Below are 108,165 nucleotides of genomic sequence, written 5' to 3'. Positions count from 1 at the left end.
AATTCAATGATAATGGATTGGATGGAGGTTTCTCCAGATCTTAGTTCATCTCACTCCACATAAAATACAAGCAGCTCCATGGTTCAAATTGCGAGTTAGCAGCATGAACAGAGGACAGTGATTGCCAGAGATATCACGCAACAGTGCCTCAAACAGGTGTAGTGATGATTCCGGGGGAAGCATTTCATGTGACAGGTGACATATCGAAAGGAACATCCAAAGAAGCAACAGTGTTCTCCGAGTAAAGAGCACGAGTGACTTGCTCTGTTTCGAGCGACGTATTGTGTCTGTGGCCATGATTTGATCCGGCTCATTCGCTTGGATGTGGACCGTAGGATCGGTCATCTTTTGCCTTCCATATAAGCTTGGCTTTTATGTTCGAAGGAACATATTTGTATCAAGTCTCGGTGGATCTGAACCGTAGGATTATGTGATCTTACGGTCTAGATCAAGCCTAGCGAGTTGACTCCGCCTCTGAAACGTAAATAGAGTGGACTCGGTTGACTCGCGAGTCGACTCGGTAAAAACCGAGTCGACTCAATGTATTCATATAGAAGACAAAAAAAAAAAATAAAGAAGAAAAAAAGCGTAGGCGCGCCGCACGGGAAGACAGTCGACGAGCGACGAACGAGCCCTAGCTTTTTCGCAGCTGCCGCTGCCAACATCGCCGGCCGCGCCACCTCCCCTCGGACGCTGCCGCAAGCCGCCTCATCCCGCTGCGTTGTCGCAGGCGCCTCCTCGCTGGTACTGTTTTCTCCTCTCTCTTCTCATCCCCTCTCTTTCTCTTCTCCTACCGTCTCCTTCACTCTCTCGTCTTTTCTCCTCCCAACCCCATCCTCTCCTGTTCTCTCCTCTCCTCCTCCCTCTGCTCTCTCGTGCTCTCCACTCTTCCCCTGCCCTACTTCATCCTCTCCTCCTCTCTCGTACCCTCCTGTCTCCTCCCTTCTCTTCTGCTCTCGTCTCCTCACTTATCTGATATCGTTTCTTCTTCTCTCCTGTTCTGTCCTCTCCTTCCCTCTCTTAATTCTTAGGTATCCAAATTCATTTGTAGAGAAAAAAGGTTGTAATTATATATGATTATCTTAGACAATTTTTTGCATTCAAGTGTTCAAATCTTGCGGAAGCATGCAGCCTCCATTCAGTTTCATTGCATTTTAATTCAGAAACTTGGAGATATTTATCTAGCCTGATAAGAGAAGGGAGGTCATGCAAAGGCATAATAAGTTCTCCGCTTTGATTCTGTTCATGTAATTGTTCATATGCCAGCACCTATGATTGATTAGGCCATGATGTTTAGCTTATAACACATCTTATTGCAAAAAAGTTAACGTATGCCTTTTTCCATCATGATATTAAAAATAGAAAACGATCAGCAGATACTTTTGAGACTAAAAGTTAAATTTTATAAGATAGTTGTGAGGCAATAATGCTTTATGGATTCAAGTATTGGGTAGTTAAGAGACAACATATTCAAGAAGTTTATATTGTTGAGATGAGAATACTGAGATGGATACGGGAAGTTACAAGGAAAGATAGAAAAAAAAATTTTATTTGTGAACTACTAGGTATTGCTTCAATAAATGATATGATGAGAGAGAATAATTTAAGATGATATGGACATGTGTTTAGGAGATCTCCAAATGTGATAGTTAGAAGAGATGAAATGATTAATATTAGTGATACGAAGAGAGGTAGAGAAAGATCTAAAAGGATCTTAATGGAAATTATAAATAAAGATTTAAGTACTATAAGTTTGACTAAACATATGACTTTTTATAGATTTCAATAATGATAAAAAATCCATATAGTCAATCCCGAATAGTTGAGACTTTAATTATGTTATTGTTGTGTATCAAAATTAACACATGGCTATGTTGTTCTTGTGTATTAAAATTAGAAAGCATGCATTTGGTGAATGTTACAATATTTTTAATTATTGCAGTCGAAGTATCATCAATGATACAACTGCACCATCACTTTCTTATTCAAAGTGTATCATTCTTAAGTTAAGATACTTGAGTGGAGAGACCAATCTTGTAGTTGTGGACCTAAGAAAATGAATGAGACACAAAATAATAAAATGATTATCATTCAAATAAAAGATTATGCATTCACTTTAATAAAAATGCAATTATTAGCATTAGAATATATGGGACTTACTAAATCTTAACCAAAAAATATTTAAATTTCTTTAAGTATATGTATATATGTTAAACGTTGTTGAAATAAATTATTTACGATCTCGCAATCTGGTCCTACTACCCCTTTATGATCTTTGGTAGAAAAGAGAGTTTCACAAATACACTTAACAACTTTTAGTTATAATTTTGTTCCTTTTTTTTCTTGATCAGAGTTTATCATGGTGCGGCCCAAGCCATCTTCATCGAAGAAACCAAAGCGTGGTGTGGATTTCAAAGTAAAACATCCTTTGATTTTCATATAATCCTCTTTGGTTCTTCCTGTGGTCTCAGGTTGATAGTATTTTTATTAACTTGTTTTCCTTTTCATAGAAAATAAAACATAAGATTGGCCGAAAGCTGCCACCACCAAGGAATGCTACCAGCACTGAGATTAAGTCCAAAGGTATCTGATGGTTTCTTATGCACAGTTTGTCAAAATTTTCAAAACATCATTTCTTACAATGGCTTTTGGTACACTGCAAGCAGCCATTGTGCTTCCAGAGCAGAGTGTTGCATCAGAGAGGGATGGGCTTGCTGTGAACAAGAAAGGCCTGACATTAAGAGAGCTCCTTCATCAGACATCCCATCACAATGCTAAGATACGGCGTGGTATTTTACTTCAGTGTTCTTTATTTTTTATGTGTTATTATTAAACAAAACTCAGTTCAATTTATGAATGGTATTTTATGGTCATGATGTTTTTATTTTGACTGAAGAGAAAGATAGTTTAGAGTTAGTTTTGGATATTCCAGTAACAACCTAGGTGAGCCCACTACTATACTACTTGTTCTGCTGTATCATGTGGATGTTATTGTCTGTGAACACAGTGTTGTTTATGTCCAAGGTGACGCTACTGCTGGTTGTCAGCAAGAGGAAAAGAGGATCAGAGTAACTAGTTTTCTTTATGTTAGATCAGTTTGTTCTTAGAAAAAACAAAGATGCATGCTTTGCATAGAAAGGTGATGATATATATTTTTTTGAGGTCTAGCAATAGATTTCTGAGTGTGTTGGAAGGACTAAGTAGGTGTGAGCATAGAAACACTACTCATCATTGAATTTGGTTAGATTGGGTACTCTATGTTGGACTATTACAGTAATAGTTATTCTCACAGTGCATGACATGAATGTAAATTATTATTTAAGGCATAAGAGTCTCTTATGAACTTGTTGATGGACCTATTTGCTTTTACGATGCCTCATTGAGCATTTTGCCTGAGAAGTTTCTTTAATTTTCTTTTTTCTGTATCTAGTAGGACTCTATAATGTGTACCTTCTGAGCTATTAATCAAGATGCTCATGATAGATTTTATTGTTTTTTGGGATGAAGCTGCACTAACTGGTGTAAGGGATCTTGTCTTGAAATACCCATTGGAGCTTAAGCTTCACAAGCTCGCCATTATAGAGAAGCTCCGTGAACGAATAAGTGACAATGACAAGGTGGTTCGTGAGACACTATATCATCTCTTAAAAACTGTGATCTTTCCATCATCAAAAGAGGTACTTTAGAATGATTGATCTTTTATTCACTTTCCTTGATTAGATAAAGCATATAAGACAGCATACATATCTTTATGCTGTTCTGTTACCTATATCTGTTTGATATCAAATTGTGTATAAATATATCTATGCATTATAATCAAATAGGATTATGTCCTGAACTGCTAGGTGTATTCATACATTCCTTTAGTTTTAACATTACTCACAAAGACAGTGGCAAAGCAATATCTGGGCCAAGGGGGTCAAAGCCCCCCCTGGCTTTGGGAAAATATTTGAGTCTAGATGCATGTAAAGAATTCTCTGCCAGAAACTTTTATTCCGTGTCATCTCTAACGAAACCTAGCCTGTGGATCCATGGTTAAGCTAACATTAGCTCACCTTTCGGTCCCATAAAGCTATTCAGGTTTAGAAAATTTGTGCAAATTAACAAACTTATATTGTCTAATAAGAAATATGTATATATAGAGAGAGAGAAAGAGAAAGAACCAATGCTATTATGATTTTGATTCTTCTAAGCATAATACTACGCTCTTTTTCTTGATAAAAAATAAAAAGATAAAATCTAATTAGACTATCTACTAAAGAAAATAAAATCATCTAAAAAAAGTTAAATGATCCAAATATTTATAGAATGTCTTGAGACCTCAACTTTGTAATTAATGTAAGAAACATTTATTAGAATATAAAATTCTGGTACCTTTTTGCATCTATTATTTATTTTGGAACAAAATGTTTAAGATGGAACACTTAACACTTTTTTTATATAAATTATTTTATAGATACTTTTAAACTTTTAGGTAAAATATTAATAAATAAATTCACGTTTAGGTAAAAGATTAATAAATAATTTCTCGAATAATATGTTTCTTTGAAGACATTCCTGTAATTTCTGTCCCAAGAAGAGGTGTTTCTTTTCCTTTGTTGAACATCGAGTTCTGCAATTGCTTGCCCCTAGCAACTCAACCCTTCTGGCCTAGCTTTTTATTCCTATGGTTCTCAATTCTGTGGATTTATGATCTCATTTCTATAATATGTTGCATGGACTCAGCCAGTTTGGTGCTATATTGATATGTACTTAGCATGGAATTATGCAAGTTTGGATACCATGCTCACACAGTTTGTGCAGTTAGTACTTGCAGTTCTTGTGTTCCCTCCATCCTCCCATACTCCTAGCCCACACAGGTGTGTGATAAAGCCAATAAATAGTATGGTTTAGATGGCTAGTAAGCATGCTCCTTGTTTTCCCCTCCACTACCCTCATTCTATGTATGCATCACTCATTATCTACTATGAAATATTTGTCTATGCTTGTAGGTGCATGAGTACATTTTACTTGCAAACAAGACGTGATCATGTTTCCCCATAATATGAATAAGGATTTATAATGAGAAGTAAAAGGAAACTAACTTGACTAGATGAAGGAAAAACGACCACTCCAGCATTTTTCTTCACCAATCTAGAGATAAATTACAACATTTATAACATTATGTTTAGAACGAACCTGGTCACCTCAGTTATCTTCTGGTAGGGAATAGCTGTAATGTTGTTCCTTTGTGAGATCTTTGTTTCATATTCTATCATGCTTCATCCAAGAACATATGATAAAAAATGACCAACTTCTTATATATCATCACTATTCTATACCTTTGTCGACTAAATTAAATCTTTGATATTTCACAAAGGGTTCTGGTTGCATGAGATTGAAAAGCTTAAAGATTATTTTAGTTAAGCTGCATTTCGAAATTTCATTGGTTCCTTCCTACTAATGTGCATAATAGGACTGAATTTTTGGTTTCAGTGAGAATTGAAGACCCATCTTCTTTTTTGTCATATATTTCTGATTAAGACTTAATGAAGAACATTGCTCTGGGCATGTTTTTGATCTCAAGATTACTTATGTTTCAGTGCCCCATTTTTCTAATTCCCTGATGTTGCTCATTCTGTTGTGGTGTTATTTTAAAATGATCCATGTGACCATCTTTGATCAGTGACTCATTTTATGTTGTCTGTTTAAATGATGAACTTTGGACCTTTTTTCGTGCAGGAAATTACTGTGCCTATAATTTCTTTGCTAATGGCCTACATTTTTAATGCAATGTCACATCTGGCAGTTGATGTTCGGCTAATGGCTTTCAAGTTTTTTGAACTTGTTGTTCTGAACTATCCATCCTCCTTTATGTTATATGCTGAGAAGGTTAGTACACATTCTGACTTGAGTATGACATATTTCTCATTTTTTTCGTGTGTTAATATTTATGACGAAATTCATTTTCTTCATGGGTTTCTGGCAAAGGATTTTATTGTTGGTTATATGTACTAGGTGCAGTTATGATTATGTTATCACATACTATATATTTGTTCTTTTTATGTTATGACATACTATATATATGTTCTTTTTCAGATGTATGATTCTAGAACTTGACTGTATGTGTTGTTTGATATGGCTTATGTGCCACTTTATAGTCTATGATGGAAATGATTTTGGTTATTTAATATCTTGGAGGTACTTGTTTTGAACATTTTGTTTAAGTAGAATTGTCTGCAGTATTGCTTGTCACTCAAGAATTTCTGATTCTTTTGAGAACAAATATGAACTAAAAGTTTCTGTTTCTTCAGGTTCTTGACAATTATGTTGATATTCTGAGAAACAACCAAATATACTTAGTTGACAAGAGCAAACTCAAGAATGTCCTTGGTGGACTTGCTCACTGCCTATCTCTGTTATCCAACAAGAGCCTAGAGGACAATAGATTGAACAATCTGGTGTGTCCTGCCTTCTTTTGTGTTCTATTTTCTCTTGTTGTGAAAATGGTCAAATGAGATACTTCTTCAAAATCTGTTTTCTTTCAGGATTGATAGTATTACCAATGCTAATATTCTTTTTAATTATCTTTTTTTTGTTATTGACATTTAATTCTCTTAATACTTCCTTGGTGGAACCCTCAATTTGTTATTTTTTTCTGTAATCAGCTGTTATTACAATACTGGTTTTTAAAGATTTGAATTTTGTTGTAATTGACCAGGTAGGTAGGATACCAGTTTTGCTCTGTATCATTGAGTAAAATAATAAAATATTAAAAGTGAATTGTATTATACTGGTCATGGATTAAAATCTTGGTTCAGTAAAATAACAATATGTTGCCTGTATTATGTAGGAACAGGTTGAAACAATCAGTATGGATGAGACCTATCAGTACCAGTTGAATCTATTTAAAAATAAATCCTAATCCTAAAGTTTGTTTACATAGTGAATAAGAAACTTAAATTTTGGATAAATTTAGACTATATAATGAAGAAAAACATTTTTGTACCTTTTTACAAACCATTAATCAATTTTACTTGTACTAAATTAGGGAATAAAAAAACATGATACAAGAAACATGTATTATAAACTCATAAGCAGAAATTAAATATCATACCTTATAATTGGCCTACTACCATGTAAATGATCACTATTTGACTTATGTATTAATGTTATAGATCTTTGAGTTTACTCGATATCAATCAATATTATAATATTGGAGAATTCATGTCTCAAATTTGTTTGAATGATATTTTGATATTGCTATGTTATGTACTAATGAAACAACGTGGTAGTTGTGACTTTTTTGTTACTTACTAGTGTTGTAATAGGTTGTTGGTGCAAGTATAGCCTTGGCAAGTATATTATGCTTTGTGTAATGTACTAGAAGTGTGTGTCATTAATATACTGGTTTCTTGAATGCAAAATATTAGATTCCAAGGTCCAACTATCATCAAAATATTATTGACCATGAGATCCATGCTTGCTACAGGGCTGTGGGCAAGTGTAACCTTTGTTTGACTCGACATCATGTTAGTGCCATATTCTCCTTGATATTATTTTCTTTCCTTTCTTCCTGTTCTTTCTGTGACACCATTCTGAGTGGATTTATGTGCGCCATGATTTTCATCATAGGTGACATGAGCAAAACGTTATTCCATGGTTCACACTTCATTTATTAAGACTCTTAGTCTTGACCATCGACATCGGTAGATGTACTATCCATGTCATCTTTGTTGACCCGATGAAGAGTAAATTTGATGCAGATGTCTCATCATTTGAACCAATTGTTTTTCATCTGTGGCATTCAATGTGTCTATGGATTCTGATGAGCAACCTTCTCCCTTGCCTTGATGGTTGGAACATAAGACTCAGTCTTGACCACGAGCATCGGGAGATGTACTATCCATGTCATCTTTGTGGACTTGATGAAGAGTAAAATTTTGATGGAAATGTCTCGTCATTTGAATGGACTTGTTTCTCATCAGTGGCATTCAATGGCTCTACCGATCGTGATGAGCAACCTTCTCCCTTGCCTTGATGGTTGGACAATTGAGATTGATGAGCTACGTTGTGGTTGTGGACGACTGATCGGTTCCATATCATGTTCAAACATCGAGCTCTACTCATAGTAGTCTCAACCTGTCTCTACGGCCACTGAAATAAATCAGGATGGACATGGTGGGTTTTCTGTGTTGTTTAAAAGTAGATCAGTCTGTTTGTGCGTACTCGATCTATCATCTGATTCCAAGTCATCGTGATAAACCTCTAGAACATATAGATTAAACTCAGACTCCTAAGTTTCTTTGTCTAGCTTTAGGTAGCACAAGCTCAAACATATATTAGAATGGAAATATATCAACTTCTCCAAGCATCTATGTAAAAGTCAGTTGCAAACTTTGATGTGTGTAGAAGTGAAGGTGGACCATTTACGCTTGTAACCGTGGGATGAAGTGATTTACCTTACCACTACTTTTCTTAATTGTGTTGTCGATCCTCCATATTGTAGCCATCACTCAATTGCAAAATTGCAATTGACAATTATATTAGACTATATGTTCTAATAGTGCTTGATATCGGTGGCAGATTTGGGATAGTTGACATGCTTGACTTGGTTTAGAATTGATCATGACATCTCCGGAGGAACCTAAGGTCGCTCAAAGTGGTGCGGAGCTGCACGAAGACTAGCGTCGGGTGGGTTTCCCAATGTGATCCCTTCGATGTCCAAGTTAGACTTTTGAGATGGGTTTGGTTATTGAGATAGAAGTATCAGACCTCGATATTGGTGCCCGCGGTCACCTTTTATAATCGGTCCTCCCTAACCGCTTACGGTTAGGGAAATATTTTCCCACAATCAGAAAATATACAAAAAATATTTTTCTGTTCCTATACCGTTAACGTGGCATATCTTGGCATTTAATCTGGTGGTTTAGTTTTTTGTCATTTTCGATGACGTGATGACTGCGTGTTGAGCTCTGGTTGGAGATGAATATTCCCCATGTCATCATTGATTGAGATAAATAAAGATTTGCATTTGTGAATTATGTAATTAGAATCCATGTTGTATCTACACGAAATGACTGTGTTCTTGCTGAATGTGCCATAAGCTTCTTGAAAAAGAAAGTGCCATGGTAACAATTCTAAATAAATAATTGTTCATGACTTATTATGAAGAATAACATAATAAATTAATCATTATTTGTTACTAATCTCATCTGCTGCACTTGTGATGTCCAGTTCCGATATTGTGATGACATTACGAAAGAGCCAACAGAAAGTCATTATTGAAGGCAAGGTTGTACCCACATCGATATGCAGGATTTAGTGAAAAGGATATGACATTGGTGGGAAATCAAGCAATATTAGGAACTTTTGTTGTGTGAATCTTTTGCATTAATACATACACCCAATGGTGATTATAAATGAAGTGGGTGATGCTCTATGCCTTTGCCATTGTTCACCTGGTGCAATATTGCAAATGTCCATCATGAGGTCTATCCAGTGGTGAGTGGACCACACATGGTCTCTAGAAAATATGCCTCCTTTGCCCTGCAACCATTCCCTCTATTGTTGTAGACCAGCTGCATGATAAACTAGTCCCGAATCTCATCGACCATAATCTCCATCAGATTCTGAATGTACAGGCATCATGAATATGATTTAATGGAACAATAGAGTTATGGAAGAATCTTTTCGATACAATAGAATCTTTTTGATACAATGAACGGGCATCATGAATATTGTTTGTATCTAGATTATGTTAATTGGCACATGGGGAACAGTTGGAAAATGGCAACCATCAATATCTTTTTTAAGCATTAAGACTTTAACCTGGGGATGGTTTTGATCTCTCGTGTTCTAATTTTTTTTCTTAAAACAACATAAAGAACCCATACGTCAACATGTGAAAGAGGATGCGCAAAAGGGAAAAAACTACATTCTGTTTGTGCTCTATGCCTTGCTGTTTATTCTGCTCTTGGTGACCTATTCTACAAAAGACTTAGGGAAGCTACTGATAATAGATTTTCTCTTACAATATGTCAATGATCTTGCTAATCAGCATTAGCAATATTGAGACGAGGGTATGATGTGAAAGAACTGGTCGATTACTGTATCTCAGTGCAGAGGGATGACGAGATGGAACCAGTGGATTTCTCTTTGCTGTGCTAAGTGTCTTTTAGGGATTCTTTAATTCATTTACCTGAAGCTGTAGGATCGCTAAAAGGATTAAAGTAGAACTTTTGCATGCAACCAAGGAGACTAGTGCTTGTGTTTCTTTCTGGATAATTCTTGGATGTTAGGTTTTGCTTGTATACAAAAATAATACTGTAATGCATGAAAACTTTGATAGTTAGTTAGTTATATGGTCAATTCATGAATACATGAATCAAAATACTAGCCCTTACAGATCATACCATATGGACCAAAACTGAATTGTTAGGGGTACTAAACCATACCAACTTATATATATCGACACTTGACATATATCGATTTTCCAGCAATATACTGAGGTGTACTGTATGATACCAACATGTCATACTGGTCTGTCAGCCAAGCGGCAGTCAGTACAGATCAGTTTTTAAATGCTTGCATGAATATCTTCCTAAGAGTATATTGTCTTGGTGATATCTCCTCTCTCTCTCTCTCTCTCTCTCTCTATCTCTCTCTGTATGACTGTAGAACTTAGTTGATTTTCATATATATATATATATATATATATATATATATATATATATATATATGAAAATCAACTAAGAAACTTGTACGGTCATAGGCTATAAATTAACACACTGTTCAAACCCCTGAACTTTTGACTTCTGAAATTCTTCTTAGAGATCTGGATATTTACACCTTTTGGGTTGTTGATGTCTGGCTTTTGATGACATTTGCTTTCAATGTTTTTTATAGAACCAAGGCATTGTTCAGCCGAAAGGTTTATATGCCTACAAGTCAGAAGTACATGAAGATAATGCAGGTACTGAAATTACTTGATCCTTTCTATCGATTATGCTTCTTTAGAATATCTGTCACTGTCATTGCCTTTGCATCATGTTACTGTTTGCTTGCGATGTGGTTAACTCTAGGCTTGAAGGGTAATGAAAAAGAGTCGGGAACCTGAGCTTTTGTTCAATCACAATTATACATATCAGAAAAGTCCGAATGTCTACAATTTAGGAACTTATTTAGGAACATAGTTAACTTTTTTCTTTGTCATGCTAAATGAACAATGTTGACCACAGAAAGCCCATGCTTAATTCTCACATTGTATTTGCTGTTGGTGAGAGGCAATTTTCCTCTATAAATAATGATCCAGAGCAACCTACTTTATTTCTTTTCTCCTTTGTCCGTTCTTGCTTCTTAGGCTTCTTTGAAGTGAAGAGACCTTTTTTGGATATGGAGCATTTAGAAGCAACAATAGTAAGTACACTGGTAAATACCATAATGTTTGAAGGAAGGAGGAGAGGAGTCTCAAGTGTGGGAGACTGATGGCCACAGATTGTAGGCGGCATGAGCAACGTGAGCCTGACATTGATGTGGACCCTAATTAAGAAAAACCAGTTTAGAAAAAAAAACTGTGAACTAGGCTTATGGCCCAGTTTACAGGATTTTACCACTGAGTAAGCCCTCTATCACACCTCACCAACTGAAAAGGGATGGTTGGTGTCTTGGTTCACACCCAGCCCGATGAATACCAGTTGGTACATACCAGCCCAAGTGAAATCAGATTCTTTTTTTACAAGTACAAATTAATGGTGTGAAAGTGATGATTTTTATATCAATCATGTCCAATATATGTGATCAGTTCAACAACATGGACTCAATTTGATAGACAAAAACATTGGTATAAAACATTACCTTGTCAGGATTTACAAAGTTCCATAAAGAGGAACATAAATCTTTTAACTCAATTGGGCAGATAAGTTTCTACTTTGTTGTTAGATGCACTGGAAGATGATTGAGATCATGTTTAGCACTGGCAGCACTTGGATTTCAAAAGGCAATATTTTTGTATTTATAATTCTGTCTCACTAATTCATCAAGAGTGTTCCACAGTTTCCTCTAGAATACACTCGAAACCATAGCTAAAGTTCACAAGATCACAATTGTGGGAGGTGCTACGTTCAGGATTAGTGGGCTCTATAATATATAAATTTAAATGTTTAGTAATGAGGAAGAGAAATATAGTATGAAAAGCTATATATTGATAACAATGAAAAATAATGGAGAACAATTCATTCAGAAATTAACTGTATTAGTTTATTATGAAGATAAATATTATGCATACTATGAAGAATTTTATTAAAGAAGTACTATCAAATATATGCCATATAAAGATACCCTTAACCTGTCTGCTTGCAACCTACGATGAATTCTGGAGAGGCATTATCAATGTGCAAATGAAAAGGGCCTTATTTGGAAAGGGTGCACATAAGATTTGGGATTGAAGTTAATCTTGTCATGGAATTCATAGTGATAACACTGAGAAATGGCTAATTAGATCATCGTTGGACTGGAATGATTGATTGTATTGGAATCAGACAATACAACAAACTAGAATCACAATTAACTTGCCATACAGGAAACAATTTAATATAAGAACAATATATGTATGCTTATTTGCCTAATATGCAGCTATTGTATCTATTAGATGGGCTCTTTTATTCTACTTCTTCAGCAGGTTAGCTGCATACATGGTTTCAAATACCGGTTAGTAATGTGCTAACCAACCTATATTTACTGGTCCAAACATGGACCAGTAACCATATGGTTCGGTACTAGTGGTTTTTTACTGGATGGTATAGTTTGGTATATAGCTTGGCATACCAGTACCGGACCAGTTTGATAGATTACCTAAACCAATATTGTATTGAAATTTAAAACTTTGGCTGAACCTATCCTTTCTCTTGGTAAATTATTTCTTGACTTTTGTACTCTTCTGTTCCTGTATAATAAGGTTATCATACCTGAACTACTGTACAACCTTGAGCAAGTAACCATATGGTTTTAACTACTGTGTAGTTTGTTATTTTCTCTTCCAGCAGGAATTTCTTCCGTATCTGGGAATCTTGAAAATCTTGTTCCAGTACTTGTTAACTCTTTCCTGGAGTCCACTTCAATGAGGCCAACAATGGATGTGATTGATGCACCAACATTTGATTGCATGTTGTGCACACTTCAATGTATAAATTCGGCTGTCAAAATTTATGAAATGGGGAAGCCTTATACGTTGCTATTTAATGGACGTGATGTGACACAGAACAATATGATGATATACATGAGGAAACTATGGGAAACATTTCCCATTGGCCGGCTGTCTCAATCACCAGAAAAGGTTTGTTTTGTTTGTTTTCTGATTCAGTCTGCTGATGTTGGAATCTAACTAATGCTCCTTGATGCTTCGCTTTCTGCTTGAATGTATATTTTCTTCTGTCAGTTTATTTTTGCTAATATTTTAAACACCCCCAACCCCACCCTCAACCCCCCAACCTAACACAAACACAGATAAAAGATTATTCACTTTGAGTTTCCTCTATTTTCGTAAGATATATTTTGCTCATCAATTAAAGATTTTAATGGATTACTGCTGGTCAAATAATGCCAATTCCAGGGATTGTGAAGTGTTATGTATTTGTTTTAATAAAACATTTGTATGCACTGCTTAAAAGAGGTTGGTTGATTAAGATTAGCAGTAGAAGAAGAGTTACAGAGACACTTGAGAGAAATTCAATTTGGAGAAGGAGACTTGATGGCTCTTACTCTGACAAGTTGGTCTTATGGCTTGCTTGACGTTGTCTTTTTTGCTTTATACAGTTTATCCTCTAGACAACCTAGACATGGTAAAAGGTCTACTAATACTTATGAAAGTACTAAACGTTTTTAATGTGATTATAGTGGGCTCGTATTTAATATATCAGGCCCTTTTCAGGTTGTGCTACTGATATGACAGATGCTACTTTTACCAATTTGAGTACAATAAGTTTGCTAATTGATTTGTCCCCTTTTAAAATGATTGTGTGCAGGTCGATAACAAATATATCGTTTTGGATATCAAGATTGCTGAAATATTTTTACACCTAACAAAAAGGATGAATGATACCAGTTTCCTTAATGAAAAGCTTCTTGGATTCATTGAAAGTTTGCTACTGGTAAATGTCATTTATTCACTTATATTCTCTCTTGCTGAAAACACCACTATAATTTTTCTTCTTTGGAAATCTTGTGCTATCCATTTGTTCTTGTTCTTTGTGTCTTCTTTTCTGGTTATCTGCAATATCATACTTTCTGCAGAGTTACTAGAAAAAAATAGAATTAAGAAATTTTTTAATTTGAGAACAATTAGTATTGTCCTATGACTTTTAAGATGCTATAAATATGTTCAAAGGAGACCTGTAAATGCTATTATATGATGATGTAAGTTGATTAGGAATTTAGGATTAAATGAGGTAGAGGGAGACATAAGAAGATTTTATTTGAAACAGTAAAACATGACTTGAGTGTTCTAAGTTTAACTAGAAATATTACATTACTTACATTTCAGTGATGGAAAAAGGTTTATGTAGTCAGACTACAAATAGTTGGAACATTATGGCTTGTTATTATTGTTGCAATATCTGTTTTTTCTCACCTTTTCCAACTGGCAAAAAATGTCAAGTATGTTGCTGTCTTCCTTTTGTCAATTTCTTACTCTTTTGAATATAAATCAAGTATCTAATTTATCTTATTGTCAAGAAAGTTTATTGGAAACTTTTTGGTGTTCCATACTATAAATTGAAAGTTCATATATCATCTCCGTAAGGGAAAAAAACAACACCAAATTTTTTTTCTCATTCGAACATAAAAAATACTTAGTCATGACCAGATAAAGGTAGTTCTACTTGTTAACAAGGTCGGCTTGAAATGATCCGTTTACTGCAAGAATGGTATGATGGTTTTGGAATTACTGGAGGACATTGCATTTGATTAAGACAGATTCAATGAGAGGATAATCTGATGTGGTTGTTACAATGGACTTCTGGTTCCAAAGACCATATTATTTGTTTCTTTTTCTTTGAGTTCTATCTGGTGGAAAATTTTAGAAGATTTTTGAGCTTTAGCAGTTAAATTTCTTTCATAGCTATGGTGTTGCAGACTAGAGAGGAGATAATTAGACAGTGTTTCTAGTATAACCTGTGTGCTTGTGTCCTATGCTGAGCCGGCAAACGCCCTGGTATGCCAGGTTTACAGCACCGAGCAAGCATCATGCACCTGGCATTTGGCACATGGAACACATGACTTGCACAATTTCTGCATCATGCAAGGTTTATTTCAATACTGTGCGCAATGTGCAGCATGATGGCTCAGGAATCCGTAAAGTGTTCGATTGATACTGATGATCAATTTGCAGAAAAAAATAACAAGATCCTTGACTTTATGCCTTAATTTTCTACTTATTTCCTGTGTCTTTGATCTTGAGACTTCCGTATGTTTTTTTGTTGAACATTGATGTAGGGCTCTTGTTTGTTCTCCCGTGCACATTTTTGCATTCTAGCCAGTTGGTACTTTTTTTTCTTAAAATATATTTTCAGAATATTATGCTAATGTCAGACCCAAATGAAATGAGGGTACTTCCCTTTGATTCTACGAGTTATAGATCTTTGTAATTATCAAAGGCTAGAAAAAGAGGATGTTTAAGTGTAGGGGCCCCTAGAAAATTGTAATTATCTTTCTTATGTTGTTTGTGGAGTTTTAGTTTCTTGTAAATTGACTATCTTGCTTAACTAGTAAGCATAATTCATATTATAAACCATTTCCATTTTTCAGTAAGTACCATGAAATAATGTTGTTAGGAGGATGACACTACTATTGTTGTGTGCTGGAGGTAATGCTATGGCTAATGTTGTTTCTGAGACACATGAAGCTGGTGAATCTGATGACATGTTCTTAGATGCCACCCGATGGAAGCAGAATTATATTTTGATACCTAATTATTTTTGGTTATCACTTAAGAACATTTCATGTGTATATTTAATCATCAAAGTTTCTTGAATTTAAACTAAGGGCCACCAAGCTATCAGCCTTAGTATGCAATTGTCATTCCAAAGATTGTGGCCTGCCAGATGTGAATTGTACTAAAGATACTGGATGCAATTTTCATCCTGATTATATTTTTCCGTACTATTTCTGTCAATTCATCGGTGGCATTTTTGAGTTCTGAGGAGATAATTGTTGCAATCTTTAGTTGCAGATGAATTTTGCATTTGAAGTTTTCTGTGGATTATTTGCTAAAATTGGACATGACTTCTCTTTTGCAGGCTGGAACTAATACACCACTGAACAGGGTGCTTACGGAAAAGCACATAGGTTCTCTAGTACCATTTACACCAAGACTTCTTTCACAGGTTACGGGCTGCTGGAAGGCCAGGCTTCTTGAGGTTTGTTTGCATTTGACAAATTTATTTTAGAAGTGTTATCAAGTTTCATAAAAGGAATTTATGCAATTTGTCATTATTTTTCTTATGGAGGGGTGATTCTGCTTAAAAATCTTAATATGGTTTCAGGCCTTTACTTATTCATTCAAGGAATGCAAGGTGGATTCCAGGCTCTATATAGCATATCTGTGTGTGGTGGAGGAATTGCTTCCTGTTGTAAGCTCCAATATCATATATTACTTCTGTTTTTCTAAAAACATTTTGAAATTGATTTTAATGTTTTATTCGGTATTCTTGATTTACCTTGTTGAAGCAAATCATATAGAATATTTAACTTGAATATCGTAAGTTACAATTTCTATTTGACTCCTTTTCCTCTTCATTGCAAGACAAGCAATCTTGGTTTGCCAACATGTGCAGCCACTTATGAAGATTTGCTACGCCACCAGATTGCTTGGATGAGAGAGCTTCCAAGGATTCTATTGCACCTAGGTTACAAACACCCATCTACCACAATGGTATGCTCACGTATCATTGGTATCTTGTTGGTTACTGATTTAATTTTCGCTCTTTATCTGTAGGTTATGGCTATGCCTATGATGCACTTTATAAAATATGCTATATTTGGGTAGGTTATTGCTTAAACATGTGCTACTTCCACAGAAATACTTGTTGATTGACAAAATAGAAGTGTTAGTAGATGCCTAAAGGTAATTAGCGAAAACCAACGCCGCAAAAGCTCTGAGTTTCTCAAGGCCATATAAGTCCCTTCTTCCTACTGCATAATTTTGTTGTGGACCTTTTAGTTTGAGATAAATGTTGAAAAATATACTAATTAGGTAGAAAAAGTGAAACAGTCAATTCCATTACTGTTTCAAAATGATCACTGATTGCACAGGCTACAGCATCAATGGTTTAATATTTTTTATACCTAATATTTATTTTTGTAAAACTAGAATCAAGGCATGCAACTTCAGTAGGTTTCCCTTGTGAAACATACAGGAAAATTACTAGATCGATCTAACATACGAGAAAAGCAACCACAAGATAACTTGACAAAATTATGGAATATTAAGAAAAGTATAAACTCAACCTAAACCACTGTCACGAACGGTCGTCGCGCACCTGCAACAACTCTGTTCAACGAACCGTTCGTCGCTCTCATCTACATGTACAGCTACTTGGCAGCCTGTTTTGCCTTGGTTTTGAGTCATTTTGCTTGTAAAAATGTAAGTTCGAACAAGTTGCAGCGCTACAAAGTGATTGCTCACCGAACCGAGCAAAACAGCCCCAAAACAGCCCAAAACAGCTCTGTTTTCGTGTGCCGCGGGCTGTTTTCTGTAGCCCGCCTCCTCTCACCAAAACATCAGCCATCTCAGCCCCTTTGAACCCCCCGGGTGGCACAGGGCTGGATGGGGCTTCGGTATAGTGTCGGGCGTTGAACAACCTTTCGCAAGTTCGCACGTTACCTTGACGGGAACTTGTTGTCACGCCCGACACCCGGTGAGCAGCTGTTTGTGGACTTGCAGCTGTTCGTTCAGCCCTCTAAAGTCCTTGTTTTCCCCCTCTCCCTCTTTTCTTTTGTGCACGCAAGGTGCTCGCTGAATTGCTTGTAAAGCTTTCCCTCTTTCCGCGAGACGTCGGGATTTGTCCGTCGCTCGTTCTTTCGAACTAATCAACTTTCTCTTTTACAGGTCCTTCGGGACCTGCGAGAGGTTGCAAGTGGGCTGATCTTTGCGGAGCAATATCACAAGGGCGAAGCGCGACTTAGGCAACGAAAACTAAGTTCGCGTCTTTGCCGCAAGGGTGCCTCGCGACTTAGGCAACGCAAGCTAAGTCCGCGCCTTGGCCACAAGGGTGCCTCACGCCTTAGGCAATTCCAGCTAAGGCCATGACACCACGTCAAGGTCTCTTTATGTTGTGATATATGGTGGTTCTAATATTTGTTTCTAGTTTTGCCTTTGTTCATGTTATTTATGTTTTCATGCAAGTTGGCTTTTCTTTTTACTGTCCTTGTGATTTCATGAGCCTTAGCTATATTTCATCTCATTCACTATGCATATATGTGATGGTGCTCTATACTTTTTAATTAATTAGTGTAAAAGTGTACTATTCAAACCAGGGGAGTTATTGTACTTGTAAAAAGTAGTATAGTAATGGGTAAATAATAGTTACACAAAAACTATATCTACATAATAATGTGATGTCATCATTTTAGATTCCAGTGACAATGAGGTATATTGTTTGTTGCAATTTTCAGGATGTGTGAATTACAATTTATGGGGCTGGTTGACAATATTGTGGACATAAGATCCAGGTTTGCAATACCACCCTGTATGGTTTGGTATTTACTGTCTGTCATGTTACTGGGACATGGACCACGATAAACTAGTGGTACACTCGGTACTGGACCTATACCATGTAGTATAGGGCTTGTACCATCTGGTACATCCAGTACAAGGCTACTACTGCCTGGTAGAGGGTGGTACTACTGGCTTTGTACTAGACAATTCCTTTCTTTTTATTTTTTCAGATTTTTTAGACTTTTTTCAAAACTTGGTGCGTATTGGACTGGCATGGTACCGGTTCGAGCTCTGGCTGGTATAGTAATGTTATACGAAATTATGATCCTTGCATAAGATAGAAAGAGAAGAGAGATCCAAAAGATGTTTTATAATTGAAACATACTGTGCTAGCAAGGTATTGGTGTGCACCATGCCAATCTGTGTTTGAGGTGCTGCCATTTGGCTTGATCAATTTTTTAGGTTTGTGCTAGCCAGCACAAGATGGATGCTGACCAGTATGACATTAAATTGTACCATGCTGGAATGTATCAGCACATCATCATTTCATGAAACAGTAATTGTTAGTCACATATATGGTTGTTGACAATTTGCCACAAGTTTATTCATTTGCAGTGGAGTTAGTAGCCTTTTAGAGCAAGGTTTAAATTGCAAATGTATCAATGGCTATGGATCAGTATTCACTGCTTTGTTAAGTATTGATAGTAAAGTGTATAGCTTAGTACTGGTATAATAACATTTATGATTTATGTTATTGTTATTTTATTTAATGATATTGGGCGGTATAGATTGATATTCCTCTCCAATAGATTGTTTATAAAGGAACAAAAGGAGATATATAGAAGCAAGCAAAACTGATGAAAGGCTTTCAGAAGGACTGCATTAATATATTATACTGTGGTGACTAACTGAAATGCATAACCCTGACACACTGATGGATAAAATTATGATGAATGATAGTATTATGTTTTCTATCATGCCTTAGTAGTTTGTTCACTACAGTTTGCAGTTGCTTAGTATCAATTTTCATCATTTTTTTTTAATATACTCATTAGAGTGCTGGCAGGTTGTTTTGAAAATTCTTCTTCGAATTGGACAGTCTTCAATGCCAAATTCAGCCTTTGGTATCGAGTATGACTGCCTCCAATTTACTTTGAGAGAATTTTATGGCACTAAGAGTGAGTATCACACATGCTATAAATTATTTTTTCTCGTGTATTTATAACTACTTTGATTAGCTGTTCTCGATATGTAAAATGCTTCCTCTAGTTCCTCTCCATGTTAAATTGCACATGTGCTTGGTGTTGTGCAGCTGATGCAGGATCAGTTCATTATGGACCTTTTATGAAGCTTCCCCGTGATTGCCAGGAACTTGCCATCTGCTGCTTATACTACTTCTCAAGTTTGAGTTTAGATTTCTTGGAGTCATTGACCTATTGCTGCTTATGTAAGCATTCATTTTACACCTGAGTTTTTGGTCTCATTCTTAACCTTTATGAATATGAAAAGAAGTTTAAGTTCCTGTCTTATATTTACTATATTGACATTTATATTGTTTTTACTTCTTCTTTTCCTTGAGAAAGCTAATTGGTATTCAACTGGTATCTGCTGGCATACCATCCATGGAGCTTTTGGGGTTTAGTTGTATGATGTTTAGCTTTTCTTATTTGGCATATGATGTTCATGTTCCCTTTCTCTTGCACTCCTTTTACTTTATAAGTGTAACATATTGTCTTTTCTTTCCAATTTCAGTAAGTCTATATATTATACCTCCTAATTCAGGTAACGATATGGAACCACTCATACTGTTAAGAATTGTTGAGGTTTTGCAATCTGCATATAAAGCCGGTCATGTGCCAATTTCCAAGTATATTGGTTTCTTGGTAACTCAAGTTGCACGGTTTAAAGTTTTTCCTGGTAAGCTTAATCACTTTCTGGCTATTACTAGTTTTCATTCTGTTTTTTTTTTCTACATTTTCAAGACATTTGTTTCTGAAACATTTTTATACCTTCTCTTTGCCTTTCTGTGTTTCATTTGGTTTATGAAATTGATGTTTTAAAAATCTACATTTTTGCTATATATAGTTTGTTCGACAAGTCTCTTACATTCTGGTATCTTCCGGTTTATTATATTTGAAGTATTTGAGTTTCAGGTTAAATAAGATATCCAATTACCCAGAGTCACTTGTCACATACCATGCCTATAATTGTGATGTCATTGCCAGTAGATCCTCTAACCCCCCCTGCCACTCAACGTGCTTTTTAACTTTATAAATAATATTTTAATGCTTTAAACATTTATATAATGTTTTAATCATTAGCATATCATGTAATTTTTTTAATTGAATTATGGTGGGCTGTGATAGTCTTCTCGACTCATTATCATATATTGTTTTTAACTGAGATACTATATTTATTATGTGTCGATATAACCAGAATATTCTTAGATCCTCAAATGATACTTATCGTAGATGATATGTTGTTCAAGATGAGTATCATAGATGATATGTTATTAGTTAAAACATTTAAAATTTGTTAAAAACACCCTACTAAGCATACTAACATTGTTAACGAACAATACCTAAAATATGCAAGTCTATGCGGGTAGTAATTGTCATTCTATAAAGCTAAAAAGCATATTGAGTGCTGTAGGACTTGGTTCCCAACCCTCACAGAAACTAATCTCCATTTCTTCTCTTCTCCCCATGAAATGATTTCCAATTGCTGCTACTTATCAAAAACTGGCTTATCAAGATTAATCAGTTGGTGGGAGTTTTGTTCATTACTGTCTTAACAAAATACAGATCAAACTCCAACTGTTGGATGACATATATACTGAAGGTTGTAGATGCAAAAGAACTAACTTAACACATCAATTGACGTGCTTAGATGAAAACTCTTAAAGAACAAAACCAAAATCCTCTATTTTATGGAAATAATATTATCTCTCATGCTATTATACCTGCATCTGCAGCAACAGATCTAAATTTTTACCAAATCTGGGAAGCAACATCTATTGATAAGTGGTTGTACAATGGTGGTCCTTATGAGCTAATTGTACTGCATAAATACTTGCTGTAGCTCATTTCATGGGCCGTGATTAGGAGCATAGCTTTCATTTGGATATTCATCCTTGGACTGCTGTTGCATATTCAGCTCCTATGCAGTTGCTACTGCTGTTTGCTTGATCTAGCAAAAAGGTCAAGGATATATAAGCTGACTGAATATTAAAGTCTACTCATCTTCGCCTTTGTGGAGGTTTCTGATAGTTTCATGTAGCATATGTTTGATTTGTCAACTTGAGTATACTTAAGGCTTTAAATGTCAACTTGTAAATTTTCAAGGAAATGATACATTTTCTTGATGGCTGAACTAAAATATATTTTAGAGTAAGAAGCGGCAGAACGTTCTTTTCACCAATGCTGATTTGTGTCTGTTGCACTTCATTTCAGAAAAGTTTCTTGTTGAGAAGAATCATGGGAATGTTTCAAATCGAAAGACCTTCAAGTCTCTCACAGATGCTGTGTTTGGATGCCTTACTCAGATGGGTGACAGCTGTATAATGCTTAAGTTGCTTTGCAAGAATATATTAAATGAAATGGTATATACACATCCTTCATCAATATATTCCTCACATGTTTCCTTACTTCTAGAAAAAAAGGAGTATCCACATTGGTGCTTCTTAAATCCTGTTCTTATAATGTGTTTACTCTTGATGCCATTTCGCTCACTTAATTAAAAAATGAGTCTTATTTTGAAAATTTCTCCTGCTAAGTAAATATTAAGTTCTCACTGTGTTTTGTTTGACTTTTGCAGTCACTAAAGCCACCTATAGACAATTTCCGTGGGTTGCTCAGAATGATCATTGCACTCGATACCAGGCCTACTAAACTTCTGGATGAGGATATTATTAACTTAAGCAAATTGCTTTCTCGTTACATGGTCGATGCTGCTTCAGTATGCATCTGTCTTCTTGTGCTCTTCGATAAATTATTGTAAAGTTGAATAAATATTGTCTGAGCAGTGGTTAGGGCTTTGAATTTCTTGCTTCCGATTAGGGAAATACAGCAGCTTAATATCCATTTTGCCAAGTTTCTGCATGGAAAATTTATTGGCAAAAGAGATCAAAACTCATTGATCATCCTAAAAGGAATTATAGGGTTCTTTACATTTTTCATAGTGCAGGTGAAAGAAGGCAAGACACTGTAATGAGGGCATATTAGACAAAATGTAGTAAATAAGAAATTCTTTTTTTCCCTCTTTATGTAGGTTGTTGTATTACCATCTACATTTGTGGGAACAATAACATTTAGTTTGCTTAATTCACTGTGCCTACTGCCAATACGTATTTACTGAATATTGGATATAAGTTCCTCTTTTCCATCTGATTCATAGGTTAGCACCCCAAATCTAAAATTATCATTGGAATCAAGGCTTTACATTTCATTTGGACCTGTACATACCACCTGGTTCAGTTTTGTTTCCAACTGTTTCTTTTAATTAGGTTAACACTAAGTCCCTTACCCACGTTATGATGCCTCTCTTGCGCCAAACTCTCTCATGCCACCTGCAATAGCCGGGATGCAGCTCGCCTGCCTGCTATCGGCCGCCACCGCCTGCCCCCATGATACACCCAGTACTCTCCTCTCTCTTTTTCTCTTCTCCTCTTCTCCTTCTCCCTCCTCCCTCCCCACTCCCCACTCCCCACTCCCGCCTGCATCCCCTTCTTGGTGTTATATGGTATGTTCTGGCATACCATTGATTGGAGTAACTTCAACTTCAGCTGAATGACGTTCATTTGTCTCATTTAGATGCTTTGATATTGCTCGTTTTTTTTTTTGTGCAAATACAAGTAGTAATCAAATCCTTTTTATTATTTTCTTGTGTACTGGTAAGTCATTGGCTGGATGATTTGATCATTGAACTCTTTGGAACAATATGCTGAAGCTGTTGTTTAAACAAATTACTGAGTGGATCTTATATTTCATAGTTTTATAACTAAAAACATGCTTGCTTATATGGTTTTTCTTCCTTTGGCACAGTGCATAAACAACAAATTACTGAGTCAATTTTATATTTCATAGTTTTATAACTAAAAATATGCTCTCTTACTTGGTTTTTCTTCCTTTCACAGTGCATATCTGAAGATCCTAATGTGGCTCATCGATTTAATCAGATGAGCATATTTGATTATTATGTAAAGCCTTGTATCATCCTTTTTTTTGCAAGTGACAAGCTCTTGCTTCTTGTGTTGAAATCACTCGATTACTTTCTCATGGAAGACTGCATTCTGCTTCCTTCTCAATCCTGTGCTAAATATGGATTTGAGAGCTCAAGCAGAATACATGCAGTGTCATGTATCCTCACCTTTATGCATAATTATGCAAGGCTCCATAGAAGTCTTTCAAGGAGTAAAGCAGCCATTGAGCATATTCTGCTGAGTATGCAGAATTTATTGGTAAGATATGATTCTCTGTAACTGCCTGGCATGTTTTCACTAGCCTTTTGCTGTGGAGGATAATATTTTGAGATTAAAACAAACTTTTGTTATATTAGCATAAATAGGAATTTGCAGATGTTCATTTATGTGTCTTTGATTTTGCTGGTTGAACATTTTACCTTTTCTTGCTATTCGACACAGTTCCAGGTTAACTGCAGCTGCAGAAACAACCATGAAAATATATTTGATAGGACTTTTATCCAGGACTGTCTTTTTCCTCTCCCATTTCTCTACTGCAGCTTCATAGGCATATTTGCTAGTTTCAAGTAATTTTACTTTCATAATCCTATGACATAATATCTGTTCTCTCTATGCATATCAGATAATGTAGTATCTAGGTTTACACATATCAGTAGATTTTGAAGATTATTGGACAGACTTTACTAGCATTCCCTGCATGTTCCTGAATGGTATGCAGGATGCTGGCTGAATTTATTTATCTGGTACATGCAGGATTCAGACAAACATAGCAGATCGCTTGAAGAAAGAAGCAGGTTACAAAGTGATCTTGACCAAATGACAGCAAGAATCCATGACTTTTGGCGAATTTGGGTTGTAAATGGTCTGGAAGGAGTTTAAGAAGTTAATCAATTATAATGTGAGTAATAATCCATAACTTGCAAATAAAATAAGTGTCATCTTCAAGATGATTAGTAGATATCTCTTTATGTATTGTCCAAATGGTTTTTAATCTGATCGGTTTTTATTTACCTGGTCAAGCTCCTTTGTGTATTTTTAACTCCTTTTGTTCTTGATTTTGTGTTGCCAAATTGTTTCATCCTGGTTTGAATTCGTAAATAATTAAATAGTTGATACTGATTAATCTGTATTGACATCATGATATCCTTTTTTTTTTAAACCTGTAGCATGGCATCCAAGTTTCTAGCAATTTAGTAGTAGTTGTTAGTTGAATAACAGAAATCAGAATGAAAACTTGGGCCTAATGCATGACTAGTACTTTAGCCCAAATGGCCACCACAAGGGCCTGTTGATTAGCACTTCAGCACAAATGATCATCAAGACAGCATGTTGATGGGACTTATGATCTAAATCTAAGCTAACAATACAAATGTGATATGAATCTGGGACGTATCCAGTTGGACCTGTCCTATTATTTTGATATTTATTGCATCAAAATATGAAATTGATGGTGCTTGATTTATGCGTCATATGGATAAAGTTTGATTTAGGGTTTGTGTTGGCCAACATGAGTTTTATGCCTAGTCAGCACGATGTTGGCATGTTCTTGCCATGGTGTCAACGGATCTCTCGTGATCACTGAACGCAGCCTTGTAGTTCATGCCTTGGACCGACATGTTAACTTTTACTAATATGTTTTATTGTAAAAATAAGTTGCAAGAGTTGGCTATTATAATTTTTTAATAGGCAACAAAATGAATTGGATTATTGGATTGAATAACATGTTCTGTGTTTGGATGTGGTCTCAAATCCAAAGAGGATCCATTAAGGATCTGAAGCCGTCCAATAGCTCGATCATATCTTGTTCTCAAAAGTGGATCAGATTGTTGACGTCAGGTTCTCTCGTTTGGGTTCCACTGGCATGTTCAATCTGAGGACCCATCCATCTACTTCAATGCTTAATTTGCTCCCTCCACTGGTAGTAAAAGGAAAAATGCTGAAATCTGGGATTATTAGGCAGATCTGATGATTGAATTGTTAGTTCTAATATCAAATGTAATATTGAAGAATTCTAATAATAACAGGCTGGGCAGATTGGTTGGGCTGTGTTGTCGTTGGAAGGCCTGTGCTTAAAAAAGGGTTTTAATTTTGTGCGATGCTGACCAAACTCGAAGCATTATCATGCTTGTTTTTCTGAATTTGTTTGTACTCAAATATCGGCATCTGATAACTTTTAGGTTTACTAATATCATCTCGTTATTGAGATTTCTGAAAACTGTGGTTATCTTCATTGTGATTTTTTTTTGGTTATCAGGACATGGTTGCCAATGGATATGCTACTAGAACACATCAAATGTTTACAGTATTTTGTGCTCTTATCAAATGTTTGGATCTTTGTTTGCACTGATTGTTCACAGCATCTCACCAAATGATGTGCGAGGATTGCAAAGCGCTATCGACGAGAAATTAAAGGTCCCAGAATGATGATGATGATGCCGGCGGTGAAGATGATAAAATCCTTCTTGGTTGAAGGCTTAGCTTCATGGAAGGTGCAATCTCTTGCAATTCATGAGCCAGGTCAGTGAATGCTGGTGATGCACTTCTTAAAGAACGCTGTCCGGATCCAAGTGGTGTTCTGAAAACACACAAGTTAGTGACAACTGTTCTCTCATCTGCATGATTTTAATGCATGCATAAGATGGGAAGTTAGTGACAAATTTATCGTTTTTGTAATCATTTGTTTATTGTTTTCATATTGTTTTCTTCATAGTGGAATAGTTAATTTAGTAACCATTGTTTACATCTCTTGCCCGGTTATGATAAGATGGGGCCTTTTTGGCAAAGCCAATGGAATATTATTGATAAGAACAATTTTTAAGCGTCTGTGTTTGAATTATGTATAATGTTATCCAGTTATCGAAGTGGAAAAGATTGGTGTGGAGCTTAAAGGTGTGTCTGCAGACTCCTCAGTTCCTAATTTCTTTTAATCTTTTTGAATAACTTCTTGTATGCATGCACCGCAATTTACTACTTATATTCCTTACACCATTTTAAGTATACTTTGTTTCATATTGGAACATTATCTATATTTGGTGTTGCCTAAATCGAAACAAAAAAACAAAAGTTGAGCCTGAAGATTTTGTAGTTAGTGCTGCAAGATGGGTTTAATTCGCAACCCATAAGACTGGAGGAAGTTCTAAGATACAGCACTCGTTTGCTTGAAAAAGTTACGAGTGTTCAAACCACTCAAATTTGGGTTCAGATTTTTCTACCAGCATGTGAATCTTTAGGTTAAAAGCCTACAAAGGTACGCCAATCTTAAAACGTGTGATTTCGTAGCACAAGAAGTAAATAAAGATGAACTGTTGCCTTTGGTTTCTTAGGAAAAGAAGAGTTCTCACATGATGTCAACCAAAGACCTTATTTTGGCTTCATGTTTCTTCTTGTCTGCAAATCCAATTTTCTAGTTCGTTGGACACATGCATATATTTTCCTTGTTTCCAGGATTTGTTAGCCCATGCCACCCACCCAACTAAGCTTTATCCTTGCTCGTTCCACCAACCTCACCGATGGTGGTTGATCCCCCTCTTGACTCGAAGCCGCCTCGCCTCCTCTTGGACCAGTTCACCCGCCATGTCCTGCATATAAGATAATAAATCATGCATCGTGTCTCTTCCAAGCACGAAGCGGACACAGCAAACGCGATGGCCAACAGCAGTTCCTGCAGCTCTATTCCTCTCCTCGTACTCCTCATGGCTTGTCTCCTCGCGACTGCCACCACCACCTCACGGGCACAGGACCCTTCGCGGCTGAGCTTGAGCTACTACTCGAAGACGTGCCCGACCGCGGAGGAGATCGTCCGGGCGGAGATGGCGTGCGCGGTGCAAGCCAACCCCCGCAACGCCGCCTTCATCATCCGCCTCCATTTCCACGACTGCTTCGTGCACGTGAGCGAGAGTGTTGAGGGGATTAATCCTGCATGCAGCTACGTGCTGAACTGCTCCATCTACATGTTTAGGGTTGCGACGGATCGGTTCTGCTGGACGACACGGTCACCCTGATCGGAGAGAAGCACGCGGACCAGAACGTGAACTCGCTGCAGGGCTTCGAGCTGGTGGACAGGATCAAGCAGAAGCTGGAGGCGGAGTGCCCCGGAGTCGTCTCCTGCGCCGATCTCCTCGCCATAGCAGCTCGTGATGCCACCATTCTGGTATCTCCCAAAGCCACAAACCCATGTAACTCGATCGGTCTTGGATTCACAGCCATGCTAACTTTGAGCTTCTATTCCTCGTAACGAGCAGGTCGGAGGGCCATACTGGGATGTGCCGGTGGGAAGGTTGGATTCCAAGACTGCAAGCTTGGATCAAGCCAACTCGGACATCCCCACTCCGCAGCAGGGATTCGCCACCCTCATCACCAAGTTCTTGGCCAAAGGCCTCTCCGTCACCGACATGGTCGCCCTCGTAGGTACGATCGTCATCTTAATTCCCTGCGACATATCTGTAACGAAGAAGATCAGTAATAACGGAGCTAAGGTTTCAGGTTCCCACACCATCGGCATGTCGAGGTGCACCAACTTCCGAGACAGGATCTACGGGGACTTCGAACTCACGTCGAAGTACGACGCGTCGGCGCAGGTGTACCTCAGCAAGCTCAAAGAGACGTGCCCCGTGAACGGAGGAGACGACAGGGTCTCTCCGATGGACTACGTCTCGCCCACCCTCTTCGACAACGCCTTCTTCGAAAGCCTAATCAAAGGGACCGGCCTTCTTAACTCCGACCAGGAGATGTACTCGAGCCTGTTAGGGTTCGAGACCGCCCACATCGTGGAGAAGTACTGGGCGGACCCCATCGCCTTCTTCAAGGATTTCTCTGACTCCATGGTCAAGATGGGGAACATCACCAATCCTGCAGGTGGAGAAGTGAGGAAGAGTTGCAGGTTTGTGAACACTTGAGCTTGTTCTTGCGTTCGGCTGGTCTATATGTCAACATCAAATATTTATGAAGTCATGTAATAATTCTACGAGACAGCTGTTGTTATCATTAATGATTTATTTCCTCCATAATGTCATTTATCTGATAATTAATATTTGTGTGGAGCCAAATACTGCAAATGCTTAGCATATATGAACTACCGAAGTGGTGGGCTGATGTAGACGTTGAGCTTTTTTTTTTTTTTTTCATCGTTTGGTAATTATGCAGACGTTGAGCTTTTTTTTTATCGCTCGATAATTACGTCGAATCAACGTATATGTAGAATGATCCTTACCTTTTGTTGTTCTTTTCATCCATAATATCCACTCATGACTTTAGTAGAGTCATCGTCAGTCATCATCAATTAGAATGTTAAGATTATCTTTTTTTATTTTTTATTTTATTAGTAAAACTAGCGATGTTAAGATAAATGGATCTAGATATTTCACTTTCGTAATTATATGGATGTTAATATAACTATTTGAAATATAGGGACCATTAAAGATAGCTAACTAAATGAGATAATATGTAATTAGCCTTTAGTAACGAGTAAAACTTAGATGCTAATTGGATTAAAAAAAAAAGGGATTGATACCTTCAAGCTATTATTATTGAACCCTATCGAACCGGGAACCGGTTGGATAAATGAACCCATAATTATTGGATTGAATTGATTAGTCGGATAAGAAAAATCAAGTAACTTATTTGAATCAATTATTAGATTGAATGTCTTGAAAAATCAAAATGAAGGACTAGTCAATAGATAATGTAAGCGGATTATATAAAATCGATCTGATTTTGTAATATAATAAAAAGATGACTTAAAAACCTTTAACATATTTTTTTATTATTTATTTAAAAAGGGTATTTACGCTAATAAGGGGTTGACATGAGAAATAAATTAAAATTAATATTATTTAGTGTAATTATCACCAATATTTATGTATATAATGTTGATTATTATTGTCATTTTTATACAACTTTTATTTTTAAATTAGTTTTATTATTTTATATTTTTACTATAGATTTGTTTTAAAAAAATATTTTTAAAATATTTTTAAATTAAATATGCGACAATCGATTCTATTGGATTGTGATAATTATGAGAAGCTCTTTCTACAAAGTTTTAGTCACTAATTGGTGGAAGACAAAAATAATGCTGTCTCATATGAAATATGATCCAATATTTTTTCAGTTATTTATTTAGCAAATATTCAATAAAATAACAAAAGTCATTAGTCACAACAATAATAAATGTTAAGATGGATATTCGATAATAACTATATATCGCTTCGATAAAGAGTAAAATAAAAAAAAAAATTAAAATGATAACATATATTGATAAGAGTATAATTAATATTAATTATATGAAGTGATAATTTTTTTAAAAAATATTATAAATAAAATTTTAAGTATTTTGATTTCAATTAAATATATAATTATTTTATCTAATTTAATGATGATGAAAGATGCATGTCCCTCAAAATTCATAAAAATATTTAATATAAAAACAGAAGAAAAAAAATAATAATGGAAAATAACACGAAATCTAATGCATATGTACAACAAAATCCATCAACATAGCCATCACTTCCTCACCGAGTCCCTTCCACGATCTCAAAGAAAGAATTGCTTCGTCCTCCGTCCATCCATGGCGACGGTTCATGCCAAGAACATGACTATCTTTGTGATATGTCCATGACCCAATCTGCAGACCTTCTCCAGCTCTCTCACCTCGGTCCAGAGAGCTCAACTGCTTGGATCAGTATCGAGGAGTCGTCCGTCAGATTAGAGTAGCACCGGTCGGAAAAGGCCAACTCCGGCATCTTGAAACCTTGGGAGTCGACTCTCTGCGACGCCTCCCATCTTTCCACGAGTCCGTCGCCTTCCAGCATCCGCACCACCTCCGACATCTTGGGCCGGTGGCGGGGATGGAACTGCGTGCACAAGAGCGCCACCTTCACCATCTCCTCGAGCTCGATTCGGTCGTAGTTGTGCTTCAAGTTCTTGTCCATCAGCAGCTCCAGCTTCTTCTCTTGGTGGATCTTCTTCACCTGGACGACCAAAAAACATCACTGACAAGCTATGGCATCTGATACTACGACCGACGGCAGTCACATATCACTCTTACCCAGTCAAGCATTGTGCCTTTCTGATTCACAGACTTGCCGAATTCTAAAGCAGTTCGGCCGGTAATCAGCTCCAGAAGAAGAATTCCGAATCCGAAAACATCGGTTTTCTCGGAAGACTGGCCTGTGGAGAGGTACTCCGGCGCAATGTGGCCGACGGTGCCTCTTACGGCTGTGGTGACATGGGAGTCCCTGTGATCTAAAAGCTTTGCTAGCCCGAAGTCTCCGACTACAGCCTCGCAGTAATCATCCAGCAAAATGTTAGCAGCCTTGACATCTCTGTGAATTATCTTTGGATCACACTGCTCGTGCAGGTAGAGCAGTCCTCTTGCAGCTCCCACTGCTATTCTTTTCCTTGTAATCCAATCCGGTGGTGGTTTTCCTAAGGACAACAAGAAATGGATGTTTGTATCAGTAGAAAGGATCACAATTTCAGAGAATTCCATTAATTTCACCGAGAAGCCGAAATCGGATTGTCACCTTTTAATCGGGAAGCAACACTTCCATTCGACATAAATGGATAGACAAGCAGTCTCTCTGAGGCAGTCATGCAGAATCCACATAGTCTGAGGAGGTTTCGATGCACGGCCAAGCTTATCATCTCGACTTCTCTCTGAAACTGGATGTCACCGCTGGCGGTGCTGCCATCCTTGAGCCTTTTGACGGCCACCAGAGTTCCATCCGTTAGATGACCTCTGTAAACAATTCCAAAGCCACCTTTGCCTAGTATGTTCTTGCTGCTGAAGTTATCGGTCGCAACCTGCAGCTCCCTAAACTGAAACTTCTTCAAATTTCCGTGGCATACTTCCTCGTCGTGCCGTTCTGAATCAATCGAAGAGATGACTTTGTTGTAAACTCAATGCAGAAATTAAGATGCTAATGCATAGTTCTTGCATGGTTACTCACCATCAACTTGAAAAAGGATTTGTTGTACACGTCTTTGCCTCCGCCAGAGAAGCAGTCCAACAACAAGAACTATCAAACAGGCTAATCCAATGCTGGAGCTGAGAGCCAAAGCTACTTTGTGATTTCTTTGTCTTCCTGGGGTTGCAGTGCCTTTTTGATATATGGAAGGAAGTCAGAATTGGAAGCAAGATCGAAGAATTAGTGAAGGTAGAAGATATACAGAGTTTCATATAATGGCAAAACAATCAAGTGATCGACAACAAAATAAACTTCGACATGAATGGCTTTTGCATGTGTACATTTGAGCATATTTGTGTGCCGGTAGACAGAGGAAAGCGCAAAATGAATGTAGAAGAACAAGTTGTTACCATGCTACTCAGGCTCTGGAATTGTCTTCTCTCGACATTCATATGATTCATTCCCTAAACTCACCAGATTTCTAACAATGTGCAATTGTTGGCACAAATTCAATTATCATTTTGCGTATTGATTTTTCATGCATTCAAGAGGGACAAAACCCGAGCACAAGATACCACTCCTAATAGATTTATGCTAGAATATTCTCTTAGACAGCAAAGAAGATATCAACTAGACATGTAATTACTCTCTGAATTACTCAAGTTGTAGGAAATCGGCATCGGCATCATCCCTAAGCACTCTTTCTCTGTACCAGTAGCGCAGATTAAAGGATTTCCAACGATGCTGCAAAATGAATCATGAAACAATTTCAGAAAACAATCTTGGTGGAGAAGTGTTGAGCTTTTTACGTTGCTCGGAACAATATTAGCATAGATACATCGATAAACTCGTTAGACTGGCAATAACTATATCCCGACAGACTCATTGTGAAAGCAGGATTCAGGATACTGTGCAAGAAAAGAAGCTAGTATTTCAGTCCTGACCACATAGAACTATTTGATTTGGTCAATCACAATGGAACAGTGTACCATATGTTAAAGAAAACAAAGTTGATGTAACACAAGGGAGTTGCCAAGAATCTTACTTGAATGTCTTAGCTGCAAAACTTGGAATAGGACCACTCAAGTTATTGTAAGACAAGTCCCTGATTCATGCACCACATTGCTCTCAGCTACACAGTTCCTGGAAGATGAAGGAATCAGCATACTACACAAGTCATGTCACTTACAGGAATGCAAGCTGTGTCAGGTTGGTCAAAGACAGAGGAACTGCTCCAGACAAACTATTGTTGTTGAGCCTCCTGGTTTCATTAGACAAAGATCATCAAGCTAAAGATAAAGATTTGGTGTTACAGACAATGAGATGCGAAAGAGATTCTAGCACTTTGCACTTACAGGTACTGAAGGCTACTCAGGTAGCTGATGGAGGTAGGGATTTCACCATTGAAATAGTTGTTGGAGAGGTCAAGGGTCTTGAGATTTGAGAGCCTTGCAATCTCTTGTGGGATGGGTCCTGATATGTTGTTGTTCTGGAGGAGACTATAAAAGGACCATTATCTAAATCATAAATGAGGGAGAAGTTTCACCAATATCCAATTGCTATCTGTAATTGAGTACTCACATGATCTGCAGGTTTGTCAGATTGCCGATGCTTGGAGAGAGTGTGCCAGATAAATTTTGGCTTGGAGTTCCTCTGAGAAGATGAAGCAGAGACTTCAGAGACTGCTCTTCCACACACAGAAAAAGCAGAGCAGGAAGGGAAGAAGAAAGATCAAATGGCACTCACAGGCCAATGACTAGATTCTCAGGTGAACAAGTAACCATGGTCCAGCTGCATGGATCCACGGAGTCCTGATCCCAGTTCTCAAGAACACTATGGGGATCCTTCAGAGAGGCCTTTACACCCATTAAAGCTTGAACTGAAAGATTAAACTCCAAGAAAACCACATCACAGATCTCCTCTTTGCAGAAAATAAACGAGAGTTTAAGCCATAAAAGATGCGCAACTTACCTTCATAATTGACACCTTTAGGGGAGAGAACACCAGCAGCAGAAACCCAAGAGAAGAGGAAAACCAAAGCAAACAGCTCATATTCGCACGACCTCTTTGCTCTCATTGAATCACCAGGCTCCGAAAAGAAGCTTCCCATGATGAAACACATCCCTAATCGAATCATTAATGTGCTCTTCTCTTACCCACCTTCTCTTCTGGAACCAGTCTGGTCATGGCTTGGAAGAAGCTTGCAGCTTTAGCCATGCCCTCTCCCTCCTGTCGGAAGCAAGTAGAGGAGACAGAAAAGAAGGGAAAGAAACACACATGCCTGCCACCGCCACCTTATGATGGTAGGATGCTAGAACAAGGAAATGGGCATAAAATATAAGAAAATCCAAGCTTTATAGGAAGGAGTGCGATACTTGGTTGAATGACTCCCATAAAGAGAAAATTCCATGGTAGAGCAGTTGAGACATTTGCTTGGGAAGTGTGTGGGAGGAGAATTCAAATTCTGTGAGAGAGATTAAACGATGGGAGAAAACAGTTCTCGCTGACATGTCTCATCTCATGAACTAGTCGAACAATGACACTAACATGCAGAGATAGATCCTCTTGACAGATACTAGTGAACCATCGCGAAGACTGTTTGCTTAAAGCAACATAATACCAAGTCTTACAGAGAGGCTTATGGTGTAATCCTAAGAACAATAATGTATGTGTACCACGAGGGACCTCCGGCAGAAGATAAAGGGTCCAAGAGTCGACAAGAGGACAAAAGATTGCAATGGTTAAGATGGTCATGGCAACCTCGTTCAGTACCTTTCCATGGAGCTGTCACTGCCCAAAGACAAAAATAGATGGATCGTGCTGCGCCATTGGATCTAGATGGCAGCTTTGGGATTACTGAAAGCAGGATCCAAGATGACACATGAACAGAAGCAATATATAACCCTATGAGAAGCAATGCAGTTCACCTGGGAAGCTGGGAACATGGTACTTGATGCATCCCACAAAAAGCATAAATCAGCACTGTATTTTATTAACCAGGGCATAAATCATGGTTCCACTGACTGCATCATTTCAGTTCAACTCACAGAAACCTCTTGTTCTAGAGTGGTTTTTGTCAGGAAATTAACATGTCAGAATCTCTCTGAGTTTAGTCTTGTTTGATGCATTGGTTGGTGAATTAAAGGAGATCCCAAAACCAATGAACTTTATGTTCTACAGCATGAGGTCATGCACTGTGTAGGGCCTCAGCTATGTTTCTATTTCTACCATCAGCCAACAACAAATGAGAGAACGATGGAGCGGATAAAAACTGAGAGAGAATTCCACTTTCCTTTTTGTTCTTTTGTTTGGTACAGATCTTTGTGGGTTCTTCTTTCTTTATTCTACCTATAAAATACTGAAGTAAGGGCCTGCAGCAGAGTAGTAATGCTTGCAAGTTGCAGTACACAAGCATGTTTCCATGGTGCTTTTTGCTATTCTATTATCCCAACAAAGCTTTCTTCCTCTTATGAGCCTTCACCATGTTATCAATCACAGTGAGAGGAATCACAAAGAAGAGGAAAAGCAATCCTTCGAAGGCAAAAGTTCTCCATCTTCCATTACGACCTCACCATGGGAACACTATGAAAGCTGACAAAAAATGCTTGTGAAGAATGTCACTTTGAACAGAAAGAAAAAGAAATTTGGGACACAACAACAGTTTCTTCTTCAGCCAAAAAAACAATGTCACTTTGATGGATAAATACAAGGTCGGATCTCAGAGCATTGTCCCTAGAGCTTTAGCTGATGCACTCTTCATGATTGATGTTTCTTAAAAGGAAGGAAGAAGATGATGATTCAAGCTCAGCAAGCCACACTGCTGCCTCCTCCTGCTTCTGGTTTCTGGTCCTCAACTGTGCCCCACTGTGGGCTGTACTCTGTCAGCTTAGTGGGTGGCTTCTTGTTTTGTTATATTGCACATAAATGGAAACAACATGGTGGATTTGTCCCTCAGTTCAGCACTCATGGCATGTTTGTGAAGATCACAACAATAATCTCGACAGATTGAATGCAACCCACCCTCTGTTTCTTTTGGTTTATTTCGAGTATGGTTTGTTAATTCCTTGCACAAGAGCTCAACAGTAGAAAAAAGAAAATCAATATCCCAAATAATCTAACTTGATGATTTGTTGGTGTTGTAGTGTTTAATCAGCAAAATTGCTGGTGAGTCGCATCACTAATTGCTGATAACACCAAACTGACAAGAACTAAGTAGTGAATGATAAGCTTTCCTGGAAAGCAGTTGCTGTTCCACTCAGACACATTAAGTTCTACTTGGATCAGCTCCTGATGGATTCAATTGGAAGGAATATTTATTTTGATGTAATTTATATTAGATTATGGTGGCCGTTTCTGCAGTAGAAATTAGCTCGATACTTGCAGAATGGACTTGTGTCGCAAATGAAACAATCTTCATTAATCATATGATACAAACTCCATAAATCTCAAGAGTACGATAACCAGCGGAACCATAGCTCAGAGCCAAAGAATCTGCTACGATTACCTCCAACACCAACAAGGAACAGTGTGGATGTTCTCTGAGGAGCTGTTGAATGGGACACTCAAGAAGAGAGAGAGAGGCCAAAGACAACTGCGCTGTGCAGTCTGGTCTACAGGGAATGGATAACTTGAGCACAGAAGCATCGACCAACTCCACCTCGATCAAGTTGGTGATGCTTGCTGCAGCACAGCACCACGTTTGTGGCACACAGGCAGCTGAAGGATGACAACAGTGGAATGAACAACCAATTAACATGATCTGCAGTGCAGTCCAAGGGAGAAGACAGCAACTGCAGCTGGTGAAATCATTCATGTGTGTAATAGCAAATTATTGTAATTTGGTGTGAGAACTTAGCTAATGATCCATTGATCGAAGTGTCATATTACAAGGGAAAAATATATATATATATATATATATATCTTTTCTTTCACTGTCCAAGAAAATTAAAAGAAATGGTTTATTATTACATGGAAAACTGCAGTACTCTTGTCTTAGAAAACACATTCAATTGGTGAGAAATTGAAGGCTCATCACCTCTGAACACTTTAGAAAGGAAGAAAATTCCAAAGATAAACAAAGATTTTCCCAACATTTTCTGCTCTTTCACAAATAATAAATCAAAGATAAAATATAAAGAAGAACAATCATATCTCAGCTCTTACAAGAATCTTTTTCCCCTCAATCAGTTCATCAAAACATGCATGACCAATATGTTTCCCTTCGGACATTACTGATTCAGTTCCGAATAGATGTATGGCTGCATCACATCACACTCACTTCAAAGTATTATTCTTGATTTTTGCCAAACTTATCTTGGTTAGATGGTGAGTTTGATTGTTCTCCTACGATTCCATCATATCAATAAAATATTATATTGCCAATTGTCTACCTTCCATTCCCAAAGCACTAATACCAATTAATATTTAGAATTATTACTCTCCCAATCAAACCCCTTTTTATTTAGAATAATCTTATAGCAATGCTTGGAGACCACTACTCATTCTATTTGTTTTTTAGATAATTAAAATAAATGGGAAAAAGGGAAAACGCCGTTTGTCGGATCCTCTGTAATCTTATCTTTAAATATGATCGCGCAAGCTCACATCTTGACCGTCCAATGCCATCTAGTCAGTGGATCTTACCGTTTATTATGTTGTGACTAGTGATTGGATGGGTGCAATAATACTTGGAGGGGATCCTGTGGATACCGGATGGATGACTGTGAACCGTCGCTCGTGCTCAACACGTGTTATCTATCGGTCCGCGTCCGACCCTCGGGATTCACCGACCTCTTCCTCCAGCGGCGTCGGGCTCTCTTCGCCAACTTCAGCGCGCCGCCGTCGGGAGCTACGTCTGCTCACCTTCTGTCGTCGCCGGCTTTCTCCGAGGTTGGCTGTTGCATCCTCTCCCTGCCCACTTATTTCCACGCGGATGACTCGGCAATGTTTTAGGGTTTCTCGATCGTGATTGGATTCGGATATTTTATATCGATTATAATAATGGTGAATTCTTGATGATGCGGCCTTTGGGTTTTGGCGATCCGAAGGGTAGAGTTGTATAACATATTTTGGATTGAGGTCAGTTGAAGTGTTCTATATGAATTCGGTTCATTTGCCGGTGATCTCATCAAAAGACAATTTTTTTTCTTGCTTTGGGATTAAAAAGGAACAATAGAGTGAATCAAGAACGTGAATTGCTAGCTTTTTCTGCACATGGTCATATGTGGGCGATAGGTGAGGATAAATCATTGCCGATTTCTAGTGGCTGGTATATGATGAGGATTAGGGTTTCAAAAATATGACGGGGGAAATCTTGATGTTCTGTATTTTTTTTTTTCCATTATGATTTGAGTCAATTTTAGGAATATTTTTCATGTTGGGTTCTTTGTGTTTGCTAGGCTAATCAGGCTGGGGTTTGAGAATATGGCATGTTGCTAGGTCCAGTGAGCTAATCACTTGGGGAGAAAAAGAACCAAAAGAAAAAAAACTTATAGAGTAGAACATGGATCTTAACCCATATGTTTCTTGGTAAACCTAAACTTTTCTGACTTTGCTTGCCTTCACTAAGCTTATGTGCTATCTAGTGATGCATAACTACATGCGAAGTCTCCTAACTCATGTACAAAGCTATGCTCATTCATCAATGGTTGCTGATTGCATATAGAAGCTGATTAGACTGAAACTGGTGAGGTGGGGAATCATTTCCTTGCAACAAGTGGCCTGTGCGACATTTAAGGCATTGTAAAGTCAATATGATACTTACAGTCAGATCAGGCTGTATTCACATTGCATGATCTTTTCAAAGATGAATCACCTTTGATGGATATTGTCATCATGCATAATCTTAGATTTGTTTTTTAATATAGTGCGAAAGATGTAGCTATCTGCTATTGGTCACTTTTGTGGAATTTCCGTTGATTTGTTAATATAGATAGTTCATCACATCTTTTTTTTCTAATAGCAAAATGTGGCATTCTAGAAAATCCTGGGCCTATTTTGCACTCATGGTGAAGAATGTTTTCTACTTTTACTCTCATACCTATGTGGTTGATGTTATAGGCGATGCTTTTAATCAAATTGTTGTCGAACCTAAAATTAGTGAGATTTCTATGGCAAAACAGTTTAAAACAGACAATAACTGATTGCTAGAACTTTATATATGCATATTGATGTTCAAGTTTGGTATTAAACTTTGAGCAGTTATTGTTCAAAAGTATCTACAGTACGTTAACATATATTTGAACTTAACTTTTTGTTGTGAAGTAATACTTTTTCCACATTCAACTGCTATATCACACCATATTTAAACTGAGATTTTTATGAGTAATATCACATTTTAAGATTCCTTGTAATGTTGATCGCTATTGTAAAGCAGGTAGAAGAGATTGGTGCTTCTGATGGCAGCCCTTAAAACTTTTTGGAACAGCCCTATGGGTCCAAAAACAACTCATTTTTGGGGACCAGTTGCCAATTGGGGCTTCGTTATTGCTGTATGGTTTCGCTGATGTTTTGTTTATGTTTAGTTTAGGATAGAATATCGTTTTCTGTAAATATTGGATTAGGAGCATATATCAAGAGATGATTTATTCAGAAAGGTTGCTGATTTACAGAGAGTGTTTTGCTGCTTTAGCTTTGTCTAATATATTCAAATTTTTTTGCTCCATGACATCTTTCAGACTATGTTTTATATATCATAAAATGAGTAAAAGTGTCAAGTATCTTTCTCCTTAGGCTTACACTCTTGATTTTATTGTTTAAACTTTAAACCTGAAAGGTTCTTATATGTGAAGTTTAAGAAATGAGATGTAGATAATAAAAAGTAATTTTCTTGAAAGCTACATGTCTCCTCTCTTTTTTTCGAATTAAGTTAGTGTCACCCATACCATCTTTTGTTCTGCCTTCCCCTTAAGTTACTTGGTATTCACAGATCAAGCAGTTCATGGGCAATAAATTTTGGTCTAAAACTATTGGTTTATTTGGAGCTAAGTGATCCAATGGCTTTCTCCAGTCTTTAAGTGTTCCTTGTAAGTTACCTTTTGGAAATTTTAATCCAAAGTTAATTCTAGCAAATATGCATTTTACCTCCTAATTTGAATCGCTTTCATATGTCATCTTGTGTACTTTTAAGGAAAAAACAAATGTAAGACAAGTTTACTGTTTATGCTCGTCTCCATGCTAAGACAACCATGTGCAAATAGGAGGGGCTAAATAACCAGATTTTCTTAAGGTTTCAGAGCTTTGTTTACCTATGATAACCCTCAGTTTTGTAGGATTTTGCTTTCCACATGTAATAGTACCCAGAGTAGTTGGATCACTCTTCTGAAGCTTTTATCTTACACAAGCTGAAAGACTTAGGTGTAGATGATCATGATGGCCTCTTAATCTGATTATTTCATTTTTGTAACAAACTATGTATTTACCATTTTTGTCATAATGAAGATGTTCATAGAAAGTATTCAGCAAATATCTCTACTAACGTCCATCAAGATATTAGCAAATGTTGTCAAATCAAAGGATATTTTTCAACTGATTATGCTTATTAAAAAGCATTGCAGTGAGACCTATTCAATCTTGTAAAGATTTATACAAAGTCTCAAGGTGTTGAACTATGCAAATACAAATGCCATACAATCTATTCAATCTTCATCCAATCGGTTTCTTGACATCCATCAACTACTAAAGTTGACTTACCTGTCGCTGTTTTCTTCTAGCAACTTGAGACCAGTTGGGGATATATGACTTGTTTCTGAACTAACTTGTTAGACACATTAATAATCATGACGCACACTTCATCTGATATAAGTAGGAATCCATGTTATTTTTTTATGTTTATTTTTATTCTATGTTCTCGGTTACTTGATATATGTGACAATCTTGATTTATGATGTTGGTTGATGCTTTTTTAGGGTTTGGTAGACATGCAGAAACCCCCAGAGATGATATCTAGGAATATGACTTCAGGTTCAAAAGATCTGAGTTAGAAATAGCTATGCATTTACTTTTGTGCTGTAGAATGAACTGAAATCATTTTCAATTGGTGGTGCAGCCATGTGTGTCTACTCAGCACTTTTCATGAGATTTGCGTGGATGGTAAAACCACGTAACTACTTGCTTCTTGCATGCCATGCCTCTAATGAATCAGTTCAGCTCTATCAATTATCTCGTTGGGCAAAGGCACAAGGGTAAGGATATTGTCTTTTTAAGTTTTGGAACTTGTTTTGTACAACCAGTTGAAGATATGCTTTCCAATTCTTTTGATATATGAGCAATCAAATACAATACATTTGGAACTGATTTAAATTGACCTGGAAAGTCACTTGAAAAGCCAGGTGACAGCTTTGGTAGTACCACATTCAGTAAGTTCAAAAGTATTTTTACTATTTGATACTTGTGATGCATTATTTCATTTTCCTGCTTCTATGATAGTGACATTGCCATAAAAATGCTACAAATATGTCACTGCATTTTGTCAATAAGGGTAATATTAGCATTCTCACAGTCAAGTGAAAGTTGCTTCCTGTCTAATTCTTATATATGGATCCATGTGCAGATCTCTGATTATTGAAAATGATATGGTGGTTGATCTGTTTCAGTTTCTTTGCATACTGACTTCTTTGTATCACAGGTACCTTGAGAAGAAAGAGCCTGAAGGTCAGCACTAAGCTGTTACATGAGCTTCTTCAAAAGATTTCTCTGAATAAGAAGGTGAGGTACTTGATCAGAAAGCATCTCCTTGCTATGATTAATTTGATGAGAATTTCCTGGTATTTTGTTCAGACAATGTCTGAATCTATTTTGCTTATTCAAGATGACTGTGGTGCTCCTTTTTTTTTTTTTTTCCCTGGTCCTTTCTATCTCAAATCATCTAGGTTGGCTGTTTTTGACATAAATGGACCTACTCGAAGCTCAATTGATCCTATAGACACCTGAGTTCAATCTGGTTGTTGATTCGTTTAGGATCAGATAAAGTTCCCCATGCAGGGAGGGATATGGTACCATTGATGAGGAAAACTTTTGCTGCTTGGGAATGTAAAACTAGTTGGAAATATGACTAGTTTTTTTTATGAAGTATTGTGATTATGTTAACAAAGATATGACTGTCACCTTCTTGGGCAGCCTTTGTGAGTTTGCTAAAATTAGCAAACTCAATCCACAAGTCTAGGGTAAATGGGAGATTTTGGATAGCATCAGTGTGTATAGATGCAATCTTATGTTAATTATATAGATGTGCTTAGTTGATGCCTAAAAAATTGCATCAGTGTGTATCAGTTCCATTTACGAAAAATTAAGGATTCATAATCTCATTCGATATATTTTTTTCATCTGATCTGGTGGTGTGCTAGATTTATTAACCAAGCTCGAAGGCTTAAAATTTTGTCAATATATTTATATTTAAAATATTGGTCTCGTAACGGTGATGTTGTATTAAATATATTTATCTCCAACAAAACTTGTGTCGGTACAAAAGATTATAGGCAAAAATTTGGATATAGTTTTTGAATTGTGAATATTTCAGAAAATATTCTCTACAGCAGACCATGGCATGTGTGATGAAAATTATTTATCATACAATTATTAATCTGTGATAGTCATATTAGATTTGACACAACAATCACTGAGTTGACTTCTCCAAGTAGGAAGCTGCATCATCAATGAGCCTGCAGTTCCTGTTGGGATGCTTATTAAGTTGCAGCTCCTTTAGATTAGTTGGCAGTCAGGAAATGGATCAACATCATGCATATATGTCTTGTTAATTAATTAATATTTATATATAATATGTCATTTGATAGGATGCTTCATCTTTGGATCATTTCCATTCTCCTTCCCCTTCACCTATCACCACCCTCTTCACCCCCAACTGCCGACAAGTCTGCAGCTCTATTTAGCCTGTGCCCACAGCCTTAATTTCCATGTTTCAAAGGGTCCTTCTTCATCTCCTCCCTCATTTTTGCTAATGCATACGGTAAACAACTTTTACTATCATTCTAATGGGTATGAAATAAACAAAAATTATAAATTAAGATCACATTATATATATAGGATTTGATCCATAATATAAAAAGTGTTAAGGTTTAGGATAGAATAGATATCAAGTTTGATGCATATGAATCTGAGCTAATTTGACTTCAAAGATGAAAGGTTTCGTATGAATAATCAATTCTTTCAACTTCTTGCACATATGAATAATTAATTCTTTCAACTAACTATTAAAAGAATTGTTTCGTATATTAAATTTGATGACAATCGATATATGTTAACCCATGCGGCTGATAGATACATCATAGATCTAGTGGTCCTCGTGCATGGATGTGCTATTACTTCTCCTTCTTCACCTCATCCATTTTGGTTGTTAGTCTAATTAAACAGAATCACTTGGCTTTGTCTACAGCTAAAGATGTGAGAGAGAGAGAGAGAGAGAGAGAGAGAGAGAGAGAGAGAGAGAGAGTTCGTGTCAACTCACAGTATATCGACTGGAACAGTTAGATGGCCTGCAGCTATCAGCAAGCAGACATGGCAGCTACCAGCTCTGTCAAACGTTTGGTCCACTGTCTTACAAAAGCTTGGGTGACATTTCCGGTCTTTGAATGCGAGTAATGGCTGCGCCCATGTTAGGAAGTAGTCAGTTCCATATCCTAAGGCATTCATGTGAGGAGCAGATGGCGTAGGTGCTGCTCCGTGAACATGCTTCTTGAAGGTCGCCATGACTTGAGGAGAAGACAATGGGTCACTGACGTTGCTGATGCGTTTCCCAGAACCTTAAAACCCTCTCGTCAAATCAAGGACTCCACTGGTATGGTAAATCTCAGGATCGATGATTAAGAGAAGAGCTTTCTTCAACCCCCAACCGATGATTAAAAGTATTTGGATTAGCTTCAACCTGTATTTCTTACTAGTTCCTATAAATGCATCCTAAAACTCTTCCTACGGCGCCTCAAACGCTTCTGGATTCCGAACCTTTCCACGGCCACCATGAGACTTGCTCTCCTCTTCCTTGTCCTCATGGCGATCCTTTCGTGCACCGCTTGTTACAAGGAGATAGCCATGAACAGGCTTGAAGGGTTGGAGAGGCTTGCTTTAAGGACGGTGGTCGGGCCCGAGAGCCTGGCCTTCGACCGCCACGGCCGCGGCCCCTACACCGGCGTCTCCGGCGGCCGCATCCTCATGTGGCAAGACAAAGGCCGCGGCTGGACTGGGTTCGCCGTCAATGCTGCAAACAGGTGAACCTTCACTTACGTTGACATGATGCTGGATATTACACGTGCTTGTGACATGCCTGAGTGCGTCTTGGTGACACATGCAGGAGGAGGGAATGCGAGGGTTCCGACGTTTCGATGGAGAGGGTGTGTGGGAGGCCATTAGGGTTGCAGTTCCACCACGCAACCGGGGTTCTCTACGTCGCCGACGCCTACTTCGGCCTGCTGGCCGTCGGACCGACGGGAGGAGCGGCGGAGCTGCTCGCCGCGAGCGCCGAAGGAGTGCCCTTCAACTTCACCAACGGCGTGGACGTAGACCAGAAGACCGGGGTGGTGTACTTCACCGATAGCAGCACGCAGTACCAGAGGCAGTAAGTCCAACGCCCCTGCAGCCTCTCGGAACCACACAAACAACGTAACATATATATGACGATTAATCCTTAGCCTGATCACTCTAACTATACCTGCAATTTCCAGCTTCTCCATGATTAATGCATGCCCCACGAGAGTGAAAGTCTTGTTTCAATCTGAAGAAGCTGCTATTTGAAATTCCAAATGCACGTCTTTTTTTGTGTGCAGGGATTACATATTGGCCGTCGTGACCGGCGACTCGACCGGACGACTGATGAAGTACGATCCGGGAACAAGAAAGGTGACGGTGCTGCGGCGGGGCCTCCGCTTCCCCAACGGAGTCGCGTTAAGCGGCGACGGAAGTTTCCTCCTCTTTGCGGAGACGGGGACTTGCAGGGTCATCAAGTACTGGCTTCGCGGCCCCAAGGCGGCCACCACGGAGGTGTTCGCGGAGCTCCCGAGATACCCTGACAACATCCGGAGGACGCCGGGGGGTGAGTACTGGGTGGCGCTGAACGGCGAGAAGATCGACCTCAACGGTGCCCCCAAGGCGGAGGCAGCGACGGAGCACCCGGTGGCGATGAGACTGAGCGCGGAGGGGAAGCTGGTGGAGGCGTTGGACGGAGAGGAATTGGCTTCTGTGAGCGAAGTGGTGGAAGAGAGCGGAAGCGTTTGGGTTGGTTCCGTTGAAATGCCTTACGTCGATGTGTACAAGCTCTAGCTTCATGTATGCTTTAATGTTCGTACCACCATCACCATGCAAGCTTTAATGTTCGCACCTCACACTTGTCAGATAAGTATTCCGTCAAACTACATCGCACCGTCAATACGACACAAGCAAACCCCAATCATTCTCAGCACGCATAAAGCAGGTTCGGGTAATTCGAGCTACGACTTGGAGCCCAACTCAGGCCACGAACCTCCTGACCCAATAATCAATGAAGAGGTCACATCACTGATGCCAAAACGAAGATAAGGACTACAACAGCGCCAACACTAATTATGAGAATGATCGACCAAACGAAAGTATGAATTATGTATTTTCCTTGAATTATATATATATATATATATATATATATATATATATATATATATATAATTGTATATCATATTCATGTATGTAAAATTTGTGTTCCTCGCGCGTCAGGTCAAAGCCAAGTCAAAAAAGCAGCGTATTCCTTCGGAAAGGTTACGTAGGAAAGTGGTGTTCTTTGCTTTCTCGTTAAGTATGCGTCTTCGTTTTGTTTTCTTTCTCTGTTACGTGGGTCTTTCTTCATGATTTCTTGTGGATCGCTCACTGCAGACTTCGCTGTGGACATGTCCTCGCCTTTATCCACAATTCAAAGCTTATCCACTTGGTGTAATGTCCCTTCATATTTTAATATAACATATATTTAATTTAATATTTGTCGCTTCTTATTAATATTCATTAAAAACTAATTCTTAATTATTAATTACACTTACTAATGAGTTCTCAAATATTACAATTAAAATACTTGTGAAGGATATTACATCAGTATTCTAAAGTCGTGACTTGAGTGGGCGTATTCCTCCAGCGTTTTGTATCCATGGACACGTGGAAGCTTGGAACCATCGACACGTGGCGCAAACAGCGACTCGTATCGGAAAAGTTTGACCTTGTCAGAGAACGTTGCAGTATACTTCCAGCCTTCGACCGTTTGATCGCCAGCGCTATCCATCAACCCAATGGCTCCTCCCCAAGCAAGCTTTTACTGAGTGCGTCGGGAATCTTCCCGAGCCGTCCATTCACCCACCCTCGATCTCGACTTCGCTCTTCCATTACAAGAAGCAAGCTGACTCCTCGAAGCTTGTAGATCACGGCTTAGAGAGAGAGAGAGATAGAGAGAGATGTATGTTACAAGGCCATTGTCTACCTTCAAGAACGCCGCCGGCGCTGTTCATCAGCCACCGCTGGAAGGGCCAGGCTCAGGCTATCTACTCCTCCAGGACGAAGAGCTTCAGCCTGCGTCGACATGCTGCTGGGGAGCATGCAAGTGCGATCCTGACCGCATCCAGCAGCTTCCCTTCCCCCAGAACAAGATCCTCACCCTCTCTTACTCCGAGCAGCGTGGCGAGACGACTGACACATACGGCACCGCCGCCCTCTTCATCCCTGTCCCCAACCAGCCCCTGTCCACCAATCGGTACTACGTAATCATCGCCAAGGGGAAACATAAAGGGTATTTGAATCTCACTACCTTTTTGTATACGAATTCATCTCCTCTCTTTGAGTTCATTTAGGGGGTGTTTGCAGGAAGGCATATACATGCTCGAAAGAGGAGGACATGACATCATGCTGCGTTTGTCAGTGCATCAACGACGTAAAGCCCAAAGAGTTCGACCACAGAGACGTCTACCAACAAATGGAAATCGTGTGCTACAAGGGACGCTTCACAGCCAGGCCTGTTGCCTCAGATGCGATTCCTCCTTCCATCCTGAGGAAAGAATACTGGAGGCTTCATCAGGTTGAGCACGAGGAGTACGCCTTAGGGGTGGCCGCGGGGCTCGACGAAGCCCTCCGCTCACGCCTGCCGGAGCTGCACGCTGCAGGTGTGGTGGTGGGAAGATGGTACACGCCATTCGTGTTCGTGAAGGAAGAAATGGACCTGCGCGACCAGGTGAAGCACTCTGCGTTCTACGAGGTCACTCTGGAGCAGTTCTGGGAAGAGGTGTATGCATGCGAGAATCGGCATGGCGCAGAGAAGGTGGCGGAGGTGAAGGCTGTGGTTAGAGGAGAGGCTGCTTTCTTGGACGGGAAGGAGGCGAAGCGGTACGACACGCATGATGTCGATGGATTGGTGTGGTTTAAGCCTTTGGATTCAGGGGGGGGCGCCGTGAAGCTGAGCTTTCCGGTGTGGGAGAGGATGAAGTGGGAGCAGAGCAGGTGGGGGTGGACTGGGGACGAAGAGCGGAAGGTGGAGAAAATGGTGGAGTATGGAGGAGAGGGCGGGTGGAAGAGCCTTCGTTGCTATGTGTTGGTGGAGCGGTTTGCCGTGAGGAGGATGGATGGGAGCTTGGTTTTGATGGTCGACTTCAGACACAGTAGTCACAAGGTTAAGTGCATATGGGAATAAGCACACTCACTGCATTTGTTCTTCTTCTTCTTCTTCTTCTTCTTCTTCTTATTGTTAGTACTGTCATTCCATTCTTGTGTGGATCGAGTCATTTGCAGATGTGTTTTCTACAGTTCATTTGGGATCTGCTCAGTGTAAGAAAGAGCCTTTGTGAGTTACGTATGCTTTTAATTAGTGTTAGCAGATATGTTGAGCATCTGAAAAGCTAAACAGAGTGCAAAATGGTCTTCTTCCAGTGGATCTTTGAAAGCTCGATGGGGAATCGAGCGACCAAAGAGATGACTCAAGGGTTTAGGAAGGAAGTAAACGGGCTGACCGTTGACGCCGACGGTGTTATCAGCGGCCAAACCGAAGCCATTTCTGTTCGGACGCGCTTCGGCTGCTGCCCTTTGGAAGAGAAGGGGGAGGAGGTGTGGCCAACTCTGTATCGGCAGCATATAACGGCCGTTATAATCACGTCCCCAAAGACCCGACCGTTGTAGAAGCAGCCTATGCAACGGTCGAATCCATTTAGTCGGGAACCATCTGGACCGTTCATTTTGATGTGGCTCCGGGGGCCACCTAATGACCGGTTCTGATGCACTCTGTGAGAATGAGATCAATTGGAGTTGGTAGCGTCATGGTCATAAAAAAAATATATATATAATATATATATGGTCATAAAAAGTATATGTATCATAAAATATATTTTTTACGACCATATATACATATAATATATGGTCATAAAAAATATATGTATCGTTAGCCAATGACATAGAGGAACAAGTTAAGAGATCAATTGTTTGACTTACAACACCTCTAAATGGATTGTGTTAGACAAATCAAAGAAAATATATTAAATAATATATTTTAAAACTAATTATTTAATTAGAAAAATATTTTTATATTTTTTTATACTCAAAATAAATATTTTTTATTTTATTTGAATTATTATGAATTGAGTTATTAATATCATGTCTGAGTTTGGATTTGTACGTGGACTACCCATATTTCAAATGGTCTGTTCTAATCTATTATAAAATAAAAAAATCTTTATCTTGAGCTTACCAATGTGAGTCTTTTTTTTTTCCCAAGTGGTAAAGGATCGATATTGAGATGTCAAACCTTTCTCATCGATATGAATACTTAGGAAAAATCAATCTATTATCTATATAGTAAGTTTTATCCATCGAGTGATTATCCTTTCATTGGACACTATCGGATCACTAAGGTTATCATCGATATGAATACTTTCATCTTCTAACTTTGCACTCTATTACCTTTTGAGAATCATATGCCTTAAAACTATTAACCTAAGATTATCTCTTGACTCTATATCCTAACACAAAGTTAAAATTCTAATTCAAAAGTATGGAATTATTCATAATCCATTATCTTCCTTCTTATATTCTCCATCTCTACCACTTGACTTTTCCTCAATGATTTCGTCTTCTTCTTTCGTTATCTTCCTCTACCGTCTTCTTTTTACTTTTTTCCTCCTCCCTCTCCCCTCTTCTTTTTACTTTTTTCCTCCTCTCCCCTCTTCAACCATCCCTTTCTAAAATTTCAACTATAGATTAACTTCACAAATTTTAGAATTAACAAAAAGAGAAAATTAATATGACTCTTTAATGTTATAGATAATTAAAATTTATTTATTTTTTAAAACTTTCATTAAAAAATAATAATAATTGTCATTAATCTTAAATTGCCCAACTAAATCCTGTCTTCAATGTGTATTGGTTCAAGCTTTTATTATTAGATGCAATGTACAACTAGCAAAACCTATTTTGATTTACTTAGGATATCCAAATCAATTATTAATGACAGATATTAAATTAGTAATTTTCATCGAAAGCAATGTTCGATGAAGTCCATGTAAAGCCACCGATTCATGGAAAACCAGATGGCCCATCCAAATTAGATTTGTACTAGTGGGTCCACATGACAATTACCCATAAGAATAAACCAAATCTAAAATGGCCCATCTCTATAATTGAATCTTTGCTGATGTTCTCACATTCAAGTGACTCACAATACATAGAATATCATTCATTATGTCACTATCATCACCAAAGTAGAAAAGAAAAATAAAAGAACAAAGTGCCCAAGTTAATGTAGGATTACTGAATATTCTTGGATCAAAAACAAATGGAATTGAATCAGCCTCATGATATTGGACCACATATTCCTTTTTCACCATCTCATTCTAATGGAATTTATTGCTTAGGTGAATCATCAAGAGTGAAATGTAGGCCTTAATATCCTACATATATATATATACATATATATAAGCAAGCAAAAAGATATATATGAAGAATAAAGGAAAAGAGGGCCATCTTTGCTAATTATTAGTATTATTTGATGGCCCTCACCATTAGTTGCTGACATTTGTAGAGTTAATAATTATGGCAACTTATTTGACAGCTGTATATCATGATTAGTAAAAGATATAAATGAGAATCACATTAAGAATCTAAAAATGATTTCTTGTCATCACCCACAGTGATTTGTTTCACCCTTGCAAAATCTCCCCAAGAAAAGATTATATTACTTCACAAGAGGAGCTGTCACAGATGTGGAAGAACACATACATATCATTTGGGCAAGTGATCTCTAAGATGAGAGAGCACATGAGGTTAGGTTCATCAATTCTGCTCATCCACATGAGAAAGTAGCTAAATGGTGGGGAAGGTCAACAATTGTGCCTTTGTCCACATTATAAATTGATGCATATTTGCTTAGAATTATATTGTAGTCCACTAAGTTGAAGAACCCACCAAAGAACAGTGACACTTGGAATGAGTACATCCAAAGAGAACGAGAAGAAGAGAGAAGGAGAAAGTTCTTTTTGTTCCATGCTTGCCGCCGTCACCGACTCATCTCTATTCCAAGGGTGTCGATTCTTACTTTAAAGCCAACTTCTTCTTCCGTGTCATCGTCATTTTCCATCTTCTTCTTCTTCCCCGGAATTCTGCCACCATGAAGCCTCATGCGATGAGTTGTTTCTGTCACAGGCAAAACCACCTTAAAACCATCCCTAACTTGCTCTCTCTGTGTGTAATAATTCTCTCCTTCCTTGCCCTCTTGCACTTCTCTTACCGCCATGTTCTCTTCCAGTTGAGCTTTTACGCCTGTTCTAATCCTTCCTCCTCCTCCTTGGCTTCTGCAAATTCTTCTTCTTCTGCCATCGCCACCGCCGCCGCCATCGGTCCTCCTGGTGTTGGTGGTGCTAATTCTACCAGCGGCGCAAATGCAACCGCAGAGTGTGACATCTTTCGAGGGGAATGGGTTCCAGATCCGGAAGGGCCTTACTACACCAACGTCACCTGTACCATGATCCAGGACCACCAGAACTGCATGAGGTTTGGGAGGCCGGACAGGGAGTTCCTGCAGTGGAGGTGGAAGCCGGAGGGCTGCGAGCTGCCGCGCTTCGACCCGCACCGCTTCCTCGAGCTCGCGAGGGGCAAGTCCATGGCCTTCGTGGGCGACTCCTTGGCCAGGAACCACATGCAGTCCCTACTATGCCTCTTGTCCGGGGTAAGCATCTTGCTGATCATCATTTCTTTATCTTGGATGAATTAGATTGCTCGCTAGATCGATCACCAATCAGTAATTCTAGACTTGTTGATGGTGATTCAATTGGCTGAGGTGTTAGATTGTCGTTGTCAGCATTGAAAGTGAGAACTTAGATTGCCAGCATTTCAATGCATGCTATCAATCAACGCTTGACTTCTTTTAGTTTCCTTCTTCCTGCATCAACGTGATTCGCGAGAGCCGAAGAACGCGCAAGTTCTATCCCCATCTGTCCGACAGATTCACATGCAATTCCCATCTGAGAACCCCACCATGGAAACCAATCAATCACTAAACGTTTCCTTCTCCTCTCCCCCACGACTTGCCATGTTTCTCTCGTTCAGAACTACTTTGTCCTGCCACAAATGGGTGCAGAAAAGTCTGCAGCTATGGGATTTAGCCTTTCGGTGTTGCTATTGCGTGTGGTTGGTGTAATAGTTCTTGTTTCGGCCACCCAAAACATTAAAGAAAGAACAAAAGAAGAGAGTTGGAAGCTGTCATATGGCTGGATTCCCATGGAGTGCGTTGAGCAAGTGGCTCCTCTGATCTCCGCTATCTTCCTCCAATTAAGGGATTTATTGACTAGTAATCCATTATTACCACTTTTTCAGATGATGCAATTGTTTATATTCGTCGATAACAATGAGAGTACTGTGAGAAGGTTGAAATGAGTCTTGGATTCATATGTTCGTGAGACTTCAGCATCACTTCTTCTTCTTCTTCTTCTTCCCTTCATCAGTTGATTAGCTCAGCTGTACATGGCAGGTGGAGTATCCGGACGACATATCGAACACCAGAGACGAGAACAGGCGCTTGTTCTACAGCGACTACAACTTCACCGTCTCCATCTTCTGGTCTCCGTTCTTGATCAAGGGCGGTGCGGCCGGCGGAGTCGATAATCTCTGGAACCTCTACCTCGACGAGGTGGACGACAACTGGGCGGCTCGCGTCCAGGCGGTGGATATCCTCATCATCTCCTCCGGCACCTGGTTCACGCGGCCGTCCATCTATTTCAAGAAGCGGCAGCCGTTCGGGTGCAACTATTGTGCCCAGTCGCCCAACCTCACCAGGGTGTCGCTGTACTCGGTCAACCGAGCGGCCTTCCGCTCGGCGTTCAAGGCCATCGGGAAGTTGCGCGGGTTCAGAGGCGTGACGGTGCTGCGGACGGTGTCGCCGTCGCACTTCGAGAACGGCAAATGGGACCAGGGAGGGAGCTGCAACCGGACCCGGCCGGCGCGGCGCGAGGAGACGAGGCTGGAGGCGGTGGAGCTGGAGATGTACCGGGCGCAGGTAAAGGAGTTCGAGCGGGCGAGGAGGGAGTGGGAGCGGACAGGACTGCAGCTGAAGATGATGGACGCGACGGCGGCCATGCTGATGAGACCGGACGGCCACCCCGACGTCTACGGGCATCGCCCGGAGCAGCGCGTGCAGCTGCACAACGACTGCGTGCACTGGTGCTTGCCGGGACCTATTGATCTCTGGAACGACTTGCTGCTCCAAATGCTAAGCAACCGAGCGAGCGAGCAGAGCGGAACACAGCAAATTATACCATGATTGTTTTGTTTGCCTGAAGAAACAAAAATATAGCATGAAAGATTGGTTGTTGAATCGCATTTTTGGATCTGTGGATAGGACATGTACACACGATTCTTTCTATGAACAAAAAAACAAGCTGAAAGAATGCTTCACGTTGTTTGCTTGCAGAAGCGAGCAAGAAAGAAGAAGAGACGAAGCTGCCATGCTCATCACGCCCGCCCTTGTTTCCTTGATCCTGTTCCCTTCATGTCTTGCTTAGCACCCTAAGCCACCTGATTCCTTGGGGATGACTTCCCCTGCCTTGCAATCCACCCCATTCTCGCATTAGATTCTTGCACTTCCAGTTTACTGCAACATGATGAGACCACTACATCTCGGAGAAGGCCATTGTTTTCTGTTCTTGCGAGTTCTTGGTGTGGTGTGGATGGCTTCAGTTCTGCTCATGAGCAGACCGAGATCGTAGTCTCTAGCCGACGCTGTTATTAGTGGGTCAACTCACATTCCAGTCAAGGAGGAAGAAGACAAATTCAAACAGATCAACGGTTCCCACCTCATCAATCTCAACCGACACGGTCACCAGATCAAAACAAGGATATGCTGAAGAAGTTGGGGAGGAAGCTGAGCAGGGTGTCGACCCTTATAATAACCCAAACCCTCAAGAAGAGAAGGCCATCAAGACCTCCTCCTCTTCCCTCTCAAGGTCAATTTCCTCCTCCTCCTCTTCCTCCTCCCACAATGCCCTTCCACCGTCACCACCATCACGACCACTCCACCACCGCCCCCTTCCTCTTCCCCCAGGCCCAGTCCACTGTCCTCCCTGATCCCTCCACCTTCTTCTCCCCTTCACTTCTTTCCTCTCCCCTTCCCACCAATTCCTTCTTCCAGAACTTCACCCTTAAGAATGGCGACCAGCCTGAGTACATCCACCCATACCTCGTCAAAGCCTCCTCCTCCTCTCTCACCTTCTGCTACCCATCCCGCTTCCACACCCCCGCCTACATCTACCAGTCCTTCACCCCCGACCTCACCATCTCCTCCTCCGACTCCTCCGGTCGGCACGTTGTCTCGTCCTTCGACGACCTCAGCGTCACCGTTGACCTTCCCCCTGCCCTCCGCTTCTTCCTCGTCCGCGGCAGTCCATTCATCACCTGCGCCACCCTAGGCGGATCCGCCGCCCCCTTCTCGATCTCCTCGGTCAACGCCTTCATCGACGTGTCCGCCAACGCCGCCCGCACCAAGCACACGCTCCGGCTCAACAGCGGGCAGACCTTCCTCTGCTACTCTTCGTCGCCGCTGCAGCTGTCACAGCAAGGCAACTCGCTGCTCACGACGCCGGACTTCGCGGGCGTCGTCCGGGTCGCCTTCCTTCCGGACCCGGGACTCGAGGCCGTCCTCGACCAGTTCAGCGCCTGCTACCCGGTGTCCGGGGAGGCCTCCTTCGACCGGCCGTTCTGCGTGGAGTACAAGTGGGAGAAGAAGGGGTGGGGCGACCTGCTCCTCCTCGCCCACCCTCTTCACCTCCGTCTCCTCTCTTCCGATGGCAGCCGCGTCTCCGTGCTGAAGGATTTCAAGTACAACAGCATCGATGGTGAGCTCGTCGGGGTCGTGGGCGATTCGTGGTTGTTGAAGACGGAGACGGTTCCGATCACCTGGCATTCGACAAAAGGCACCAACGAGGACGGTTACGCGGAGATCATGTCCGCCCTTTCCAAGGACGTCAACGGCTTGACTTCTGCTCCGATCACGACCACTTCGTCCTACTTCTACGGGAAGGCCATCGCTCGAGCTGCTCGGTTGGCTTTGATTGCGGAGGAAGTCGGATTTCCCGATGTCATCCCCATCGTGCAGCAGTTCTTGAAGGATTCAATCACTCCGTGGTTGGATGGGAGCTTCAATGGAAATGGCTTCTTGTATGATCCGAAATGGGGTGGCATGGTCACGAAGCAGGGATCAACCGACTCTGGTGCAGATTTTGGGTTCGGGATCTTCAACGATCATCATTACCATCTAGGTTACTTCCTCTATGCGATCGCTGTGCTTGCCAAGTTTGACCCAGCATGGGCGAGGATGTACAGGCCGCAGGCTTACTCCATGATGGCTGATTTCATGACATTGTCTCGCAAGCAACAAGCCAAATATACCCGATTGAGATGCTTCGATGTCTGGAAGCTGCATTCTTGGGCAGGAGGACTGACAGAGTTTGCGGATGGGCGGAATCAAGAGAGTACCAGCGAAGCCGTGAATGCTTATTATTCAGCAGCTCTAATGGGATTAAGCTATGGGGACACTCACCTTGTGTCGATCGGTTCGACACTTGCGGCATTTGAGATTCAGGCTGCGGAGACATGGTGGCATGTTAAGGAGGGAGAAGGATTGTATGAGGATGACTTCACCAGGGACAACAGAGTGGTAGGAGTCTTGTGGGCTAACAAGAGAGACAGTGGCCTGTGGTTTGCTCCTGCTGAATGGAAAGAATGCCGGCTTGGAATTCAGGTTTTGCCACTATTGCCCATAACTGAGGTTCTGTTCCGTGATGTTGGATTTGTCCAGGAGCTGGTGAAGTGGACCTTACCTGCTTTGTCAAGGGAAGGGGTTGCGGAAGGATGGAAGGGGTTTGTTTATGCAATGGAAGGAGTGTATGATAAAGAGACAGCTTTGGAGAAAACAAGAGGATTAAATGGGTATGATGATGGTAACTCACTTTCTAATTTGCTCTGGTGGCTTCATAGTAGAGGTGATAGTGGGGAAGGGAGCTTGGGTTGGGTAAGAAATGGCTGGTTTGGTCACTACTGTCACTGAAGAGAGCTGATGTACGTGATACATCACACTGCAGCTGTTGTTTTAGATGTTAAAGGATTCCACAGGTGTGTTTATAGTCATCAAATAACTTTGAGGAGATTGATAGCAAGCCAATAAGAAAATGAATGTCACAAGCTTATGATACTACCACTGCCAGAGGGCATATGATTGTTGAAATTTAAACATAAATATTGTTTAGCGTTGATACTGGAAGAGACCAGCAGCAGTTGATTTGTTGTTTGCTTGATATGAGAAATAAAGTTTGATTTGAGGATATGAAGGTAGATTTATTGATTTGTTTTCTATGTGAGATTATTGTTATAGGAAACCATTGTTTGTGTTATGATAATAAAATTTTTATGTGTTGACTTGTGTACTCTGCGGAAATAATTCATCTATGTACCACCATTTAAGTATGGATACAAAAGTGCAGCTGCCAATTGCATAAAATTTGAAAATCAGGATTCATTTACTCTGTAATCATCTTAGAAATACTTGTGTGAAAAACAGAACACACTCCTGATCAAAGGAACAAACACATAATTCCTTAAATCATTAGTATGCAATTTCTTTATAACTTGTACTTACAACATATTTATAGTCATCTGCTGAATGGTAGAAGTAATTGAGACTTGATTAGAATTTTTGATCTCATTGTTGAAGTGATCTTTTTCTCATCATGCAAAGAAAATGTACTCCATTTTGGATAGTACAGGTGTATGATGTATCATACATTTTCTCAGACAGTTGAAGAGAAACATTTGTTGTACATTTAAATATATCTCCCATTAATGACTTCAAGACAAAACCATATTTAGGGTTTGTTTCTTCTTAGTACACATCATTATTTATACTGAGATGTACTAGATTTTCTTTCTTGATTTGAATAAATAATCAAGAGCTTGTAACAATTATTTTCTTGTACATATAATAACTATCCAATTTAAAGGAGGTCTTTGAATAATAGAAGTAGTGGATTGGTATGTAACGGTTCACTTTTGCAATATCTTGGATGCTCTACTCCAGGCTCAATGATAATACATGACATTTTGATGCTTGAGAAGAGCTTATGTGCTCATTACTCCCACTTAGGTATAATGTCTAGCTGTCCTTTTGCTTTTTAACCTTTTATTGGTTGATATCCAAAAAAACATCAAGAGATATGGAGCAGTATAATTTGAAATTTAGATATGAAGAGAAAAATTAAATGATTGGAAGTTTAGACCTTTTAGATTCGAAATACTGAGAATGGGTTCAAAAGTTAGACAATTGAAAGTTGAACTTATTAGATTTAAAATGTTGAAAAGGAGTTCTGTCCTTACTGAATTGGCCTTTTCTTCTGTTTTGCTAAGTAGAAATTGAGTATGTTTCTCCAGTTTGGTTCTGATAAAAACGGTGAAACTAGGACAAAATGTCAATATATATCTTCCCATTTATGTCCAATGCTAGCAATCAGATGGCTTATGATGCTTTAAACAGTAATTTCTTTCTTGTTAACTGAAATTGCTTGCTGCATGTCTTCTCTTACTATCGGCCAATGTGTCTAGTGATGATTCTATGAATTGCTTGCTAATGTCTTGTCAGCCTTGGTTCTTGCATGTCTACTTGTGATTCTACAAAGTTTTATTTCTTCTTTTGCACACGAGATAAATCCATGACATTTGTTTTTCTAAGGCATTAGTCAAATTTGAATGTATAACTGTTTCAGCTGTAGCATATCCGTTAACAATTTTATTTGAAGACTTGCCTAAATCCCTGTGTATCGATGCTACTCCAATGTGGCAGCTGCTACATGTTAGAAAGTTTTTCCTGATTGAAAGTTCTTTCTTTATGTGTTTATGTCAACTTCAGGAGAAACATATTCCTCATGCTTTAAAATTTTACTATCACTGGGCAAGAATTTTTTGAAATTTACTTGAGCTATGATGATCATGAGGAAGATTGTGGCATTCGACAGCCAGTTCAGGTCACGGCTAGGACATCCATACCGGAGAGAATGAGGAGCATGGTCTTGTGCTACATTTTAAAGGACAAATCAAAATCTTGAGACTTTCAACTACAGTATTTTGGGAACACGATATTGTGCATGAATTGGTGCAATCGAATCAAAAGTAAGAATCTCAGATTGATTCTGCTTTTAGGTCAAGCCATCTTTATGATGTGTAAAATCTTTGAGAAGATAACATTGGACCTTTTTCTTTGTCTTGTTCATGGATGTTGCTCTGTGAGATATTTATCTAAGGATTGAAATATCATACCGTACTGAAGTTTCGAGATTCCCTCGATACAGTATGATACTGTATACCGAACGGTATATATATATATATATATATATATATATATATATATATATATATATATATATATATATATATATATATATATATATATAATACCGTCCAATGACGAGCGGTCCGTGTACTGGTCTATTGACGGACCGTTACGTACCGCCCGGTATGGATGGTATTATTCAAAATTGAAGATCTTAGATGATATTACTAAATAAGCTCATCAAAATTTTTTGACTTCGTTCTTTAGAGAATGTCCTGAAATCTCCATTAAGGAAAATTTGAGCATGTTGACCAATCCAAGTGTGTAAGGTACTAAGTCCACGGATGTTGTAAAATATAAATGTGTTTCTGGGCGGGAGCAGTGAACCTATCATGGATTTGTTTATTTCTGTTTTAGCCGAAGTTGGTTTTAGATCATTTGCTTTATTTGTCTGAAGTACCTGTGGATATTTTCTTGATAACACTATATCTTCCATTAGTTTGTGAACTCTAATGTAGCTACTTCTGCATATGACAAATCATTCTCTCACACAACCAATTTATTATTGTTACGAAGTATTCTTTAGTTTTCAAATGACCTATTTTACTCCACCTGGATTAATATTTCATGCACTTATAGCTACAATTATAGATTCCAGTCGTTGTTGCATGTAGTTTAATTGACAACTTCATACTTATTAACTAGCCACCTATTAATTAATGTTATGATGTTTTGCATCTTTCATTTAAACATTTCTAAGATGTTTAAAGCGTTTTGATTTATTTGTATCAAATTGCGACTTAATTGTAAGAGTCATAATTTTTAGCACCTGGGTTTCTATAATCATCAGTGATACAGCCTCTTGGAGGGCAAGATCTCTAGGCCCATGTGTTTTATTCTTTAAATTGTTCTGGATTGTGGTAAATAAATTTGTTGACATTTGGATTTACTAGTTCACTAACACAATGAATGACATAGGAAGGTGATGTTTGAACAGAAGATAAGCGAGGGAAATGAAATGTCACACACTTAATATAGTTTATCAACCTAATTTTCTTCTAGTGCTTTATGGGTTTAGTGAATGCATGTCTCTTGATTATGTTATTAGCTCCAGTTCCTAATTCGAGGGAAGACCATGGGGAGTTCTTTGTCTTAAAATTGTTGTGGTTTATGTTTACTTCTCTTGATGTTGCCTACACTATAACACGTTTTTGACTTGAAATTTTGTCTTCTTGCACTCTGCTTGTAAAATGTTTGTGTTCTTGAGGCTCAGAAATTGGAGAGTAACTTTTGTTTCTTCTTATTGAAAGGAAATAAGCTGATTTTGAAGGTGGAAGGAAGCGTTGCTAAGTTCCCAATGCCAATATGCCATCTAAAATCAGACAGAAGAAGACCAGTAAAGTTGCTCGTTTGAAGGGAAAATCTTCAAAAGGGAGGTAAGATAGAAAGCTGACTGACACTTAAATCAACTTAACATGAGCTGGCAGAAGAGTTTTCTTGGAACAAATAATGAGAATATATTAGCTAAAGTTGATCAGAAATAGCTGTAGGTCCATGTAGCTGATCCAAGATAATTGAGACATGACTTTCTTGTAATAGTAATAGTCATCTTCATATTTAACCTTTGCTTTTTAACATAGTTAAACAGTGATCTGCAGAACTATCAGAGTCATCAGAAGACATCTCTTTAAGCTTTGCATCATTGATAGTCAGCAATGATGTACCTCTCATTCTTTCTCCCTCTTTCTTTCTTCAAGGAGAAGGCATGCACCCAACATGTCATTTCAAGAGACTGAAACAAATATTTCCCAGCATCTCATTTCGCAAGAATTACTAAGGACATATCAAGCAATTGCCAAAGGTTGCACGGAGACATCTTACAGGAGCTCAAGCCACAACTCCATGTAAGTGACATCTTATTCTTCTTGTTCGATATGCATATCTCAGTAATCTATAGATAGCTGTTTTATTGCTCTCTCTGTGTCTCTTAGAATCTTACCTTTTCAAAGTATATGGAAAGGGGAGGGAAAGCACCTTTGACAAGATATGGCATTAGAAAATTGAAAGGGAGCACTACTCATCCTCCCACCTTACTCATCCTACTGTATCTAAAGAGCTGCCTACTTGACAATGGCTCGTATCATCACCACCTGCATCAACTTTTTCTATGTTCTCAGCCCCTTCAACCTCCCACTTGCTTTTGTTCCTATTCCTCAGATGCAGTAGCATGACAAAGATGTCCATCTTATTATATAGAGTGAATAGAACACGCATCCCAACGTGTCTAATAAGATCCATAACAAGCTCTGATCCTCTATGTCTCATAAGATTCCACCATCACTTCTCAACTAGATAGAAAGTGAGAAAGAAGGAAAGCAAATTGTAGCTATTACCATTGGAAGATCAATGGAATGTCATGTAGGTTTCAAGTTGACATAACCAGCTATGGGGATCCATTGACATCTATTCTTTCTCCCGGAGGCACTGGCTGCTACTGTGGGAAATTGAGGCACATGAAGGTCGTCAGGCTAACACCGAGTTCAGTTGACTTTCCTCACTGGCTGCATGCCTCCACTTCTGAACCCAACCAATAGGGTGTAACCAAAGCATAAAACTGGAGGTGGGAAGCATCTGTGGAGAAGTCAATATATGTTTCAAATGCCTTTCTTGCTGTAACACATGGTGGTGCCTCTCTCCCTCCCTTGATATCATGTTGGAAAATTTAAAAAAAAAAAAGGGAAAAAAGTATCTAACTACTGAAACTAAAGATGAAGTGATAGGAAACAATTCCATATGGGTTGTTTGTTTCATGGAAAAGGAGCTTAATGGAAGTCTATAATACTTGTTAGCATCTCAGCTTTTGTTTTCTGTCAGGAGAGGAGACCCACAAAGCTGAATATAGTAGAAAAAAAGGAGGTGGATTCTCCACCACTTCAGTGGGCCAGTGGCATGTTGGTTCAGACAACATTGAAAAAGAGGTACCCATATAGAATATGAACTCACCACTTCACCAGATCCAAGAATAAGTTGAAAAGGCAACCCCTCTAAATGTGCTAGCACTGCTTGTATCTTTCTTCATCTATAAGACATGTTAGATCGCATGGTCATACGAACTTTGAATGAGATCTGAGGTGCATATGGAAGTAGAAACACATCTTAAATATTCATTAATGCCTAAATTCTTATAGAATTGCTTGTGTTTCTGAGGCCATGCTATCTTGACAGTATGGAGGTCCACTCTGAGAGGGACAAAGTTTACATTCCATTTCCATAGTCCATGAAATTTGAGATGCCTGAGATATATGATTTAGAGCAGTAAGCGATGCTCCCTGATTTCCATACGACTTGCTGCAGTTTGTAGATGATCAGTGTGGCCCATCTCAACACATTGCTTGCACGGATCTGCTTCTTTGATGTAATCCATACATTCACTTTCTTCTTTTACAAGCTTCTTTATAATAAATATGGTTTCAATTTTGTTTTTTCTTACAGGTTATCCCTTTGTGGCTGATATGGACAATATTCACCCTCATCCGGAGTTTGACATGTGGCCACCGTAACGCCAAAAACAATGACTGAGTTCACTGATAGATATATCACATTATGTCAAGAAAATCAAGGAATATTTCCTTAACCATGAGTGGTTAAGGATCGACTATAAAATGTGGACGCTGATATAGTCTGAGGTTGAACATTCTCTTTTATCCCTCCCTTGTTCATTTTGAAATACTAACCTGAGCTTTGAAGGACCATGTCAATAGCCTCATCGGATATCGATCTTCTGCTATGAACATTTCCTTAGCTATATGTGGGGAGCCTCGGGCAGCACCAAATCTTGTAATGCAGATCATATCTGAATCAAGTGGTGGCCACCGACATTAGCTGACAATGGTGGCGTATTAAAGTCATGGTCTAATGCGTCAAGGTAGCTGATGCACGTCTCTTCTTGATGAATTCTATTTATTTGGCAACATCTTGGCTGCAGATGGAGCATTCTCCAAGTTTCCTGGTAAAAGATGCTGTTTAATCTGTCATCATCAGCTTGTTTTCTTATCAGGATTTGGGTGATCGACTCCACTGGCGCTGCCATCAACGGATGATAAGCATCTTAAATGCTGTCAGGCTGTGGCTTTCAAGCTCAAGCACCGATGGATGAAACGAAGGAGCTGCCGCATGGTGACGGTAACAGTAGGTATGTACGAGGAAGCTGCATGTCCTAACATCTGTTATCTATTACTGCAGGAACAGTCGACCCACCTCCCCCATGTGTTCCTCCACCAGCGGCACGTCACTCTTTTTGTGGGGCCAGATGAACATGTGGCGCATGCGCGACTGCTGGTAGATGGTGCCGGTGGGGCCCAGGTGGCATCCACGGTGGTCCACGCTGTCCCCCGGCCAAATCTCGGTGGTCACTTTCTTTGACTTGTTTGTGTGATTCTAAACTAGTTTTTTACTATTACTATCATTTTATCTGAAATCTTTTAGTTACCTCTTCATTTTGCCTTTAGTACTATGGAAACAATTAAAAGAAAACAAACTCTCCTTTGAAGAAAATAAATAAATTTCAAAATCTTTGAGGAGTATGACACCACAAGCATATGTTAAACAAAGAAACTATATGGAAATAAACCTCGGATAGATAAAAAAAAATCTTTTTATTATTTTAAAAGTTTAATCCTTTGTTTTAACTCAGATTATAATTAGATGTATACTTTGTATATAAAAACTGTTGTATTAGAACTTGTGGAGTTCTGCAAGGATGTTATATATCTACAACCCATCTAGTGAATATGCTGCATGATTATTGGACAACAATTAAATTGAAAAATATAAATTATCATCATTTTCTAATTATTTACTGATAAGAGACTAATCAACTCTCTTTTTTTTTGTTCTTCTTTTCTTTCTGGTAGGAACAAGGGTGAAGAAGAGTTGTGCTTTGGTGGTTGATGAGATAGATGGCAAGCTTGCTCTGAGAAGGTCCCCCATGCATGATAAGAAAGAGAAGCATTGTTTTCAGCAGAAAACTACATATCAGCAGGCTGATGGGATGCCTTCTCTGTCGAGATTCACATGTTCTTTCAAGTGCATGGAATTTGGTGCCTTCACTGATTTAATGAGCCGTCTCTATCTGCTTGCAGTGGGAGTGGGAGTGGGGTCACTTTGTTGGCTTGCCAGCTCTCCTTGGCACAAAGGGCTATGTTCAAAGAGGTGGGATGCATACGACGAGGATGGCCGGCAGCTTCATCACGGTAACTTATTTTTCCTTTTTATTCCTTTTATTGTTGTGAGGGAATTTGACATAGAAAATTTTTCATGAGTATTTTCATTTTTTTTTCATAAATGATAACAAATTTGGATAAAACAATGATTTGATTAATAAGTCTTGGGTCAGTGGATTGATTACTGGTCAGATCAACCAACCAATCTTAATATTTTACCTGAAAGGTATAAAAGTTATGTTTTGTATATAAAGTGAAAAAAATACTAAAAATATAAGAGTTATATTTTTCTATTAACTACTTTTATTATTAATACCTCTCACTAATAATGGTTATAAATGGGATTAAAAACAGGGCTTTAATTATGTTTGGAGAGTTTAAAAATAAACTTACTATCAAATGAAGTATATGAGGTTTGAACTTGAGATTCATGACTTGTGTAACAATATATTATTTATTGAACTTGTATGTTAATTCTCAACTCCAACTAATCTTTTTTTTTTTTTAATAGGATGAAATATTAACACTCCTTTACTAAAAATATAAAGATGATAATATTATAAATCTATTAAACATGTTATGGCTCATTAATTTATCTTCTTAGATATACCATAGTGTCAAAAAAAATACTCTATTTTATTATTATTATTATTATTATTATTATTATTTAAAAAAATACTATATATTTGATCACCTACGATGCGGGACAAAAAAATCTTAAAAAGGAGCGTAAACATACAGATCATATCTCATCAAAAGCTTAAGCTTTTGGCATGACATAATTGGAGGAGAACAAAACAAATGCAATTAAGATTTCTTGGAAGCAAGTCCCAACATTTGGACGCAAAGAATTCCCGGTCATTTATGGCCTGATTTGAACATGATAGAGTTGGTCCACCGCACAGGTCCGACGAGGATTTTCTCTAATCATACCTCTAAAATGGATATTCCAATTCCAGCATCAGATCCATACCACAATCCACTGATGACATCCGACCATCTATTTCGACCATCAATTGTCCGATCACAATTGAATCCTTGCAATTAGTTGAGAGAATCCAACCCCTTATTTTTATATGAAGCATTTGCCTAATGTGTTGTTATCAGAAGAAAAAGTCAAAATCACATCATCATTAAAAGAAAATAAATATTAATATTAAATCAGATTGACATTTCTCATATAAAAATTATAATTTTATTTGAATTAAATTAATTTATATAACTTCGTACAATTATAGGTTAAAGTCTATTTTAGCCTTTGTAATCTTGGTCATGCATCTCTTTGTTGAATCTCGGATTTTGATGATAAAATCAATTGATGGGTTATTTGATCTAATCCATATTATTGAGTTAAGTATGCAGGATTAACTACGATAACCAGAAAACACAAAGCAAGAATACCGGAGTCAAGTTCGATGAACGTTTAAGAGTCCGAAGAATCGTCGGAGATGATGATGGAACCAACCGAGAAGAAATCGGGAACCTGTTGGAAGTTCGCCGAAGAGATCGTCGGAGGTTCACAGAGATCACCGAGGAGTCTCGGCTACTCATTAAAGTCATCACAAGTTCGGGAGCGTGCTTGGACCCCGTCGGAAGAAGTTCGTCGGAAAGCTCACCGGAACAAGACTTGACGCTCGCGGTTGATAAATTGCTTAGGATGTGTTTTGTTATGTAGTTCACTTGTAATTAGGATTAGGATTAAGAAGATAATCCTATATCCTGGTTAGGGGCCAACTGGGGCCAAAGTCAGATTTGGTTTGGGCTAAAAGTAAGCCAAACCAAGTGAACCGGAGAGCTAGGCGATGGCACCGCCTGGCTGGGCGGTGGCACCTCCAGCACCGGGAACCCTAAGAGAATTCAAATTTTGGAGCCCAAAATTTGAATCCTCTTGAGGCCTATAAATACCCCTCAAATCTCAGCTGAGATTACAACTTTTTGAGAAGCATTTTGATTGAGAGAAAAGTCTTAGAAAGTCTTAGCAAGTCTTGTTTTCAATTTGTTAGAGAGTTCTCCTCCTTCTTTCTTATTGAAAATTTGTAAGAGGTTGAACTGCTTGTAAAATGTTGTAAGAGGGGTGTTTACCCTTCCATTTCAAGAGATTTGCCAGTGGAAGGTGGGAGCCTCATCGAAGAGGGGCATCGCAAGTGGAGTAGGTCATTTGACCGAACCACTCTAAAAATCGGCGTAATCTCTGGTTTGCATTTTATTATTGTCATTTACATTACTGCAAATCTTCTTACTGCTTTAGTTCCTTATTACCCTTGCTGCGCAACTTTAAGAATACGCTTTCAAGTTAAACTTTTCAAGTTCCGTTCTTATCGTACGAAAGATTTTGTTAAAATCGAAGTTTTAATCCGCTGCACTAATTCACCCCCCCTCTTAGTGCCGCTCCGATCCTAACAAGTGGTATCAGAGCAAGGTTATCTCTCATATTTGGTTTAACACCCAAGAGAGATGGCTTACTCCGGCATGCAAGAGGGCCACTCTATTGCACGACCACCTTTGTTTAATGGGTCGGATTACACATATTGGAAGACTCGCATGAGGATCTTCCTCATTTCTATGGACTTTGAGCTTTGGTCTATTGTTGAGAATGGATTTCAAAAATCTTCTCTTCCGATGAGCGAATGGAATGAATCGGAGAAGAAGGTTTTTGCTTTAAATGCAAAGGCTATGAATGCCTTGTTTTGTGCATTAGACAAAAACGAATTTAATCGTGTTTCAATGTGTGATTCGACTTTTGATATTTGGAGAACTCTTGAGGTTACTCATGAAGGCACTAGCCGAGTGAAAGAGTCCAAAATCAACATCCTTGTGCACTCTTATGAACTTTTCCGAATGAAACCAAGTGAGTCCATCGGAGACATGTACACCCAGTTTACGGATGTCATCAATGGACTCAAAGCTCTTGGTAAAGATTTTACTAACTTTGAACTAGTAACTAAAATCTTAAGATCTCTCCCTAAAAGTTGGGATCCAAAAATTACGGTCATTCAAGATGCCAAAGACCTTAAAGCATTCCCTCTTGAAGAACTCATTGGGTCTCTAATGACCTACGAAATGACATGTCAAGCTCACGACGAGCTCGAGAACCCCCTTCCAAAGAACAGGAAGGATATGACACTCAAATCACAAGAAGACCACTTGAAAGGAACATCAAGTGATGAGGACAGTGACAATGACATTGCACTTTTGACTCAAAAATTTTAAAAATATTTAAGAAAGAACAAATTTAAAAATAATACAAAAAATAAATTTGAACAAAAGAAGGACCAAGTGATTTGCTATGAATGTAAAAAACCGGGACACTATAAGAACGATTGTCCTCAAGCCAAAAAGAGAACATCAAAGAAGAAGGCGTTCAAGGCAACGTGGGATGATTCAAGCGCATCCGAAGAAGAGGAGTCCAACACCGAGCAAGTTGCTCATTACGCGCTAATGGCGTTAGGAGAAGAGGTATGCGATTTATTTAATGAAGATTTATCTTTTGAAGAACTATCTATCGCTTTTCATGAATTATTTGATGAATATAGAATTGTTAGCAAGAAGTTAAGTATCTTAAAGAAAGAGCATGCTTTGCTACAAGATAAGTTTGATAGTCTTCAAACTCCTCCATGCTCTAAGTGTGAGCACTTAGAAGCATTAAAAAATGAAAATTTGCTTCTTAAGGAAACCTTAAACAAGGGTCCTACACAAGGGTCCTAAACAAGTTTAAGGTTGGTAGCAAAGGATTAGATATGATTCTTGCACACAAGGGTCACATCGCAAATAGAAATGGAATTGGATTTGTAAAAGGATTACATCAAAATCCTACCACTTTCATAAAAGGACCTACATTACATGTTTCCTCTTATATGAAATGCAACTTTTGTTGCAAATCCGGACATATTGCCTACAAATGCCTATTTAGAAAAATTAGTTCACAAAAATTAATATGGGTTCCTAAAGGAACTATAAAGAATTCAATAATAAATAACAAAGTTAGTGGGTCAATTTTTTAGGCACCCAAAATCAAATGGGTACCTAAAAATCATCCTCTTTTGTAGACAAACCCACAAGCTAGGAGCAAGAGATGGTATCTCGATAGTGGATGCTCAAGACATATGACTGGAGATCCATCTCATTTCTCTATGCTCACTAGCAAAGAAGAAGGTTACGTTACCTTCGGAGACAACAACAAGGGCAAAATCATTGGCAAGGGAACTATTGGTAACAAATTTAATTTTTCCATTGATGATGTCTTACTAGTTGATGGATTGAAACATAATCTCTTGAGTATTAGTCAACTATGCGATAAAGGTTACATCGTTAGATTTGAATCAAATATGTGCATTATTGAAAAACCAAATCATAACATGACTATGATTGCTTTAAAACAAAATAATGTCTATACCATCAATCTTGATGAACTAAGTAATGAAATGTGTTTCTCCGCCGTAAATGATGATGCTTGGCTTTGGCATAGGAGATTAGGCCATGCAAGCATGAAAACAATATCTAAGATCTCATCTCAAGAATTAGTACGAGGAATTCCAAATATAAAGTTTATTAAGGACAAAGTATGCGATGCATGTCAACTAGGCAAACAAATAAAAACAAGCTTCAAACCAAAAAATCAAATTAGCACCACTAGACCATTACAATTGATCCATTTGGACTTATTTGGACCAATTGATATAACAAGTCTAGGTGGAAGCAAATATGCTTTTGTGATTGTGGATGACTACTCTAGATACACTTGGACATATTTCTTAGCTCACAAAAGTGATTGCTTTAAGTGTTTCTCTAAATTTTGTAAACTCACTCAAAACGAAAAAGGCTTCATGATTTCATCAATTCGGAGTGATCACGGTGGTGAATTTCAAAACCATGACTTTCAAAATTTTTGCGAAGTTAATGGATACAATCACAACTTCTCAACTCCAAGAAATCCTCAACAAAATGGTGTAGTTGAAAGAAAAAATAGAAACATACAAGAAATGGCAAGAACTATGTTAAATGAACATAGTTTACCCAAATATTTTTGGGTCGAAGCCGTAAATACGGCTTGCTACATCATGAATATGGTTCTAATAAGACCATCTCTATCAAAAACTCCCTATGAATTATGGAATAACAAAAAACCAAATATTTTTTATTTTAAAGGTTTTGGTTGTAAATGCTTTATTTTAAATGAAAATGATGCCTTAGGTAAATTTGATGCTAAATCCGATGAAGGCGTCTTTCTTGGCTACTCTTCCGTTTCTAAGGCTTTTCGGATTTTTAATAAAAGAACCTTAGTAATAGAAGAGTCTATTCATGTAGTTTTTAATGAAATTTCCGATTTAAAGAAAAATGATTTTGATGATGATCTTGGTTTTGATAATTTGAATTTAAATGAACCCTCTCCTCAAAATAGCCATTTGAATGCATCTTCTTCCGAAATTTCTTTACCAAAAGAATGGAAGTATGTAGATGCTCATCCAAAAGAGCAAATTATAGGAGATACATCAAAAGGGGTTCAAACTCGTTCTTCTTTCAAAAATTTCTGTGCTAACGTCGCTTTCCTTTCTCAAATTGAACCTAAATGCATTGACAAAGCCTTAAAAGATATTTTTGGGTCATTGCAATGCAAGAAGAATTGAACCAATTTGAGAGGAATGAGGTATGAAAGCTTGTTCCTAAACCAAGTGACCACTTAGTCATAGGTACTAAGTGGGTCTTTAGAAACAAGCAAGACGAAAATGGTATCGTGGTTAGAAACAAGGCTAGATTAGTGGCCAAAGGTTTCAACCAAGAAGAAGGTATCGATTACGAAGAAACCTTCGCTCCCGTGGCTCGATTAGAAGCCATAAGGATGCTCCTTGCCTATGCTAGTAGTAATAATTTTAAACTATTTCAAATGGATGTTAAAAGTGCCTTCTTAAATGGTTTTATTTCCGAAGAAGTATATGTCGAACAACCTCCCGGATTTGAAAATACTCTTTTTCCTAATCATGTATTCAAAATACTCTATGACTTGAAACAAGCTCCTAGAGCTTGGTATGAAAGGCTTAGTTCCTTTCTTATTTTAAATAATTTTACCAAAGGTAAGGTTGATACTACATTGTTTATTAAACATTTTGAAAATAATTTTCTTATTGTGCAAATTTATGTTGACGATATTATTTTTGGCTCTTCGGATGAATCACTATGTGAATCATTTGCCAAATCTATGAGTCATGAATTCGAAATGAGTTTAATGGGGGAATTTACTTTCTTTTTAGGATTACAAATCAAACAACTTAAGGATGGTATATTTATTAACCAATCTAAATACACATTAGAATTGTTAAAACGATTTAACATGGATAATTCAAAAGCAATAAACACCCATATGAGTATTGCGACTAAGTTAGATATGGATGAAAATAGTGAAAATTTCGATCAAAAAACATATAGGGGAATGATAGGTAGTCTACTCTACCTTACCGCGACTAGACCGGATATTATGTTTAGTGTAGGACTTTGTGCTAGGTTTCAATCAAATCCTAAATTATCTCATCTCAAAAGTGTTAAAAGAATATTTAGGTATCTTAAAGGAACTCCAAATTTAGGATTATGGTATCCAAAATCTGAAAATTTTGATTTAATAGCCTATGCGGATGCCGATTTTGGCGGATGCAGAATAGATAGAAAAAGTACATCCGGAACATGCCAATTTTTAGGACATGCACTTGTTTCTTGGACTTCCAAGAAACAAAATTCAGTTGCACTATCTACGGCAGAAGCCGAATACATAGCTGCAAGTGCATGTTGTGCACAAGTCATTTGGATGAAAAATACATTAGAAGACTATGAAATTCACTTTAAAAATATTCCCATAAAATGTGATAATACTAGTGCCATATGTCTTACTAAAAATCCAATTCAGCATTCTAGAACTAAGCACATCGACGTTAGGCATCATTTCATACGCGATCATGTCCTTAACAATAATGTTGTTCTAGAATTCATCGACACAAAGCATCAATTAGCAGATATATTCACAAAAGCCTTGAATGAAGACCAATTTGAATTCATTAGAAGGGAATTAGGTATGTTAAATTGTCCCTAAACAATAAACTTGTTTGATTGGATTTTCCGTAAAGTTTTTCATCTTCTTTCCATCTCTCATTCTCGTTCAAATTCCATATGACATGTTGTGAAATCTCGAAATCGACTTTGATTACTTGATTATGAATTTCAAGTTAGCGATTTGATTTAAATAAGTTTTATCTAAATCATAATCTTGATCTTGCAAAATTGGAATCACAAATAATATCTTTTGGCATTCATGAATTGATACTTACAAATATGAAAGTATTGGCATTCATGACTTGAATTTGATTGAAACATTGTATGCTTAAATTAATCATTCTCCTATGTTTCAAAAATTCTTTAAATGCCTTATGTGATGATTAAAAAGTAATGTTGAGATTTTCATGAATTTGACGATTTGAATGAGTTTGTATTCGAATTATGATCTTGACTTCGTGAAATTACTACTTGAATTTTTTATCCCAATCTCTCTCTTATACATCTACAATTTCTGTTATTCATAGAAAGAAGAGATTAGATAATATGAATGCATGCTGAATTTTCCTCTAAAATGAACTCTGCGTAAATATTTTTGCATACTTAATTTTCAATGATAAAATCGTTGTATGACAAAATATGTGCTTCAAGTCTCATTTTCCTTTTTGTTGATGACAAAGGGGGAGAAAAGTGATGACTTATATCATTCTTAATAGCATGACAAAATATGAATTGCAAAATTCTTGAGAAAAGTGATCGATCGATGATTATCTTATATGCCTTGCAAAATCCTTGAAAATATCGTAAGATTGATTGATCATATTGAATGCATGTCTAAAATGTATAATCATGCAATTCAAGTTGAAAATCTTTCTCTTGTCATAGTAAAATTTGTCTCTTATCTTTCGACTTGAAAAAGATTTTCATCAAAGTTTCGCATTTACATTATGCTTAATGAGAATAACGATAAGTTCTACGGTTAGAGCTTATCGGTTTATACTTGAATTCAATGATGAAATTCAAGTGTTTTATCTTCTCATAATATGGCATATAGATAGGGGGAGTTACGTTTAACTCCGTCATCAATTGATTGTCATCATAAAAAAGGGGGAGATTGTTGAATCTCGGATTTTGATGATAAAATCAATTGATGGGTTATTTGATCTAATCCATATTATTGAGTTAAGTATGCAGGATTAACTACGATAACCAGAAAATACAAAGCAAGAATACCGGAGTCAAGTTCGATGAACGTTTAAGAGTCCGAAGAATCGTCGGAGATGATGATGGAACCAACCGAGAAGAAATCGGGAACCTGTTGGAAGTTCGCCGAAGAGATCGTGGGAGGTTCGCAGAGATCACCGAGAAGTCTCGGCTACTCATTAAAGTCATCATAAGTTCGGGAGCGTGCTTGGACCCCGTCGGAAGAAGTTCGTCGGAAAGCTCGCCGGAACAAGACTTGACGCTCGCGGTTGATAAATTGCTTAGGATGTGTTTTGTTATGTAGTTCACTTGTAATTAGGATTAGGATTAAGAAGATAATCCTATATCCTGGTTAGGGGCCAATTGGGGCCAAAGTCAGATTTGGTTTGGGCTAAAAGTAAGCCAAACCAAGTGAACCGGAGAGCCAGGCGGTGGCACCGCATGGCTGGGCGGTGACACCTCCTTGGCTGGGCGGTTGCACCGTCCAGCACCCGAGCGCTGGGCGGTGGCACCGCCTGGCTGGGCGGTGGCACCTCCAGCACCGGGAACCCTAAGAGAATTCAAATTTTGGAGCCCAAAATTTGAATCCTCCTGAGGCCTATAAATACCCCTCAAATCTCAGCTGAGATTACAACTTTTTGAGAAGCATTTTGATCGAGAGAAAAGTCTTAGAAAGTCTTAGCAAGTCTTGTTTTCAATTTGTTAGAGAGTTCTCCTCCTTCTTTCTTATTGAAAATTTGTAAGAGGTTGAACTGTTTGTAAAAGGTTGTAAGAGGGGTGTTTACCCTTCCATTTCAAGAGATTTGCTAGTGAAGGTGGGAGCCTCATCGAAGAGGGGCATCGCAAGTGGAGTAGGTCATTTGACCGAACCACTCTAAAAATCGGCGTAATCTCTGGTTTGCATTTTATTATTGTCATTTACATTACTGCAAATCTTCTTACTGCTTTAGTTCCTTATTACCCTTGCTGTGCAACTTTAAGAATACGCTTTCAAGTTAAACTTTTCAAGTTCCGTTCTTATCGTACGAAAGATTTTGTTAAAATCGAAGTTTTAATCCGCTGCACTAATTCACCCCCCCCCTCTTAGTGCCGCTCCGATCCTAACACTCTTAATACTCATGTCTAAAATAACTTATATATTTTTAATCCTTATAGTCTAAAATAACTTATGCATCTCTTAAGCCCTTATGATTTACTCATATCTAAAAAAACTCATACATTTTAAAAAACGTAACAGATAAGCACCTCACATCAAATATGAGTTAATAGATGTTAAAGTCTATTTATGCTGATTCATAATAAATTATTAATATAATGATATATATATAATTTAAGTTTTAAAAAAATTAAGACCTCCATCAATGGCGGGAGGAGGTGTCATCGTGGAAGCGACTACCAACAGTAGCACCGAGTCGCTGCTACCTAGTAGGGCATTGTACGCCCATAGCCTCTCCTACATTAATGACGAGCTTAGGAGCTTCCGATCCATAAGGGTTGGGGAGGGGTGGGGAGGAAGATACACACATAGTCGTTGCTACCAACTCTTGGGTATCTTCCTCCCCACCCCTCCTCATTTCATCCCCAATTGCTTCTTTCATTTGCTCTCCGTCTTCATGATGCCATGCTTCGCGGGAGGTGGCTTATAAGGTATTATGGTATTAGTCGGGATCAAAGCAGATGTTGTTCACAGCGACAGGCAGTGTTGTGGTGGTCAACATGGTGGTATACGCCCTCAAGTTAGTGAGTGACATTAGGTAACTCATAAGCTCATCGTTAGTGAGGGAGAGGTCATGTGCATACAACACCATGCTAGACAACAACGACTCGGTGCTGTTGGTGATGGTTGCTTCCATGGTGACGCCTCATCTAGCTATTGATAGAGGTCTCAATTTTAAACTTTAATTATATATATCATTATATTAATGATTTATTATAAGTTAGCAAATATTGTAAGCTTATTCTAACGTCGATTAACTCAGACTTAATGGGAGATACTTATATGCTATATTTTTTAAAATATAAAAATTATTTTAGATACGAGTAAATCATAAGGGTTTAAAAGATCCATGACCAAAATTATAAGGGCTAGAATGAATTAATCATAAATTACATGTATCATTATATTAATAGTTTATTATGAGTCAATATGCGTAAATTAAATTATGAAGTTAGTTAACTTAGACTTTACGGAAGAGATTTATATGTTATATTTTTTAAAATATATGAGTTATTTTAGATACGAGTAAACCATAGATCTATAGTTATAGTTAAGGGTTAAAATGAATCATAATCTAAAAAATGATTGAATCTCGATTTATAATTTATCGTAAGTGCTTTAATTTGAATTTTATTTATTTTATTATGTCATGTTTGTCTCGTGGCCAAACTCGTTACTTACTTTATCTCGAGATATCTTTTTCCGATAGGGGCATTTTAGTCACAACACGTACCACCACCCTCCGGGCTATATATCACCGCTCTCCTCCGCCCTCTCAACTTTAGTCGCGAAGCCTCTCCACGCCAAATAGAGCCGTAAAAAGGAAGCTTCTTGCTCGCCGGAAACTCGAGCTCCCGCATCCACCTCCCAAGTTGGTGGTTCCCTCCGTCGCCGGGTCCCGAGGCGATCCCCGGCGAAGCCTCGGTGCTGCTGGTCCCCGAGGAAGTCGATCCCCCGCCGCGTTCGCCACATGATGGGGTTTTCCCTTATCCCGATGATGACGTCAACTCGGCTCCTCTGGTCCACCTCCTTCTTCCGCCATAAGAGCGCCGCCGTCTTCCTCTAACCGGTCAAGAAGTCCTCCGTCTTTAGATATAGTGTCTATACATATAGCGTGAGATCGGGTGATGGATCGTGTTCGTCTGATCTTTGATTCCTCCTCGTCGCGCGGCCGCCACGGGCAGCGGATGCTCCTGTTAGGCGGCGGCGGCGGCGGCGGTAGCAGTCCGGTCTTCGGAGGTGGGTTGTATCATCTTGAGCCTTCGTTTCCGATACTGCCCTTGAGAGTATCCACGTCGATGGCTTACTGAGGGTGTTTTCCAAATTACAGGGGCGAGATCGGCGTTGGCTGCAGCGGAGGGCGCGAACAAGCGGCGGCCGTTCTTCACGTCGCCGGAAGAGCTCTTGGAGGAGGAGTACTACTACGACGAGCAGCAGCCGGACAAGAAGCGCCGCCTCTCGCCGGAGCAGGTAATAGTCTACATCTCCTCCCTCCACCTTTTGATCATCTCATGAGTTGCTATTGGTGGATCTTGATGTGAGTGCGTGAGAACAAAACGAAGACAAAACAGCAAACGAGACAATGATAGGAACAGTAAATCTATTACATCGGTAGAAAATTCTACCGATGTATGGCCACGAGGACATGTGTTTGATCAAATTCCCGCTGCCATATGGCCTGTTGTGTTGTTTCTTGTTGTGAACATGGGCATGAATGACCCTCATCACCTGTTGCGTGTCAGTCGCTTAACTCTACATGAAACCTGAAGATAGAAACAAAGGAGATCGAACTGTTGGGAGGTAGAGAGAGAGAGAGAGAGAGAGTTGCCCTGCTTCGTTGGATGCATGCTTAGTTTAAAGGAAGAATATGTTCTTGGTTGGGTGTTGGCTTTAGGAAACAGTGATGTATCAGAATAAATGCTGGATTTGATCGAATGAAGTAACATAAAGTGTTGAAGTAAAAGGTACGCTTACTGGAGCGGAGCTTCGAGGCGGAGAACAAGCTGGAGCCGGAGCGGAAGAGCGAGCTGGCCCGGACGCTTGGCCTGCAGCCGCGGCAGGTGGCGGTGTGGTTCCAGAACCGCCGCGCCCGGTGGAAGACGAAGCAGCTGGAGCACGACTTCGACCGCCTCAAATCCTCCTACGGCTCTCTTCTCTCCGACCATGACTCCCTCCTCAAGGAAAACGACCGCCTCCGATCCCAGGCAATCTCTCTTTCTTTCTCTCCCTCTCTGGTAAAGTAGTGCAATTCGCAGTTCAATCAACAAGAGTTTCACCAATCGTAACAAGGAATCGGTTCTACCTGGGTCTCCATCAACTGTGCAATTTGACCATTCCTAATGGTGGAGAATGTCATTCGTTGTCTTCTTTTGTTGGGAGAAAGAGAAAGAGGGAAAGAAAGGAATGCTTTTGTTCTCACCGCACCATGAGAAAGCGACCATTAACATTGCCTACGTGAGATTCCAACACGTTGAACCTTCACTGTGATCTCTCAGGTGATCTCACTGACCGAGAAGCTCCAGAGCAGGACAGCAGCTTCAGCGGGAGCCGCGGGGATCGCCGGGACGAAATCAGACGTTCAGGCCGCCGCATCAGTCGCCGATCCTGCGACCCTGGCCGTCCAGACGAAGGCGGAGGACAGGCTGAGCGCGGGGAGCGGCGGGAGCGCGGTGGTCGACGGGGAGGCCGCCAAGCAGCTGGTGGACAGCAGCGAGGTGTCCTACTTCCCGGAGGGCTACCACTGCATGGGCCCCGTCGACGGCGGCCGGGTTCACTCGGAAGAGGAGGACGTGAGCGACGAGGGGTGCAACTACTACTCCGACGGCATGTTCGCGGCGGAGCACCACCACCAGGATGAAGTGGATGCGCAGCTGGATTGGTGGGTTTGGAGCTGAGCAAAAACGGAGATCTCTCTCTTTCTCCTCTTCCTCCTCCTCCCTTCCCTCATCTCTACTAGTGTTCACTAGTAAGCAATGCTGAGTTAGTGTATGATGATGATATGCTCTGTGTCATGTCCGAGGAGAAGACTCTTTCTGTGCATTGTAGTGTTGCTATTATATCCTTTGTGAGGATTGCTGTGGTTACAATTAGCATCGGTGTCAACAGCTTATAATATCAGATCTATATTTGTTCCATTGCATGATTCATCCAAAATTCTGCATTTATACTCTCTTCTTTGGCATTAACTGTTGAAGCTTTCTGATACATAATTCTCTTTCACCATCAACACGAGAAGGAACAACATGTTCCTTCTAATATTCTTACTGAAATTATACTTTTGATGATGGAAAAATAATGCCCAGTCAAGAACTGTGATCGATCTGTCAATTGCACTCCACAAGACATGGATTCAGGGAGAGCCAATCCGTGGATGCTGTGGACAGTTCTTCCTCGAAAAAGACTCTGTTCGATCCTATCTGTTAAGAGAGAAGATAAGCAGGATGATAGTAGAAGAGTATTTTTACCTCTGCTAAGGGTTGAAACATCTGCGATAGCTGCACTTTTGGCTTCTTTATGTGGATTGAGCACTCTAACACGATTCTCTTCTCTATTGATGCTGATCTCGACCGTGATGTTGCTTGTTCCTTCAGGCTTTGGCTCTGCAACGAGTGGTTTAGCTTGCAGTCGATGCTTGTTGCTTGCATCTTGTGCATCGGTTGCCACTTCTACTTGGTGTCCGAGGAGGACTGGGGAAAGAAGACATCAACATGGACGGAGGAAGGAAGGAGGGATTGGAGAAAGGTAAAGCCAAAATGACAGACAGCAAACCTACACAGGGGACTATGATTTCTCTTTCACAGAGACAACGCAGAGAAAAAGGAGCGAGGAAAGGTAAAGCCACTATGATAGACGGCAGCAGGTTCAGAAATCAGATTCACTGCACTTCCGATGTTGATCTCTAACTTTCCTTTCATGTTTTTAATACTATGCTTCGACAGAGAATACATCAAAGCAAATAAGTAATAATAATGCGAATATTTGTCTCCTATCATAGTTCGACACATAGCCTCAAGACAAAAAATCACTATGCCAACATTCGTCAAACATAAATTATTTTCAATCCGGATCGACTATAAAAGCAATCTAGGATATGTTTATCAAAATCTAACATTTTTATTTTAATATTTCTTTTAATTTATCTCGTACTTGACTTAGGCATCAGAAGAACTAAGTCAAGAACTACCATCCAACATTACTATGTAATGTATAATAAACAAACATAGAAAGCACATTACGTAAATCGAGAGATTTCTAACACAAGTTGAGCTAAAATTGAGTCGAGATCATTTATTCCAAGTCGACAATTGATCTTTCCTCCGTCATTTTGACTCTAAAAGGAGGATCGACGTAATACGAGAGTATCGTCCTATTGATTCTTTGAACAATCACCCTAGTGAAGATGCCCCACTCCTCACCTATACTACTTTCACTAACTTTAGACGACCGTAGATGTTCCCTACCATCAGCACTTTTGAGGCCTCTCACATCTCTTTCTAATACCAAAGATTGTTCACTAACTTTGGAATCTCCTCATCGTCGATCGCATCGACTAACATGGTAGTTATGACCAAAAATTTTCATTAACATGATACAATATGTGTAGGCTCTAATGGGGTAAACAGTCTATCATTCACTTCAGTATGTAGTTAGGCCAACTCATAATTATTTATACTTCGTAACAACAACCATTGCCTCCGGTGCCAATGAGCATCCCTCAGCTAACCGAAGCACTTAACTCTTTTCCTAGAAGGTAAGTAAGGGAAAAGTCTTATTAATAGCATGTTGCGACTAGTCAAAACTTGTTGGGAAAAGATTATATATAGAATTATATCAATCGAATGATTTTTTTTTTTTTTTGGTGATCAAATTATTATATTCTTTTTAATCAATGATAGAATCAATCAAATGATTGTTTCTTTTTAGTTATCGCATTCCCTTCCCCTTCTTCGGGCTCTTATCAAAATTATGATAAGTTTCTATATCAGTGAAAACTTCCATATAGTAAGTAAAATGAGTTTCTTCACCACACATAGCTATGATTAATTAATGTTATTTAAATATAATATTTGCATGAATCATAAACATGATTGGTGCAAAAAAATAGTGAATCAATAGTACCTAATATTTATATCTATCTTGAAATTATTAATAGTACTTAATAGTGGATAATCTGATTTGATGTGACACTAATTATTAATTAATTTGCCACGCGGCGTAGTGGTTAGCGTCGCGTGTTCTTTGCCCTCCGTTCATTGCGACGACGGCTCAAAGAATAAGGAAAGATAAGTGCGCATCGACCGAGGCAATTATTGTACGGCAATACATATTATACCAACCTCGCCGTCGACCAAAGCGCGAGAGAGAGAGAGAGAGAGAGAGAGAGCGAGAGGAAGACTATAGCGAACAGCAGCAATGGCGTCCGAGGCACGCGTTGGAGAGGAGGAACCCAAGCAGTTGCCGGTGATCAATGAGCACAAGAGCCTCCTGAATAGTGAGGCACTCTACCAGGTTCTCGCTGCCTGCCGCTTCTTGTCACGCCCTCTCTCTCTCTCTTTGTCTCTCACCATCGCTCGCTTGTGGTAATATGTCCTATCCTGTGCGCAGTATATTCTGGAAACCAGTGTCTACCCACGTGAGCCCGAGGCCATGAAGGAGCTCCGACACATCACGGTCAAACACCCTAGGTACGGTCCAGATTCTTGTTTCCTTTGATAGGGAAAGCATGCTATAAATTCCTCGGCACCTACGAAACAAGTCTTCCTGTTCAATATGATTCAATCTGAGCATTTTCCTGAAAGATTTTTTGGTTGCAAGGTGTTTGATGAAATTACTGATAGAAGAATATAAGCTTCTGCTTAGTTTGATTATATGCAGGGCAGACCTGACTAATGTTTTTGTGCTAATACGAGAGGATAGCAACCTTAAGACTAAGATAATTAATGCAGAAATATCATGGCATCGCTAGTTTAGGATGGTTCGATGATTGGAACTTGTCAATGCGCAGACGTTTTATGGCTGCAGCTGCGGATCAACTGCAGTTCATGAGCATGCTGCTTAAGCTGATCAATGCCAGGAAGACGCTGGAGATTGGCGTCTTCACCGGCAGCTCCCTGTTGGCCACAGCCCTCGCCCTCCCTGAGGATGGCAAGGTAAGAGTTCTCTCTAGTCAAAGCAAGGTTCATGATTTTTTTTTTTTTTTTGTTAGAAATCTATTAATGATGAGTACTAGTCAAAACTAGTCGAGGTTAATACATATTTAGTTAGACACTAACTCAACCCAAAAATTGAAGAGGTTAATACATTCAGATATATGTAATCTGGCTCTTTCGATATTTATCACTGTTCTTTTAGTTCTCTTTTCTATCTCTCCTCATACATGAATATCAGGCCTAGTCTCGGATAGAGATTATCAATGGTCTTTTTGCAGGTATTGGCCATTGATATCAATAGGAAGTACTTCGATCTTGGATTCCCCGTGATCCAAAAGGCTGGGATGGCACACAAGATCGACTTCCGTGAGGGCTTGGCTCTACCCATCTTAGATGAAATCTTGGAGAAGGTAACAGAGAACACTATTAACTTGCGTTTGCATGCACACACTACAGATTTTACATTGTCATATGAGAATGAAAAATTTAGCAGAAACTAACAAAATGGAAAGGAAAAAGAAGAGATTAAAATTGAGAATTGAAAGAATATAGTCGCTATCCTAATGTGAAAGTTTATGATTTCATCCTCATTCATCTTTAATTATTTCTGCACACACTCCATTTAACTTCAAAATTGTGTAAATTCTAATCCAAGACATGACTTCAAATCTTATAAGACTTAGTCTAGTGATCATGAGTTAAAAATTGATTAAAATGGTTGAACCTTCTTATTGAAAGCCGAATGATCACAAGAATGAATTCTATGATAGGTAGGATTCAGTTGACATGAAAGATTCTTCAGTATCTCCCTCCCAATTTTGCAACTATTTCCTTCACTTGTCAAGCTGTTGTTGAACTTTTGGTGATGCAGGAGGAGCACAGTGGATCGTTCGACTTTGCATTTGTGGATGCAGACAAGGCAAACTACATTAACTACCATGAAAGAGTGTTGAAGCTGGTGAGGATGGGGGGCGTGATCGGATATGACAACACCATATGGGGTGGCTTTGTGGTTGTGCCGCCGGGTGAACCGATACCTGAAGAACTCCTGAAAACAAAGCCCGAACCAATCCCTGAAGAATTCCTGAAAATTAAGGACTTGACTGTGGAGTTCAACAAGTTCTTGGCAGCCGATCCACGTATCGAGATCTGTCACCTCTCCATCGCTGATGGCTTCACTCTCTGTCGTCGCATCCATTGACTAAAGTAGAACCTTTTCCTTGTGGTTATGAATCTACCCAACATGCTGCATGCCTTTGTGCAGGAACAAGAAGTCAAGGTAACATTCTAGAGTCTCTATGTCATTACAGAAACCTAGTGTGAGTGTGTTAATCTTCTATGTTACAGAGGTAATAAATTGCATCACTTGTTCTTGTTTGGAACCATTTTCAATGAAAACTTAAATATAAATTGCCTGCATAGCTCCAATTTAAGTATGTGATATTGTATTATCTGATGATGAAATTCTATACCTGAGAACTGAGATTCAGAGGGATGGAGAAGATATAGGACAGGTTGATTGGTTTTATTTTTTGTTTCATCAAAGAAAAAGACTGAGTTTGTGCATTGGAAGAAATAACTTTCTTTTATCTTTTTATCTTCCAGTCAAATGAGAATTATAGACTTCTTCCATAGCAGGAAGTGAGGAGTCAAAATGACCATATATGTAATCCCCAAATAATTAAATTTGGAATAAATCTAAAAATAAAAATAATATATTTTTATTTCAAATAGGCTATTTTATGATTATTTTGACTGAATTTTGATGTGAGGATAGTTTTAAAAAGGAGTTTGGAGACAGAAAACTAATAAAATTAATTATTAATTATTTTTATTCGTATTAACACGGATTTCGACACCCACGAGGTATCGCTGTGTGGAGTACTTAATCTTACGTAATTTATAGGATCAACTATTAGGGCTTGATTTTATTTACGATCAAAGATACATGTATCTCACATCTCTTCCGAGTCTTGATAGCAACACTGACAAACAAGTTGTAGGGTTTGATTTAGGACAAGTGAGGGTGACATTGAGATTCATGTGGTTTCTTCTCATAGATGCACATCACATCAGAAACATAAGAAACCACAATATCATCTTAGAAATTTTTGATCTAAGATGATATTGTTTGATCTTTGTTTCTCAACCCCATACTATCTATCATCTGTCTCATTCTGACTTTGGATGTGAGGAAAGAGGTCGAAGAAGGGAGATACTACTTTTCTCTTCTTTTAAGAAGCTATCAAAGTTTGGAAAAGCTCGTTGTAATCTTCCGGTGGAGCTTCTTATGACACAACTCAACTCTAATTTATAATGGTGTGTTGTTTTTGAGTACCGTTGATCACAGTCGATAAGAATAAGATTTGGTTCAAAAGCGTCGACTCGTCGCATATGCCTAAGTGGATCGCTTGGGTGTAATTCGTGTGTGAGAATGAGATAAATAAGTGGATTTATGAGCCGACACATGATTTCTCTGGTTCGTCTATCGAAGAAAGTTTAGAGTTGTTCTAAGGTGCTCTTTGGACTTGTCAAGTGATACTCTGAGGTGCTACTTAGACATGTCGGAGTTTTGCACAAGTTCTCAGCATCAAGGTATTTTCTGATTTGACCTTTTCGACACTTAAGTCAATACAAAAAGTGATAAAGATTTAACAAAACTTAGAAGAGTTTTAGGTTTAGTCCTTCCCCGTCTGTATTTTGGGGGCTGGCTTTTATACATGATTTATTGGTGGAAGGTAATCGGTTGCTCATCCCCTCCTCTCCCTTCAAATTCTCATATCATCAGGGGTTTATTTATATTGACACCTAGTGAACACGTCTTTTTATTGGTTACGTTCGAGAAGAACGACCGGAGGTGTGCCATCCATCAGGGTAGGATTATGCTTGAAATGCACAGGCAATGGGGATTAGCTTCAGGTGCTCGAAGAGACGGGTCACATCATTAAGAATTAATGTTTCTTGTGATTAAACATATGACCTCTTCCGAAATTATGGTCATAAGTGACGGATCACTAGTGACCGACAACATGATCGAGGAGAAGTTGAGAGGATAGGTTTGGTCATCATGTAACGATGGTCAACTCGTGCGACTTCTCTAGGGATCGTGTTTTGGTTGGGCAATCGTGTGAGGGAATGACACAAGCTCTTATGTGCATATCGATTTTAAGTGACATCCCATGACTTGGCCGACGATGCAATATGTGTGCTATTGCTTTCACTATCAGGCTTCATTAGCCTTTTTTCTGTGGGTCAAGATAGGCGAAGGCTGGTGGACCATTCCTATGAGTTGTTCATGCCTTTGCTTAGGTGGCTTTTTTAGCCCAAGTGGCCGGGTGAGTTGGTAGTGCTATTATTTTCCCTATCATTCATCCCCCAAAAGGTATGCTTCGAGGCTATAGCGAGAGCTTCGAGGCATATTGTTTAGGTGCATGGTTCTGTGTCGATCTATGGGTGTTGTCCTGCAGTAGTGGTTTTTCTTGAGTGTTGACATCGAGTTTGTCCGTCATAGTGGGTTTTTGTTATTGATTGCTTAACAGGTATAGGGTTTGTTAGGGCAAATCTTGCCTTGACCACTGTAGCAGGAGTAGGTCCATCATTGCAAATCTTGCCTCGATCGTCGTTGTCGCAGTAAGGATCTATTATTGTGGATTCGATTATTGCTTGTGGGAGTAGGGGTCTATCGTTGCATATTCAATCGTTGTTGGAGATTTCGATCACTGTTTGTAGGAGTTGCCATTGTGGATCTTGGCTCAGTCGTCATAGCAAGGGTATTAATCTATCGTAGCAGGTCTTGGCTCACGGAATATTGGATAGTTAATGATACATCATCGTTAGACAATAGTTCTGTGGTCCTAGTTGTGTATCTAGTTCTTAGACTTAAGATACCAAGGATGCCTTATATGAGTACTCCACTTTTGATATCAGACTTATAGGTTTGGAAGTTCTAGATTTAGCATAGTCGGTTATCAGGAGTGGTAGTCAATCTTACAAGGGCAATTGAGTGTCAATAGAGGATCATCCACTCTCGGTGTCATAAGAGGAATATCTCTTGTGTTCTCACTCAAACAAATCACTAGCTAGGGTCATTCGGATTGAGAGAGAATGAGTTCTTCGAAAGAATCTGATTAGAGTAAGACTCAAGTAGAATTTGTATAGGCTTGATAGTACCATACATGATATACGATTTCTAAGATATTGGATGAATGATAAACTATAGATACATGATAACTGAGGGCATATAAGTCCAATAGATTAGATCCTCCTATACCGCTTGGAAACTATAACGTAGTGGCCTAGTATGTCTATAGTTGATGAGTTGAGTAAATTATTATGAGATAATAATTCACTGAATCAGAATAAGTTCTAATGAGTGCAACTCATTGCCAGCTCAGTATTGAACCTAGATGGTCACACATATATGATGAATGACACTATGAATAAAGGATTTGATATATGATATCTAATAAGCTCTTATTTTATTGGATCCATTAGGTGAGACCCAAGCTTAGAGATCCAACTTTCATTCAGTAAGGGACAATTGGATGAAGATTCAATATCCAGAATGCTAAGGTAATTAGATAGAGATCCAATACTTAATAGAGTCGGATCCATTAAGGTTAGCAAAGAGAGCTATCTATATAAGGGATATGAGGCTAAAAATGTTATAAGACTAGACCCAATAGCTGTCGCACCCTATCATTCCCTCCTTGCTTCTTCCTCAGCCGACTACCCCCTCTCTAGTATGAGAGAGCAATAATAAGGACTGTCTTTGTTGTATGGTGGTGGTACACGAAAGTAAGAAAAGAAGGCGTTATGAGAGGAGGTGTGTTGCCACTTCATCTGCTATGTAGATCACCGCTAGAGAAGAGAACGCGAGATCTCATTCATCCACAAATTGGGATCTACAGATCAGGAATATATAAGTTTCCTTATGTGAGACTGTATTGCATCTTACGTGGTTTTTTATTTCACAAGTTTTTTGCTCCTAATCGTCACGCGTGATTCGATATAAATATATTTTTTAGAGAAATTAATTTTTATTTTATTTTTTCGTTGCACATGTGATGCTCTCCCCAGTTTCCCAACATATATTTGAATGATGACTAGAGGCACACTATCTATCAAAATAAGATTATGCCTAAAATGCATAAGGGATGAGGATAGACGTTAGGTGCTCGAAGAGTCGAGCCACGTTGTTAAGAATTAATATTCTTTGTGATTAAACATGTGACCTCTTCCAAAATTATGATCATGAGCAATGGATCGCTGGCGACCGACAATGCAATCGAGAGGAAGTTGAGAGGAAGGGTTTGGTTGCTATGTAGCGATGATTAATTCATGCAACTTCTTCAGGGATTGTGTTCCAATCAAGCAACCGCATGAGGGAACAACATGAGCTCTTGTATGCGTGTCGATTCCAAGTGATGTCCCACGATTGAACGATTTAGCAATGCTATGTTTGTACCATTGCTTTTTCTATCATACCTGGCCTTTTTCTATAGGTCAAGATAGGCGAAGGCTAGCGAACCATTTCCATAAGTTACTCTTAGCTTTGCTTATGTAGCTTTTTAGCCTAAGTGGTAGATTAAGTTGGTAGCGTTGTTATTTTTCCTATTAGGGTGGAAGGTAAGTCTTAGAGCCCAAGCAAATGTCACCATTTGATGTAAACATATGAGCATCTTTTTATCTTTTGACAGGTAACGTTTTGTATTGTTTTTAATAGATTCAATGGCTATATCTCCCAATATTTTTTTATTTAATGTTGATGAGTTTTTTGAGAAATGAAAAATAATAATTCATTAGGAATGAAAATTATAATACACAAATTATCCCAAAATCCAAACAATCTTATTCTTTTTTATTTCAAAATTTTATTTTTTAAAATATAAATGGAAAAGATAATATTTGTTATTGAAAGTAAAAAAGTCCTTACTTATTGAATGATATTTTTAATATATTTTTTAAAAATTATTATATTAAATAACATACAATACATTCTTTAATTATTGAATGGTCTCAACCACTCAACCTCTAGTAAGCATATATAATCTACACCACCATCATATCAATATTCTATATATAGAACATATTGAATAAAATTATCAAATAAAATCTTGAAACTTCAACTTTGATAAGTAGATTTGGTATACAATCACAACACCAATTGTTTAGAAAAAAAATATATTATATAAATTTTTTATTCCTTTATGATTTAGATACACAATATCTGAAATTAATATTTTGGGTGTAAAAATTTGATCGAATAAACTTTCAACCCTCAACCTTTAGGTGTTACACCTAAAACAATAGTCAAGTAGTAATATATCAAATTTACTTATATTTAAATTGAGAGTTTAAATATTGATCTAATATTGGTGTATCAAACTTATTTAGAGATGTATCAAACCTTTTTGGTGAGAATTTTATATTTAAAATTCTCATATGTTAATTTTAATTCTTGAAGTATTAATCTAATATTGGTATATATATATATATAATAATAATAATAATAATAATAATAATAATAATAATAATAATAATAATAATAAAGACATACTTGATAGGATAGTAAGGTGTTTTTATGGTTCCTTATCAACAAAGGCAAACAATTAATAGGAATATAATGTTATTAATTTGTTTTTTTTTTCCTTTGACGTGGAAGTCTTTCTACACCAATATAATCCAAAATCCCTTCCCATTTGTTTGGAATAATGAGGATAATGTTTCTATTTTGTTCTCAACTTGAATCTCTTTCGGCTGTCTGTTTCGATCAAATCAACTTCAAATGGATATGTTTGAGAATATAATCTTACGCAATAAACTTCGAAAATAAAAATTCGAATGAATGATTTTGGAAAACCCTTTTGTGACTTTTCCTATTTATTTTATTCATCTAAGCCTCAAACAAGATGACATCATCCTTTGAATAATTCAATTACACAAGACGTGCCCAAGTTTTGTGGGCCCAAAAATACAAACTCATGAGTGAGGATAGAGCATTGCCTATTATATTTACGATTTTGCCCCTACCTTGTTCCTCCGTTCTTCACCGCTATAAACTCCAGATCCCATTTCCACGGAGCAGAGCATTGCAAAGAGAGAGAGAGAGAGAGAGAGAGAGAGAGAGAGAGAGAGAGATCGTCTCTGGGTAGGAAGCTTCGCCCAACAACAAAAGCCATGGCGGGACGAAGGATCGCGTCCTCTGCCCTCTTCCGCTCTCTGGCCGCTCCGCTCTTCCGCAAAGGTGACTCTGCTTCACAGAAACTATATCGCTCATACCTTCTCCCTCACGCTTAGGCATTCGATCCTTGTCGCTTCGAATTCATCATCAAAATCTCATCTTGTCATTCAAAATCCTTTATCTTCACGCCGTAAGACTTTTCCTCGTGCTTCCGAGTCAACTCCCACCTGCTGCATGCGTTGACAGTCTTCCATATCATATCTTTGGAACATGTATGATATAGCGAAGATATTAGTCTGTTTTCTAAACCCGGTTATCCGATCGGATCGACGATAAATGGTATCATAGCCGGAGCAAAGTTAGCTTCTGAATCCTCACCGGACCTATGAATGCAGGGAATCATTATCTGAAACCATATCCTTCAAGTCTTTATCAGCTGCAGGTTCTTGTACAAGATTTCTGTAGCCCAACCACTCAGATTAGATGCACGTACTGCTTGTCGACTTGTCTTTATGATAGCTTGGATTCTAACGGCGGGTCCTCCTTCCATGGACTGTTGCAGGTCATCCCTTTTGGCTCATTCATCTCTTTCTCGCATAATAGACACCGCGAAATGTCACAAAAATTTTGTTCTCTCACAGATTTGATCTGATAGATACGTTTGGAATACACCAAACTTTGTCTTAGAGAATCTTAAAGGCGAGTGGATTCTGAGTTGGAACCAAACCGATATGATCCAATAATTTTTAGGGAACGTGTTTGCTAGGGGTGATTAGTATCTGAGATAGAACACTCCCTCCGTGAGAGAGAGAGCGAGAGAGAACAGTTTGCTACAATGGATTGCATTGTCACTTCCATGGCTTGCCTCTTTCCATGGCCCCATCTTGACTGCCATTAATTGGAAAAAGCCAGAGATCCAGAAAAGTCAAGTCGCATTTCTGGAGGGATTTGGATTAGATCTACAAGAAAATGCAGCAAGATATCAACCGAGAACAGTCTCTTCATTACTAATGCGAATGCAGTCTTTGAAAAATCATTCATATGAAAACACAGAGAGAGAGAGCCATTTAATGGAGTCAGAGAAGGCAGCTAAATGTGGAAGTCAGACGTTCAAAGTTTGGCCAAATTTTCCAGGATAGCTTCTCATCATCCCTTTGATGAATTGAGCGTCGAGTAAATGAGACACAACTTTCAATCCTCTCTTTGGGTATATGAAGAATTGGATATGCTATGCATCTGATCAATCATTTGATTAAAGAATAATCGGTGCATGCTGCGCATTACCCATTATAGTAATAATATTTATCTATTTTGTTTTCTTGTACTTTTGGATTCACAGCTGGCGGTTGCCGTGGATTTTCTCTTGCCTCTTTTGAGAACTGGATATTATGCTCCGAGCAATGTACCATAATCCTTCAACGGGTTGGTTTCCCGTACCGACGCCGTCTACCAAAGACCCTTCTCATGTGACATGAAACATGGGGCCCACGAGTTTGTGTTATTGAGACAGAGACGGAGGGTGAGTGTTTTGGTAGGCTGTGGTCCATCACTTGGAGTTATATTTACCGTTTTGCCCTTCTTTCTTCTTCCCCCTTCCACCCATTAAAGTCGGAGCCCCCCCCCCCCCTGTATGCGGGTGCAGAGAATCGCAGAGGGTGCTTCATTTACTCTCTCTCTCTCTCTCTCTCTCTCGCATCTTGGTTCCCGGTACTGGGTTTCGGCTGCAATAAAGGCTATGGCGGCTCGGTGGATCGCGTCTTCTCTCCTCTCGCGCTCTCGCTCCGCTTCTTCTCGCGCTCTCGCCTACTCCCTCTTTCGGAAAGGTGACCATGCTTTGCAGAAATCGGATTGGTCGTGCTCTCTGGTGTTTGTTTCGCTTAATCGGGAGTCTTTGATCCTTAACGTTGTGAATCCGCCATCAAAACCTGGATCTTGTTTGTGCCCTTTTTTTCGATATACCTTTTTCGCGGTCATGTTTGAGGGATCGATTATTTTTATATTTTTCTGGTTGGTAGGATATTATTTTTTTATGCTCTGTGCGCAAAGATCGAGTTCTTTTTATTTATGTGGTGTTTTTTAGTCGATAGATCACTTTCATTTGTTCCTCAGAGATTTGAAATACGTATGTTATTTCTCCTTTCATTTAGGATTAGTACAAAATATTGAAGGATTTCTTAGATCATTATGTCGATCGCTTATCTCAATTTCATTTTATCGTGATTAATTTTTAAGGTATCGTCATGATTACTACTGGAATTTTCCCTTCATGAAGTTGCGGGCCTATGGTTGGTCTGTCTTCGTACTTCTCAAAGGAACAACTTTAAGAAATGAAAAAAGTGAATTAATCTTTGGTTAATCATTGGCTAGATCAAAGAAAACATTTGTCCGAGAGAGAGAGAGAGAACAGGATCCCTGTCTTTTGTATTTGATTATTAGTCTTTTAAGAACGAACAAACAATACTATTTGGTTCCTAGAGTCTAATCTTTGTGTGACTTGAGAATGCTCCATGTCGATGCAAACTGTAATCTGTGATGCTCTGAAGTACCAAGTCTGATTACAACTTGTGACATGTTGACATAACAAGGAATAGATGGTTCGGCGTCTGGGGTCTTTCGAAGGTTTAGCATTGCTGCGGCGATCGAAGAACCGATTTCACCACCAGTGCAAGTAAAGTACTCGCAGCTTTTAATAAATGGGAAATTTGTGGACTCAGCATCAGGTGCATTTTTCAACTTCTTTGGAAGCAAGAATGTTTTGGTATCTTCTCGTGGTTGGATTGCTTAATTTGTCATTTTCATTTTCATTTTGGTACCAGGAAAGACTTTCCCAACCTTAGATCCTAGGTCCGGGGAAGTCATTGCTCAGGTTGCTGAAGGAGATGCCGAAGATGTCAACCGAGCCGTCACCGCTGCTCGCAAGGCATTTGACGAAGGACCATGGCCTAGGATGACTGCTTATGTAAAGCTCTGAACTTTTCATTTCTTTTGCTGCTCGAGTCATTGTTCTCATTTCTTAAGCCGTTCGCGTTATATACTAATTCCTTATGAGTTTTGAGTCATTCTTTCCATTTTCTCCTGATACTGATGATGCAGGAAAGATCGCGCATACTTAACCGGTTTGCAGATCTGATAGAGAAACACAATGATGAGATTGCTGCACTTGAGACTTGGGACAATGGGAAGCCATTTGAACAGGCTGCTCAAATTGAAATTCCAATGCTTGCACGTCTGATGAGATACTATGCCGGTAAACGATAAAGATAACAGTGGCATGATCCACCCTTTTGCCAATCTTTTGTATTGTTGTTTTACTAAATCATGTATTTCTATCTTTCTGAATCTTCCAGGTTGGGCAGATAAGATCCATGGGCTTGTCGTGCCAGCTGATGGCCCACACCATGTTCAGGTCTTGCATGAGCCAATTGGTGTTGCAGGCCAAATTATCCCCTGGAATTTTCCTCTTCTTATGTATGCTTGGAAGGTGGGGCCTGCATTAGCATGTGGGAACACTATCGTTCTGAAGACTGCAGAACAAACTCCTTTATCTGCCCTATATGTGTCAAAGCTATTCCTTGAGGTTGGTGAAGCAATTGCATCTTTTTTTTTGTGACCCAGGTTTCTGTATTTTGGCATTCACTGTACTTTGTACATCTAATGACTGGATATTAAACTATCTTAAGGAGGAAATATTTTCATTCATTGTGAAGAACTAATTTCAATACTTCATATAACTAGCTATCAAATGTGTATTACAGACAGAATTATCATCCAACCATAATGTGCAAGGAAAATACCTCTTTGTAAGCTTTAGAAACAAGCAACTTCAAGAACTAGTTTGTGATTTGTAAAACAACATTTTCCTAGTGATTTGTAAAACAACACTGTCCTCTTTGTAATATTTTCTTTTTTTTTGTTCTTTTACCTTTATTTTCCTTTAGTTGATCTTCCGGCAGGACAACTTTGTCAAGCTGTTGTATTCGAGTAGTAAATTATAGTGGTTGGCATACTATTTTAAAAAGAAGCTTGATGAGAGGACTAACCTTCTGTTCTTAAGTGAAAAATGAATGACATGATTTTTGTTTCTCTCTGTTTCTATCTTGTCCTACTGATTTATTTTAATCATCTCCTCTGAATCAGGCTGGTCTTCCTGAGGGTGTTCTAAATGTGATATCCGGATTTGGTCCTACTGCTGGTGCAGCTCTTGCTAGTCACATGGATGTTGATAAGGTGCTAAAAATTTCTTTGTGAATTTCAGGAATTTAAACTGGTTAGCAATATGGAAAAACTACAGATTTTGTAGTTTTTATCATATCTGTGAACCTATGGCCTTCAAGTTTTTGTTGCATGATTGTATAAGCATGATCACTGCATCACCAAAAGGACATTATATGAACTATTTAGGACATAATAACTGATCGGCTGAGGTTACTTAATCGGCAAAGAAGTTCTTTAGCCAGGGACAAGATCTTACATATGGTGGCAGGTTTTGAATGAAAGAACTTTTAAATTCTGAGAGTAATAGCACGATTCAGAAAAGCATCAAAATTATTAGTCCCTAAATATCATCCTCTTTCACAAGTGCTTTTAGATTGAATGCTTATCATCCAATATTGGCTACCATTGAAACAGATAATTGGTGATTGTCTTCGTATGTTTCTGATCCCATGTTACAATTTCTGATCAGCTTGCTTTTACCGGATCTACTACCACCGGCAAAATTGTACTCGAACTGGCTGCAAGAAGCAATCTTAAGCCAGTGACACTAGAACTTGGGGGAAAATCTCCAATGATAATAATGGATGATGCTGATATCGACCAGGCTGTAGAGCTTGCGCATTTTGCTTTATTCTTTAATCAGGTTTGTGTAACTATATAATGTTGCAAATAAATGTGTGCTTGGAGACCTGTTTTCTGATACGAATGACCTTCTACAGGGGCAGTGCTGCTGCGCTGGGTCTCGTACATTTGTACATGAGCGTGTATATGATGAGTTTATAGAGAAAGCAAAAGCTCGTGCGATAAAACGTGTCGTTGGTGACCCCTTCATTAAGGGTGTTGAACAAGGCCCTCAGGTACATTTATGGACCTTTTTCCTTTGGCTCTTTATATGCTCTCCTAGATTAATTTTCAGAACTTGTTATTCCCTTGTCGTTTATGAGTTCATAGTGATCTTTATTATGTGAATTATCTATTTGAAAGGTCAGCAAATTCCAAATATCTAATCACTGGCGTTTAATTGGTTGAAACAAGATCTCATTTTACATAGTTGTCACTAGCTTTGTCTACCTTCTGAAACATAAGTTTAGGTTCTGGTCTTCTTCCTGAACAAGAAAGTATCAAGTATTATGTGCAGAGTATTGTACATATCAGCACTTGCCACAACAACAACCACAGGAAATAGATACTTCATGTCGATGTCATTGGCATAGCAATTCTGTTCAAGCAAGCACACCTATGTTCATTGCCTCTAAAACTCTTTGCCTAATTTCGGATAGAAGAATCTTTCTTGTACTTGATCCTTTTTCTCTCCGCAAAGCTGTAAATAATGTCTTTGGTTAATCTATAACATCTCAGATTGACGAGGAGCAGTTCAGCAAGATCTTGCATTACATCAAATCTGGGGTTGAAGACGGTGCTACCCTTGTAACAGGAGGCACTCGAGCAGGGACCAAAGGCTACTACATTCAACCCACCATCTTCACTGATGTACAGGTAATGTTAAATGTCTAGTTTCAATAACCATCAAAGTATGTTTAACCAAAAGTCTAATCCTATTGCGATATACTTGTCTTTTCTAGGATGGTATGAAGATAGCACAAGAAGAAATCTTTGGGCCAGTTCAGTCGATCCTTAAGTTCAAGTGAGTATTCTATGTCAAAAACTGTGTAATGTCTATACAAATACCTATGGTTCTTTGTGCTCATGATTTGGTACCAAACTAAAATATGCTGTTGAATTGGGTGCAATCTGATCCTTTCTGAATCAACAACATATGCTGTACCCAAAAATGAACTATCAATAGACACCTGTATCGAGTCGATCTTTTCTTTTCGATGGCCCGAAAGGCAACCTAGATTGAATTGTTGCTTAATTACATTTTATTGATTATGACAGGGATCTCAATGAGGTGATCCAAAGATCAAACAAAACTCGCTATGGTCTGGCTGCTGGTGTATTCACTAACAATCTGCATACTGCAAACACCTTGATGCGTGCCCTAAGGGTTGGATCAGTATGGATCAACTGCTTCGATGTCTTTGATGCCGCAATTCCCTTTGGTGGCTACAAGATGAGCGGGCAAGGGAGGGAGAAGGGCATCGACAGCCTCAAGAACTACTTGCAGATCAAGGCAGTTGTCACTCCCTTGAACAATCCTGCATGGTTGTAAATGGCTTAGTGAAACTGTCTTTTTGTTGCAAGTTATTCGGAAACCTTAGATCTGTGACAGATCTAATAAGCTTCATTAACGCTTCAAATAATAACGATTCCCGCTTTTGTTATCTTATATCATTTCGATTGCAATGCTGTCCTGTCATCGACATGAATAGATGAACTCCTCGCTGTTCTGTTCTGCAACTTCCTCCTTGAAAGCTTGTGATGGATTACTGCAATTGCAGAGGTTGGCACTTTGACCGCAGAATTAGGATGAGAGACAGACTCCTCATAGATGACATTGACTTCCCCGTCTCCCGATGCACATCACCTCTTTCTCTTTCCCTACCCTCGAGTGATTTCATAGGAACAGGGGAAGGAGAGTCCCACCATAATGGCAAATCCAAATCTCCCTGTACGATCATCACAACAGGCTTCAATTAGCACAAATGTTGCTATCAAATGATGATAGAAGAATCCATCATCATTGATTGAGTGCCAAAAGGTTATGGGTCGAACTCCCTTACTAAATTCCACAACAGTTCTCACCAGTTCCGGAGAGAGAGGGGGCAGAAAAGGTGAACTCGCCTTCTAGATGCGTGCACCCGATGATCAACGGTGCAGATAGGTTGGATTGGTTCGCCTCTCGGTGTCCAAACCTTTCATGCACGCAAGTCTTCATGGCCACCCCCACAATCTCCATTACCGGCTGATATTTATGGAGTCACGTATGAGACGAGTGCTCGTGTCTCTCTCAGCGTGGAATATCGAGTCAGGTGTTTGCTGCAATGAGACCTCATGATTTGACACATCATGCAAATTAATTGCATGTTTAATCTCACAAACCCCCACAATTGTCATGTTATTATCAGCCCACACGTAATCCTGGCCACGTGTTATCGCGTGCAGGCTTAGCCTTCCGACCCACATCCTCGCTATCTGCCACGTCTAGGTTTAGACTGTTGACAGCGCGATACACGTACGTACGCGTAGACCCCACAGGTTTGCCCCCGCTCTCCGCGTGCCACGGGTCCCGCCTTAAATCCATTTCCTGAACGCTTTTGGTTTGTACGCATATAATAACGACATTAATCCCAATCCCGATCTCCGCGATCCGATGTGCCTGCCGACGCAGGAGCGTCATCTTTAAGCTTTCTTGTCGGTGATCTATTGGTGTTCTGATTTATTTGCTGCCTGACGCTCCACAGCGTCGCTTAGGTAATGTCGGCCGCGCGGCATTGGCCCTCTGACGCACGAAACATCCGGGGCTCGGGCGTTATCTTTCGCCACGCGTCCCCGAGGGACCCGATCGCGGCCGCCGTCCTCGACGCAGAAGAGGCACTTCTTGGACCGACGCGTGTCGCTCGTACCCCGTGGCTTCTATAAATGGGGACCCCGGTGAAGGTCGCAGCGTACAGTTTACAGATTCCTTCAGCATTTTGGATTCGCTGCTGTCTCTTTGTCTCCATCAAGATGCCACGTCCCTCCGACCGCCGGAGATTCTTGGCGCTTCCGGTGGTGCAGCCCGGCGCCAACGTCCGCCCGAGTGTCCTCCTCGATGCCCTCGTCGTCCTCGCCGACGAGATCCTCGCCCTCCGGGCTTGCCCCTTTAGGGTCCACCGGCGCAGCGCTCGCGAGGCGATCCGCGAGGTCGTGACGATCCGCGAGTTCTTGGCCGACGTCCGCCGCCGGGGGTCGGCCCTCCCCGATTCCATCGTGGTCGGCTTCTCCGAGCTCTACATCACGCTCCAGAAGCTGCGACACCTCCTCCAAGATTGCGCCCGGCCGGGCGCACGGTTGTGGGTGCTGATGCGGTCGGAGCGGGTGTCGAGCGAGTTCCTGGTCCTCGTTCGCTCCATATCCGCCGCCCTCGACGTCCTCCCACTGGCGTCGATCGACGCCGTCTCCGAGGTCAAGGAGTTGATTCGGTTCGTCGAGGAGCAAGCATGGAAGGCCACGATCGAGACCGAGCCCGATGATGCCCAGGCAAGAAGGAGTGTTTCGTCCGTGCTTTGCCAGTTCAAGAATGGGATTGCTCCGACCCGGAGCTCCCTCAGACAGATCTTGGATCACTTGCACATCCGAAGCTGGAACGATTGCGGCGAAGAGATTGCGTTCATGGAAGAGCTCTTCTTTGAGAGCTCCGACGACGGCGACGAGGCAGCCCTCCTTGACAGCTTGATGGCGTTCATGGCCTATTGCCGGGCGGTGCTTTTTGATACCATGGACGACGAGAAGAGCGCCGACGAGCAATTGAAGGCCCAAGCAACAGCCATGAATCATGTCATCGTCAACCTGGATTATCTCCGGTGCCCCATCTCTCTCGAGCTCATGACGGACCCTGTGACGCTAGCCACAGGTCAGACCTACGACCGAGCATCCATTTCGAGGTGGTTCGAATCGGACTGTCTCTCCTGCCCGGTCACCGGCGAGAAGCTGGCCAACAAAGATATGGTTCCCAATTCCGCCATTCGGAACCTCGTCGAGCAGTTCTGCCAACAGAACAACATACGCTTCCCCGAACCAAAGGCCAAGCAGAAGCGCGATGTGGCGAGGACCGAGAAGCCTCTCACCTCGGCGGCAGCAGGAGCCATGGCAATGGTGGCTGCTTCTCTAGTCGACAAGCTTGCGACCGGGACGAACCAAGAGAAGAACAAGGCCGCTCACGAGATCAGGAAGCTGTCCAAATCAAACATCTTTAACAGAGCTTGCTTAGTAGATGCTGGCTTAGTCCCATGGCTTCTCCAGCTCTTCTCTTCAATGGATACTTCGATCCAGGAAAATGCAGTGGCGGCGGTGTTGAACCTCTCAAAGCACCCAGATGGCAGCAGGGCCATCGTCGAGGTCGGTGGCCTCTGCCTCATCGTTGATGTCATCAGATATGCACTCAAAAATCAGGCCCGGCAGAACGCAGTCGCCATTCTCTTCTATCTATCATCGATCGAAGAGTATCGAATCGAGATCGGGAAGATACCTCAGGCGATCCCGACATTGGTGGAGCTCTTGAGGGAAGGAACTTACCGGGGAAGGAAGAACGCCGTCGTTGCTCTATATATGCTGCTACAGGCTCCCGACATCCTGCCTAAGGCCCTCGATGCAGGGGCTGTCCCGGTTCTCGTGGCTCTTCTCTCCAGCGAACAAGAGGATCTTGCTGGCGATGCAGTGGGTGTTCTTGCAAAGACCGCAGAGAGGCACGACGGTGCGACGGCGATTCTGGAGTCCTCCGCCATACCTCACCTGGTGGAGTTCCTCCGGTCGTCCACGTCTCGGTCTGGGAGGGAGAAGTGCGTCTCCACCCTCCTCTCTCTCTGCGACAACGGCGGAGCAAAGGTGGTCAGGTTGCTTGGACAAATGCCTGCGCTTCTGCCCTCCTTGTACTCCCTCGTCGCGCACGGCACTTCTCAAGCCAGGAAGAAGGCCATATCGCTCGTCAATTGCATACACAGTCTCCATGGCCAGGGATACCCTGTCATTGTCGCATCTGCTGCGCAAGAACACATCATTCGTGCACAGTGATGGTTTTTGATCATTCGTTAGATCTTTCTTTGATTTCAGCTCGGATTTTAGAAGAGTTGTAATCCAGTATAGTCCCGAAATATACTTGTACATAGATGCACCATATGGATGAGTTCAATTGTTCTACTCTCTCATCCCATCAGTGTACAAAATTAAATACAAATACAAAAGTTTGATCTGGTTCTGCCTGCATATCAATCTTGACTTGTCTCATATTTACTGCTGTGAATAGAATAGAATAGAGAGAGAGAGAGAGAGAGAGAGAGAGAGAGATTAATGCCATACTCTGTCTGCTCTAAAAGCGACGGCATTGAGCTGTGGTGATCAAGAAAGGATGAACAGAGAACAATAGCTGAATTTAATTATGACATAGTACTATAATAAAAACAATAACAACAACAACAACAATATGTCCTGATGTCAGAATTATTTGTGGTCAACCATCAGGACGACATCTTCTAAGAAAGCTTGGACGTGTCCATGTCATTCGGGGAGTTGTTTGCTCTCATCTCGCTTACTTCCGTTATCATGGTCTCAAGAGAGCGCCACGACGATCCGCGCTCCTCCGTCGCCGCCTCCGCCAGCTCTTTGACGTTCCTCGCGGCCTCTTTCCCTTTCTCCCCCACCAGCAACTCTCGCACCAGCTTCTCCAAGTCCTCCCCCCTTCACCAGCCCGTCGCCGAACAAGGTGAAGGAAGGTACCGAGGCCGCGGCGGTGGATGAGGTGGGCGAGGTGGAACAGCGGAATGGTGTGGCCATGAAAGGAAATATGGCAAAGTGAGAAAGAGAAGAAGCCATTCTTGCACTCATGTCGATGGGTTCATTAGATTACATATCAGCATCAAACATTCATAGTACATAATTAATCATATATATGTGTGTGTGTGTACTAATTGCTTCACTTATTTACAAAATTGCTCATTCAACTTTTATTTTATTCGACTACCTATGTTGATAAAACGATTGCCTCTACTTTACAAAGCATTCTCAATTTTCTGATGTGATCGAATTTGACCACCATGAGGCATCCTCAATAATCTTCTGATGTCGTCGAATTCGACCATGAGGCAGGCATCCTCAATCTTCTGATGTTGTCGAAAATAAGAATGGTTCGACACCCTCCCATGTGCTGAAACAAAATAGAGGGGCAGATGATAAATGAAATTTGACATGTGAATATCCGAATTGCCATATCATAGCCAACTTGGCACCTACTTAGACACTTTTGCTAGCCGTATACATAAATTAAGTGTCTCATACCAGTTTTTGCGAGTAGTCTTTCCGAGACTAATTAATGTATTCCTCGAAAGAGTTTATATGAGGAATCCAAAATTTTCTGATAATTTGTAAACAAATGTAATGAATGTTCATCCAGAAGTCTAAAAATACTATTGAATGTACAAACATCATAATTTCTAAAAGGTACCAAATCTATCATCGGAAGAAGAAGGATAAATGCACAAGCTTTATACGGATCATTACAATGCAGTGCACACAAGGGAACAAACTCCAGTCACATAACAAAAACAAAGAGTCGATAAACTACGTTAGGAGATCGATCAACTCAAAGCTCAAATCGGTAGGTAAAAAGTTCATTCGGATGACAGATTAATGAGCTATAACTTGCAGATACATAAAGTGAGATTTGCATGTTAAACTAGCAGAAAATATCATCCATCCCATCCATCCAACTTGTGAGATAAAACTGTGATAATTCCAAGTATTGAGGTTGGTCTATAATTACATCCTTTTGATCTTCGAGAATGTCCCCGTCTCAGAGAAATAGGTGCTTTGTATTCCACTGCCGAGCTGATTCCCGTGAGCTTGTGGATTTGAAAGTTCGATTCCCTGATGGACACACAAACTCAGCATCAATTTAGTTCATGCTGAAATTGTTACAGTACAACATTATGTGTGAATAACACTAACAAATGTGATCAGAAATATTAAGCATAAAATTTATAAGATGAACGGATCTGGGAGTCCTCTCACATGGGTAATTTACAAAGATATCAAGCCTCATGGATCACAACGAAAGGTGTTGTGAATTAATAATCACTATCACCAAGAAAGGAATGCACATATAAAATCAATACAAGTATATCCATTGGACCAACAAATGGACCATTTCGGACAAATATCTTTTGTCCTTCCTTTTGCCTCTTTTGTTCATCCTCACTTCTGTCCTATGAGTCTCCTATATTCACATGCAACTATTTTAAATTTATATAATGTGGTTGATGATGGAAAAAAAACACATTGTGATCCTTGTGGACGAAATTAAAAGAACTGATAATTCAAAACAAGCTCTAGTTGCATATGTACTCACTTGCACAGGTGTAAATGCTAAACTTGATGTCAATCCTGAAGTTGCCCCACTGCTTCCATACTGTTTCTCCTTGAACCTGATGCATTCAGGTCAACAACAAAAATTTTAGATCATTGTTAGAATTTAGATATACCATTCATTTAAAAATACCTTATCCCCTCCTCTCACTTATACGTCTATGAGCATATTACCAAGTACAGCATAATATTAGCATTTAATTTAGAGGATGAAAAATGATCAAAGAAGGAAGTGGCCGACCTTTTGGCAACTTTAGAAGCAAGTTTGCTCTGCGCAAGTGATACACGCAACTTTCCACTTCCTGCCTGACCAAGCATACCATACCCTTCACCCAAGCCATCACCTACAGATGAAATAAAGTATAGGCGGCAAAAAAATTAAATTGGGTCTACAAAGACTAATGTTCAAGCTGAAACATATCAGCGCATCCATATTAAAGATACAGTCCTGCAAATAACCTGACAAATAAACAAAATCCAGTGCGACCAAGATGGTACTTCAAAGTTCAAAGTCAGACATCCAACATCTACCAATTCATATAATGATTAAAGAAGAACAGGCATATTCTTTATCTACTATTTGCACAAAACATTAATTATGCAGGTGCTTAAAACAAACCTTAATAAATAGTATAGTTTGTGTTAACAGTAACATTAATAAGCTCTCTATGGTCCAGAAACAGGAGACCACAGAATGACAGAATTAGGATTAAATGAAAGCTAATAAAGTGTGGAAGGTATCTACAGTTTAATGTGAAATTACCAATTATCTACAGTTTAATCTAATACCTGTGGAAGGTATTTGAATCCTGTTGTCCTATGAATCATTCTTTTGGTCTGACCTTACATCTCATGTACAGTCTCTATTTTATGTGAAAAAAATTCAGAATTAGATAACTGCATTTTGACCAAAACAATCTAATAAAGGCATATATAATATTCAGTTGTCTGGTTAACAATATTACATGACATTGAAATAACAATGTGGACTCTTGACTTTGTAGGGAGCAGGGACAAGGTTTCTCCATGAAGTGCATTACTTAAGAAGCAAAAGTGACAGCAAATATATTTTATCTTGTAGAAGTCTCAGACGAAGTCATTTTCAGATTAAGCATGAAAGAAAGTCTCCAAAAAGTAACACATGATAAAGTTCATAGCTGGTAGTGAGATACCATGATAAAAGAATTGTTAGATTCTCCCAAAGTTATCTGATATTGGCACTAGATATCTTTTAGCTAACCCATCACACAACATAATGACTTGACCAGAGATTTTTCATAAGGAAAAATGTTTTTTGTGTACATATGAATTGTTGGAAAGCTTAACTAAACATATGGCTTTTTGCGAATCTCAATGACGGCAAAAGATTCATGTAGTCAACCTCAAATAGTTGGGATTTACGGTTTTGTTGTTGTTGTTGTATAATTTGTTGTAAAACCATGCATACATGTCATTGTTTGGATTGCAAATGCAGAACTTCGGTTTCTTATTTGATATAAACAGTTAAGAAAATTCTATTACTTTAATATGAAATGTCCCATTTATTCAAATCAAATTAATCTGTAAGATATTATTTTGAGGCGAAAAGGCTTTCATGAATATTCAACTCGAGTTGTTCTCAAACAGTTCATCAACCAAGAATACATGTTTTGATCCTTTAAGCCAAATAATGTCCCCACTTAGAATATCTTGGTTTCTGCTTAAGCCTCTATAGGAAATTGAAACCATCAAAACCATGTGAAATTGGACTTTTTTCTGATATGTCCAAAGATGATTCTGTATCATATTCTTATTGCACCAAATTTCCTATATATTTTCAATCTTATAATTAAGATTTTGAAATCCAATCTTGCAAATATTAACAGGATGAATCATCTCCGATAGAAAACTTAATTCCAAAGGCCAAAAGACAATTATCACAAGAGTTTTAAAGGTACATCAATTATTTTTAACTGATGAGCTTCAGTTGAACCCAGTAAGCAGTAGCCAGAACTTCTAAAACCACATAAACATCCACCTCAACTTGAATATCAAGTCTTGAGCCACAGATCACCAATGCAATTTACTTAATTGAACTATAATTCAACAACATCTTTTGAGACTAAGATTAAAGCAATCATCAGACATAATAAATGCATACTCACCCAAGGAACTCTCTTCTGGAACTCCAAATTGCATCCTGTTGGCCAGCTTCCTCATATCAGTCACTGCATATCTGTCAAACATAAACATACAAAATAAGGTACTTGGCTTTAAAGGTTACACCTGTTAAAGGTATTAGTTTTGTTACCATGTATAGTTGTAAGAAACTGCTACCTTTCTTTCATTTTCCGCAGTCGACGACCACCTCTCTTCTTTTTGGGCTCTGAATCTGGAACTGGAAGAGGTTTCGGCTGCTTTGCAGGGGGTGGCTCTTGCCACTTCTCAATCTTTTTACGGATTTCTTCTCGCAAGTCCCTTCCAGTTTTTCCTGTAGGATCCCCTCTAATTGAGTCGACCCTTGCTGCTAGAGTTGATTTTGCAGCCAATAGTCGGCAAGCACGAGTTCTAAGAGAAGGCGGGGTGCTCTGAAAAATCTCTGTTTGTTCAAGATAACCTACACGAAACTGAGAGGTTGCAGTAGAAAACCCAGCAAGAGTCTTTTTCTTTGACCCAAGAAGCTGGACATTACAAGCTGGCATTTTTGCTAATGCGGACAAACCTCCAGCAGTTCCCATAAGTTTAGCTGCAACTGCAGTTCCAGCAATTGCAGAAAGGTTTGGCGCAATGTAACCCATTCTACTCTCCACAAAATCAAGAACTTTCTTTTTTGCAAGGTCAAGTGCAAGGGCTCTATCGCATGCATCAATTGTTTTCTGCAGACTCTCTTCTGAAAGAGGCTTTCCACTTGTAGTTGATGCTGTTACAGAAACAACCATAATAATAGCTGAAGGTAGAAGACCGTCCAAATCAACAAGGGTTAAGTCCACCTCATTTCCAATTTTCTTAACAACCCGTGCATAATCAATTGGGTGATGAACAAGGGACTCAAGTTCAGGAAATTTCAGACGGTATTTATCACGTATAAAATTGTGAATTATGATGATCTCATTTTCAATATCCACTGATAAAGCATTACAGTCAACAATGAGCTGATACTCAGGATCATCCTCCAGCACTATTCCATGACTAGAAATATCTGTTCCTTTCTCTAATGCATCATCCACTTTCTGTTAAAAAAAAAGGGGCCGAGAAAACTTGAACACACAAAAATGCAAGTATACAGTAGCAAACATAAAAGACTATGACTCGAAGAAAAGGAAAGAAGTTTTACACATAAATTCTTAAAGCAATCATAGAAAACCTAAAAGGAAAGGAACATATCATCAAGAAACATAAGCTGCTAAGAGATAATCGAATCCTCTATTACTTTCTGTATTAGAAAAAAGGGGCCAAGGCATCTGAAAACGTTAAAAAGAGCGGGGAAGGAACTTGAGTATTAGTCAGGCAAATCTAGAGATGGTCATGTATGATGATCTTGAAAAAAATATCAATGCAGTATATGACATAAATTTATTACAAACTGAAGAAGAAAAAGAAACTGAAGCCATTATACCAACAAATAAGTACTGGCTCATAATCAGAAATATTATGTAACGGTTTAAGGTCCTTAGTTAGCAAACAAGGAAATCAAGAGCATCAGGAACTTGACTCTGACCTGCATAATATCATTGTATCTTTGTGTCTTCTGCAATTTTGAAACACTATCAAGGTCATCATAATTAAGAGTTTCGATATCTGGCATGTCACCGTCAACATCTTCTTCCATAGCAGCAGCATCAAGATCCTCATCATCCTAATAGACAATATCATTATAACACATAAGCCAATACCACAATATACTGCAGCTACTAAAACAGAAGTAAGAAACAAAGAAGCCTGAATGAAATGGCCAATCAGAAATTATTAGTTACAAGCAAGATTAAGAAATACAGGCATAATGGCAATAAAATTGATGTATCAACTCACAGGATGGGCTTCATTGTCAGATAACTCATCAAGATCAGCCAAGAAGGAATCTGCAAGGCTGGCCTGTGTATGAAAAACAGAAAGAATAATTAACTCAACTTCAAGTAAGAATCAGCAAGCTTCCTGAAAGCAACTTGCTCATGTCAGGTCTGATCCATAATATTTCATAAGAAAGTCCACAAAGTTCAAAAAAATGGATGCACCTAAATGAATGCATCAGATACTATATCAAATTAATTAGCAGTACGATCACCAACAAGCAATAATGGTAGTTGCTGATTACTCTAAACAATTTTTTATTGCTTTTATGAAGCTCCTTAAACCCTTGAAATAATTTGCGTTTCTAGGTGTCAAACATATGACATGATGCTTGTTAACAGAGGTGAAAGATGATAAAATCTACAACAACTATATAAGGTACATTCATTTAACAAGTTGATTATCTTTGCTTAAGTTTGATCAATAGGATGTAATTGCTTCCACCAAGAAAGAACAGGTAGATTAGCTGAACTAACTTTTTTATTTATAACACCTGAAACAACAAAAAGTATGTCCATTCAAGGTTAATCATGATCAACCTTATAATGGAAGAAAAGGAACAATCCATCTTGCTATTTCCTTATCCCTCATTGGATTACTTAACAAGCTGCCAAGTCTGCATAGGCAAGCATAACACTATCTAAACTGATTTTTAAAAAAAGGGTAAAACGTGTACTAACCATTTGTTCTCTCAGTGATTAGAATTCAAAGTTGCTTGCCTTGCAAGATCTGCTGAGAATCTGCGGATACAGATAAAAACAAACAATCGCAAGGGGTTAATTACTTATCAAACCAAAGTCTAATTACATAACTCGCGGCAAGCAGTATACAAGATCGTGACATATACTATACTATTTCAAACAAACAACTAAATATCACACAAGAACAGTTTTTCCTCGATGTCATGTGCACACACCAAACCCGTCGATAGACCAACTGATACTACACTCGATCAAAATCAAAACAAAAAAAAAAAAGGAATTAGTGGTCCATCTTCAACAATATAAAGCGAAAATCCTACCACCAAAACCGAGTCTCCAAGAATTTCAAGAAAGTGGTGAAGGTAATAAAAAAGGTTCCCTCACCCGATCCCTCGTCCGTACCCCCAAACGAAAGGGAAAAAAGTGTAGATTTTTGGATGAAGAACATATAGGGAAATAAGAGGGATAAGAAAGAGAGAGAGAGAGAGAGAGAGAGAGAGAGAGAGAGAGAGAGAGAGAATCAGTACAGGGATTGAGGAAAAAGATCGCGACGTTCGATCACCGGAACTCGCTTCGTCGAAGGGAATTTGAGGGCTCCGAATTGAAGTAACCCTAAGACGGGGATCGGACAAAAGAACCGAAGCCGATGAAGGCATAGAGCGGGTCGGATGCGGGTGTAGCGGACATCAATCCGTCATCTACATAGAATCGGCGTTGTGGGCCTTTTTAATAACCCTTACGGCCCATTCGTTTAAATTATGCAAGCATTTTTATGAGCCTCAAATTGAGTGAATATATATATATATATATATATATATATATATATATATATATATATATATATGATAAATTCATGTACACAAATAATTAAAATTGATGTTTTTATTGAATTAAAAGATCTAATAAATTTATAATCCTAAATATACAAATAAATAAATCATGAAAATTTATACATAATTCCATGAAACAAAGACATGCCTAATCGAATACAAAACTAAAATTTTAATAACTCATTCAATCTTAGAATAATTAAATTTAAGATAAAATGGCATCAATTTCATGAAATTCATATTTTTGTTGTTCATGATTCAAACTTCAACTAATTAAAATCATCACTATATCGACGTTAAATGATTGCATCAAAGTTCATCAACCATTATTTACTAATCATAAAATTTTAAATTTAAACTAATTAAATAAGAATTATTGTGTATCATGAAAATATAGCCATTCTAATATTTAAAATTTCATTTTTCAAGAAAATGAAATTTATTATGCTTTCTCCCTGTAAGAATAATTCAATCTTCAAAATCTACCAAATTGCTTCAGGCACTCATTTCATCAATCAATCATTCAGTTAAGAACTCATACACCAATTAACTCTACATTGATCAGTCATTTATTAGAAATTTTTTGTAACCTACCCCAAGTATGAGTTGGTGTCATTAGAAAAGATGTGATGTTCTATGACAAAAGATCAAAAGAAGGAACACTCCACAGTAAAAGAAATAAAGACTTGGGACTTTTTCCCTGTAGATCATCTACATAGCTTGCTTTAAAGGCCACTAAGCCCACACCACTTCCAAGAACCTTCACATCCTGTTGGCCTCAACCACAGGACATGATGTTACAGAAGCCTAAATTTAGATGTAAGCTTCTTGTCCTCTGGACATGAAGTGCCATCTGAAACAGTCCAATGTGAGGCAATGTGACCATGGCAAAGAGGGTCCATCAATGACTGGGTAGCTCAAGGAAAGCGATGGCTGAATGAATATGGACCACTGCAGGGGGAACAACCTGTGGTGGCTGTCAATGGGGGAGTCATCTGTGGCTTCATCTTTAAGAGACCTAGCTAATTTTGATGGTGGAGCTAGGTGTGGAGATGTCAGTGGCTTCATGGTAACTGTCACCCAATTGATCATGGCTCCACCTTGAGATCATGGGGAAGAGTGGGTTGACATCCATCCAAGTAATGGTTTGTCGCAGGAATGGACTTTCTTTGTATCCACCCGCCTTAGAGATTCATCTGCTGATCATCAAGAACGAGACTGAGGAAATCAAAGATAGGGAGAGTTGGTGGGTGCCCATACTTGGACTCTTACAGGGATGAATGAACTTTCTTTGTTGTATCAGTTTATCAATCCACCTGGAGCTTGTATTGGTGCGGAAGATGATCCATGGTGGATGATCGATCATACACCAATATTTTTGTGCCAATCAAAATGCTGAAGTTTCATCATGAAAGAAGTTTGGCATGCAATCAGAGAACATGAGTCCTTTCTCTCTATTATATTCTTTGGAAGATGATACCACTGTATGTTTGGTATAAGGTAGTGTGGAATAAAGATAGGGTCTCCTTCCAAAGAAGATATTAAAACAAGAAAGGTTGATGAAAGAGGACAGATGCAGTCATTAAGCTGCGTTTATTGCTTCAGTAACATAGAAACTCTATGACAAATTACAGTGTTTACAATCTCTGCAAACTGCCTTTTTCTGCTATAAAAATTAGAATTCTCAGAAAGCAGGAGCCACCTGAAAGGTGCCATGTTAATCAACATAATTACCTTGATCAGAATGAGATACTTCTGCAAACAGGTGACTCAAATGAAACCTGCATTCTGAATCTGGATCTGTGGTACATAGTGAAGATTTCTTTTGTTTGTTTAGATACATAAAAAAGAGAGTCTTATCTTCCAATGGTCCTACATCTCCAACAATCATGGAGGAATACCCTCCCACAATCCTTTCTGCTTCTCATGACTCCTTAAAGAAGCCTCCCTACAGATTGCAAAGGAGAAATAAAGAACTCTAATGTTGTTTACCTAACATTCTTACTGGCTGGAGCTTATATTCAAGTCCTTGTGAGACCCACTTCCAAGTGCTCCTGACATCAAAAGCACCTACTACTTTATGAGCACCACTTCAGATCTGTGGAAAATAGGATGCTGACAATGTTGGGATGGCAACTGAAACATTAAAAATGAAGAATGAATCAGTAATATATATTGCTGCTTCCATTTCAGAAGATGCAGAAGTTACTTGTTTCAATTGTTCTCTTGCAAAGGATAATTATTCTATGCCATAATGATGCACATTCGATATATTATAATTATGACTCAATGAATCAAGTCGAACTTCCAGAATATCAAAATGTCTATGCCTTGCAGATTCTGATTCATTGCTGTGCATAACAAATAAAAACAAAGATCCATGTGCTTGTACATGCTTATATATTAATGGACAGAAGTTGTCATCATGGAGAAGCTGAAACCTAATTAGGTGCCATCATTTTCTTCTGATCCCTCTCACAATCAAAAAGGCTTGCAAGGAAAAGAACATGCTAAAGTTCCTTATCAAGTTTATGCTTTTCCATGAAAGTTGTACACTTGGGTGGAGCAAAAGTCTACCATGCCCCCCTTACATGTGAATTGACAAGTGCACCACCATGAAAGTGCCAGTTATCAGTAATGATCCTTTAGTTTTGAATTTTACTGATCTTGAAGTTTTATCAATGGCTGATGGAGGAAGAATTTTGATATCTTTGCTAATATTTTACTGAACAGTAAACATAATAATTCTCCTTTTTTTGGTGAAATGGCTTGCATTTAGAGAAGTAAGCCTTTGCATATGTTTCTGATATGCTGAAAGGCATTACTCTGCATCTAAAGAGAAGTTGACATTATTTTCTTTGATAAATTACTTATAAAAAACTTAGGCTAGTGGAAGAAAAAAAAAAAAAACTCAGCATTATATATACAAAGGAATTGATGCATTTAATCTAAAATCATAACATAAGATAATAGTGTAAGCCATATACTAATATGATTTATACAAAGATCAGTATGTGAGTGATTTATATGCTGAATAAAAGAACTAGCAATTTGCTGTTATGTTATGGTAGTAGAGTGATTAGATGGATGAGAACTTCCAAAGAAACTTAAGCTGAGTAGAAAATGGCTAAACATCATTCATACCCTAACATGATGGATTCCTAAATTGTACTTCTACATGATAATTGGATTTTAGGAGGAAAAAGGTGACATTTTAGCTTAGGAATATAACTTGAGGAGATAGGAATGAGTTGAGAGCATGAACTCTCTTTTCCCTTATTTAGCCTATTGGAACAAATGCCCTCTCTCTGATTGCTCAATAATTGATAGAATTGGAATATTCCAAGTTCCTGAATACACTTGCGTGGATGTCCAGCCAACACACATTATCCATCCACCTGTATCATTCCAGTCCTTTTCACATAGTTCTTGGACAACCCAGAAGCTTAGAGAACCGCAGTCTGCAGTGCTTTGTGACTTCAAACAGATAATGACCCCATAGATTTGTCAAACTTAAGTACATGAGCTAAATTGGTGCAAGACCAGTAATTGTATGTGTTCCTGCAAAACAAAACATTTATATGCACTGGTGCTGGTTATTGTGCCATTAAGTTCTACTGTCCAAACTAAGCTTCAACTGTTCTTCACCTGCCTCTTTAGCTTCTCTACTACACTGCCATTAAATTGCCTTTTAGAACCTATAATTCATCCTTAATGACAGTTTGCCTGGACTTGTGGCTAAATGGTGTAGTGCTTTATGTAATTGATCTGGACATTGTTTTCCTCTGTTTACTGTTGTTTTCTGCATGAGCAAATGAATTATTAATTGTTTACCATGTGATACAATATGATGATTTTCTTTATGTTCTAATTTTTCTTATTAAGGTAATAAATAGCCATAAGGGTAGACAACAATAAGAAAAGCTGTAGCTTATCTAACTTGATGATTCCCATACCATTTTGACTATGATAATAGTTTTAGTAATAATAAATAAAGTACTTGTTCAACTTGATTCAATGTCTTATGCTTTCAGCTAATCTATCTGATAATTGAAAGATAAAATATTTATTTGAAGAAAAAAAGTTAAAAGAATAAATCATACCTCCAATGTGAAGCACCAGTAATTAAATTAGGATTCGAGACTGTCATTGCAAAAAAGATCACTCATCTCTGTTTCAGAAATAGATTCTGTATCAATTCATGAATTGCTAGTCATCGTCAAAGATTGTCTATTTCACATATAG

At 39.0% G+C, this 108,165-nt stretch overlaps 14 protein-coding genes across 31 annotated transcripts; 12 read left to right on the top strand and 2 right to left on the bottom strand.

The window, feature by feature from the left end:
• The first annotated feature begins 568 nt into the window (after positions 1 to 568).
• LOC135607022 (uncharacterized) lies at positions 569 to 26,783 on the top strand. 3 transcript variants are annotated; one of them, XM_065098464.1, is made up of 21 exons: positions 569 to 744; positions 2,352 to 2,416; positions 2,511 to 2,583; positions 2,667 to 2,789; positions 3,508 to 3,677; positions 5,722 to 5,871; positions 6,294 to 6,440; positions 10,888 to 10,954; positions 13,023 to 13,312; positions 14,001 to 14,126; positions 16,272 to 16,391; positions 16,518 to 16,604; positions 16,778 to 16,906; positions 19,758 to 19,869; positions 20,004 to 20,138; positions 20,474 to 20,608; positions 22,144 to 22,292; positions 22,508 to 22,648; positions 23,826 to 24,149; positions 24,645 to 24,789; positions 26,249 to 26,783. In XM_065098464.1, the coding sequence occupies exons 2-20, from the start codon at positions 2,360 to 2,362 to the stop codon at positions 24,768 to 24,770; spliced, it is 2,661 nt and encodes an 886-aa protein (XP_064954536.1). In that variant the 5' UTR covers positions 569 to 744; positions 2,352 to 2,359; the 3' UTR covers positions 24,771 to 24,789; positions 26,249 to 26,783. The 3 variants fall into 3 exon arrangements, with proteins under 3 accessions (XP_064954536.1, XP_064954533.1, XP_064954534.1); XM_065098461.1 differs by having other exon boundaries at positions 13,020 to 13,312; XM_065098462.1 differs by having other exon boundaries at positions 13,020 to 13,312; positions 26,146 to 26,783.
• A 691-nt stretch (positions 26,784 to 27,474) lies between these two features.
• LOC135607023 (peroxidase 11-like) lies at positions 27,475 to 28,920 on the top strand. Its single transcript, XM_065098465.1, has 4 exons — positions 27,475 to 27,778; positions 27,850 to 28,041; positions 28,133 to 28,298; positions 28,374 to 28,920. The coding sequence occupies exons 1-4, from the start codon at positions 27,491 to 27,493 to the stop codon at positions 28,784 to 28,786; spliced, it is 1,059 nt and encodes a 352-aa protein (XP_064954537.1). The 5' UTR covers positions 27,475 to 27,490; the 3' UTR covers positions 28,787 to 28,920.
• A 1,423-nt stretch (positions 28,921 to 30,343) lies between these two features.
• On the bottom strand, positions 30,344 to 34,084 carry LOC135607021 (protein NSP-INTERACTING KINASE 1-like). 2 transcript variants are annotated; one of them, XM_065098459.1, is made up of 11 exons: positions 33,770 to 34,084; positions 33,545 to 33,677; positions 33,380 to 33,451; positions 33,154 to 33,297; positions 32,988 to 33,059; positions 32,844 to 32,903; positions 32,445 to 32,542; positions 31,841 to 31,990; positions 31,415 to 31,756; positions 30,937 to 31,316; positions 30,344 to 30,859 (listed from the first exon to the last, which is right to left on the bottom strand). In XM_065098459.1, the coding sequence occupies exons 1-11, from the start codon at positions 33,933 to 33,935 to the stop codon at positions 30,536 to 30,538; spliced, it is 1,941 nt and encodes a 646-aa protein (XP_064954531.1). In that variant the 5' UTR covers positions 33,936 to 34,084; the 3' UTR covers positions 30,344 to 30,535. The 2 variants fall into 2 exon arrangements, with proteins under 2 accessions (XP_064954531.1, XP_064954532.1); XM_065098460.1 differs by having other exon boundaries at positions 32,457 to 32,542.
• A 3,447-nt stretch (positions 34,085 to 37,531) lies between these two features.
• On the top strand, positions 37,532 to 42,120 carry LOC103977473 (mitochondrial pyruvate carrier 1). Of its 4 annotated transcripts, none has more exons than XM_009392994.3 (6): positions 37,532 to 37,687; positions 39,174 to 39,288; positions 40,705 to 40,759; positions 40,845 to 40,980; positions 41,424 to 41,503; positions 41,756 to 42,120. In XM_009392994.3, exons 2-5 carry the CDS (start codon positions 39,196 to 39,198, stop codon positions 41,458 to 41,460), a joined length of 321 nt encoding a protein of 106 aa, XP_009391269.2. In that variant the 5' UTR covers positions 37,532 to 37,687; positions 39,174 to 39,195; the 3' UTR covers positions 41,461 to 41,503; positions 41,756 to 42,120. The 4 variants fall into 4 exon arrangements, with proteins under 4 accessions (XP_009391269.2, XP_009391268.2, XP_064954530.1 ...); XM_009392993.3 differs by having other exon boundaries at positions 41,668 to 42,120; XM_065098458.1 differs by having other exon boundaries at positions 41,424 to 42,120.
• Positions 42,121 to 43,545: 1,425 nt separating this feature from the next.
• On the top strand, positions 43,546 to 45,126 carry LOC103977472 (protein STRICTOSIDINE SYNTHASE-LIKE 10-like). Its single transcript, XM_009392991.3, has 3 exons — positions 43,546 to 44,016; positions 44,100 to 44,363; positions 44,572 to 45,126. Exons 1-3 carry the CDS (start codon positions 43,769 to 43,771, stop codon positions 45,062 to 45,064), a joined length of 1,005 nt encoding a protein of 334 aa, XP_009391266.2. The 5' UTR covers positions 43,546 to 43,768; the 3' UTR covers positions 45,065 to 45,126.
• A 914-nt stretch (positions 45,127 to 46,040) lies between these two features.
• LOC103977471 (uncharacterized) lies at positions 46,041 to 47,596 on the top strand. Its single transcript, XM_009392990.3, has 2 exons — positions 46,041 to 46,544; positions 46,619 to 47,596. The coding sequence occupies exons 1-2, from the start codon at positions 46,213 to 46,215 to the stop codon at positions 47,436 to 47,438; spliced, it is 1,152 nt and encodes a 383-aa protein (XP_009391265.2). The 5' UTR covers positions 46,041 to 46,212; the 3' UTR covers positions 47,439 to 47,596.
• A 2,541-nt stretch (positions 47,597 to 50,137) lies between these two features.
• LOC135607018 (protein trichome birefringence-like 19) lies at positions 50,138 to 52,622 on the top strand. Its single transcript, XM_065098449.1, has 2 exons — positions 50,138 to 50,957; positions 51,759 to 52,622. The coding sequence occupies exons 1-2, from the start codon at positions 50,400 to 50,402 to the stop codon at positions 52,545 to 52,547; spliced, it is 1,347 nt and encodes a 448-aa protein (XP_064954521.1). The 5' UTR covers positions 50,138 to 50,399; the 3' UTR covers positions 52,548 to 52,622.
• Positions 52,623 to 52,965: 343 nt separating this feature from the next.
• LOC103977470 (glucan endo-1,3-beta-D-glucosidase 1) lies at positions 52,966 to 55,704 on the top strand. Its single transcript, XM_009392989.3, has one exon. The coding sequence runs from the start codon at positions 53,124 to 53,126 to the stop codon at positions 55,326 to 55,328; it is 2,205 nt and encodes a 734-aa protein (XP_009391264.2). The 5' UTR covers positions 52,966 to 53,123; the 3' UTR covers positions 55,329 to 55,704.
• On the top strand, positions 55,473 to 73,889 carry LOC108952340 (uncharacterized). Of its 7 annotated transcripts, none has more exons than XM_065098457.1 (9): positions 55,473 to 55,609; positions 58,910 to 59,035; positions 59,357 to 59,503; positions 60,825 to 61,014; positions 61,092 to 61,524; positions 61,657 to 62,004; positions 62,513 to 62,579; positions 62,741 to 62,851; positions 73,486 to 73,889. In XM_065098457.1, the coding sequence occupies exons 6-9, from the start codon at positions 61,752 to 61,754 to the stop codon at positions 73,559 to 73,561; spliced, it is 507 nt and encodes a 168-aa protein (XP_064954529.1). In that variant the 5' UTR covers positions 55,473 to 55,609; positions 58,910 to 59,035; positions 59,357 to 59,503; positions 60,825 to 61,014; positions 61,092 to 61,524; positions 61,657 to 61,751; the 3' UTR covers positions 73,562 to 73,889. The 7 variants fall into 7 exon arrangements, with proteins under 7 accessions (XP_064954529.1, XP_064954527.1, XP_064954526.1 ...); XM_065098455.1 differs by having other exon boundaries at positions 61,657 to 62,007; XM_065098454.1 differs by lacking the exon at positions 73,486 to 73,889 and adding an exon at positions 64,177 to 64,914 and having other exon boundaries at positions 61,641 to 61,775; positions 61,842 to 62,007; positions 62,513 to 62,851.
• On the top strand, positions 73,498 to 75,910 carry LOC103977468 (homeobox-leucine zipper protein HOX16). The gene is made up of 4 exons (XM_009392986.3): positions 73,498 to 74,015; positions 74,107 to 74,246; positions 74,741 to 74,980; positions 75,272 to 75,910. Exons 1-4 carry the CDS (start codon positions 73,904 to 73,906, stop codon positions 75,668 to 75,670), a joined length of 891 nt encoding a protein of 296 aa, XP_009391261.2. The 5' UTR covers positions 73,498 to 73,903; the 3' UTR covers positions 75,671 to 75,910.
• A 2,170-nt stretch (positions 75,911 to 78,080) lies between these two features.
• On the top strand, positions 78,081 to 80,344 carry LOC135607017 (caffeoyl-CoA O-methyltransferase-like). Its single transcript, XM_065098448.1, has 5 exons — positions 78,081 to 78,284; positions 78,381 to 78,460; positions 78,781 to 78,925; positions 79,204 to 79,335; positions 79,797 to 80,344. Exons 1-5 carry the CDS (start codon positions 78,189 to 78,191, stop codon positions 80,124 to 80,126), a joined length of 783 nt encoding a protein of 260 aa, XP_064954520.1. The 5' UTR covers positions 78,081 to 78,188; the 3' UTR covers positions 80,127 to 80,344.
• A 5,670-nt stretch (positions 80,345 to 86,014) lies between these two features.
• Positions 86,015 to 92,613, top strand: LOC103977465 (benzaldehyde dehydrogenase, mitochondrial). Of its 4 annotated transcripts, none has more exons than XM_009392984.3 (11): positions 86,015 to 86,171; positions 88,700 to 88,828; positions 88,925 to 89,067; positions 89,202 to 89,355; positions 89,456 to 89,685; positions 90,246 to 90,335; positions 90,793 to 90,966; positions 91,043 to 91,180; positions 91,683 to 91,820; positions 91,907 to 91,968; positions 92,223 to 92,613. In XM_009392984.3, the coding sequence occupies exons 1-11, from the start codon at positions 86,105 to 86,107 to the stop codon at positions 92,494 to 92,496; spliced, it is 1,599 nt and encodes a 532-aa protein (XP_009391259.2). In that variant the 5' UTR covers positions 86,015 to 86,104; the 3' UTR covers positions 92,497 to 92,613. The 4 variants fall into 4 exon arrangements, with proteins under 4 accessions (XP_009391259.2, XP_009391258.2, XP_009391257.2 ...); XM_009392983.3 differs by having other exon boundaries at positions 86,020 to 86,171; positions 88,694 to 88,828; XM_009392982.3 differs by lacking the exon at positions 86,015 to 86,171 and adding an exon at positions 87,732 to 87,931.
• Positions 92,614 to 93,866: 1,253 nt separating this feature from the next.
• On the top strand, positions 93,867 to 95,996 carry LOC135606645 (U-box domain-containing protein 19-like). Its single transcript, XM_065097701.1, has one exon. The coding sequence runs from the start codon at positions 93,867 to 93,869 to the stop codon at positions 95,994 to 95,996; it is 2,130 nt and encodes a 709-aa protein (XP_064953773.1).
• Positions 95,997 to 97,436: 1,440 nt separating this feature from the next.
• Positions 97,437 to 103,758, bottom strand: LOC135607016 (U4/U6 small nuclear ribonucleoprotein Prp31 homolog). 3 transcript variants are annotated; one of them, XM_065098444.1, is made up of 9 exons: positions 103,618 to 103,758; positions 103,070 to 103,129; positions 102,351 to 102,413; positions 102,040 to 102,177; positions 100,659 to 101,551; positions 100,487 to 100,557; positions 98,584 to 98,686; positions 98,326 to 98,401; positions 97,437 to 97,844 (listed from the first exon to the last, which is right to left on the bottom strand). In XM_065098444.1, the coding sequence occupies exons 2-9, from the start codon at positions 103,070 to 103,072 to the stop codon at positions 97,737 to 97,739; spliced, it is 1,455 nt and encodes a 484-aa protein (XP_064954516.1). In that variant the 5' UTR covers positions 103,073 to 103,129; positions 103,618 to 103,758; the 3' UTR covers positions 97,437 to 97,736. The 3 variants fall into 3 exon arrangements, with proteins under 3 accessions (XP_064954516.1, XP_064954517.1, XP_064954518.1); XM_065098445.1 differs by having other exon boundaries at positions 103,475 to 103,741; XM_065098446.1 differs by lacking the exon at positions 103,618 to 103,758 and adding an exon at positions 103,411 to 103,432.
• Between the last annotated feature and the right edge of the window lie 4,407 nt (positions 103,759 to 108,165).

Source organism: Musa acuminata, chromosome BXJ2-3 (genome assembly GCF_036884655.1).
Source record: "Musa acuminata AAA Group cultivar baxijiao chromosome BXJ2-3, Cavendish_Baxijiao_AAA, whole genome shotgun sequence".
Lineage (NCBI taxonomy): Eukaryota > Viridiplantae > Streptophyta > Magnoliopsida > Zingiberales > Musaceae > Musa > Musa acuminata.
This window is presented reverse-complemented; position numbering and strand designations above follow the sequence as displayed.

Bases quoted from the DNA above. Each gene is read 5' to 3' on its own strand.
- LOC103977472 (XM_009392991.3), top strand. From the start codon at position 43,769: ATGAGACTTGCTCTCCTCTTCCTTGTCCTCATGGCGATCCTTTCGTGC. The intron at 44,017-44,099 runs GTGAACCTTCAC...TGACACATGCAG, and splicing joins GCCGTCAATGCTGCAAACAG to GAGGAGGGAATGCGAGGGTT. The intron at 44,364-44,571 runs GTAAGTCCAACG...TTTTGTGTGCAG, and splicing joins AGCACGCAGTACCAGAGGCA to GGATTACATATTGGCCGTCG.
- LOC103977465 (XM_009392981.3), top strand. From the start codon at position 87,739: ATGCGGGTGCAGAGAATCGCAGAGGGTGCTTCATTTACTCTCTCTCTC. The intron at 90,967-91,042 runs GTTTGTGTAACT...GACCTTCTACAG, and splicing joins TTGCTTTATTCTTTAATCAG to GGGCAGTGCTGCTGCGCTGG. The intron at 91,181-91,682 runs GTACATTTATGG...ATAACATCTCAG, and splicing joins GTGTTGAACAAGGCCCTCAG to ATTGACGAGGAGCAGTTCAG.
- LOC135607023 (XM_065098465.1), top strand. From the start codon at position 27,491: ATGCATCGTGTCTCTTCCAAGCACGAAGCGGACACAGCAAACGCGATG. The intron at 27,779-27,849 runs GTGAGCGAGAGT...CTACATGTTTAG, and splicing joins TCCACGACTGCTTCGTGCAC to GGTTGCGACGGATCGGTTCT. The intron at 28,299-28,373 runs GTACGATCGTCA...CTAAGGTTTCAG, and splicing joins CGACATGGTCGCCCTCGTAG to GTTCCCACACCATCGGCATG.
- LOC108952340 (XM_065098451.1), top strand. From the start codon at position 61,752: ATGAAACGAAGGAGCTGCCGCATGGTGACGGTAACAGTAGGTATGTAC. The intron at 62,008-62,512 runs GTCACTTTCTTT...TCTTTCTGGTAG, and splicing joins CCCCCGGCCAAATCTCGGTG to GAACAAGGGTGAAGAAGAGT. The intron at 62,852-64,176 runs GTAACTTATTTT...TATTGAGTTAAG, and splicing joins TGGCCGGCAGCTTCATCACG to TATGCAGGATTAACTACGAT.
- LOC103977470 (XM_009392989.3), top strand. From the start codon at position 53,124: ATGCTGAAGAAGTTGGGGAGGAAGCTGAGCAGGGTGTCGACCCTTATA.
- LOC135606645 (XM_065097701.1), top strand. From the start codon at position 93,867: ATGGGGACCCCGGTGAAGGTCGCAGCGTACAGTTTACAGATTCCTTCA.
- LOC135607018 (XM_065098449.1), top strand. From the start codon at position 50,400: ATGAAGCCTCATGCGATGAGTTGTTTCTGTCACAGGCAAAACCACCTT. The intron at 50,958-51,758 runs GTAAGCATCTTG...TGTACATGGCAG, and splicing joins TACTATGCCTCTTGTCCGGG to GTGGAGTATCCGGACGACAT.
- LOC103977471 (XM_009392990.3), top strand. From the start codon at position 46,213: ATGTATGTTACAAGGCCATTGTCTACCTTCAAGAACGCCGCCGGCGCT. The intron at 46,545-46,618 runs GTATTTGAATCT...GGGTGTTTGCAG, and splicing joins GCCAAGGGGAAACATAAAGG to GAAGGCATATACATGCTCGA.
- LOC103977468 (XM_009392986.3), top strand. From the start codon at position 73,904: ATGGATCGTGTTCGTCTGATCTTTGATTCCTCCTCGTCGCGCGGCCGC. The intron at 74,016-74,106 runs GTGGGTTGTATC...TCCAAATTACAG, and splicing joins TAGCAGTCCGGTCTTCGGAG to GGGCGAGATCGGCGTTGGCT. The intron at 74,247-74,740 runs GTAATAGTCTAC...TTGAAGTAAAAG, and splicing joins GCCGCCTCTCGCCGGAGCAG to GTACGCTTACTGGAGCGGAG.
- LOC135607017 (XM_065098448.1), top strand. From the start codon at position 78,189: ATGGCGTCCGAGGCACGCGTTGGAGAGGAGGAACCCAAGCAGTTGCCG. The intron at 78,461-78,780 runs GTACGGTCCAGA...GTCAATGCGCAG, and splicing joins ATCACGGTCAAACACCCTAG to ACGTTTTATGGCTGCAGCTG. The intron at 78,926-79,203 runs GTAAGAGTTCTC...GTCTTTTTGCAG, and splicing joins CCCTCCCTGAGGATGGCAAG to GTATTGGCCATTGATATCAA.
- LOC135607016 (XM_065098444.1), bottom strand. The intron at 102,178-102,350 runs GTGAGTTGATAC...ATTGTCTATTAG, and splicing joins CTGACAATGAAGCCCATCCT to GATGATGAGGATCTTGATGC. The intron at 100,558-100,658 runs GTAGCAGTTTCT...TATGTTTGACAG, and splicing joins CTGCGGAAAATGAAAGAAAG to ATATGCAGTGACTGATATGA.
- LOC135607022 (XM_065098461.1), top strand. From the start codon at position 2,360: ATGGTGCGGCCCAAGCCATCTTCATCGAAGAAACCAAAGCGTGGTGTG. The intron at 22,649-23,825 runs GTATGCATCTGT...TTCCTTTCACAG, and splicing joins ACATGGTCGATGCTGCTTCA to TGCATATCTGAAGATCCTAA. The intron at 24,150-24,644 runs GTAAGATATGAT...TGGTACATGCAG, and splicing joins TGAGTATGCAGAATTTATTG to GATTCAGACAAACATAGCAG.
- LOC135607021 (XM_065098459.1), bottom strand. From the start codon at position 33,935: ATGATTCGATTAGGGATGTGTTTCATCATGGGAAGCTTCTTTTCGGAG. The intron at 33,298-33,379 runs GTGAGTACTCAA...GTCCTTTTATAG, and splicing joins CTGACAAACCTGCAGATCAT to TCTCCTCCAGAACAACAACA. The intron at 32,904-32,987 runs GTAAGTGACATG...TGCATGAATCAG, and splicing joins CTGACACAGCTTGCATTCCT to GGACTTGTCTTACAATAACT.
- LOC103977473 (XM_009392994.3), top strand. From the start codon at position 39,196: ATGGCAGCCCTTAAAACTTTTTGGAACAGCCCTATGGGTCCAAAAACA. The intron at 40,760-40,844 runs GTTCAAAAGATC...TTGGTGGTGCAG, and splicing joins ATCTAGGAATATGACTTCAG to CCATGTGTGTCTACTCAGCA. The intron at 40,981-41,423 runs GTAAGGATATTG...TTTGTATCACAG, and splicing joins CGTTGGGCAAAGGCACAAGG to GTACCTTGAGAAGAAAGAGC.